At 37.0% G+C, this 130324-nt stretch overlaps 1 protein-coding gene across 2 annotated transcripts; it reads left to right on the top strand.

The window, feature by feature from the left end:
* The first annotated feature begins 31541 nt into the window (after positions 1–31541).
* Positions 31542–97570, top strand: LOC131038551 (pentatricopeptide repeat-containing protein At4g26680, mitochondrial). 2 transcript variants are annotated; one of them, XM_059213302.1, is made up of 2 exons: positions 31542–34147; positions 97031–97570. In XM_059213302.1, exon 1 carries the CDS (start codon positions 31686–31688, stop codon positions 33252–33254), a length of 1569 nt encoding a protein of 522 aa, XP_059069285.1. In that variant the 5' UTR covers positions 31542–31685; the 3' UTR covers positions 33255–34147; positions 97031–97570. The 2 variants fall into 2 exon arrangements, with proteins under 2 accessions (XP_059069285.1, XP_059069287.1); XM_059213304.1 differs by lacking the exon at positions 97031–97570 and adding an exon at positions 95633–96483.
* The last annotated feature ends 32754 nt before the right edge of the window (positions 97571–130324 follow it).

Here is a 130324-nt window from a genome sequence, read left to right as displayed (position 1 = left end):
AAAAGCTACTACTCAAATAAAATTAATTAGATTATTCCTTGAATAACTGAAATAGGGAGTTGTACCTATGGAAAATTCAAAGGGAAGTGGTTTATATAACACTTACCCAACTGTTTAGTTGAACACTTGTCTTTAAAAGAAGGCGACAAAGTTTAAAATTGATCATTTTAAGTAAGGACAAACCTGTTCACTGACAATTATCTCAAAGAGGGGCAAAATGTAGACACCTAAAATTGTCCTGTCTAATTAAATAAATATTTTTATTTATTTAATTATTTATCATAATTCTTCTATTAATTAAATAAATTCTTATTTATTTAATTAATTCATTTATCCTTTTCTAGCCTTATTTCCTCATTTAAATAAATACTTTTATTTATTTAAATTATCCTTTTCCTAAATTAAATAAATATTGTATTTATTCAATTGATCCCACTTCTTCTATTAATTAATTAAATCTTTATTTATTTAATTAATTCATTAGCCTTTTCTACCCATGACACATGCCATTCATCTCTTAATTCTTACACGACCTACCCTATCATTATTTTCTTATTTCTTCTACATACCCTCTAATCTTAGACAACTATTTATCTTTTACACCTCTTAATCTTATCCCTCCATTTCCTACAATGTCTTCTATATAAGAGGATGGTTCCTTCATTATCGACCCTAAACTACGCTTTCAAATTTTCATATGCGATCAAGCCTACTTGCAACCACATTTTTCATTCTTTGTTGAGCTCTTGTGCACACATAAAATCTGAGAGCAACTATATCAAGCAAGATCAATGGAGATTCAAACCCTAGTGGGCATGTGATGGTATAATCTTTTTGATTTTGTTGATTTGCATTGTCTTAGGTAATCTTCATATGTTATGGTGGATCTTTGTTGTTGTTAGGCTAGGGTTTTGTGTTGAATTCATTTAGTCTTTCAATATTGTTGTTTCCATTTTTACCATAAACAACATACATTCAAGAAAAGAGTGTGTTGAAATAATTTTGCATTGAAGATCAAAATTCATGTATTACATCTATGATTTTCGTTCTAAGAAGAACAAGTTAGGTAGAATAGCTTTTGCATGAATAATATAGGAAGTCTTATGAATTAATAGATTAATAGATCATGATATAGTAAGGTAAAGTCGTTGCATTGCATGTATAGTATAAGAAATTTGAAATCATACCATTATGTCCTTATTTGGTTTGGGAAGATAAAAGTCTTTAGCTTCATGGAGGATTTGCATGGTTTTGATGAAATGTTCTGTTTGATCAAACAAATAGATTAAGAAAGGATGTTATCTCCTTAACTTATTTAAATTTTAAGAATTTTATTTCTCAATGAATTCTAGTAGGATGGATTGATAATTAATTGAATAAGGTTATAACGTGTTACTAGTTGAAAATTTTCATAGAGTTGTTGAACATATTAAAGTTTTTAAATGGTAGTATTTAAAGAGCTGATGGGAGATGGGTTGATAAGAATATGTATATATCTGAATTTGTGTGACATTAATGTAAATGGAAATAAGGTTGTTGCAAGTAAGGCCATGATATCTAGTTTCATGCTTAATATAGACAAATTGACTTGTTAATGGTATGTTAGGAAGCTATCATAGGTGGTAGGAGTAGATGTGATTGAAATCTGATATTAAATTTTACTTAGCAATGAAGTATTGAGATGTGTCCCTTAAAAGTAATGATTCTATGTGTGAATATATGAATGGCGCAATTATTTTGTGACATCATGAAGGATATTTTAATCATATGTATGTTATTTATTGTGCATTGTGAGCAACGATGTATTTTGTAGTGTATCATCAAGTGATTAATTGAGGTTTTGATACCTATTTCTATTATACTTTGGTAAATGTGATCATATTATAGATAGGATAACTTAGGCATTAGTCATGTGCTATGAGTGTATTCCTTGTGTATAATATGCTTTATCTCTTATGTGCATATGTCTTCTTCTTAAAGGATAATTGCTTATATTCTCATAAAAGATCACATTGCATTAAAGGTGATAAAAGGTATAAAGATATATGGATAAATTTATGGTCTTAAATGTCTGGTGTACACTCTCTAACGCATTTAGGGCGTTGTGCTCCTGGGTGTTGTGCAACAGTTACTCCCTCTGGTGTGGCTGATATTAATCACCTTGTGATGTCAATTTGGATGTGTCAGTCAATCTTCCTAGAGTTATTTGTGATTTATATTTGGTGTCATTAGGGTTAATCTAAATTTTTATTTCCTTATGCTAGGATTGACCACTAAATTCTTCTTTTATCTAATTCATGGCACTTGTCACACTCCATTTACTGTTGATTCTTGCCAATATTTTTTGTGATTTAACGTTGAATTTGATGATCTTTCTTTTTGGGCTTTCTCTTTCGTTGTCTATAGTGGTCATTCTGAATGTTGAGTAGTGTGGATCCTGGTTTTGTGCTAAGTGTTGTTTCTATCATGTTCGTTTTGAACCACTGATAATGTGTGTAAGGGAGGACACCACGAAGAAGTGCACTGGACTTAAAAGACAATTAGATAATACTGATATTGATTAAGTGACATATGTTTCCAGGATGAAATGCATTGGTAATTTTCTGGATAGTATGAAATGTTAAATATGAGTGTATTTGGATTAAATAAGTTTATATTATATGTAATAGTTAGAGATTAATGAACTGCAGATTTCTTAGCTTCAGTGGGTGTTTATGCATGTTCCATGTATAACTATTTAATAGGGATGACTATGAATAATGTATCGAGTGCAAATTGCATTGAATGCTTGCAATATATAGTGAGATTCACTCCTTCTCTTTAGTTAAGGTTGTGTTCTGCTTTATGTTTGGTGCCTTTGGTGTGGAGATTGAGATGTTTTTTTGCCATGAATCTTGTTTTTTTATTGAGGGTATGGACTATAGATTTTAGATATTATGTGATATCTTGATTATATTTGGGCTTGAGGAAAACTTATTTGAAAAAACATTCCTCTCATATAGATGTATGACATGACTTCTTCAATAATATAAGGGTGTGTATGTGTGTAAAAGTTGTGTAAAATGCATATCGATCTTTCTTATTGTGTATATATAGATGATAAATAAGTGTTTTTATGCTTGAAAAGTGTGAGTTACTATGATTTTCACATATATATGCTAGCTCGATGATGGGATTTATAGATTTGTCCTGCAAAATGTTGCTAAATGATGTACTCTTGAAGGTATTTAAATGATTTAGTATGCTTATTGTAGCTAGTAAAAGTGACATTTCTTGTTTTATCTCTTGTGTAATGCATTAATTTGAATAATTGAAGCATAAAAAGGAAAACTTTTGTTGTTGTTATCCTATTTTGAGTTAGGAAAATGTTTGACTAAGATGTTTTATTGGTTGATGAATCCTTTAATGAGAGGAGTAGGTATATTGTTTGTAATTGTCCTAAAGAAAATATACAACTTGGCTATATTCAAATGAAGTTTAATGAATTACGTGTACATGTCTTCACCCTAAGCTTTGCGACTTCCAATAGTAAGTCGAGTCTTACGGGGGATGTAGTGCCCCTCCTTGATTCATCCTTTATGATAGGATGTGATAGATACTTATGGACTTGTTCATGTCCTAGATGCCTCTTGTCTCATTCTTTATATTGAGACTCTCTTTGACATTAGTGGATTCATTATGATTACTATGACGATATTGATTCTATGCTCTCTGGTTTAATTATTGAAGTTAGGTTTATGATCAGCTTCATGGTTATTCACTAATTAGGAAATAAGGTTCTTGATTATTGCTTATGATGATTTATCTTGTGCTAACTCTAATTTGGTGACTACATTAGATGAGAATGATGTTGGTGTAATTCATTATGTTATGTCTTGCTATGATGTCTTACTATTGTGAATGTGAAAGGGACGATGTCACATCACTCATTAAGTGGGGTGTGATATTGCGATTCTCCTTCACTTGTTTTTGTGTGTGTGTGTGTGTGTGTGTGTGTGTGTGTGTGTGTGTGTGTGTGTGTGTGTGTGTGTGTGTGTAATGCAAGATGCAGATACTAGACATCGACTCCACTTGGCTTCACAGGTCTAAGCAAGTCTCTAATCCCAATGGCAACTTGATCAGAGATGGCATAAGCTCTTATCACACTCTAGGCTTAGTTGGTGTCTTGTGAGTTCTAGAGTTTAAGCCTTGTCATCTTGTTGGGTTCTATGTGGTCTTAGTTGGTGTATTTGATTGTTGAATAATGGTTGTGATGATTAATATGTCTATTTTTATGCATGGCCTTGTATGTGAATAATTAATTATTCATGTGAGAATATTTCAAGTCCTATATTATTATGGTATTAGTATTATTTTGTGAATCATAATATTTGACATTTATAATTATGCATGGAAGATTCTTTATTTATCACATTTTATTTGTATGTGAGAGATATTAATGGTATTAATTTTAAATAATATTTGATGCTCTGCAAAAAGGACATGGTGTTAGAGTAAAAGCCTATGGTCGTATAACACACAAAAACACAAGAAATTGTTAGTGTTAATCAACCAAAAACTAATCTAAGCAGGCATATCAAAAGAGACACTAAAAACATGAAGAAATATTTAACTATGAAAGTAAATATAACAAGACATCTCCAAATGCCTTCTAACATGCTCTTAGCTCCTTCTCCTTTGTTCCTCTCCTCTCCAAGTTCCAAATTAGTGTAGCTCTCAGCAGCTTTTTGCACTATGGATGCTTATGGAGGTTCAAGATTGAAATGTTTACTCTAAAATACTATGCAAATGAGAACAAAAGCTAATATTAGATGCTGTGATGCTAAAATGATTTGTTTTAGGCCAAAATAACAATATATTAGTGATTTATGCTAAATGCTCTCTAGAATTCACTATAACTTAGATGCATACAAGTTTTCAGGATCTGGATTATGAAGAAATGGGCTCTATTTATAGGAAAAATGGAGCAATGGATGGTTGAGATTGAGTAATCTCAACAAGGGTCAGGATTGAATGATATTCAATCCATGTGAGGACTTTCAACCCAATCACAGGATGACAAGTGCCCATATGAGATAGGTTGAGAGGAGAGGGAATAAGCATTACATGTTTGACATGACCTGAGAGTTAACTTGGGAGTTAAGGTCAAGGTTAGGTTGAATGAATAAATTCTTTATTCAAAGAATAAAGTTTTTATCCAATGGATAAACTCTTGTGCAAAGGCAAAAGGGATAACCATGGTCAAAGCAATAAATGCTTGAGGAGACACATGAGTGCAAGTTGAATTAACCATAAATGGTTATGTAAGAGCCATTAATGGTCATGTAAGAGCCATTAGTGGTTTTGGAAGACTTTAGAGGTCAGATTGTTGAACACACAAAGCATTAAATGTTTTTTAAAGACTTTGAAGTCTTTGAGAAGTGACTGCAAGTTGCTTAGGAATGTGACAATAATTAGGGGATGGATTAGGTTAATTAGGAAGGGTTTAGAAAAATCTAAAAAGGGGTTTAGGAGTGCAAGTGGATCTGGTGGGTGAGGGAAAATAGGATTTTAAATTAAAATAAAATTAATTTATTTCAATAAATGTGTGCAAGTTACATTTGTAGGATAATGCAAGTGGGGGGATAAATGATTTAAATAAATATTTTATTTAATTTATTTAAAAGAGGAAAATGGGATTAAATAAAATAAATATGATTTATTCATCTAATTGATTTGTGAATTTGGTTGAATTGATTAATTAAAATAAATTGAATAATTTATTTAATTAATAGGAGAATGTTTGAAGATAAATTAATTAAATATTAATTTAATTGACTGATGGTTGGTGGGTTTTTTTTAATCAAATAAATACGAAATATTCATTTAATTAAAATGGACAGATTTATGCAACTACATTTTCCCCTCTTTGAGACGGTGCGGTTTATCGTGTTGTTTCAAAGAAAGAAAAATCGGTGTGAAGAAATGCCCCATAAAATGTTAATTTAATGGGTGGTATGCCCTCTCAAGACATGGGCCGAGAAATTTTGAAAAATCGAGCAATCTCTTGAAAAAGAATGAAAATTAGCAGGGTGGTAGAATAGCAGATTTTAGCAATGCTGGTAAAAAATAGAAGAAATCGGAGATACAATGGAGAAATGGGAGGCTCGGGAAGTTCACAGGGACCACAGCGGTGAGCGGGGAAAAATTAGGGGTACAGTGAAGGGTTTATATGGGGAGAAAGGGGTGAAAACAAACTCATTTGTATCCGCGACCATAGTAAAATTTTAGCTCTGATAGTGACTTTCTGGAAGAGCAAGGAGCAGTCGGGATGTCGGTTCCCATAGCAGAGCACCGATTAGAGCGAGTCTGTCGATTCTAGCAGCCAGATGACTACAGACCAGTGGTATGTAAAATTGAATTTTTGAATTTTATGCATTTTTTATGTGTTTTTAGCTAGGTTCAAGTTGAGTCGAGACAATAGCACTAGAACTTTGTTTTGGTGCTTTTGTCAATTGAATTAGCGCTATTGTGCCGCAATGGTGCTATTGTGTAGTTGTTTTAGCGCTTCAGTGAAAATTAGCGCTATTGTATACCTGTTTGAGCACTATTGTTTATTTAGCGCGATGGAGTAGTTGATTGAGCGTTATTGTTGTTAAGTAGCGCTATTGCATAGCTAATGTAGCGCTTTTGTGGTTTGAGCGCTTTGGCATAGTTGATTAAGCACTTTTGTTAGGGTATTAGCGCTATTGTTAAGAGAGAGCAATTTTGTTTGTAAGATAGCGCTTTTGTGCAGGAAAATAGATGCCCCAGTTTGTGTGAACAAAAATCTCTCGATGTCAATGATGGATGGATGGAGAGATGAAGGTGAAAGTTGTTTTGAACCATAGCATCCCTGATGAGACTTAGGTCATTTTAGGATAAATGCCTGTTGAAGTCTAGGTGTGTCATGATTGCTTACCTGTTGAGACCCGAAGATACTTGATCAAAGTATATGTTAATAGTCTAGGTTTAAACTTAAGAAAGTTTGAAACAAAACAACTGATGATGATGGTTGATGCACTTGTCTAGGAGGATCTTTGCATCTTACAGTTGCGCGAGAGGCATCCCGCCACACAGGGGCTGTGCGATTGGTTGACAGAGGCCAAGGTGGATTGTATTGCAGCGACTGGCCTGTATGATATGATATATATGCTCGTGATTCAGATGAATCACGGTTTGATGACAGCATTGGCAGAGCGCTGGCATAGTGAGACATGCACGTTTCACTTGGCGCAGGGGGAGATGACTGTTACAATAGAGGATGTATGGCGCATCCTGGATATTCCCATTCGAGGTGAGCTGGTGAGCTATGATCGAGCATGGGGGACCCTAGTGGTGCAGAGATTTTTTGATGAGGACGTCTTTATTGATGATGGTTCAATAGCCTGGGAGGATATAGCGGCTTTGTACGAGCCATTACCAACGGTGCTATCAGGGATTGTGGGGAGACTACTGTGCCTAGATCGATGATCACATGGACTTGCTATTGGTTGGGGTCAGGTGATTGAGCAGATGATGATAGAGGGGACCCGGTTTGCATGGGGACCGTGCGTGCTGGCGCACTTATATCAGGAGCTTCATGAGGTAGTATATCGAGGGAGAGGCTCTTTGGTAGTGGGAGTCACGTTGCTGCATATTTGGGTGTGGGAGCACCTACCAGTTACCTGACCAGTTAGTCTGAGATTTTGGGCAGACAACCAACCATATGTATATATGTATAGTGGTATGATGAGTCAACCCGACCTAGGGAAGTTTGAGTGGTGGCAGCGGGCACTGGATGATTTGGATGCAGTGATATGGAGATCGTATATTGAGTGTGAGCCCTGGGAGGATGATGCGAAGGCATTGCCATATGTGTTCATGACCCGATTCCTTATTGGGAGGACAACCTACCATGTGGAGAGACAGTTGCCTAGTAGAGTTTTGAGACAGTTTGGATGGTGGCAGGGATTGCCTAGGGGATCAGGAGAGTATGCCAGGGTGGTCCGAGAGAGGTATGCATGGGGGCCGGTACTACCTTATGATCAGGCATTAGCAGAGTTTTGGATGCTACAGGAGAGACCATGAGATATACAGACAAGGATGGTAGATGTAGGGGTGTCAGAGGAGTATACGTAGTATATAGTGGCTCATCTAATTCCTCGGATATCAGATCCGGCAGAGCTGATTCCAGATTTTGAGGAGGATAGGGGACAAAGATGGAGGAGGAGAGGAGGTCGAGGACCTATAGTAGATGGATGAGGGAGAGGGGATGGTGGTGATGGAGGAGGAGGAGGGGGGATGGTGGAGGTGGTGGATTTGGAGGTGGAGGTGGCAGTGGTGGTTGAGTTCAGTGGAGAGGGAGAGGCGGTTTTCCATTGCGGATATCATAGGGACCTTTGATGCAGGGAGGAGTTAGATTGGGTGGGAGAGGTATGGGGGAGAGGGAGGTACCGATGGATAGAGGGGAGGGAGCCACTGGAGAGGGAGCTATAGGCGAGGCACCTATGGATACAGGGGAGGGAGCCACTGGAGATCTTCGGGATCATATGATATTACATTTGCAGACTCAACTTACAACAGTCAAGACACAGGTGGAGGATCTGGAGGCGGAGGTTGCAGCTAGAGATGTGCAGCTATTTGCACGAGAGTCAGAGCTTACTGTGGTGCTGCATGAGAGAGATCAGGCCATGGACAGGGTGATCCAATTGCAAGAGAGAGTGTGGGCCTTGAAGGGAGTACTGGGACAGGGGCCGTCTGTGGAGGCTTTGGTGAGTGAGATACGAAGAGCAGGTGCAGAGGTGGATTACTGGCGGGGCCTATATGAGCAGGAGGTGCCATCTAGTCGACGGGCACTGAGTTATTCATAGATACGGCAGACCAGATCAGAGCGGTCTCAGAGGATGCAAAGCAATGGGGGTGTGATGGGTCCTCTACAGAGAGATAGGTCAGGTGGTACAGGAGCTAGTGGGGGTGTGATGGGTCCTCTACAGAGAGATAGGTCAGGTGGTACAGGAGCTAGTGGGGGTTTGATGGGGCCTCCACAGAGAGATAGATCAGATTGTGCAGGGACTAGTGGGGGAGCAGGTGGTGGTGGTGGTGCAGCATCTGGTCATAGTGGCATCTGAAAGAGCATTTTGTATATTTTGATATTGTCATTTTGGACTGTACTTTGGATGGCTCTTGGTAGCCGATTTTGTGGACTTCATTGTACTCTGAGATATGAGATGATATATATGAGGAGATCCCATATTTTGTGATGATATGCATTTTGATATGTATGGAGTTTATGCTTGATGGTGATTTCATGATTTATGCTTAGATGGATACTTGTTCTTTGCTATATGTATGTGTTAATGAGATGATTCCTATATGCATGTTTTATGACGATTTATGCTAACATGTGGATGCCAGTTGATATATGTGTGCATTTGATTTTTTTGGGATAGAATGTTGGATGTATGCAATGCTATGATGTTCATGTATGCATAATAAAATGATGATTTATGATGGTATAGATAGTATTTTGTACTTTATATTAACACAATGATGGGATAATGATATGCAATGATGTTAATGTAATATTTTTGAATGAATGATTTATTTGTGAATATGCATCTAGATGGTTTAAAAATGAATGTATATGTGGATAAACAAAATGTAAAGTACAAATGTTTAAATGATGATTTCTAAATGTCAAAATATGAGGAAGTAAAATGATAATGTGATTATAATGCAACTCATGTTTAATGAATAACTGCACCTTAATGCAATTAAGAGAGATAATGAATGCAATCTAATGAATCCTAACTGAGATAAAATGAGTATAAGAATATACTAAAAATGGATGAATGAATGCACTTTAACTAATGGATAGATAAATGAATGTATGCAATTTATTGGAATCCTAAACAAATGTATGATACATAAGTGTGGAAATGATGATAAATGATGATCACTAACTAATGTTTTAAATCAATGTGTAGTAATGGCTAACACAATCAAGGACAATTTATTAAATGGATGAATCTAAATGTCATGAGGGTAATAATGAAAGGATATAATGATACTAATGTAAGTAAAATGAGAATGAACTATATGGGGTAAGTGCAACTAAATGATATTAAATGCACGCTAATGAATGGCTAAAGAGTAATGCAAATGCGACTAAAATGTAATGAAATGATGATGGGATGATGCTAGATGAATGTAAGGTTGTTTTAGACTTTGCATGATGCACTTGATGATGTATCAGAGTACTCTATCGCGATTGTATCCAAAACCAGCTCAATTTTCACATAACTGCTCATATTTAACTTTGTTCACACTTGCATGCAAAATCATGTAAATGAATGAGTAAATGGATGGACGGTATGCAACAAAATGCAATATAAACATATGAGATGAAATGATGATCCATAGTGCTTTATTTTTCATCATCGAGCTTTAAATTGTTGTAAGAAAATACAAGCAACTTGACATAATGATTCAAGATAACCGGAGTATTCTTTACATGGATTTTGATATAACAAGTTAATACAAACAACTTGATATAATGGGTCAAGTTGACCTGAGTATTGCTTGCTGAACAGACAAGGATCATCTCCTTTCATGCATGACTTTGAACATCCTCCTTGATCTTTTGCCGATCATATCCTGAGAGAAGTTCATACCGTAATAAGAGATACAAACCTTTATCCAATTTGGATGAGGTAGGAGGAACCAAAGAAAGAGCATTGTATCTGTAAGCAAACAACATATATAAAGAATAAATAATATGGATCCTTGGTAATGGTTCATGCTCATATGGTCGAGGTATACGCTGTAGTCAGCAAGCCGTAGTGATCTATGACTGTATTTTGCCTATGATCACGTAGCTTAGTGAACTTCCCATGTAGACACCATTAGGACATGCCCCAGTACTTCATCGGAATAATGCATCGAAGATACACAAACAATGTTGTAGAAACCTGATATGAATAAATAACCCACAAATAAACCAAGTATTTGATAGCTTAAACAGAATTTTCTTGTCAAAGAAAATGTCATCTTGTCTTTGTTTTTGTAAGGAAGGATGCATCCTTGTTGAAGACAGTTTGAGTGTTGATGTTGATTGTTTGGTCAATTTGATAAGTGATCATCATGCGAGTGTTTTTCAATGCTTGTTTGGTATCTGCTCAAATAAGTATGTACAATGTGTTGTCATGTTTTTGTTTGATTTTCGATGTTTTCTAATGTTTTTAGATTTTGTGATTTTTTTTGGAATGTTTTGGATATTTTGTGAGATAGTTTTCCAATGTTTTTAGATTTGTGAGATGATTTTCCAATGTTTTTGGATTTTGATGATTGTTTTGAATGTTTTTGGATTTTGTGAGATAGTTTTGACATGAAGAACTTAGTGAATCACAAAACAATGTAGTATCCACTTCCATCAAACAGGTTAAGGGCATTGCCCCTAGTTTCTAGACATGACTCTGAAAAAGCGGGATGCAAGACGCATGAAGTACTATCCTTAATTGCATATCAATAACGAGCCATGGTTTGGACAGGTGGATGAGTGAATGTGATCGCAACAAGTTTGAAAGACAATGGAGCCATAGCCTTTACGAGTGGCACCTGTTTGCCAGGTTTTCACCATCGCACTTACCCAAGGTGCCACCGGAGTGGTTGTTCACCGTTTGGATGCATGATTTTTCTTTATTATTTTGATGTTTTTGTATTTTCTTTAGGACATTTTTATGAATATTTTTGGTTTTTTTGCCGGTATGTATGGGAGCCTGATGCTCTATGCAGCTTATGTATAAAACCATTTGAGGTGCATGTTGTTGATCGGATCTGCTAGCGGTTCGCCTTCTGAAGTAGCCAACTAATATGCCCCAGACCCAAATACAACCGTGATAACATATGGACCCAGCCAATTTGATTCAAACTTTCCCTGATGTTCACGGTTTGGTTGGTTACGAGGATTCTCTCAGAGAACAAGATCACCTACCTCAAATGTACGAGGTCTAACTCGATGATTATAGCTCTTGCTCATGCGTTGCTGATAGGCTTTGAGGTGATTGTATGCAACTTGTCGTTTCTCATCAAGTAGCTCTAAATCTTGGAGACCTGATACTCTGTATGCTTCATAATCTATGAAATTGTGCAAGGAAACTCGTAGAGATGGTATCTCAACCTTGATAGGTAAGATAGCTTCTGCGCCATAGACTAGTGAGTAGGGAGTTGCACCTGTAGGGGTTCGAATGCTAGTGCGGTATGCCCATAGTGTTGGATTCAATTGAACATGCCAATCATGACTGGCATCATTGACTGTCTTCTTGAGGATTCTTAATATGTTTTTATTTGATTCTTCGGCTTGACCATTTCCTTGTGGGTAATAGGGCGTGGAAAAGCGGTGTTGGATGTGAAACTTCTCACAGAGCTCACAAACATCTTGATTCTTGAATGGAAGTCTGTTATCTATGATGATGGACATGGGTACACCATACCAGTAGATGATGTAATTGAGGATGAATGAGACGATCTACTTGTCGGTGACTTGGGTAAGTGGAACAGCTTTGATCTACTTTGTGAAGTATTCGGTGGCAGTAATAATAAATTTGTGGTCGTTAGATGAAGATGGATGGATTTTACCCACAAGGTCAAGGCCCCATTGACAAAAAGGCCATGGTGTTGTGATTGGTTGCAATTCATGTGCCGGTGCATGTATCAGGTCTCCATGAACTTGGCATTTCTTGCACTTTCTGACAAAGTAATAGGAGTCTTTTTCCATAGATGGCCAATAGTATCCAGTGCGCAGGAGTTTCTTGGCTAGTGACGAACCACTTGCATGAGTTCCACAAATCCCTTCATTTACCTCTTCCAAGGCCTTTGTTATCTCATCCTGTTCCAGACATCGAAGGAGAGTACCATCAAGATTGCGTCAGTATAGGGTTTTAGCAATAATGGTATATCAAGCGGTTTGGCGAATGAAGGTTTTACGTTGGTTATTCGGTTGGTTAGGAGGAAGTGTGTGATCGCGGAGGCAGGTATAAAACTCACCGTACCATTGGGATTCAGAACCAATAAGGTGACATATCATCTCGAATTCGGGGATATGATAAGCGGGGATCCAAAGCTATTCTACCAAGAACTCGTAGCGTGTTGAATTCTATGGAAGATCTAAGAGAGATGCAATAGTAGCCATAGCGTCAACAGCTCGATTCTGATCTCTTAGTATTTGCTCAAAGGTGATAGTAGTAAATGATGCCTTTAATTTGTCCACCATTTGTTTGTATGGCATGAGTTTGTCATCTTTAGTCTGATATTCATCAGTTGCTTGTCGAATGACCATTTGGGAGTCGCCATATACTTGTAGTTCTTGTAATTTCCATTGTATGGCTAGCCTGAGTCTTGTGATCAAGGCCTCATACTCTGCTATGTTGTTGGTGCATGGAAATGTGAGTTTGTAAGATTTCAGGATGCTGTCACCTTGAGGTGTGATAAATAGAATGCCTGCCCCCGAGCCATGCCTAGTGTATGAACCATCAAAGTACAGTTTCCATGGTTGTGATGTCGTGATCATGAATATCTCTTCATCCGAAAAATTGGAAATGAGAGGATGATCGCCTATGAGTGGAGCATTGACCAACTGATCTGCAATAACTTGACCTTTGATAGCTTTACGGTCCACATACTCGATGTCAAATTCACTTAGAATCATTACCCATTTGGCCAAGCGGCCTGTCAATGCTGCTTTGCTGAGTAAATATTTGAGTGGATCGATCTTTGCAATTAACTGTACTTTATGTGTCAACAGATAGTGTCTCAGCTTAGTGGCTGCCAAGATTACTACTAGGAAAACTTGCTCAATAGGTGTGTAATTGAGTTCATAGCCAACCAGTGTGCGAGAGATGTAGTAAACAACACACTCTTTCCCTTCTGCATTGTGTTATGCCAATAATACACCCAATGTTGTATTTGTTGCTGATATATAGAGTAGTAGAGGCCTACTAGGATCTGGTGGGATCAACAATGGCGTATTCATGAGATAATTTTTAAGCATCTGGAATTCTTGCTGGCATCTGGTATCCCATTGAAATCAGATGTTCTTGTGTAACAGGTGTGTAAATGGGTGACACTTATCTGCCAGTTGTGCAATGAATCTGCAGATATATTGAAGCCACCCTTGTAGTGTCCTTAGCTGGTTGATGTTCTTTGGAGGTGGCATGTCCATGATTGCTTTGACCTTTGCTGGATCGACTTCAATGCCTTTGCTTGAGACAATGTATCCTAGAAGCTTCCCTGAGGTTACTCCAAAGACACATTTCTTTGGGTTGAGCCGAACATGATATTGTTCCAGTCTGACAAAGATTTTTTCCAATATGTCTAGATGACCTTCTCATGTGAGTGATTTTGCTAGTAATTCATCAACATAATCTTCCATTATGGTATGCATCATGTCATGGAAGATGGTGGTCATTGCTCATTGATAGGTTGCTCCTGCATTCTTGAGACCAAAAGGCATTACATTCCAGTAGTATGTGCCCCATGGACATGTGAAGGTTGTCTTATGTTGATCCTCTAGTGTGATCTTTATCTGATTGTATCCTGAAAAGCCATCCATGAGTGAAAGCATGGCATGTCCTGTTGTTAGGTCTACTATTATGTTGATGTTTGGTAGGGGGAAGTCATCTTTAGGACATGCCTTGTTCAGATCTCTAAAGTCGGTACAAATACGGATGCCCCCATTTGGCTTGCCGACAGGCACAATATTGGATATCCAATCTGCATAATCAATTGGTCTAATGAAACCAACATCCAGGAGTTTCTTAAGTTCTGATTTGACTAGTACTGCAATCTGAGGATGCATCTTGCGAAGCTTCTGCTTGACAGGTTTGGCTCCTTCTGCTATGGTGAGGTGATGCATGACTAAATCAGGATCAAGCCCAGGCATGTCTCCCTATGACCATGCGAAGTTAATCTCTACAAACTTAGGTTGTTCCTCTGAAGTTAAAAGAGATGCCAGATGTATGTGGTGGGGTGTTTCAGGAGTCCCCACATTGTATTCTTTTGTTTCCTCAATGAGAATTGTTGATCGTTCATGTTGTGTACTAGAAGGGAGAATGTCAAACCTTTCATCCTCCGGCACCTCAGAGAGGTTTTCACCATTGGATACACTCTTTCTTTTTACTTTTGTAGGGTCAAACAGTGCCACAGTGTGGTTTTCACTGGAAGATCCATGTTTTATTGTTATATTTTTGCAGCTGAAAGGTTTGGCATCTGCCCTAAAGTATGTTGCACTATTAAGTTCAATGGTGAATCCAACTTTGTGATCCCCGCTTGGTATGTTATCTCGTGGTTCCAAAAAGTTAATGATCGCCTCATCATTTTGGAAATGGTCCAGACATGGGGGATTAGGTTGGTTCCATTCGATGAGTTTAGGATGGATAATGGGCATTACCTCATCGATTAGGTTAAATTTGTGAGATGTGTTAGTGAGGGTTAAGATGTTGTGGTGAAGGTCGTTGATGGTACTCTCCCTGTCAGAATCAGGCGTAGGATGGGACGTAGGGTCTGTGGAAGAAGTTTCCAGTTCAGGAACCCAAGAGGTCTTTATCTATGCTTCTCCATAAACAAGGATATCTTTGTGAGGTGGAGGTAGTGATGTGTCTTCCTCATCCAAAGTATTAAGCTGGATGGAATCAATTTCCCATTCATGTGAGTCAGTCTTTGAGTTACTTTCCAGTATCTGATTACTATACCATACTGGGATGTCTTTTGAGTTAAACACTACAGGTGTGATCGGTTTTGTAGATGAAATGATTGGTGCTGCAGGAAGGATTATGGGGATCAATGAATCGGATATGGGGAGTATCGATAGTGTTGACTCTGTTGCTTCTGTTGGAACTGCTGGTGTTGTAGATACTATTGTGGGTTATGATACAGTTGTTGTTGCCAATGGTGCTATTGATGTTATTGTTGCTGTCGATGAGATCGTTGGTTTGATTGGTGGGATGAAGGGTGTTGTAGATGGTTTTGTTGGGATTTTTAGCCTCGATGGGGTAGTTGCCATGGCGTTTGATGTTGATTTTATAATCAAAGGTGACCTCTTTGTAATAGGCTGATATAGAGGTTGGTTGGGTTTTCCTTTGAATCTGAGCTTAGGAAAGATCTCCTTTTGAAAGCCTAGGCCAATGTTATCTTTGGGCTTTAATTCCGGCTGCAGTGGTTCATGTCTTGCTTGCTTGCAAGGTCCCAAAGCACTCTGACCATCATAACCCATTCTTTGCATAATGAGAAGGCCTTTGTCATACTGATATGTGGGAAGCTTAACTTGCGGAATATCTGTGGTGATGGGATCTTTATAGATCCATTCTGCTAAGTCCTCATCTCTTGTTTCTTCTTCTTGACTCTTTTCCAAGATGAATGACGTCAAAGGACATGTTGGCTTGTCTAGTGGCGTTTGAAGTAACCATTGAGGTTTTCCATGTGTTCTAGGAGAAGTAGGCATTTGTCCCACACAAAAGAGTTGGCTCAAATTGTATTCCCTAGGACCTTCCTCTGCTATTTTCATCTTGAGCTTTTCTTGCTTAGGTATAGTGGTGTTTGAACTGGCAAGAGAGGCTAGACTTATGTATGATGTGGAGGAGATGGCTTCTCTATTGTTAGGAATGGTAATCTCTGGTTGATGACTGATATTATGACAATATGCAAAGGGGTTTGCATCTCCCAGGATTGTGATCTCTACACCATTATGCAGGAACTTGATACACTGATGGTAGGTGGATGGAACGGCTTGCATGGCATGTATCCAAGGTCTTCCTAACAATAAATTGTATGGCAGAGGAAGGTCCAGAACTTGACAGATGGTGTGCTTCACCACAGGGCCCACTCGAATTGGTAGCACTATAGCGCCTTTGGATGAATGCTCTGCATCATCATAGGCTTTGACTGTGATCTTCTTGTAGGGATCAATTACATATCCCAAAGCAGTGACTAATTGTAGAGTATAGATATTCAGGCCTGCTCCATTGTCGATCAATACTCACTTGATCCTATGCTGGTTGATAAACCCTTCAATATGGAGTGAGGCATTATGAGGTTGCTGGAAGGAGGAGTTGTCACTTTCTGAGAAAGTGAGACAAGGTGATGATCTTAGATTTCCGACCATGGCTTGGAACTGATCTGTATTTAGGTTTGCAAGGACTGACACCTCTTGGAGAACTTGATCCAAGATTGTTTTATGGGATGGAGATAGGCGTAATAGCTCTAAGATAGATATTAGTGCGGGTGTTTTGTCTAACTGGTCCACAAGGTTATACTACTTTGGGATAGATGGGGTGCCTTATGGAGCTACTTTTATGGTAATCTTGTTGTGACGTGTAACAACATTGCAAGTGGAGCTGGGATTTTTGATGGTTATAGTTTCAATTTGTTCACTAGCGTCATATAGGTGATTCACAGTGTAATTATACGCGTCTTGTGTATAATTGGTGGTATCTATGTTTTTCCTAGAAGTGGAAGGACCCCTTTGATCATGTGATGGAAGTGGATTTTTAAACATGAGATGATCATTGTTTGTTGTCTTTGGGTCATGTCCCTCGATTTTGATTTCACCTCGGTCAATAAGATCTTGAATAAGATCTTTCAATCTATGACAATTGCTTGTCTTGTGTCCTTTCCCTTGATGGAAATCGCAATGTTAAGTATCCCTCCACCATGAAGGTTTGACTTGAGGTTCATAATTTGATGTTTTGGGTAAGGTTACCAGATTTTGAGAAACCAGCTGACGTAATACTGTTTCGATGGGTTCCCCTAAAGGAGTGTATGTTCGCTTTGGTTTTTGTTGATGTTGTCTGGGTTAATCTTGAGATGTGATGTGACCTTGATTTGGAGGAGCAACTGTGTTAGTCTTAGGTGGGGGATTATGTCCTGCAAATCGAACTACAGGTTGTGCACTTTTGATAGTTCTTGCATCTACAACCCCGTCGTTGACGACATTTTTGTTTTTGTTCCAGAAGCTTGGTTTGTCACTATTGAAGTGTGGGCGAGGGTCGTCCTTTGGTTCATTGTAGATTTTGATAAGTCCTTTCTTGATGAGAGCCCGCTCACATTTTAAGCCTTTCATGATGATGTCATTGAAAGAGTCTGTATCTTTTACGTCTAGGTGAAATTCCATTTCGTCATTTAAATTGGAAATAAATATTTCCACTAGTTCTTGTTTAGGTAACTGAAGAGAACGTCTGCTAGACATTTGACGCCATCATTGCAGAAAGAATGAAAATAGCTCACCCGGTTTATGTTTAGTGTTACATAGATCAACCATGGTGATATCACGTTCAATGTTGTGTGAGTAATGTGCCAAGAATTTCTGGACTAACTCTTCAAATGTCCTAATGCCACTTGGTAATCGGGAAAACCATGATGTGGTTGTTCCTCCCAAGCTTTGGGGAAAAAGGCGCATTAGGTATGTATCCTCGTATGCCACTTCGAGGCAAGCTGAATGGAATTCTCTAACATGATCACGAGGATCTCCTTTTCCTCTATACTTTTCAAACTTGGGTGTTTCAAACCCTCGCGGAAAAGGTGGCATATGAAGATTCCTATCAAAGGGATAGGGCCAAATGTCATTGAGTGAAAATTGATTGGTTTTTATGCCACTATGAAGTTGTTGGGTGAGATTTTTGACTTGTTGCCACAACATGTCTATTTCATTTGGAGGAGGAGGAGGAGGTGGGGGATTACTTTGATGAAAGTTGTATCTAATGTGTTCTCGACCTCTTTCATCCTCATTATGACTTTGGCATTCTGATGCTTGTCTTAGTTGTGCAAGATCAAAGTCAGAGGGGAGTTTGGCTCCTTCTTGAGCAAGTTTTAAAAAGTGAGCATCAACATTACTTTTGAGTATCTCATCAAAAAGCCTATTGAAGAGAGGGTTGTGTTGCGCCCTTTCTATTGTCGTAGGAGTAGGAGTGCCTAGATTTTCATCATTTACATTTCCTCCAAGGGCTTCTTGGAACTCATTGATATTTTCTTCCTCTTCCTCTTCAATTTCTTGTTGTCTAGATCGATCTAGTATGAGCCATTTTGTTTATAAGTTTTTGTTGAAGTTGGGTGAAAATGATGATGAGTTGTTGATGAAATGAGAGATTTATGGTTGGTGTGGTGTGTTGCATATGGATCTCCAACACTTTAAAGGTAGATGTGACCAAAGTTCTTTCTTGAATTGCTTGTTGTGTTTGATAAGGTTCAATGTGATAAGGTTTAGAGAAATCTAAGACGTGTTACAGAGTTAACTACCTAATAATGAGAGGATTCACTCATAGACTAGTTTTAACCTACGTAGAAATGTCTCTTAGGACAATTTTATCCTAGATGTAGAGACACTCTAAAAAGTGATATTTTGCGTTTGATTCAAGCAATATTAGAATAGAACTTAGGACAAAAACCTTTGGTTGTGTTGAGAGTTGGAATGGAGTTGATGAGATATGGATATGATAATGGATGAAATGTTTAACTTCAATAAAAGCTTTGTGTCAGATTTGGGACAAATTCTTCCTCTTCTCTTTCGAGAGTTGGTGGTTCTTCCTGAGCTATGTTATATGTGATGCAAATGTCTGGAAAGAAGTCAGGATTGATCTTGCCTCCTTTGTTTTTGTGATAACTCAAAGCTCGATATTGTGTAAAAGCTCTGCGGTTCAATGACTCTGGATCAAATTCGTTTGATTTCCCTTGAAGATAAAGACGCATGTGACGTAAGAAGGCTCTATGAGAGACAAAGATTTGTCTATTAAGATAGAAGAATTTCCTCCTTTTGATAAGAGTCTTTGAGCTCAATGGTCTTTTCTTCAAGTTGATGTGTTGATGAAGATTCTTCTTTCTCAAGATGTGAAGAATGGTCATATAGTTTGATACTCTTGCTCTTTGTTTTCGATCTTTTGTTGGTGTTTGGAAATGTTTATGTTGGATGAATACTTGTTCTTGGAATTTGATTTTTGATTCTTTCTTTGACAAGAAAACAAAGCAAGCACACAAACATAAGAATGTTGCCTCAAAAGACACAAATAAGTATGGGTCTAGATCAACCCAATCCTTGGACTTTTTATGACCCTTTTCCTTTAAGTGTATTTTTAGGTGTGTTTCCAAAACTTGAAGTTGGCTCAATTTGCACTGGTCTTGACTCAAAAATGAAAACACTTCAAACACTTTTTATCCCTAAGGTCAAATGGCCAGTTGCAATAAATTCAGCCCACATCTTGATATTTCTTTGACTTTGGTACTACATACCTTATGAATCTCGTCGTGGCAGGTAAGGATGTGATATACTAAGTCTTGCATGAGCATAACAAATAGATGATTCCTATGATGAGGGAGTCATCATTTTCATCAAGCTACAAGTGACTTTTCAAAAAGCTATGTTTCTACTCAAGGAAATATGTATGGTGAGTATCTTGGGAGAAAAACCATCTATGCTCTTGCACTGAATTGTATCACAAATATCCTCAATCAATAGAACGGGTGGGCCACTACTTAAAGGTGTTTAGTAATGTTGGATGTTTTTGGACATAAGTTCATTATGCAGTGACTCACTTAAGAGCCTTGTAACTTGTGGTGGGGGCCATTTGTCCTTTCGACAAGTTACACTGTAGAAACAGCTATACCCAAGGCTACAACTTTCGCTCTCACCTGATTTCTATAGCGGCTGGAAGAATTTACTGCGCGAGGTCATTCCCAAGAGTGATGTGTCTCTTGGCAAGGCCTCTCTTAAAAATATAAAACTTGAGTGTTACTAACACTTTTCTCGTGCACCTAGGACCATGAAAGCCAAGGGAGAGGATAGTGTGTTAGAAGTAGGACCATTCGACAAACTCTTTTTGCACAAGTGTGCCAAACACAAAATACACTTATTCTTTTTAACTTGTCATTGCAATGATGTTTTATCTATTTGGAGATGTTGATCCAACAACCATGATGTTCTTTTTAACTTCCAAAGCAATGTGTTTGAGTAAACTAGAATTTGAAATCTTGGTCAACTGAAATTGAAACACGTATGCATGAAGTAAATCGTTTTGCAAAATAAGACAAGTTGATTGTTCTTTTTAGTTGCCCAAAAGTGGAAGTGTGGATTGTGAATTCTTAGTTTGATGCAAGAAATAAAAGTTTGTCTTGTTGATTTTAAGCACCAAAAGGAAAATGAATCCTAATCTTGCAAAAAAAACAAATTTTGTTTGGTTTGGAGTTTTTGTGGTTCTTTTTAACTTTGAACAAGTGTGGTTCTTTTTAGAGCTCCAAATGAAAAGATAGGGTGAATTTTAAAACCCAAAACAAAGTGTAGTTTATTTTTAACCAAAAAGAAAGTGAGTTTATTTTATCCCAACTTGAAAGACAAAGTTAGCAATAAAAACAAATTTACTTCTTAAGCTAAAAATCACTAAAAAATCTTATTGTAGGGGTTAGTCAAAACCTGCACAAAAGAGAATAAGTTAGAAAAATGCGCATGTCTGGGGGGCTTCCACAAGCCTAATATTTTTGGTTTTTTGGTTACAAGGAAAAAAATTTACAACGTTCTGTTACAATAGCGCTATTCTGTGTGCAAACAGAAGCACTACTTAACACAAACGCGCTAAAAGGAAGACAAAAGCGCTAAAGTACGATATTTGTGCAACAGGTCAAAAGTGCTAAAACCTAAACAACAACGCTAATTAAAAGACAACAACGCTACAATATATGCAAAAATGCTAAACTTTGGACAATAGCGCTATTGTATAAACAAAAGCGCTAAACTACTAAATGACAATAGCACTGGAACGCGAACAAAAGCGCTGAAGCGCGACCTGTGTGTCAAGCTAAACAGTCAAACAAGTTAGTTTTGTTAAAGTAAAAGCCTATGGTCATATAACACACAAAAATACAAGAAATCGTTAGTGTTAATCAACCAAAAACTAATCTAAGCAGGCATATCAAAAGAGACACTAAAAACATGAAGAAATATTTAACTATGAAAGTAAATATAACAAGACATCTCCAAATGCCTTCTAACATGCTCTTAGCTCCTTCTCCTTTGTTCCTCTCCTCTCCAAGTTCCAAATTAGTGTAGTTCTCAGCAGCTTTTTGCACTATGGATGCTTATGGAGGTTCAAGATTGAAATGTTTACTCTAAAATACTATGCAAATGTGCACAAAAGCTAATATTAGATGTTATGATGTTAAAATGATTTATTTTAGGCCAAAATAACAATATATTAGTGATTTATGCTAAATGCTCTCTAGAATTCACTATAACTTAGATGCATACAAGTTTTCAGGATCTGGATTATGAAGAAATGGGCTCTATTTATAGGGAAAATGGAGCAATGGATGGTTGAGATTGAGTAATCTCAACAAGGGTCAGGATTGAATGATAATCCATGTGAGGACTTTCAACCCAATCCCAGGATGACAAGTGTCCATATGAGATGGGTTGAGAGGAGAGGGAATAAGCATTACATGTTTGACATGACCTGAGAGTTAACTTGGGAGTTAAGGTCAAGGTTAGGTTGAATGAATAAATTCTTTATTCAAAGAATAAAACTTTTATCTAATGGATAAACTCTTGTGCAAAGGCAAAAGGGATAACCATGGTCAAAGCAATAAATGCTTGAGAAGACACATGAGTGCAAGTTGAATTAACCATAAATGGTTATGTAAGAGCCATTAATGGTCATGTAAGAGCCATTAGTGGTTTTGGAAGACTTTAGAGGTTAGATTGTTGAACACACAAAGCATTAAATGCTTTTTAAAGACTTTGAAGTCTTTGAGAAGTGACTCCAAGTTGCTTAGGAATGTGACAATAATTAGGGGATGGAGTAGGTTAATTAGGAAAGGTTTAGAAGAATCTAGAAGGGGGTTTAGGAGTGCAAGTGGATTTGGTGGGTGAGGAAAAATATGATTTTTAATTAAAATAAAATTAATTTATTTCAATAAATGTGTGCAAGTTGCATTTGTAGGAAAATGCAAGTGGGGGGATAAATGATTTAAATAAATGTTTTATTTAATTTATTTAAAAGAGGAAAAGGGGATTAAATGAAGTAAATATGATTTATTCATTTAATTGATTTGTGAATTTGTTTGAATGAATGAATTAAAATAAATTGAATAATTTATTTAATTAATAGGAGAATGTTTGAAGATGAATTAATTAAACATTAATTTAATTAACTGATGGCTAGTAGGTTTTTTTTAATCAAATAAATACGAAATACTCATTTAATTAAAATGGACAGATTTATGTGACTGCAATATTTGTTATAATTCATGAAATGCGAATCCCACAAGCCCAGTTGTCTTCTGCAAGAATACCTGTCACACATAAAGAGAGAATTCAACAACAAAATAATTGAAGATAATAACAATGAAATTGATTGAATTTCTTTGAAATTGATTAAGTTACAATGAAGGATATTACATCCTTATAAAGAAATCTAACTCTAAAGATAGAAACCCTAAATGGTGGAGTTTACAAGATAGACTAAGAGTTAAAATAGAATGCATGAATCAGTCATGTATGCACAAATAGCACAATAGACTAATTAAATGCATGAAACTCTTGAAATCTAAACATAATTTGCTTTTCTTAGTTTGCATTATGCATGGAGATAAATATTAATTAATTATTCCTAATTAATTAATTAACTAAATAATAAATGTCAATAATTAATTACTAATTAAGACACAAATTATTTAGTGAATTAATGCAATTAAGTGAATAATTAATATATAAATTATTTATTCCAACACCCCCCCGAATGCACGACTGGGGAGAGAGGCAAAAAAATGTAGGAAAAAAGCATCCTAAGATGAATGTAAGATGGGTCCCGACATAAAGCCTGATGAGTTACCCACGAGTAAACATGAAAGTCAAAAATAGAGCAAAGGAGAAAACCTAGTGGGAACAAAACTCCTCTCCAAAAGAGAAACAAAAAACAAACATGAAGAAACATTGAAGCATGAAGAAGCTGCAAACTCTGTCATAGAAATACTACTATAATGCTGAAAAAAAGTACCTCCAGAAATAGGAATACAAGAGTGTCCATATGGTAAGTATTCCATCTCACTGAAATGCATGGGTAACCAACCACTACATCTTCTTAGTACATAGGAACAAGTATCAAATACATAGAACCTCCAAAACTAAACCAAGGAAGCATTAGCACCAATAGTAGAAACCCCCCCATAATGCTGAAAAGGGAGAGGTATGAGAGGTTCTCTGAATTTGAATGTTATTCTCCATGATGTTGGAAAAAGTAGAGATCTAAGACAAGAAAGGTGGAGCTTGGATCACAGGAAAGCAGAATAGGACCAGAAAAAGCAATGTTGACTTTGGAAGGAAGAGATAGTGGTTTGGTAAGCAATCTGCAAAAATGGACCTGAGATCTGGATAGAGCTTTGAATCATCTTTCCGACGATATCTTGTTTACTAAAACGAAATCTGGATGCACAAGATATGCCCTCGTGAGTGCAAATAGAAACTTTTGACTTCAACTGACAAAGAAACATGTAAAATAGAAAAAAAAAAAAAAAAAAAAAAAACAACCAAAAACCTCTTTATCTGGATCGGGCTCGAAAAGAGTTTTCCAACGATATATGGTTTTCCCAATTTCGACTCCGTATGCTCAAGTTAGAGCGAGAAAACTAAACCCCTCTTTTAGGGCACAAAGAGGGTCACAGGGGTCATGCATGGAGGTCCATACCGTTGATGCCAAAATGATGTCATTCTGAGGTCAATGCTGATGCAAGGTATTTTTGCTGCAGAAGGTTTGACTCTATTTTTTTAAATTAAAAAAAACCTTTTTGTAACAACATGCATCCACTTGATTTTTTTCTGATTTTTTTTTTAATTAAAAACCCAACAATCAAATTTATTTTACTAGCCCATCGAATTTTTTTTTTGAAAAAAAATTCCGACGCAGTTACTGACACATGTGCAAGCAGTATGGTGGTACAAATTTTCGTGCCTCGTAAAATGTGACAATAAAAATATGCCCTAGATGCCCCTGTCACTGAAATAGGTCGAATTATATATCAAAATTCATGGAATCAACCTTTTTAATCCAACCGCGAGGTCCTTTTGGGCCCAAAACTCTCCAAAATTTCAGGTACTCTCTGGAACAGAGAAAACCCTCGAACTTCAAACCATTGCAAAATGGACTCTATATATCGGATTTCAATGAAACAAAAGATGATTCTAACTTTCTCTAGTTTTCTGGAACTCATTGTGTGCTCCAAATTAACCCAAGATGAAGAATTTGTTGTGCATGCAAATAATCTCCAAAAAAAATAAATATGAATCTTCAGATCTAGAGCTTTGATACCATGTTAGAATTCATGAAATACGAATCCCACAAGCCCAATTATCTTCTACAAGAATACCTGCCACACATAAAGAGAGAATTCAACAACAAAATAATTGAAGACAATAACAATAAAATTTATTGATTTGCTTGAGTTACAATGAAGGATATTACATCCTTATAAAGAAATCTAACTCTAAATATAGAAACCCTAAATGGTGGAGTTTACAAGATAGACTGAGAGTTAAAATAGAATGCATGAATCGGTCATGTATGCACAAATATCATAATAGACTAATTAAATGCATGAAACTCTTGAAATCTAAACATAGTTTGCTTTTCCTAGTTTGCATTATGCATGGAGATAAATATTAATTAATTATCCCTAATTAATTAAATACCGTATGTGATGTGCCTTTGATGGATTTTACTTTTCTCTGCTCTCTAGCCATGTTCTTCTTTGTTATGTCTGCCATTCGTCGATTTTGTTCTATTTCTTCAAACTCGGTTAAGTTTCTTCCTAGTCCTCTCAAGGATTATTGGTCTTCTGAATTTCGTTTTGAACCTTTTCTGTTCTCCTCTGCGAGTTTTTTTCAAATTTCTTGTCCTTCGGTTCCGTTTCCAAAATTGTTGTTACCTTCTAATGGTTGCACAAATCATTGCTCTGTTAATTCTTCTCCTCGCTCTTCTTTTGTGGGTTTGGCAGATGATACCAAAATTGTTCATAGTTTGATTTTTGATAGTGATTCTTTTTTGCCCATTCCAAGGTCTCCTTCTTCTCTTTCCATTTCTGAAGAGAAGATTCAACTTATTGTTTCAGATATTTTATTTTTCAGTTTCTTTTGATCTATTTGATGAGATTGTTGCAAAGGAATTTCCTGAATTTTCTTTTTCTTTTGCATCTGCCTCTTTGGGGCCTGTCCATGATGGTTGTCATGTTTCCTCTTCTCAGCCAAATTCAATTGAAGGTGTGGATGGGGATCTTATTGATAGTCCTTCAACTATTTCTAATTTTAATGGATTTGATTTCTCTTAGAAGTTAGCCTTGGAGCAATCTCCTTCTGTTCCCCCCTATTGTTAAAACTCCTAAGAATAGGGGTCGGAAGCCAAAATCGGCTAAAATGAAGGAGGAGATTGCGGCTAGTATTCAATCCACTATTATAGAGAAATTTACTTCCCAAGTCAAAACAAGGACGGCATGTTGCTCTCCTTGTGATAAATGAGGATTTTATCTTGGAATATCAGGGGATTAAATGCCCCTAACAAAAGGGGAAGGATCAAGAAATTTCTTGATTCTTCAAGAGTGGATATCATCTTATTGCAAGAGTCTAAACTTTCTCAGGATTCTTTTGATAACATAATTTCCAAATGGTCCCTTTGGAAAGTTGTTCATGTTCCTTCTTTGGGTGCTTCTGGTGATCTTATAACTTTATGGAATCCTAAATCAGTCAAAGTTGAGATGTTATCTTTTGCTTCTCATTGACAGTTGTTAAAGGTTGACTGGTTTGAAGTCTCTTTTGTTCTGTTTAATATTTATGGTCCGACTTCTCCTTCAGATAAAACCAACTTATGGGATTCCTTATCTGAATTGTTTTTACGATATGATTATTTTTTTATTGTGCTTGGGGGTGATTTTAATGCTCTCCTTTCCCCGGATGAAAAAAGGGGGGGCAATCCTACAGCTCAGAAGGTTATTGATGACTTTTCTTCCTTTTGTACAAGACAATGCATTATTCGATATTTTCCCTTCTAATGGTTCTTTCACTTGGACTAATAGGAGATCTAAATGCCAGATTGCCTCTCGCCTTGACAGATTTCTTATTTCCTTAAACCTATGTTTGAGCAACTTTTCCTTTTCTTCGGAGATTCTTACCTCCTCAAATTCTGACCATTTCCCAATTTTGCTCAATTTTGATAAATTGGATCATGTTTCCTCTTTTAGACCTTCTTTTAAGTTTGAGAAAATATGGTTCACTCATCCTCATTTTCTTTCTTTATTAAAGCAATGGTGGATAAGTGCTCTGTTTTGCAAAGGTACTAAGATGTTTCAATTTTATTCCAAACCGAAATTTGTGAAATCTCAAATTATGGCTTGGAATGAAAAAGAGGCAGTTGCCAATGATTTGAAGGTTGTTAATGAGGAGATTATTAGACATGGCACTAATTCCTCCACTAATGATGCTCAAAAGAAATTGCAAGCTTACTGGGAGATCCTTTGCTCCCGGGTTGAAATCTATTGGCAACAAAAGTCTCATGAGGTTTGGCTTAAAGAAGGTGACATGAATACTGCCTTCTTTCAACCTGCAGGCAAGCGTAAACAAGCTACTTCTACAATTTTTAGTATTAAGGACTCTAAGTCTGGTTATGTACTTAATTTAGATCAGCAGATTAGAGATGAGGGGGTGTCTTTTTTTAAGGAATTGTTATCTCCTTCTTTTTATTCTTCCTTTATGGATCATCATGTGGATTTTATTTTAGGTTCTATCCCCTCCCTTGTTTCTCATGAGGATAATGACTTTCTTATGAGGCCTTTTTCTTTAGATGAGCTTCATTCTGTTGTTTTTTCCATGGCCCCTGACAAAGCTCCAGGTCTTGATGGATTTACTATCTTGTTCTTTCAGAAATGTTGGGATTTTATTGGTTTTGACTTATTAATGGCTTTGGAAGAGTCTAGGAGGGGTGGGTATATCCTTAAAAAAATTAACATCACTTATATTGCCCTTATCCCAAAATCTACGAATCACCAAACTTTTGCTGAATTTAGACCCATTTCTTTGTGCAACTCTATTTACAAAATCTTCACCAAGGCCATTTATTTAAGACTTAAAATTCTCCTTCCTTGTATCATCTCTCCTCAACAAGGAGGTTTTGTTCTGGGTCGGGAAACTCATGAGGAAGCAATTGTTTCTCATGAAACTTTATATTCCATAAATTTGTCCATTATCCCAGCTTTTGTGGTCAAACTTGATATGATGAAGGCTTATGATAAAGTTTGTTGGGCTTTTTTGCTCAAAGTTTTGAGAAAATTTGGTTTCTCTGAAAGCTGGTGTAAATGGATCAAGAGTTGTATTTCTACTGCTTCATTTTCTGTCATCATTAATGGAGCTCCCTCTGGATACTTTTCTTCAACCCAGGGTGTTAGACAAGGAGATCCTTTATCTCCTTTCTTATTTATCATTATGGCAGAAGCTTTTAGTCGATTGGTTATTAAACAAAGGGACATGGGCTTTTGGTTCTTCTACTTGCAGTGAAACCTTGGGTGTCTCTTCTTGCCTTGAAGATTGTGTTGCATTAATTTTGTGCCCTACCTTGGCATGTGAGGATTTGCATTGGTTTGTTCATTTGGAAGATATGTTTTGGGCCAACTAGTGATGTGTTGTTGGGTGTATCTACACGTTCTTGTTGCTGACCTTGGAAGATGCGTGATATCATGTGAACTGTTTCTAAATGCTTAGAAAAGTGATATTGATGATGATAAACTATTGCAAAATCATAAAAGATCCAACCACAAGCAAACCCTAGTTCTACAATAAAACATTCACTATACACCAATGAAGAAGCCTAAGAACATGCAAATCAACAAATAAGATAATAATACCATTCACATGTCAAGTAGGGTTTGATCTCCATTGTTTCCTATCTCCATTGATCTTGTCTGATATATTTGCTCTTCGATTTTGTATATGCGCAAGAGCTCAACAAAAAATAGATTATGGTTGTGAAGTCATTTGGTCGCAAGAAGGCTTGATTGCATATGTCATTAGCTAGCTGATTAGGGTTTTGAAAGGATGAAGGAATCCTCTTATATAGAGATCACCTTAGAAAATGAAGGGATGAGATTAAGAGGTGAAAGGATAAATAATCAGCTAGGATTAAAGGACAGGTAGGAAAAAATAATAAAATATGAAGGGGGTAGTTAGAGGAAAATTAAGAGATAAGTGACAAGTGTCATAGAGGGAAAAAGCTAATGAATTAATTAAATAAATAAAAATTCATTCAATTAATAGAGGAAGTGAGACCAATTAAATAAATATTTATTTAATTTAGGGAAAGGATAATTTAAATAAATACAAATATTTATTTAAATAGGGAAGGGCTAGAAGAGGATAAATGAATTATTTACATAAATAAAAAATCTATTTAATTAATAGTCGTGCCTTAAGGTATATTGGTTGAAGTAGACCTTTAATTTGTAAAAATCCCTTCCCAAACTGTACAAGCCTCTCTCAGGGCATACAACTTTCTGGATGTAAATAAATATTTATATACTCAACACACACACACACACACACACACACACACACACACACACACACACACACACACATCTATTTTATTAGGATAAAATAATTAAATAAATAAAAAATATTTATTTAATTAGGACAGGACAATATTAGGTGTCTACATGATGCTTTTAGGTTCTCTTTATCTCTTGGATTGGACTACTTTCACCACAATTATATTTTGGTGGCCAACTTGATAAGACCTATGTTTGTCCATTGCTCGGTCTGACCTAATTAATGCTTGCAATGAAGCAAATGGTATATCTAGAAGATTAAATTGATGTTGATTGTGTGGATGAGTGTGTGAATCAATGTGAGTGTTGCACTTATATGATTATATCATTTGTTGAGTCAATGATGCGAAGTTGTGATAGAGGAATTGTGTGGTGATTGTTGTGAAGTCAGTCACTTGAGACAAAGATTCAAGGATAGCTTCATACATGGAGATTGCCACAGGTAGTTTTGCTGAAGGCCTATTCATTTTGATTCTTATGTTCATGTACCTTGCTTGGAGACAATGAGTCTTCTCAACAAGTTTTATATCTTGCCCTAAGGTAGTGTGTCTCAATCTGCATGTCCCTTGTATCTTGCCTTAGGATAGTGCATCTCATTTTGCAAATCTTTTAGAGAACAATGCACTTCCTTGGCATGAGCCTAAAACAATATTGTAATCTTTTCATATATCGTGAGTTGACTCTCACTATGGTTTTTCCCTATTTGGGTTTTCCACATAAATTTGGTGTTCTCTTGTGCATGGTGATTCATAGTTTTATCTTTCATTGCTGTTGATAAGGTTAAGATTATTTTGATAGTGAATTGTGAAATAAAGTTTAAGTATTTGGTCCGGACGGATTCATCCCCCCTCTCAGTCCTAAGGTGTGTTTAACAATTTCTATTTATCTTCTTTCCTTTTCTCCTCCTTTGCACCTTGAGCTTATTCTCAATGTGATCCCAGTCCTCTCTTTTGCATTTTAACTAATTTTTCATCTATATCAACTTGTTTTTACCCATCCTTAACTCTATCCTCTCATCAACTTTTGTCCTCATCACATTTGACCCTTTCTATAACTTATTATTAATGTATTATAGAAATTAAATTAATCCACTATTTTTACTTTCTTTTAATCATCAATTTTCACTATTATTTTTTAATTGCTTTTAATCATTAAATTGATCTACTAATTTTACCTATCCTCTATTCATCCATACCTTATATTTTGATAATGTTATAGGTTAATTGTTAATCAAATATTTATCTTCCTATCTTTCTTTCTTTTTTTTTTAATTTTTATTTATTTATAATTCTTTTCTCTCATCTCATCTTCCCTCCTTTTATAAGACTTTACCTACATTTCAATTCTACATTTTCTTTTTCTTGACGATGGATCACAAGTGTGATCCCAAACCAAAAAACATACAGAGTTTAATCTAAAGGCTTGCATTCTATAAATATATTATTTCTATGGATTATCCAAACAAGATGAAAAAAACATACTATATCAAAGAATTTAACCTCATGAGAGACCATGAATATAAGCCTACATAAGAGTGAATGTTAAATGGAAAACAAAAGTGTTGATAGTGCAATTAAGGACTAGCTCTCATCATCTTAGATGCGAAATAGGTAGTTTGGGTGGTTCTTAAAGAGGAATGAGATGAAAGAATATGTTGATTTTGCAACAAGGGAAAAGAATGACACTTCATCATGAAGTGCCCAACATACAATGCCATCTATACCAACTATAAAGACACCTTATAAATTGATTATATATATATATATAAATTTTATACAGGAAAAATTATATTGGTTGCTGTTGTGTTGACTGGTCGTATGCTGCTCCTAGATTTCATAAACTGCTTCGACCTTTCCTTCCTTTCATTTCATAATCATAATCTAATCCTGATTAACCTTTATATGCTTAACTTATGAAAAATAAAATAAATTACATGGGGCCAGACAGAACACCGCTGTTGTAGATTTCACTTCGATCTCGATTCTATATTCTTCAATCACAGGTAAAGATATTGGGAGCTAAAGTTTCCTGACACCTATATTTTTTATGAATCGGACGGCTTTTTGTTCTTAATCATGAATTCAATGATAAAAATAGGTTTGCCATTGAAATTGAAATGGGTTTCAGTATTATTTTCAAAGATTACAACCACTACTCCCACCCACATGGGAGATGCTTGGGGCCCGAAGCTCAGGAGGAGGAGAGTCCTCTTCCCATTACCATTGCCCAAATGCAGCATTCCAGAGGCCAAGGGCCCGGACATGGATTTCATCAATGTGGCCTACAGCAACCTCATTCATGCTCACTGGGATTTCCTCTCTCAAATTGCCTCTACGCTCACCCCGTTCAGGGTAAGCCATGTTTTGCTCAAGACGCACAGAGACCACGTACTTGCCAGGCAATTCTTCAACTGGGCTGGGCAGCAGAGTGGTTTCATCCACAGCATTGAAACACACTGCTTGATGTTTCACATTCTGACTAGGGCCAACAAGTTCAAAGCTGCTGAAGCTATCATGAGAAGGGTCATTGCTCCTAAAGTAGGGAATCCTGGTCCTGAAATCTTCCAAACATTGGTGAATACATACAGGCTATGTGACTCTACTCCCAGAGTATTTGATGTCCTTTTCATGATTTATGCCCATTCCAACAAGCTTAGAAATGCAAGAGATGTCTTTTGTTGGATGAAGAGCTACGGGATTTTGCCTACAACTGAGACCTGTAATGCTTATTGTAGCTCTCTCCTCAAGAGAAATAGGCATGATATAGTCTGTCATTTTTATGGAGAGATGCTTCTCAGTGGGATCAGCCCTAATGTCTACACCTTGAATATGGTAATCCATGCTTTCTGTAAAACTGGCAAGTTGCAAAAGGCTGGTGACGTTTTTTGGAGAATGGAAGAGCTGGGTTGCAGTCCTAATGTGGTTTCGATGAATGCTATGATTGATGGTTATTGCAAGATTGGGCTTGTAACTGCTGCTTTGAAGCTTATGAGGGAGATGTCAGTCAAAGGCTTGGTGCCTGATATTATTACTTACAATGCACTTATTCATGGACTCTGCAAAGAAGAGAAGGTGCACGACGCAAACAAGCTGTTTTATGAGATGCAGAGGATGGGCTTGTCTCCAAATACTGTTACTTACAATATACTGATCAATGCTTACGGTGATCAGAATGATATTGAGATGACTTTGCGTCTTCACGAAGAAATGATACAAAAGGGTGTCCAGCTAAATGTTGTCACGTACAATGCTCTCATTCGTTCTCTCTGCAAAGGGGGTAAGACGAGGAAAGCAAATTACTTTTTGAAAGAAATGACAGCAAAGAAATTTGAGGCAAATGCTTCTACGTTCTATGCTCTTATCGATGGTCATTGCAGGAGAAAAAATATCGAACAAGCATTTCAGTTATATAAGATAATGGTCAAGAAAGGGTTCACACCCCATGCCATCATTTTTAAAGCACTAATCACAGGACTTTGTGAGGATGGAGATTTGCAGGTAGGAATCAAAACACTGGAAGAAATGGTGAGCAGGGCTCTGGTTCCAGATGCGGAAATTTTTTATGCTTTGATTCAAGGTCTTTGGAAGAGCGGCAAAATTAAAGATACAATTAAGTTTCCAGTTGAACTTCAAACAGAGGTCTGATGCACAGCGGTAGCAACTGACATGTACAACACTCTCTCAAGTAAATTAATCAACAAAGAGAAGAATTCAAGAGCCAACAATCGGCTAATAGAAAACTACGTTAAAGTCTTGGCTCTCTACAATGCTTCGTGCCATGAGTTGATGGGTTGATTTTTTAATTGGACGGGAATTTGTAGAGAATGCTTTTGTAAGGGTGCATTTCTCAGATAATAACCTTAACTAACTCAAACCAGACATCTGGAAGGAAGGTATGCTTTGTTAGAAAACTGCTGGTGGAAATTGGGTCAGTGACGGTATAAATGAAAGTCGGAGGAAGAATATTTGTATACATATTGCTGGAATTTTATTTTATGCTTGACAGAATAGAAAAACTTGACACGGGATAGAAGTTCTTCCACATTTTTATATCATTCATGAAATACTAAATGGGGTTGCAATTTGGTAAATCCATCTAGAGATTGGAGTTTTTTAAACTAATCTGGATTCTTTCAAGGAGGTTGGATTTTCCTAGGGCTCTCTGGGTTAACGTTTTGGTGTGACTTGAATCATTTTCTAATGGGATCTGGATCATTTGTCTTTGAATCATAAGTGCGGTCTTAACGTATCTTGGTTCATTGTGGCCAAACATTTCAATGCACAGTAGAACTGGATTATAACCATCAACATCGCAGAGAAAAAAGGTGCAGTTCTTTCAAACGACAATGACGGTCAAGTTGTTCTGGAGTCTATATAATGTTTGCGACATGAATATTCTCGATAAAAATGCAAGAGTATAGCTCCTGTATCATTGTTTCACCACTTCAAATGTTAAAAAGCAAGGAGGCACTCGTATCTCAAAGCAGACTGATTTAAACCAGAAAAGAAAAATTATCAACTGCTCGTCATTTAAACAGGTATGTAACTGCATCATAAGCATATCTTATTATATTTTGGCATACCTTAAAATTCAAGGAAATCTGTAAACTTTCCAGAGATGAAGAACTAAGAATCAGTCATGCTCTTTCTTGTTCTGAGTTTTCCTAACTAATTTTTAGGTGCAAATTATGAGCAACAGTGCTAATAATTACCTAGTCTGGTTCTATCTGATTTTCTGGACCAGGCAGATTTGTCCAATTTGGTCTGAATTTTTAATTTCTACAGAATTTTAACCAAAGTATTCTGAAACTTCTGGATTTCCAAATTATTTTGACCTCCCAAATGAATTGAATTTTGTGAACTTGGTAACCATGATGGTGATTAGAGGACTGTATCTGGCTGACACAAGTACGGTGGAGGGTAGGCAACTCAAATGTTGCTTGCTATGGTATGTTTAAAGCTAGTCTTGATATGTGATTTCACATTGTATTGCTATCTGTAGTGTTGGAAATTGCATATTCTGTAATTTTCACTCTATATGTTGTGCTCACTTTGGTTTCCACCCACATGGCATAATTATTGAGTACACTTAACTAGTTGCCTCAGCCTTTTTCCCTCACCTTGTTGTCAAGATTCAACATCAACTTTAGCTTAAACCCATTTCTATAAACTTGTACTATCCTATATGCATTTGGATCCAGGCATGATTGTGTTGATGTCAGTATGACTATGGAGGCACCTCCAACTGACAAAAAAATAAAAAAATAATTTTGTTTCCCTTTTGGATTCTTGAAACCCTATTCTGATGACTTTTTCCATTCATGATTACAGTTCTGCTGATAAAAAGGCGGTTTTGGAGCCATTTTGGACATTAATGACTCCAGTAATCCTCTCTATTTTCTTGCTTTCTGTTTTCTCTTCAAGATCATTCTCCTATTTTTTATCTTCATTATTCCTCGAGAGTAGTTTTTCTGCATATTTGCAAAAACATGTATATTCTTGCCTGAGCTTCCTGCTTGTGTTTAGCATCTCTTCTTATCTTTTGAAAACTGCAAGAAAACTCTCTGTTCTTTTTTGATGGTACTTGGGATTTTCCTTTGATTGTTCCCCTCTGCTTCCCAGGGGCAACAATCTTTCCCTTCTTTTATTTTCAGCTACATTTAGTATCTTGTCATTTATTTGAAAATAGAATCTTTTGGATTTCTATTGCCAGCCCCTCTCTTGGCAATATTGGTGATTCCATTTCTATTCTATGTTGAAGAAAATATGAAACCATGCAACTACGAGATAACATAGAGATTCAAAGCAATACAAATGAACTTTATTATCTTAATAGTCTTAAGCAACAATTTCACCAATCTCTCCCATACAAATTAGAGAAGAGGGGTTTATATAGAGTCTTAAAATGAGTGAAAGGCCCAAATCAAACAGAGATCAATGACTGAGATCAAAACACATATACCCTAATTAGGGTTTGCAATAGTTATCCAACAAGAGCAAATAAAAGAAAGACACATGTCACATGGAGCTTTCTTCTAGAAGAATGCGTTCCTTATCCTCTTTCTGTGGCAGCATATTCAATGAACCTGGACACAAGAGGATTAACCTCTTCCATTGTGACATGTGGCAGCATGTTTATCTTGAATTTGATCATGTCCAAGTCATCAACATAGGTGGCAAAAGCATTCTCCCAATCTAATTCTTGTTTTTGAAAGGCATCTTTGATGGAAAAGAAGGTGGATGCCTTAGTCAAATTTTGCTTAAGGATCGGTCCTGTGAAAGTGAAGAAATTCTCTTGAGCTTTGACCTTCAAATTTTCCATGTTCATTTCATTTCTCAAATTGCTTCCTTTTCAAGCACATCAATGATTACAAGGAAAATCTTATTTTGAATTTCTTTAATCAGCTCTTCAATTTTGACACCATCAACCTTTACCTTCTTCAAAATTTCGTTTCTTGCTATCAATGCCCAATACCATTTGTTGAAGTCATAGATGTCTCGAGCTGCAATTACTTGTCCATCTATTAATTCCTTCTTGGGAATTCCTTTCAACACCTTCAAGCATGGGATTACTTTATCTTGAATATTTTGAAGATCTTCCCACATTTCTGCCATGTCTTGAATTCTAGATAGTAATGAATAAGTTTGCCCATATGCTAATATCAATTCTTCCACAAACGTGACAACTTCATTATTGATGTCTGCCATCCATTCCTTAGTTTCTCTAGCTGTCACCTTCATTTCTTCAAAGTCTTCATCTGTTTCCTATGGACCACTGCATCTTCTTGAGCAATAGGATCGATCAAGTGCTGGAGATAATTTCTTAGCTGCTCATTCTCTATCTTTAATTCTTCTTTCGTTTCTACTTCTTTCTTCAATCTTTCCTTGATTGTCTTGATTGAATCATTCAATTCCTGAACTTCTTGCTCTTTAGTGGTTGGGCCTAAGTTGATAGTTTTTACTTCATACTCTTTGGGAGTAATATCTTTTTTTGCCTTATCGACTCTTAGCACAACCACTTGAATTGAACGAAATCGTGTATCATCCTTTTGGATCAAGGAATACTTCTTGGCTGTTTTCTTTATTGCAACCTTTTCTAATCTAGCCAAGAATTCTGTTGTATCATCCTCTTGTTGAATTTCCACAGGTGCTTTCACTTTCATCCTTTCCTTTAGCCAATTGGGGATTGTGGGTTGCTCAATATCTTCATCTTCTTGATTGTTTTCATCATCTGGATTGTCCTCAACTCCCCGAAGAGCAGAAATCATTCCCTCTTGGAATTCTCCATCCAAGATATCTATCTTATCATTTTCAAATTCTATTATTTCCATGTTTGAAGCAGATGGTTGCTCCTGAACTTCCTATTGAATAGATTCCACGTTCCTTTCTTCATAGATTGGGGGAGGGATTTCCATTTCATCTAGTGGTTCGTCTTCAGGAATTGATATATTGTTTAAATTTCTGGATGAGGCACTGGTAGAGGAATGAGCTTGACTTGACTTTTGCTTCTTTCCAACAGCTCCTTCATTTGCAATTTTCTTTCCTTTTGTCTTTGCAAAACCTTCAGTTGTTTCCTTTCTCTTCCTTTCTCTTATACCTTTTGGTGGCTCGACATTTTGAGTTGCTTCATCATTATTGGAAGAATATGATTCCATAATGCCCATCAAATTGTAAGTAAGAGGTATATTTCTTCCTTTCAGCCCTTGGATTTTTTTATCAACCCACCATTCTGTATATTTAACAACTGGCCTCATCAGGATGGCCAAATCCGCGAGTTCAGGATCAGACCATCTTATTGCAGAAAGAGGTTTGTCTTCATCATATTGTGGTTGTGCGTATTCTCCATCATCTTCTAATTGGTTAGGCACATGGAAAAATTTGGTTGTCCCGATCAAATTCACAGGTAATCTTGACCACATTTGTTTTAGATATCAAATTCATTAGCTGCATTAGCCCAAAAGTCTTCAAGATCAACATTATGTTTTACTTTTCTCCATTTACCGATCCAATATGATTATGAGGATCGAAGTTGGCTTTGGATTCGTAAAAGATAAATGGATACCATTGCATCTCTATCCTTGCATTTTCAGCTGCTTGTGCTGTTGAACAAGATTCTAGCATTTTTCCAATAAAAAATGGAAAAAAAATTCCAGCCTTGTGTTTTCCTCTCTGGAAGCTTTCATATGTCTTTAGCTGTCTCAAGACCTCAAGTAGTCATTCTGTTGGTGGGATAAATTGGAAGTCTTGAAGGACATCCAGTAAATCCTTGAATTTTCAAGTATGTGAATCTTGGATATTGAATAAACCAAGATCCAAACATGCTTATCAAGTCCTGAGCTTCTTGTGTCAGTCTTTGATGAGTTTCTCCTTGTAATATTCTGGTGATGTACATCAGGAATGCATCATTCACTTGCTTGAAATGAAATTTCTCTTGAAACTGCAATTGTGGGTAACAATCATGTACATTGATTTCATTTTCACCATTACACACTGTATCTCTACAAATTAATCCTCTGTACCTATAACTTTTGGCAAGTAGGTAACTAACATAAGAACTCATATAGAAAGGTTTTGTTCTTTCCAAGTTTCTTAGTTGTTCATCTATAGTATCACTGATTATTCTCGCCCAATTGATCATCTTGACATCGGTAGCGATTTCATCAATGCAATAATACATCCAGGTTTCAAATGGTGCACCTTGAAGGCTGCCCATGACTCTAGTGAGTAGCAAGATGATATCTCCATGGTCCTCTTTAAAATCTGTTCGAAGAAGTTTCTTTGGTATCTTGGTGTGGTGAGGCCTTGGTATCTCCAACCATAGCTTGTTGATATTTGCTGCACAAGGTTCAAGTTGTGCTTGGTAAAGCCTTGTAGTTTCTTCTTTGGTTTTGAACATGGTTGCATGGTAGTTAGGAATCCCAAATGCTTCTTTGATGGTAACTTCTCCGAGGTAGGCCAGTGTTCTTCCATCGGATGGCCACAATCTATCTTTCTTGGGCATTGTAGTGTCTGGCACATTCTACAATTAATTCATTACACTAAACTGCTGGTGGAAATCCAATTGCTTGAACAAGACCGTTTCTCATCATCCTCCGAGCTGTTGCTGTAGGTAGGCACCCATCTTGTCCGTACATTCTTTTCTTGAAGTTCTTGAAGTCAACATGACCAAGGTTGGTGTCTCCAACCTTCTTCCACTTCGAAGAGATTTTAGATTCTGGCTGGGTTCCCTTGTTGGTGAACTTCATTTGAACTTTCCTTGAAAGTCCTTCTTGAGTGGTCATCTATTGCTTAAAAAATACAAAGAAATTAAGTTAACATTTCTTTCAACAAGTGAATTCTATGTCTGATGAGATTTTTTTTTCTTGATTTCAAACTTCGTTGTCTCAGCTTTTCACCTTCAGCCTGTCATAGATTTGAAATTCTATGAAGAAATCAGACTATGAATGAAAAGAATTTGCTCAACACTTAGTAAAATTTGTGAAATTCAGCCTTGGAACAAAAAATTGATGGAAAAAAAATCAATCCACAACTCGAATTTTGGACTGAGATTTATACTTTTAACATTGAAAATTGATGGAAAATCTGCCTTTATTTCTGAAAGAAGATGAAATTCTTCAAGAAGTTGATCCAATTCCTTAACAAAATCAAGGAATTCTCTTGTTGTTTCTCTTCAAATGCATTCTTTCTTCTTGAAGTTAAAGAGAAAGCTCTTCAATTTCGAACTTAGAAGAAGTGTAAGTGAAATGATATGCCAAGTTGAATTAATATAAGGCTTAGGAGTTCGAACTTTTTAGCATCCTTTTGTTTTTTTGTAGATTCGATGAACTTAGTCTCTTTCACATATCTTCTTCCTTGTTTTACTCTCTTAAAGATGGCGACTTTATCCTTCTAGAATATTCTTTGGAATATTCTCTTCTTCTTGCTTAGCATAATTTCATACGTAGCCAATTTTCTTCTTATCTTGTTAACGTAGGTTGGTGTGTTGGCAAGGAATCTTCCCTACATTCTCTCTTTTTGGGCTACCTGGATGTGAGGTCAAGGAATTTTGACCATGTTGGAGCGGACTTCATCATTTTACAAGAAATTTTCTTAACTTCTCCTAGGTGGACTTCATGCTAGTTCAGGAATTTTGTGCCTTGGGAGGGCGGACTTTCTTCTTGATTGGAAACTCTTTTTTTTAATGTTGCTACACTTAGCCAAATTCTTTCTCTCCTTGGGTGGACTTGGTATCTCTTCAAGGAATTTGTTTTCTTCTTGAGGGCAGACGGGTATTTTTCAAGGAATTTGTGTTTCTTCTTAGGCGAACTTAGTTTTAGGACAAGGAATTTCCTTGATAAGTGTTGGGTGGACTTTGCTATAGCACAAGGAACTTTTCTATGAGGCAAGGCGTGTTGTCTTAATTTTCAAAATGTTGAAAATTGACAACCCTATGAATTTTTCTTTAAAATTCATAGTTTCATTTCTCTAAGGCATGTTTTACGAGGCTAAAACTTGTCTTGGTTTGTGTTTAGTCTTGTGTGTGTGTTTTTGCTATCTTTGTCTGAGTTTTGGTCGTTTTTGGTTATCGTTTTTTTTCTTATTTGTGCAATTTCGGGTTTTGGGATTAGCATTGCAAGTAATAGGAACTTTTGCAAGGTATTGCAAGTAAATGCTCTAACTTGTAATCGGGTCTCTAGGACCGGATTACAAGTTGATTCATTGTTTTTAAAGTCATAATGGACTTACAATCGGGGGTCAAAAGCTCGATTACAAGAAGGCTTTCTTTCTACATGCAATTGGGGGTTTAGGGTCCGATTACAAGTATTTGATGTCTCCACCAATATCAAGTATTGCATATGCTTGTATCGAGTTTTTCAAGACCCGATTTGCATTCTTTCTGTGCCTCCTTTCTTCTAGGATTTTGAAGGGAGCCATTTTAAGTTGTGGTTGTTTTGTAATAGGAGTGTTCTTCCTATTTTGCTTTTTTGAGCTCTTGTGTGGAGAGTTTTTGGATCATTTTCTTTGGGCGCTGCGTAGGAATCTAATCGGTTTCTTCCTCTTTCCTTTGGGATTTTCAGGTAAGTGCATCTTCGCACTTAGGTTTTTGTTCTTTCCTTCATCTTCCCTTTGTGATAATGTAGGGAGCACATCGTCATCATTACTTTTCTCCCTATGCCGCGTAAGTTTGCTTGCAATTGCTTGCATAATTTCGTGATTAATAGAGAAGTATGGATGCGTTTTTGAGATGGCAAATATCGGTTTTTTTTTGTGTGGCAATTCTAGTGTTTTCAAATCTTCCCTTCTTGTGCATTGCGTATGCATTTGCAGTCGGTTCTCATACTCCCATCACAAAGTTTACATCTGGCCACTTGCAAATCTTTTTTTCCCACCGATGCAAGTATGTAAGCTTGCAATTGGGTCTTCAAGACCCGATTGCAAGCTGGTCTCTCCATCTTTTCAGCCATGGTTACTTACAATCGGGTCTTTGAGACCCGAATAAAGCACAACCACTTGCAACAGGTTCCTAGGGCCCGATTGCAAGCTCATATTACTCTTGCAAGCTTGTACACTTGAATTCGGGTCTTAAAAACCCGATTGCAAGTAAGTTTTTTTACAAGTTTGTGCTCATCGTTTCCATCATTCTAAGTCATTCCACTTGCATACTTGCAATCGGGCCTCTAGGACCCGATTGCAAGTTCTTCGTTCATTACCTTTCACTTGCAATCACACATTCATTTGCAACCACACTCTAAAATTGAATTGCAAATAGTCTTTTCCTAGTTTGCATACTTGCATTCGGGTCTCCAAGACCTGATTGCAAGTGAAAGTTCCACCATTTTTCCAAATTACATATTCTAAGCTCGCTGTCATTTACTTGCAGTCCCTCCCTTGAGATCCGAAATGCTGCCCTTGTCATTGTCATTATGCATCTTCCAATCTTGTCCATTCTTTTTCACATTTTTCATGATAAGTCTAAGGTTGGACATTGTTCTTTCTAAGTTTTGGTATCATGGCATCTACAATAGCCAGCGAAGACGTCCTGACTCTTTGGAGTTTTCATCGCAGTGTTGCAGATTCTTGTTCAATGACAGAAGAGCTAGCATCTGCTTCCAACAAGAAAATGAAATACAATTATGATAAGTATCAAAATGAAATTACCCCTCAAGTGAACTCTCTTGTTGGTGAGATTAAGGACACAAAGATCGGACATGTTGATATGTCTGAGATTCTTGAAAGAGCGGAAGGATCGCCAAGCCATGGCATGCAGTTGCTCCTAAATGGTCATATCCACTTGGTTTCTACTTTCCCAATGGCAGCCTTGGAACTAGAATTTGTTCCTGCTTGTGCTGCTCATTTTGACAGGGGGTCCAGGACGATCAAGGAGGATGATGGTAATGCTATCATTAGATTGGATGCAGAAACCAACGATAAGATCTTCAAGGTTCCTGCTGCTCCAGTATATGCATATAATTCCATGAAGAGTGCTCTGGATCACTACAACTATAAGAGATAAGATTGCATAAGACATTTTAACTCCAAATGGCTCAAGACTCCCGGGACTTGTTTCTCTCGGTGGCCTAAGTTGTATTGATTTGATTTCATTGAGGAAGTCAGTGATATGATCACACTTCTTAGCAGGATAATGGGATTGAAACAGTCCAATGTATTTGAGATCTGGATGTATAAATACATTGTAGTCATGAGGAAAGGGCAGTCTCATATCTTCTGGGGTGAAGTCATCAGTGATAACCTGTGTGAGCAGCTGTCACAATTTTCAACCACCCTCACCTTCTACATGAATTCCTACTTAGTGTACATAGCAGCGCCACTTAGACAATTTCCTGGTCTTTCTACCAAAGGTGATAGATTGCTGGAACCGGTATCAAAATATTATGAACAACTCACTTTGAGACCCAATAGGATTCATTATAGGAGAGTGCAAGATGCCTTCTTTGGCCACTTCATGTGTTTATTTGATACAACACTCAAGAACAAGAGAGTGTCTGAGGCAGTCTGGAAGAAGGTGAATGAATATGGATGTTTGTTCCTTCAGTTCCCAACTTTCACTTCCATGAGAGTTGGATGCTTTGAAGATCAGCCATATATGCTTCCCAGATATCCTACTGATAAGATCATCCTAATGGATTTGCCTAGGCAGCAGATGACAGTTCATGCAGTCCAGTTAGCTAACCATAAGTTAGGCATGAACATATCCTCTCACAATCCACGACAGATTGGCCGATATTCCTTGACAAACTCAGCAAGAGCCAAAGCAATGGAGACAAAACTTCAAGAAGTCAAGTCGAAGAAGTTTAAGGCAAGGAAGGATTTTGATTATCAAGGGATGAAAGACAAAATCAAAAGAGCCTTCACTCATGTTCATCATCTTGAGGATATATGGGTTGATCTTCGTATAGAAGAGGATATCAGGAGAATGGACTACAACAAGCTTATTTTGGAGCAAATTGTCGATCTGGATCTGACCAAGATTCCAGAAGGCATGGTAGATGACGGGAAAATCCTTGATCCAGAGTATACAGAACAAAGGGTTGCTGATGCCCCTCTTTCGTCTCCCCAATGGTCATAGAAGGACTGTACCTCAATCTTTGATAGATTTCAGCCCATCCTTGCCAACACCAATGCCTGGCTGAAAAACAATAATGTCAAAACCATTAAGATCAAAGTTGGGGCGGTAATTCAACAGGTGCAGTTGGGCGTAGGTCTGAAGTTAGAGTCAAATCTAAAGAGGGTGCTTCTTCCTTAGGCACCAGGATCAAGCTAAGGGTAAGTAGGGCTTTAGTTATTCCTCCACAAGAGGTGTCATTGAGGGTAAGAGAGAAGCCTCAAGTGCAAATTCATGTTATTGACCTTGAAGATGAAGCACATGAGGAGAATACAACAGGATCTCCTCCTACTATGGACTTAGATTCTCCTCACACGATCATTCCCCAATTGTCTTTGGATGTACCTATGTCTACAATTGACACAAATGTGGATTCTTTCTCTATAGTCCATGTGGATCTTGTTATGCCAAGTGCATTTGTTTGCACGAATGTTTCGTCATCAGTTGTAGAAATACCGGTAGATACTTCTCATGGCGACCGTTTTTGATGTTAATCCTTCATATGCTGTTCTATCCAGCATATCACTTCCAGAAATTGATACTTCTGCTGTAAGTTTTGGTAAGTTCATGTCTGAAGTCTACCATAATTTGCCGTTTGAGCAAACACTTGTCGCTGTCCAGATTGAGGCTTCACCTAGAGTGACAATTGTGGTACAGGCAGAGCCTGTTTCTACACAAAACACAATTGTTGTCACAAATGCAAGCTCGTTAGATCTACCCCAATGGTTAAGTTCAATCACTCCTAAGAGGAAGAAGCAGGAGATTTCTCCTGATGTGTTTGATTTTTAGTAGCTTAGGAAATCTAAGCCAAGGGCTGCTAAGAAGGCAAAAACAGTCTCGTGAGTGGTTGTGGACAGCAATAAGATGAGATATGTAGAGGTGGCAGAATCTCTTGTTGATAAACCACTTGAAGAAATGTAGCTATCTGATTATAGGCTCACAAGGGTGGAACTAGGAAGGCAAACACATGCTGGAATGATGCATGATGCTTAAGACTCAGTGGCTTCGTTGGTTCAAAGTTATGATGAGCTCCTAGCAAAGAAAGACAAGCTTAAGGAGGAGAACGCACAACTCATTTCAGTGATTCAAAAGATCACTAATTTTTCAGAGAAGGTTGATCCTTAACTTCCTCTACTTCTGAAGAGTCCATCAAACGAGCTGAGAAAGCTGCTCAAAAAGCCAAAGCTATTGATTCTTGGGTTGATCAACTGGCTGATGAAAGTGGTCAAGTGATAAAGAAGGCACTATAGGTATTGAAAAGTGTGAAGGCAACAAAGACAAAATTAAACTAGACTTTAGAAGCTCTAACACAAAGTCTGAAATCCATAGAGGAAGATTTGAAAATCTGGCATGAGATGGATTAGGTCAAATTGAAAATCCTGTGTGACAACATTGTGATACCAAACAGAGAGAGGTATATTGAATTCGAGGAGCTTATGATCAATAGTTCATTATTTCTCAAGGATTTAATCAAAGATATTGAGGCTACTCTAGAAATGAGTACTAAAGTGGAGCAAGATACTATCTCCAACTTTGAGAGAATGTCTTGCAAGATGGTAAGTCAAGATGAAGAGTTGCTTCCTGAGGATGTGATACTTTCTGAGTTGGTGTCAAGGCTTCATTAGGAATTGGAATTCGAGCAATTTACAGTGACCTCAATCAATAGGTTTGTGGATTGCCAAGTTTTCCCATGACAATATGCAGACTGTTCTTGAGGGACACAAAGTAGCGACAGTAAGATATTTTGATGTCATCATCAAAACTGTTGCTGTTGTGGGGAATACAACAGGGCCAAATCCTGATGAATTGCAAGAATCAATTGACAGGTTTCAATATTTCATTGCCAGGGAAAGAGAAGAACAAGAAGTGTCTCATGACACTTGAATTTTATTTTTGTTAATACATTTTCTTTTTGACAAATTACATGTAATGCAAAAAACTTATGATTACAAGTAGTCTCATCACTTGTAGTCTTGTAACTTGTAATTACATGTAAACAAATTACAAGTTGAATAGCAATAGGACTGTAATTTGAATAAGTCATAGTTAGTTATAGTTGGTTGTGGAAAAAGTCTTAGTTAGTTAGACTTCTCCCACTTTTTGTTTTTAGTCCCTCACCTATATATACAAGAGGGTGCTCTATGTAATTTTTATCCTTTTAGCTAGCAAGAAAACTTTGCAGAAATTTATAGTCATAAAGACTTTGTGCTTCATACTTGTAAATTGGTTTCTCAAGTAATATCAAGAAGGCATTTGAGTTTCAAACTTTGTGTTGAAGTCTTGCTCTTATATCCATTGTGTTTGTGTCATAGTTGTATATTTTTCTGCATTTGCTTGAGGTCCTAGCGATGTTGTTAAAAGGAGCTTTAATCTGATTTCTTGTAGACTTTGTGCTACAAGTAGTAAGGATTAAATTATTACAACTAAGTGCTCATAGTAGAGAGGAATTGGAAGACTTTGTACTTGTAGTTGCTCCCATTTGTAGTAATTAAGAAGTGCACCATATCAACAGACTTTGTGTTGTTATATGTTGTACGTTGTTTTTATTCTAATAATTTTGAAAGGTCGATAAGATAGTGGAAAGTAAAGACTTTGAGCTTTATTTTTGTTTTCTTGTTCCGGGGAAGTGACAGAAGTCTTTGAGCTTTCACGGAAGCTTTACTTCTTTTTTGTATAAGAATCTTTGTAGTTGTTAAAGTTTCTCAAGTTGCTGTATTTATTTTCCTAGCTATAGTTTCTTTTTTGAAATGAGAAAAGAAAATCATCTTTTCTAAAAAAAAAGAGAAAAGGATGTTGTCTGTAATGTCCCCTTTTTTAGAGTGAGAATAATTAATTAATTTAATTAGTTAAGCTGTCCAAATTATTATTATTTTTCATGGATAGCTTAATTAATAATATTAAGTTAATTGTTCATAAAATTATCAAATAAATTTAAAATTAAAAGATGACTTTATATTTAATTAATTTAATAAAGTGACTTAATTAAATATTATATCATAAAGTCACATAAATGAAATAATATTATTTTAATATTATTTCTAGAAGCTTCTAGAGATGGGCTGGAAAAAGTATAAAGGGAGATCTAGTTGAGCTTCAAAGCAGTTTTGGATTGGATTTGAGATTGATTGGGTTTTGTAGAGCCAGGAGGTGTCTGCAGAATTTTGTCTTTGGGAATGAAAATTCCCATTGATAGCATAACTGAGGGAGTGAAAGATCTTCCGAGGGGTTGCAGCTAAGAGTGGGAGACAATTCAGTCTTCCATAATTGAGCTTATTGAATTTGCTACATTGTCATGGTGGTTGGGAGGGACAAATCAGTCCTTTCACTTGAGCTTCATTGGTGGCCAAGGGCCGATTTTGATTGCATTCAATTTGGAGATCATTGGAGGCATATTTTGGTGTTAGAAGTCTTCAAGAATTCTGCTATATGAGAGCCAATTGCATCTTCTATTTTCTGAGTTTACATCTCAGACATTTTCAGACTTGTACCAGCTTGTGTGATACCACGATTTTGTATCACTAGGGCTCATTTTGATCCACACTTGTATCTGCAATATGGGAGGAGTTAGGCGATTCATGTAGGAGCATTTTGGAGGTGGTTTGAGGTTAATGCATGTTCAAAAACCAGTCTGAAGCAAATTCAACCAGTCATCCTAATTTCCACGATTTTGCTCATTGCTCCATTGTTGTGCATTGAATCTCCCTAAGATTGGGATGACCACTTAGGAAGGTTGTGCTGGTGAGGTTAGAAGTTTGAAGGGTAGCAAAAGAGTTGAAGATTATTTGCTTGGGCACTCACAGCAGCAGAAAACAGGGGCAATTTGGATGAATAATTCGATTCGGCACCGGGAAGGCATCAAGACACTTGAAATTGTTTGCTTCTTCATTCATACTTCAAGGCACTTTATCCAGGTTCACTTTTGATATTGTTTGCTAAGTTTCCAATATTGTATGTGTGAATGCTTGCTGCCAATTAATACTCAGAAAATTCGGAGACATACTTCATTGACAGCCAAGAGTCTTCGCCATTATTCATTGTAACTGGTCTATTATCTATAATAAGAGGAGGAATAAGGTTTCTCTTAGTTCATATGTTGTTGCTCCAACCTTCTAGATGCATACCAACTGTTTGATTAAATGTCAGTCTATTGTAGATGCATATTCTCTCTTTGAAAGTTATGTATATGCATTGGAAGGGTTAAATAGAAATTGTTCATGCATTGTGCTACTAGTTTAAACATTATAGAAGTCATTTTGTAAGCTGCATTAGTGCTATGATGTCAATAACATGCATTACATCAGACAAAACAACATAACACGCAAGTTATACTGCAGTTTAGAAATCGCATAACACACAGGTTATACAGACTGAGACTTGGAACAACAGGCTGCCAGCTAAGTGTTTGACGATATCCCTTGTATTTTTAGTTCTATAACAGCAGGGGATATTTCATTGTCCTACCCAAGTTAGATTAGAATTTTAGTTAATTTGTAATAGTAGAAAAGGGGGAGCCTTCCCTTAAATTAGGAGAGTTTTTAACTCACATGCTGTGGTTGAAACCACAATTTTGCACATCTTTCCAAGTGTACAAAATTTTCAACCAACAAGGCGGACTTCACACTTTCCTAAGGAAAATCTATGAGCAAGAGGGCGGACTTGATACTTAAGGAAAATCAATGAGTAAGAGGGCGGACTTCACACTTTCCTAAGGAAAATCTTTGAGCAAGAGGGTGGACTTCAAGGTGTCTTAGGAAATTTTATGCTTGAGGCAAGGCAGACTTGCTATCTCTTCAAGGAATTTCTTTCCTTTCCTAGGCGGACTTGAGCTTTGATCAAATAATTTCCTTGATTCCTAGGTAGGAGTTGGGCTTTTGATCAATGAATTTCCTAGATTCCTAGGTAGGAGTTCATGTCTTTGCAAGGATAATTTCTTTTTGATAGGGCGGACTTCACCATTGAACAAGGAAATTTCTTCATCCTTGCTTGAACACTTAGAAAATTTTCTTGCTCATCACCATGGATTTCTAGCATGTTTATTTTGGAAATTCTGGATCAACGCCTTTCTTTAGATGAACTTTTTGTCTAGAGAATTTTCTTTCTTTTTCATCTTGGAGATACAAACTTTTCATTTTGAAAACAAGAACCTCATTGTCATGACTTGAGTGGCCTAATCCTAGGTCAACTTTCTAGAAAAGCCTAAAAAAGCAAAAAGCAAAAAAGCAAATTTCCACAAAAATAGGAAGTTGTCAGAATTGACCTCAAGTAGTTGTGTTTTTCACCCTTTGGCTTGTCTAAGCACATCTGTGATTTCAAAAACGCCCATTTGATCATAATTGGTCCAATTTACTTGAAGACTTAGAAAAACTCTTGAAAACCCCTAACTCTAGATTTGCAAAGATTGGTGACTCAAAAACCCTAAAAGCGAAAAAAACTTTGGGTCCCCATTTGCAATGGGGCGATGTGTGAAAAAAGGTCACAACACTACCCAAAGATTTTTGTGCCAAAACTGACTTATTAAAAATAGCCATAACAGACAAATTTTTAAAACACCCCAAAACGTGTCGCCATGAATCCTCTAGTGCCCTGATCTCATAGCAACACTTGGAAAGGTCATATCGGTTGAATTGCAAGTCTCCAAAGCTTGAGTAGCTCCCTAACCAAACCACATTAGCTTATGGCAACCCAGGGAATAGGTTAACAATCAACCAGTTGTTAGCAATTTAGGGAGGGGAGATTAAGGTCCTCCCTTCCCAAAATTGCTTGTCCTCAAGCATTTGCAACTCTAGATGTTGTAATATTTGCTCACTTTCCCATGTTGCATCCTCAACAGGTAGGTTCTGTTAATGTATAGATAGCTTCGGTAAGATAAATGATTGAATGAGAGATAAATGAAGTCTCTCATTCAATCATTTATCATATCGATTATTCAATTGATAAACATTCCCTTTATATTAATCATAGTATCCAAATTTGATAATCTATTCATATTCACCGATTGACAAATTGAGTTAATTCTTGCAAATAAGACTCAACGATTAGATTAGTCTATGTTCACACCGATTATATCGGATGTGAAGGATACACCGCTTGGCATACACCGATTATATCGGGTGTAAAAGATAATGCTAATATTACCATGCGCCACCGATAATTATATCGGGTGTCAATATAAACCATGTTCCACCGATAATTATATTGGGTGGTAAGATAACTATGCAGCACCGATAATTATCGGGTGTTTCAATATATGCACCAGTTGGTAAATAATAAGCCATGCATTATTATCGTGAGGGGGCACGATCAAGTGATGTCTTGATTGGCCACGTCCAAAAGACATGGCCGGTCAAGGCATCGCTTGACCGTACCCAGCCCACTACATATACCAAATGAAATGTGTGAGAAGGGACATTGAAATTAATAAATGCTCCTCCTCTCCTGCCACATAAAAGAAGACAATTAGATTTATACAACAATTCAGTGATAGATAAAATAAATACTAAATTAGAATATAAACTTGCATATTGAATGTAAATTGAACATCATTTACATGGTATCAGAGCTATAGTTAAATCGAACCTGAGGCTGTTCAATTTTACGTAAAATTCAAAACAAGTATATATTCAACATCACAATTCTATCAATGGCTGGCGCTATTAGATTTGAAGACAGACTTGCAGGGGGTGACGACTTCTCCGCATGGAAGTTCAGAATTCAAATGATTCTAAAATATAACAAAGTTGAATCATTTGTAAAGACTGAAACTAAAGAACCTGAGACTGAACCTGACCAAGCAATTTGGAGAGAAGGAAATGATAAGGCTATCAAAATAATAGTTAATGGGGTAAGGAACAATATAATGCCCATTATAATGAAACACGAAACAACCTTCAACATGTTCAAAGCACTTGAAGACACTTTTGAGATATCCAACGCCAGTAGAACCTTGGCTCTAAAAAGAGAGATAAATCATATAACCATGATAAAAGGAGAATCAGTCAATGCCTACTTCATGCGAATATCTACCTTAAGGGATGAACTGGCAACCCTTGGATATGAGATCCAAAGCAAATAATTAACCCTCATTGCTCTAGATGGGTTGCCTAGCATCTGAGAAACATTTGTCCAAGGCATCAGTGCAAGGGACAACTTTTCTAAATTCGATAGACTAAAGGCTGACTGTCTCCAAGAGGAATCAAGGCAAAATAAGAAAGGGATCAAACAAAAGAATATAGATGAAGACCTACAAGTTCTAAATACGAACTCAAACAAGAAAGGCAAGCAGAGGCAATTCAGGAAGAGAAAAGGTCATCACAGCAAGAACTCCTTCAAGAAGGATCTCTCTCAAGTTCAATGTTACAGATGTGACAAATTTGGGCACTATGTTGCCAAATGTCCAGAGAGAGCTAAACAAGCCACATTTGCCAAAACAGGAAAATCGAAAAGGGAAGAGGACTCCGAGAAGTATGTACTCTATTCAGCACTCACAAATCAAGCATCAAACAAAGTGAACTCTTGGGTGATCGACAGTGGCTCATCCAGACACATCACGGGATTCAGAGAAGTACTAGATTCCATGAAAGAGGAGAATGATGAAGAGGTAACCATCCGAGATGACTCCACACACCCTGTCAAAGGAGTTGGAAACTGCACCATCAAACTAAAGTCAGGTGTGTCATTACAACTTAGAGGAGTGCTATATGGTCCAGGCATTAAGAGGAATCTTGTCTCAATATCAGCACTGGAGGACAATGGATACAGAGTGACCTTCATGGACAACAAAGTGTTGGCTTGGCCAAAGAACTCATCTATCAAGAAAGCTAATACAATTGGTCAAAGACAAGGCTACTTATATGAGCTATGCACAGAGCCCAACTTAGCCCTCATTCATGAAACTACAGATGCCAATGAAATCTGGCATAGAAGACTAGGCCACCTAAATTTTAGAGCTTTATCATCAATGGGAGACCTTGTCACAAGTCTACCTAAGCTAAAGCAATATCATTCAGGGGCATGCACAGGATGTGCCCTAGGTAAAAATACGAAGGGTGCTTTTCAGAGTAGTACTAGGAAAACAAGTAAGATTTTAGAGTTAGTTCATTCTGATGTATGTGGACCTATGTCTGTAAATTCATTGGGGGGATTTCTGTATTATGTAATATTTGTAGATGACTACTCTAGGAAAACCTGGATCTACTTTTTGAAATGTAAAAAATCAGAAGAGATCCTTAATAGGTTTAAAGAATTCAAATCACTAATAGAGAACTACTTAGGAAACAAAATTAAAACCCTAAGAACTGATAATGGGGGGGAATACACATCAGAATTATTTAAAGAGTTTTGTAAAAATTCAGGGATTAAGAGGGAGTTAACAATACCTTACAACCCTCAACAAAATGGGATAGCAGAAAGGAAAAATAGGACAATTGTTGAAGCTACCAAAGCTATGATCCTTGATCAGAATCTAAATATCAATCTTTGGACAGAAGCAACTAGCACTGCTGTATATATTCAAAACATATGTCCTCACTCTCATCTTGAAGACAAGACCCCTGAGGAAGTCTTTACTAAATCAAAACCAGATATAAGCCACCTTAGGATTTTTGGATGCCCTGTCTATATTCATGTACCTAAGGAGAAAAGATTAAAATTAGAGCCTTTTGGAAAAAGGGGAATCTTTGTAGGATACAGTGAAACCTCCAAAGCCTATAGGATATATATACCTGGTCAAAGGAATATTGAACTAAGTAGGGATGTGATCTTTGAAGAAAACTTAGCCTTCAAAAGAGCCCAAAACTCTCTAGATCCAGAAGTCTATATTCCTAACCCTAGCTTAGATAGAGATTCTACTCCTGAGCTTCAGAGGGAGAATCCTGAGGAAACTATGAGTGAAACTCAAAGTCCATCTAGAAAAAACCTCAAGAAAAGACCACTATGGGCTACCAAAACTGTAGAAGAAGCTCAGAAGTTTGTTGCTCCCTTAGGAACCTTCAGAGAAAGCAAAAGGCCTAATAAATTCACTATCTATGTTGCCCTTATGAATGACCTCTCTAAAGCTGAACCAAACAATGTATCAGATGCACTTGAACATCAAGTATGGAAGGATGCCATGCCTGAAGAGTATCAGTCCATAATGAAAAATGATGTTTGGGAGATTGTTCCTAGGCCAACCAAGAAATCTGTGGTTTCATTTAAATGGCTATTCAAAAACAAACATGTTGCAGACGACAGTATTGAAAAACACAAGGCCAGATTTGTAGCCAGAGGCTTCTCACAAAGGGAGGGAATAGATTATGAAGAAACCTTTGCACCTGTTGCCAGGTATACATCAGTAAGAGTTGTATTAGCCATTGTAGCAGCAAAAGGATGGAAGGTACACCAAATGGACGTTAAGACAACTTTTCTAAATGGTGAGATCTCAGAAGAAGTCTACCTAGAGCAACCTGAAGGTTTTGAAATTCATGGTGCAGTGTCTCATGTGTGTAGACTCAAGAAAGCTCTCTATGGGCTCAAACAAGCTCCCAGGGCTTGGTATGAAAGAATTGACACCTATCTCTCAGGACTAGGCTTCTCCAAAAATGATGCAAATCCTAATCTCTACTACAAAAGAAATAAAGGTGATATGCTAATACTGATTCTATATGTTGATGACTTATTAATCACAGGAAATAATCACCTTATAGATCAATGCAAGAATGATCTATCCAAAGAATTTGATATGAAGGACTTAGGACTCCTTCATTACTTTCTAGGATTGGAAGTATGGCAGAATTCTGACAACATTATACTAAACCAAGGAAAGTACACCTTGGATATTTTGAAGAGATTCAGAATGCTAAATTGTAGACCCATGACCTCCCCTATGGAAACCAACTTACATAAACTTAAAGAAGTAGCAGCAGAGTCACAACCCACTGATCCTACTCAATACAAACAGATGATTGGATCCCTGATGTACCTGGTAAATACAAGACCAAATATCTGTTATGCATTTAATGCTCTAAGTCAGTTTATGTGTGAACCGAAGGAGATACACCTGGTTGCAGTAAAACACATTATGAGGTACCTACAAGGTACTCTAAAACTTGGTCTCAAATACGAGAAGGTTGATATGAATCTACATGGATTTACAGATTCAGATTGGGCTGGAAGTGTGACAGACCGAAAAGCACTTCAGGGTGTTGCTTCAGTCTAGGTTCAACCATGATATCTTGGATCAGCAGGAAACAGTTTTCAGTAGCTCGAAGCTCCACCGAGGCAAAATACATTGCAGCTTCTATGGTTGCCTGAGAGGCAGTATGGCTAAGGAAGTTGCTTGTGGGGTTGTTTGGAGAACCTATGAAACCCACTGTTATACACTGTGACAACCAGAGCTGCATAAAACTTTCAGTAAACCCAGTGTTTCATGATAAATCCAAGCATATTGAGATTCCATAACACTATGTGCGAGATATGGTAGATAGAAATGCAATCCAATTGGAATATGTTTGTACAGGAGATCAAACTGCAAATATTCTGACCAAACCTCTTTCCAGAGTGAAGGTTGATCACTTCAGAAAAGGTTTAGGTATGATAGAAAGGTAATTTGCTTTGTAATCTATGTTTGCATATCTATAAGATGTTTAATGTGTAAACCTCTTTGTCATGATAGGACAATTTTTGGATTCTATCCCTTGAGTTCATATCTAAGAGGTGACGATCTCTCAAGATGGTGAACACTTGTATGTGGACATTATAAGGTGACGATTTTATAATGTCCAAACTAGTTATCATGTTGGATCTCTGGTGGATCATGGATGAAGCCATGATTGTGTTATGGTAAACATTCATATGAAGTGTTAGTGCACTTACCATAATTTGGATAAAGGTGAGAATTGAATATTTTCTCATATGATTATCCTTAAGTATTACGTGATTAGGTAATACTGGTATCACGTGCTGAGGTGATATCCTATCATCACAAGACTAATGTGATAGACATCTTGTATCACGTGATTAGGTGATACTTCATATCTCGTGAGTAGATGATATGATCCCCTAGAAAATTAAAATATGTAAATGAATGCTAACCATCAGTTGAATTGTGATGCTTGACACACTACTCTTATTTATCTTACCTAGCTAAGAGGGAGTGTTAATGTATAGATAGCTTCGGTAAGATAAATGATTGAATGAGAGATAAATGAAGTCTCTCATTCAATCATTTATCATATCGATCATTCAATTGATAAACATTCCCTTTATATTAATCATAGTATCCAAATTTGATAATCTATTCATATTCACCGATTGACAAATCGAGTTAATTCTTGCAAATAAGACTTAACGATTAGATTAGTCTATGTTCACACTGATTGTATCGGATGTCAAGGATACACCGCTTGGCATACATCGATTATATCGGGTGTAAAAGATAATGCTAATATTACCATGTGCCACCGATAATTATATCGGGTGTAAAAGATAATGCTAATATTACCATGTGCCACCGATAATTATATCGGGTGTTAATATAAACCATGCTCCACCGATAATTATATTGGGTGGTAAGATAACTATGCACCACCGATAATTATCGGGTGTTTCAATATATGCACTGGTTGGTAAATAATAAGCCATGCATTATTATCGTGAGGGGGCACGATCAAGTGATGTCTTGATCGGCCACGTCCAAAAGACATGGCCGGTCAAGGCATCGCTTGACCGTACCCAGCCCACTACATATACCAAATGAAATGTGTGAGAATGGACATTGAAATTAATAAATGCTCCTCCTCTCCTGCCACATAAAAGAAGACAATCAGATTTATACAACAATTCAGTGATAGATAAAATAAATACTAAATTAGAATATAAACTTGCATATTGAATGTAAATTGAACATCATTTACAGGTTCTTCTACTTAACCAAATACTTTTTGATGGTTTTTCTCCGTATAGTACATTCCTTGAAATCAATGATAGCCTCAGGAATTAAAATCAACTTCCCCGTCTCATCGAATGGTGGAAACTCAGAAGAAGGAATCGTATTATGCCCTAGTGCCCTTTTGAGATGTGATACATGAAAACATTGTGCACTCTACTATTTCTTAGTAACTCCAATTCATATGCCACTTCTCCAATCCGCTTGGAGATCCAGAAAGGGCCATAAAACCATGGTGTAAGCTTCTCTGACCCACTCTTCTTGAGAGTGGATGACCTATAGGGCTGTAAGCTCAGGTGTACCATGTCACCAATCTCATAAGTACGCCCTATGTGGTGTTTATTTGGGTACAACTTCTGTTAGTTATATGCTTGTTGCAAGTTCTCTTTCAAAGATTTCATTATGTCTTGACTATGCTGTAGTAAATCCCTGGCCTAAAGCACCTTGTTGTTAAAAAAGTAGATTAATGAAGCTTGGAGCTTCATATCCATATAACGCCATAATTGGTGACATCCTGATAGACATGTGGTAAGTTGAATTATAATAGTACTCACCAAGGTGCAACCATATCACCCATGCCTTTTGCTGCCTTGAAATGTAATTTGTAAGGTACCCTTGCACCCATTTATTAACTATCTCCATTTGGCCATCTATTTGTGGGTGATAGCTGGTACTAGGAGTGAGCTTGGTCTCACTCAACCTGAAGAGTTCTTGCTAAAATAGACTCAAGAACTTGCTATCCTTGTCATTGACGATTCTTTGGGCATTCCATAAGTTTGAATATCTCTCTAAAGAATAGCTTATCTGCCTATATTGTTGTATATGCTGATGAAATGGCAAAGAAATGTCCAAATTTGGTTATTCTGTCTACAACAACATATACACAATTCTTAACCTATACCTTTGGTAGCCCTATGATGGAGTCCAAAGAGATACACTTCCATTTTTGATTGGGGATAGGAAAGGGTTGCAACAAACTAACTGGGTAAGTATGTTCATTCTTATTTTGTTGGCATGTGGGACATTCCCAAACATACTCAAGGACTTCATTTTTAAGTCCTTTCTAAGTGAATCTCTCCTAGATCCGCCTACACGTTTTGAAGAAATTTGAGTGTCAAGCCATTGGTGCATTATGAAAGGTCCTCAAAATTTTGCCTAAAGCTTTGAGTTGGGTACTAGATAAGTTCTCTCCTTATAGATATTCAACTCATTAATCACATTGTACCTGCCATCTTGTATAGAAGCCTCGATAATTATAGTAGCCGAAGATTCCTTAGCATATTTTGCTGAAATCAATTCCCTCCAATCAGCAGTAATCTCCACTAAATAACACAAATGAGGTCTCCTAGATAGGATGTTTGCAACAACATTGTTCTTTCCTTCAACATACACAATGTCAAAGACATATGCATGGAGCCTGCTCACCCATTCTTGCGGTCAATCATTAAGGTCCTAGTTTAGGAAGTATTTGATATTGTTTTTGTCGGTCTTAACAATGAACTTGCCTCCCACAAGGTATGGTCTGAATTTGGCAAAAGCATGCATAATGGCTAACATATCCTTATCACATATAGAATAACTCCTTTTGTCATCTCTCAACTTCTTGCTCTCAAAGGCAATTAGATGCTTATCCTGCATTAATACAACACCTATCCCCTCTCTTGAAGCATCACAATCCAACTGAAATGGTTTGGAGGAATCAGGAATAGCTAAAATTGGTTAAGTGCTCATAACCTACTTGAAGTGATCAAAACACTGCTACGCTACATCTGTCCAAACTAAAGCCCTCTTCTTGGTCAGATTTGTAAGTGGAGCTGCCACTTGTGAAAAGCCCTTAATAAACCTTTTGTAAAATCCGCATAACCCAAAGAACTCCTTGAGCTATGAGTGATTCGTGGGTGTAGGCCAATCAACAATTGTTTTGATCTTCTTAGGATCTACTCTCACACCCTTAGAGCTAATGATGTGGCCAAGATAGAGAAGCTCTCTCATGCCAAAATCACACTTGGATTTCTTAGCATATAATGATCCCTTCTCTACGATGTGCAGTACCTCATCAAGGTGCCTCAAATGTTCCTTCCATGTCTTGTTGAAGATCAAAATATCATCAAAGAATATGAGGACAAATTTCTTGAGTTCTTTACAAAAAACTTGGTTCGTACTAGACTAAAAAGTGGCTAGGGCATTGGTTAAGTTGAGGGCATCACCAAAAACTCAAAGTGACCAAAATGACACCTAAATGCAATCTTCTCTACATTCTCCTCTCGCATTCGAATCTGATGGTAACTTGACCTCAAATCAATTTTGGAGAAATAACAAGCATTGTGCAACTCATCAATAAGCTCATCAATCTGAGGGATAAGATATCTATTCTTAATTGTCTTCTTGTTTAGTGTCTTGTAATCTATGCACATGCGCATTGTTGCATCTTTTTTCTTAACTAGCACCATTGAGGAAGCAAAGGGACTTTTGCTCAATCTTATGTGCCCCATGTCAAGCAACTCCTTAATAGCTTTTTCGATCTCATCCTTATGCGTCCTCAGATGTCTATATGGTGTTGTAATCACTAGTTTGGATCCCTCCAGCTTTATAACATGCTCTATGCCTCTCTCAGGTTGTATTCTAGGAGATATACTACTGAACACTTTGCTATGCTTAAACAACAAGGTCTGGATCTTTGGATGGTAATTGCTCTTTTGCTGCTTTGTGTCTGGAGGCATTATGATGCATTCTTCTGCCCACTAAACTTGATCATGCCTAATTAGTCTTTTCATTCTCTTGAAAGAGACTACCCTTGAGCCACCATTTGACATGCCTTTGAGCACTATCTTCCTGTTATCTACCTCAAACCTCATCTCCATAGGGTGCAGGATCATGTAGAACTTTCCAAGGGATCACAACCAATGCATGCTAAGTACCACATCTGTATCTCCTATGCTGACCACATAGAAGTCATCTCACTTCAAAAGTCACACAACTGTATCTCAGCTTAGAAATCTTTCATGTGCAAGTCAATGTGAAACTATCTGCAACCATTACCTTAAATCCATTAAATTTTTCTATTTTGATCCCTTGCCTGGCTACAACCCCTTCATCGATAAAATTGTGTGTGGCACCTGTATCAATAAGAGTGATTATCCACTAATCAAAGAGTAATCCCCTAACTTTGAAAGATCCCACTTTTTGGAAACTAAAAATGTGGGCAAATGTCCCTCACATTCTTGCTCCTTTTTTGGTTCCTTAGTAGAACTCTCTTCCTCGCTACTCTTTGAATTAGTGTGCTGGTCCGATTTTTTTGAAGCTGTTTCATCTGCTGAAAAGTACACAATCTGCTTAGCCTTTGCTTTAACAACACACTTATAAGATGGATCCCATGGCTCCCTACATTGGAAACATAATTTCTTCCTTTTAAGTTTATTGAGCTGGTCATTATCTAACTTGGTTGATGTATTTCCAGAAATGTTTCTTGTCTTTATCCTTTTTATGTAAGAATCCCTTTGACTGAAATTTTCTTTTTGAAGTAGAAGATTCCACGTCTCTTGCTTTCTCAGTTGCGTCCTATAATGTAGGTGGACTAAGTGTTTTAATCCGATCTCTCAATGGATCTGATAGCCCATCCATGAATAACACAATTAATCTCCTTTCCAAAATATCACTTACCAAAATTGATAACCTCTGAGCATCAACAATGTATGTATTAAGAGAGCCCCATTGCTTAAGCTATGCCAATTCCTTAAAGTGTAATTCCAGATCCTTTTTATCAAATTTATCAATCAGCCTCTCAATGAACTTTGCATATGAATCAATTAGTTCATGTCCCAATGTAACCAATCCATGATGCCACCATTTATGAGCACTACCATCTAAACGAATCATTGCATATTTGATAGCCTCATCCTCTGGCATGGGGTTAAGCTAGATGTTGGTTGAAAATTTTGTACCAATTCCTAATGAGGCCTGGACACCAACTCAGAAAATATTAGAACGAATTCTTGATGAAGCCTGGACACCAACTCAGAAAATATTACATCCCGTGGAAGCAACTCTTCATCTTGACTTACCATTTTGCGAGACATCTTCTCAAAGTTGCAGATAATATCCTGCTCTACTTCAGCATTCATTTCAAGAGTAGCTTCAATATCTTTGATCAAGTCTTTAAAAATTAATGACCTATTGATCATAAGCTTTTCAAACTCAATATACTTTTCCTTGTTTGGTATCACAGTGTGATTTCACAGGATTTCCAATTTGACTTGATCCATTTCATGCCAAATTTTCAAGTCTCTTTCTGTAAATTCCAAACTTTGGTTAAAAGCTTCTAGAGTCTGGTTCAATTTCATCTTTGCTGCTTGCACACTTCTTAATACCTATAGTGCCTTCTTCACCACTTGAGCACTTCAATCTGCTAGTTGATCAACCCAAGAATCAATAGCTTTGGCCTTTTGAGAAGCTTTCTCAACTCGTTTGATTGACTCTTCAAAAGTAGAGGAAGTTATAGGATCAACCTTCTTTGAAGAATTAGTGATCTTTTGAATCATTGAAATGAGTTGTGCATTTTCCTCCTTGAGCTATCTTTCTTTGCTAAGAGTTCATCATAACTTTGAACCAACAAAGCTACTTGTTGATGTGTTTTTTATGCACATGCGAACACATAATAAAATACCCAAGAGTATCTTATCCTCTCTTGAACAAAGCTTCTCAAATGCTGTAGATTGGCTCAAGGATCACTTGAAACAACTCCAAAGTTCTGGTATGTCGGGCCAATGAAATAATTACAAAACTTTGACACATGTCATCTCTGGAATATTTGACCAATGAATAACGGGGGTAGGTGCCTCGAAGTTTGTGCCATCATGGATGAGCTTGGTTCATTGTATCTAGACTTGTTGATGTGGAACTTCTCTGATTGGCGAGTGGTGACTGGGATGATGACTAGGATTCCACCTTTAACTTGCACTCATAGGCTTGATAGATCATCATGAAAGAATATTTCTTGATGCTCAACATTATCTAGCTTCAGTAGTGATGATGATCTTCTAACTTTGATTAACTCTTCTGAAACTATCCTCTTGAGGGCTTCAATCATGGAGGTGCAAGGTAAGATCTTGTCTTCCTCTTATTTTTGAAGTATTGATGTAGCCTTGGAACGAATTCTTGATGGCACAACTGCTTCTCTGCTTTGGAATTCCTTCTCTGTAACTCCTTTAATGTTGTTGGTGTTGTGGATCATGTCTTTGTGTAAGTGAATGCTTCTTGTGTAATCACCTTCTTGTGTGTAATATCCCCACAATTGTTTTTTGATAATTTCCAGTTTACAACACAACAAGAATCCGTTAGGGTTCGCAAATGAACATACAATAATACTGAAAATGCAACCCTTCCACTTTCTGATCACCAAGTGCCCAACATGGGAAGGTGAGAGCATACAGTGTTGAGGGGATCGTTAGCTTCAAATCACTGGAAATTATTACAATGCTTGGGCGGCAAGCCAACCCCTTCCACTTATATAGTGGGATATTGAAAACATTGAAAATCACTTGGTGGTAAACTGGCCAAGGACAAGCCAAGAAATTGAAATAATAATCACTCAACCGCTTATCCAGCGGGAGGACTAGGAATGAAATTAACAATCAACTCTACCGCTTATGCAGCGGGAGGACAGTATTACAAAATTCAGATATAGGCGACAAGCCAGCCTCTTCCACTTGTTCAATGGGAGATGAAAAGCAATTCCAAATATAACTAGCTGATAGTACTACTATTCAACATTACAATAATTTTCATGTTTGCAACAAATGTAAATCACTGAACACAACTGCACATATTGCTCAATCAGCTCCACAAGTACAAGGGACTCTCCACACAAGAAAAAAACACTCCAAACTCAGAAATCTCTAAATCTGATATGCTCCCAGCATGCTGCAAACACACAGACCAACAACACCAAAACCCACTAAAACACTCACAACTCCCTCAAATCTTAAAAGAATGACATGAAATTGAAAGCATATGATCACTAGGAGGTAGGCGATCAATCCTAGGACAACAAAACATGGCAAACTGACCCCAATAATTTATGCACGCATCCCAAAAAAATAAAATCCCAAACACCATTTTAGACTCTACAAACTCACAAAATGAATCGCCCAAACCACAAAGAGAGATAGAAGAAATACCCAGAACGAGAAGAATGACACACTAAGACCTGAAACCAAGAATCTACTTCAGCACACTCCGCGACCAGCAATGAGAGCACTTTAAAGCACTTCCAAAGTTCAGAAAACAATACATAAATCTGCAAAATTAATCTTCAATCCACTCCTCTGAATGAAGAGTAGGCTTTGGCTCGACTAGTTGCTATATTGCAAGCAAGAAATCAAGCAATGGCTAGGAGGTAAGCGTTCCCTGAAGCTTCACTCTGCATTTTGACAACACTTCGTTATAAATTTGCTCAAAGATAATCTCAAATGAAGGCCAAGGCACTTATTTATAACCTTCTCCCAAATCGAATCTCCCTTTCCCTCCAATGTGGGACTAAACAACAACATTCAAATTGTTGGCATTCTGATACTGTTTTGTATGACCGGTAAATGGTATGGTTGTCATTGTTGGCAATATCATCTCCTTAGTCTTCACAATCCATCGGCAATGAGTAGACCGGCAAGCAATGAGTAGATCGGCAAGCAGTGAGTAGACCGGCAAACAGTAAGAAGATCGGGTAGCGATGAGTAGATCAGCACATAAGAGGTTCGCCGACTAAGCAAAGAACAGATCGGTATACAAGAGGAAATCGGGTAGACAGGTTTTGATCGGTACATCGGAAGAGTTGGTAACCGACAGACTGGTAACGTTTAGTTACATCCAGCTAAATCGGGAGTCTTCTCTAGTCAACTGGCGGACTTATCGGCATGTTTGACTATATTGACAGAGATTCTTGCATGATTTCAGAGGCGTAATTTAAGGCCTAACAACGAAATTTTGAAAGGTATGTTTTGGAGGGAAAGTTGGCGATAGACTAAAGGGTCTATAAATACACATTTCATTCTTGAGATGGTTGTTGTCAAGGTGAATGAAGATAATGTGAAAGTGGACACAGGGGGAGTTTAAGAGACTGCAAAGCCGAATGATAGAAGATCAGTAGAGTGGAGTTTCACAGAGTGGTGACTCAAGTGATAGAGGATCGACAGTGTGATATTCAAGGATCAGCAAATCGGTAGAAGGCAGAGTTGATAGTACATTCAGGAAATCAGAGTTGTGTAGGACAGACACAATCGATGCAGATCTAGTGTGATTCTTCAGTGTGATCTGACCAGGCTAATGAGTAGCAGTTTTAGCAGATCATCCATCTGTTGCTTTCTAACAACTGCAACATAAATCCCTTAACTGGGTGGATTTTAACAGGTCCCATTGTAAAAATCTCTTAACTGGGTGACATCTTGATTGATGTTCTAAGTCCTTTAACCAGGCTACCTTTAACAGGGTAAAGGCACTAACCTGCCTTGTTCAAAATCCCTTAACCGGGTGGCACCTAACAGTGTCTTTGTAATCTCCTAACATGGATGGCTCTTAATCGGGCGTACTCCAAAAGAGTACAAATTTTGTGAGTTCCTACTCACAGTGTGGTTTTCTCCCTATTGGGTTTTCACGAGATAAATCTATGTCTTTGTGTATCTTTTCATGTATGCTTAATCTTCTGCAGGAAATGTTTACATTGGTGAATGGTAAATTAGTTCAAACTTAAAGTAAAAGTTTCAATTGGTTAAAACCGGTAATGTATTGATTCACCCCTCCCCTCTCAGTACCGGTTGGGACTAACAGTTGGTATTAGAGCACAGTTTCTCTGAAGTGAAGCTTGACAACTTGAGGATAAAGATCATGGAAGAGTACTGGTATCAAAAGCAGATTGATGAAGCCAATGAAATCATTGCTCAGCTGAAAGAGAGACTGAGAAAATCTCTTGCAAAAAGGAAGGAATTAGCTCAACAACTAAATGAGAGTCAAGATATCATAGATCAACTCTCTGAACAAAGTGGATCTGAAGAAGCAGTCTCAGAACTCGTGGAAAAGAACAAGAAGCTGATCGAAGAAATTACTCATCTCAAAAGAGAACAAGAAGGTCAGGCCCTGAGAATGACTGAGATACTGGAAGCCAGCAAAAGTGCTGATGAAAGAAAAAGGGAGGCAGAAGAACTGTCAAAAGTTGAAAGAGCCAGGAGGCTTGCTGAAGATGCCCTGAGAGAAAATGATGCAATCATGATTGAGAAAGATGAAGAAATCCGAGTTCTAACTCAGGAGAATAAATATATACACAAACATCTGAATGACAATGCAGAAGAAAAGGAGAAGTTGATGAAAGAGATTGAACAGCTCAAGAGTGAGTTGAAAACTGAGAATGAGAGAAATGAGAAGTTGAGAAAGTTCAATGAAAGCTCTGAGAAGGTAGATAAACAGTTGAAAGCTCAGAGAAGAACAAAGGATACAACCGACCTTGGTTACCCCGGTTTAGGTCCTATGGAAACTGGAGAATCATCTAAATCCAAAAAGATGAAGGATGATAAAAGAAACCATCCAGAAGCAAAAGGTATGAAGTCTTCCAAACTCTCTTGTAATCATTGTGGTAAGTCGGGTCATAAGACCAATGACTGTAAAAACAAACTGGTTAGTCAAAAGAAGACTTTCACCTTTGATGGTTATTGCCATAATTGTCATAAGTATGGCCACACTGCTTATGAGTGCAGATCTCAATCTAGCAGTATGTCAAATGGAAGAAGATTTACTGGACATTGCTTCACATGCAATAAGTTTGGACACAGATCTAAAGAATGCAGGTTCAAGACAAATGTATCAAGATCATCGTTCAAACCGGTCAGTCCTAACAAAAGGAGTAATCAATTGAATGCCACCTGTTTCACGTGTGGTAATCTTGTTCATGTTGCAGGAAACTGCAAAATGAGAATGGGTCAGAGAAACAATTCAGGACCATGGAGGACAACTGGTATGGCATGCTTTAACTGCCATAAGATCGACCACTTAGCTAGAGAATGTAGGAGCCGATCCTACAACCGGTCTGTAGACAAGAACCGGTTTAGCAAGAAGAAAGAGAAAAATGACTTGAAAAGAAAGAAGACAACTGAAGAAATAAGAAATGAAATGAAAAAGACATGGATCAAGAAGGATGAAGGAAAAGAAGGACAAGGACATTCTGAAACCAAATCATCATCTATCGGTGATGACAGTTCCTCTTCTAACTAGGCATACCGATGCCCAGGGGGAGCACATATGGTAAGATTATTCTCGAATCCCCTCAACAAATATAAGGATGTGTTTATCTGCATAGTTGTGATGCATAAAAGCTGGTCTAAAAGTTCTTAATTGAAGTTTGTCCTTGTTTGCCACATACGGGTAAACGATTAAATGCAAAAAGTAAATGCACAGAACATAATGGAAATATATTAAATAACCAGTCTCTGTATTAATTCAACAGTCCATGTACATCAAGTGCTTATAACATTACACCCAGATACGACTATCATGATGATACTAAGAAGGAATGGTATGCAATATATAATACCCGAAGGAGTACGACAAACCGTTGCGTCCAACTACCCTTCGGGATGACTAACTAATTGACTGCCGTAACTCATTATTACCGACGACAACATAAACATAATATGGCAACATAACATAATGATTATTCCTGGCAACAGTCCTGTGAGTTATTTATTTGTGTATCGGTATCGACAACAAATAACCGGTAAAGTCAAATTGGTGTACTTTAAGTTGTGAGTTTCAAATCTGACCGTTGGATCCTAGTGCCGACAAATCTCCACGGATAAATAAGGAAATGTTAGCACATTTTCATTTACACTAACTTCTTGTGAACTTTCTCGAGCTCCTGTGCGATCAAAGGTGATTTGAAATTTGCCAAGCTTTGTTTGTGCAGAAAATTCAAGTAGAGCGATAGTGGTGTTTGGTATTCCCTAGGAAAGGGTTTTCAACCGCGTTTGAGAAAAGCTTATTTGAAGGTCATCATGGCAGCGCCGATATCGACTCTTGTGTTGGTTGAAGCTATCAAGGAACCCCAACCCGAGTTCAAGCTGCACCCGATGAAAGCCGGTGAAATCGACAAGACCGGTGCTTTATCATCTGTGCCCTCCGGTGTATTGTTGGTAGAAGATATTCGCTCCTACATTCATTGCAAGCTCGAAGAACTTGGAGATAAGTTCATTCGAAATGGGTTTGATGGGTTCTGTGACAATGATAATTTGAAAGCAAAATTTCTACCTCTGAAGACAAAGGGTTTGGCTAATGCTGTTGACTTTCCTGATCAGTTTCATGGTGACTGGGTTAGATATGTACTGAGTAGGGTTCATGATCAATTTCTGTGGCTGGAAGGTCATGCACCGATCAAGATTACAAAGGAGGTGATTCGAAGAGTGACAGGGTTCAGTGCAACCGGTGAAGCATTAACCCTAAGAACGATTTCATCAACTGAAGTTACCCGGTTAACCAAATCCCGGTGTGACAGTAGAGCAATGACAATCACCCATATCGAGGATGCCGAAGTAAGATTTGCCTCTGTAGTGTTGGGATATAGGGTTTATCAATCAAGCTGGATGAATAGTGTGCCGAGCGGTGCCATCCATGTTGGATACCGAATTATCAAAGAAGATGGAACATATGATATATGTGAGATGATTCAAAGTCAATTCATGGTGAACATGGAAAGAATAAAGAAAGATAAGAAGCAATCTTTCAAATATGGCTCACTACTGGTATGTATATTTTTCTTTGTGCAAAAATATTTTCCCGGTAAGGGTAGTGTAGTATGGTCACAGGAGAAGCCTATCATGGTTCAGATAGGTCAAATGATTAGGGATCTGGAAAATAAATTTGGGGAAGCAATGTGGGGATATTTTAAGGAATTCCAAATTAGGATGCACAAGAGAGAAAGAATTCCAACCGGAATAGTGCAGAAATACAAAGACAACATTTGTTTTCTTGTAGACATAGATTGTTGTATTATTCAAGCAGTTCAACCCATAACTTTTTGGGTTCCACCTATGGGCTATGAGGTTGCAACAGATCTTGTTAAAATTCATATCAATATGCTTCTGTCTAAACCGGTAGACTCAAAGGCAAAGAGGTTTGGAACATATGAGGAGGCAAGCTCTAAAATTAAACAGGAACTTCAGGTGCCTATCATAAAAAGAAAAGTAAGGAAAATGATTGATACCCTTGATAAGAAATATGGAGGTGAAGCATCCGGTGCCACTACCTCCACCGGTGTGGGTGTGCAAACAGGGGTCACACCTGCTAAAGATGAAGAATCAACAGGTGGAAAGAGGAAAGTGACAAAGACAAAACCTAAGGGGATTGCAACAACCAAGCTTGCAACATACTCAAAGGAAAAGGATCTAAGTACTCCGTTATCTTCACCAAGTAAAGATAGACCGGTAGGAGTGACTTACACCAGAAAGAAAAAGATTGATCCAAAGCTTAAAAAGGATGAGAAAGAAGGTGATACCACTGACACCTTATCAGATGTGGAAATAAAGGAGGTTAGAAGAAGTGGGAGGAACAAAGCTCCAACAATTGATGAGTTGGTGCATGGGATCAAAGAGTTTGGAGGTCTGGGCGGTGTTGGAAGGAGATATTCCATCAGTACCGAAGAAGACAAAAGGAAAATTGAGGATGCCCTGATCTGGAACTTGCACAATTTTTGTAGGACTCCTAGTGAATTATATGGGATTATCCCATCAGACCTGCTAGATCACATTGAAGGGAGATAAAAGATAGCTCTAGCTATTGAAAAGGAACTCAGAATAAAAACACTCATGGAAGTGCAACATGACTTAGACCTTGATCAAGCTTCACTAGTGGCTAAAGCATGCATTCAACATTTCAAAACAAGGAATAGAACTGGGAGAGTGGCAGTAGGAGAAGTCGGAGAAGTACATGCTGAAGGTGTTGCCTTGTGGAAGGAAATTATGAACTAGCAAAAGAAAACTGAAGAAGAAATTGAAAAAGAAACAAATCAGGACAAAGGTGCAGCTGTCCTTGTCAAAGGAAAAGCTAAGGAAAAAGACTCCACTGAAGAATTTGATACTTTCACAGTTGAGGACATGATAGGAAATGTTGTGTCAGACATCCCCAATCTGACAAAGGGTATCGAACAATCGGTTCATACTTCACCGGTGAAGGAAGCTGATAAAACTATGCTTTCCGGTCAAGATGAAGTATTAGTTGAAGACATTCCTTATGAGGATACACCTCACAAAACCTTATTGACACCAAATCCTAATTTCTCTCAAGAAGGAAAAGAGGAAGAAAAGAAGACAAAGGAAGAGAAGAGAACAGAGGAAGGAAAAGAGGAAGAGAAGAAAACAGAGGAAGGAAAAGAGGAAGAAAAGAAAGCAGAGGAAGGAAAAGAGGAAGAGAAGAAAGCATAGGAAGGAAAAGAGGAAGAGAAAAAAATAAAGGATAACACAGTAGTGATGGATACCCCTCCGGCAAAGAGAAAGTTAGACTTAGACAATGAAAGTGAAAAGAAAAAGGTAAGAATCATCACAACAACTAGCTCAGAAGTTGAGACTGTAGAAAAGGAAGAAGGAACAGAGGAGGAAGAAGAAGGTGACTTGGTCATTGATATAAAGAAAATGACCCCCAAGCAGTTGATGAAAGTCTCAGAAAAACTGAGAATCAAAGCTGAAAAGGTAAAACTGAGAGAAAAGAAAAAGAAGGCAAGAATCCTCACTTTTGCCAAAACAATTCTCTGATCTCATCCTAGACATTGCAGTTGATGATACTGCACCCATTATTGATCAGTTGGATACTCTGGATAAAGCAATCAGTTCAGAAGCAATCGATCTGGAGAAGGTTGCAGTAAGGCAATATGAAACTAATCGAGGAGATAACCTAATGGAGCAGATAGCGGTTGGAAAAGTTGCTCTTTCCACCAGAACAAAAGAAGTTAAAAATATGCTGCAGCAAGTTGGTCAACTACTGATGAAATCTTCAAATTTTCCTGCTTTAATCAAAGACTTAGAAGATAAAAGAAATCAGATTCAAAAGGAGATTCAAGATCTAGTAAGCTCTTTTGATCCTTTTAGCAGTTCAACATCAACCTTTACTGGAAAAGTCAAAATGCTCAATCATAAAATCAGAAGGTTGAAAGATGAAGAAGACAAAATAAGTCTTAGTTTGTTAGAGCTTCAGTGCTATTTAGCACCAATTATTGATTTCATGCAACTGAACATTAGTGAAGCAAACCACCTAATACATGCACCTGACTGTAAGACAGTTGATGATATGGAGGTCTTCATTGCAATTTTACATGGCCACTTCACCACCATGAAACAAATTCAATCTTCATGGGAATCTTCCTTGAAAGTGGCTCAAAAAAACTTTAAAGAGATTTTTGCTTTATTTTGACAATTTTTTTTTGGATAGTCTTTGCCATTGATGGCAAAAGGGAGAATTTTGGAATCTTGTCAGGAATAGGGGTCAGAGCTGGCACAGTTTTCTAGTGGTTTGTAGTATTTGCCACCAATGCCAAAGGGGGAGTTTGTTGGCATTCTGATATTGTTTTGTATGACTGGTAAATGGCATGGTTGTCATTGTTGGCAACATCATCTCCTTAGTCTTCACAGTCCATTGACAGTGAGTAGACTGGCAAACAGTGAGTAGACCAGCAAGCAGTGAGTAGACCAACAAATAGTAAGAAGATCGGGTAGCGGTGAGTAGATCGTCACAAAAGAGGTTCATCGGCTAAGCAAAGAACAGACCGGTATACAAGAGGAAATTGACTAGATAGGTTTTGATCGGTACACCGGAAGAGTCGGTAACTGACAGACTGGTAACGTTAAGTTACATCCAGCTAAATCGAGAGTCTTCTCTAGTCAACCGGCGGACTTATTGACATGTTCGACTATATTGACAGAGATTCCTGCATGATTTCAGAGGCGTAATTTAAGGCCTGACAACGAAATTTTGAAAGGTATGTTTTGGAGGGAAAGTTAGCGATAGACTATAGACTGGTAGAGTGGAGTTTCACAAAGTGACAAAGTGGTGACTCAAGTGACAGAGGACCGACAGTGTGATATTCAAGGATCAACAAATCGACAAAAGGCAGAGTTGATAGTGCATTCAGGAAATCAGAGTTGTGTAGGACAGACACAACCGATGCAGATGTAGTGTGATTGTTCAGTGTGATCTGACCAGGCTAATGAGTAGCAGTTTTAGCAGATCATCCATCTGTTGCTTTCTAACAACTGCAACATAAATCCCTTAACTGGGTGGACTTTAACAGGTCTCATTGTAAAAATCCCTTAACCGGGTGACATCTTGATTGATGTTCTAAGTCCTTTAACCAGGCTACCTTTAACAGGGTAAAGGCACTAACCCGCCTTGTTCAAAATCCCTTAATCGGGTGGCACCTAACAGTGTCTTTGTAATCTCCTAACATGGATGGCTCTTAACCGGGCGTACTCCAGAAGAGTACAAATTTTGTGAGTTTCTACTCACACCGTGGTTTTCTCCCTATTGGGTTTCCACGAGATAAATCTGTGTCTTTGTGTATCTTTTCATGTATGCTTAATCTTCTGCAGGAAATGTTTACATTGGTGAATGGTAAATTAGTCCAAACTTAAAGTAAAAGTTTCAATTGGTTAAAACCGGTAATGTACTGATTCACCCCTCCCCTCTCAGTACCGGTTGGGACTAACACAAATTTCCTTTAATTTGTGTTTCATTTCACTTCATTTCATTTCCTTATCAAATTGCCCAAGGAATAATAATATTTTATTTGGCAACAAATACATTATTCCCTCAAGTGGACGCCAACTTTAGCCAATGCCAAAATAGCACCAAGTATAAACCTTTTTAATGAGAATTTCCTCCTAAGGCATCCAACCATAAGTTATAAAATTAAACTGCATTTTAGCCCCCCATTATGAAGGTAAAATATTTTGCCAAATATACTTAGGATACAAATATTATTTCTCCTCTCCAAGTCGTCCAAGTCTAAATAAAATAAATATAAGGCTTAACCATTACAATATACCTTCATAAAAATATCAATAAAGTGTGTTATGGCGTCCAAGGTAATAAAGTGAATTATTTCATAAAATTAACTTATTTCTTTCTAAGGTGTCCATCATGCCTTATAAATAATTCACTTATAAAATATTTTTCCTCAACCATGAAGTCGCCCAACATAAGTTGAGACTTGCCAAAATAGCTCCAAAAATGCTAGAAGACCAACTGCTCAAATTGATCTGCCAAAAATAGCCATTTGAACTGACCAGCTGAAACCCTGCTAAAAATAGCACTTACTAAAAATAGCACATTGCTAAAAATAGTAAGTGTGTCCAAATGCATTTTAACCACATTTTGAGCAGCCGTCACAACTTACTAAAAATAATAAGTCCGGAAATGTCTTCGGATTTGTTTGCATGTCACACCATCGTGAGGCTCTCTGAAAACGTAGAAAACCCCAAAAAAATAAGCTGTCCTCGACCCCACTTACTAAAAATAGTAAGTTCAGAAAAGTCCTCAGATTCAGTTGCATGCCACACCATTGCAAAGCTCTTTGAAAACCCATAAGGAATCCAAAATCAGAACTGTGAAATTCCAACGTGCAAGCCACCAAAACGCCAAAACATCCTCCTAGAAAATAGGAAACCTTGATTTTGCCTTTGGCTGATCAACGGGTCTCGGAATTGGCCAACAGTCCCCAAAACAAACTAGAGTGGAAAAAGGGACATTACAATCCGCTCTTCCTAAAATTGCTTGTCCTCAAGCAATGCCACAATTCCAGAAAATTTTGAACTGATCCACACCCAAGCAAGTACGATCCCAGGGTCCCAAGTCTATCGTAGGAACAACCCACCATGTCGATGCTGCACCACTCTGATCACATCAGTGAAATCATCATGCCAAAACTGCACTATCCTCCCTTGTGACTCCAAAATGTTACTATCCATGATATTCAAACTAAAAAATCTTAAAGGATTGAAATCAGTATCATGCAACATCGCATGCCCATATAGCTCTGAGTTAACAATATCAACAATGCCACTGTCTATCACAATCCTAGGCAATAGGAAAGATAGTCTACTCAACTCAAAATCAAACTCCTCAGCACATCTCCATATGGTATCTAATAGAGCCACGATTGCCAATGTGACATCCCCAAATCTTCTTGCAAAGAGGAAAGCATTCCTTTGCAAGAGCTCAACAAACTCATTCTCATATCTGCACATGAATCTATTATGCTTCCCCAGAATTATTCTGACAAAACCATGGAGACTTCTAAAAACTCTTACAATTCCCACTCCAAGAACCTCAGAATGAAGAACCAAAGAAAGCAAAGGTTCACTGTCCCAATCATAAGTAGAAAAGAGGGCATAAGAATAACCACTAGTTAGAGTTTGAACACTTCACATACACATATGTTGATTGCCCCAACTCGCATAACCTCTCATCTGAGACCATAAACTCATCCTGCTAGGAGACTATGAAGAAAAGAGTACACCAACAACCCATCAAGTCTGAAATGATTGACTTGAGATCTGATTTCAGGAAAATCAACATCCAAAACAACACATATGCTCACGTTCAAGGCTGGAAATATCCTCTCTAGTGATTCCAACTCCCCATAGAACCATCCTTTGCTCATAATATCTTCCCAATCCACTAGTTGATGAGCAAAAGGAACCATCAAATGGCTGGTAAAGAAGGGAACAACACCATCAAGACCGAAAATTTGTTCCTTATCCCTTCCAAGATCCTTCTTTCCACGTGTAATAAGCTCCATCAGACCATGTTGACGATCTTGAGCTTGGAAACCCAACCAAAAGTGATTTTCAACACACTGAAAAGAAAACTCAACACATCCCCAAGTGCTAGTAAGGACCAAGTGTATACTTAAGAAATTGATGTCTCTTCTAGTGAACCCTTGAAGCCTAACCATGAAAGCTTCAACAACATTGGAGTATGGAGCAAATGTTGTCCTCAAATCCAACTCCCAAAATGGACTAGTATGAGCCTTATTATCATTCAACCCAATGAATAGGTTATCAAGCATGCAATCACCACGTTTTGGTCCTTCTTTCTCCCCTACTTCATGAGTAACAAGTCTGAAATCTTCTCTCTTTGCTGCTGCAGTGAAACCTTGTACAACAACTAAACTGTGTTTCGACAACACCTTGATGTCAAAGATATTGAAATCATCTTGATTCAACACTTCCCAAGTGGAGTCTTCATCCTCAATCCCACTTATGCATTCAATATCAAGCAACCTCAGAAGATTACTAATCACAAAACGTGGCACATCTTCATGGTTTGACATCACATCATCCATACAAAGGAAACCATACTTAGTCTCATGTTCGGTCACTTCACCACATGTATTATCATCCATCATGAAGAGAGTGTTATCATAACTTTTCTCAATACCCACTTCAAAGAAAGGGTTATCAAGAACCTAGAAGCCATCCCACTCATAAGAATACAGAGATGGTGTATTGCTGATGGGCTACAAGAAAAAATCAGAACTTTGTTTCTTGCAATCATTGCTCCCATAGCTTCTCCAAGACTCTTGTCTAACTCCACCAACTAGCTAAAAATGCTCAATATCATAAATAGGATTAGACTTCACTAATTCTTCGAGTCTTTGATTACAATCAAAATTTCCATTCTTGTCTTCAATGACTCCTTGGTTGTCCCTAGTCTCACACCTCACATCATCCACATGATGACATTGCTCAACACCAAGATGATTATCAACTCTGTGCACTAATAAATCTGATTTATGTTCAAGAACACCATCAAACCCTTCAATATCAGGAGCCTTATAGACTTTTAAATTTGCTTCCACCTCACCTCATTGTCACTTTGATCAAACGAGAAGGCAGCCCCAAGATCAAGTGTAGCGTCACCATTGTTTGTTGATATAGAATCCTCATCAAATTCCATTTCAACATCCAGATCAAAGGGAAATTCATCTCACACGGTCTCCTCATCGTCCTTACCTGCCTTCACACCTAGATCCCAAATACTAAAAGGCTGATTACTTTGATCAGTTAAAAAGTGCTCACCATAGCTCCAAGTATCATCCAACTTAGATCTTGAGTCTTCTCTTGGTTTCCACACATTGTTATTTTCACCAAGTGCAATGCTAGAACCAAGTGATGTTCCATCTTCGCACTCAAAAAGTGGATTGTCATGTTTTCACTATACCCATCTCAAACAATGGGTTATCATTGGAAACCACAAACTGATTTTCCAAAGAAAGTGAACTGCTGCTATGATGAATACCAAAATCAGAATCTTTGTCATACCTTTCAGCAGTGATTCCATGGCTGCCCCAAGTCTCATGTATCTCCTCTTCAAGGCTTGTCTCATCATCATTTTTAACTAATTGGTGAACATCATCATAGTCAATAGATCCCAAACTATGGTTTGACTCCTTGCCAAGATAAGGTGAAGGTGATGAAACAATGCTAGACTCATTTAGTGGGAAACCAAAAAAATTCATATCTCCTTGTGGCTGATCTATCATAGCTGGTTCTATAATCTCAATGACAGTATCTTCTTCAATCTTCATTTTCTCTTCCTTATGTTTGGATTTTGCAAGAACCTTTACAAACCCCCTTTTAATATCTGGATCCTTGATCAAATTAATGAATCCTTGCATTAACTCACACATAGACTTATCTGTTGTAGACATTCTTCCAAACTCTGATATGTAACCAAAAAAAACCACGACCCAACAAGATGGCAGGGAGAACTTGTGCTTTGATCAACTAAACACACAGGCTGGCAGGAAAACCAACTCTGATACCACTGTAATATCCCCACAATTTTTTTTTGATAATTTCCAGTTTACAACAGAACAAGAACCCGTTACGGTTAGCAAATGAAAAGACAATAATACTGAAAATGCAACCCTTCCACTTTCTGATCGCCAAGTTGCCAACATGGGAAGGTGAGAGCATACGGTGTCGAGGGGATCGTTAGCTTCAAATCATTGGAAATTATTACAATGCTTGGACGGCAAGCCAACCCCTTCCGCTTATACATCGGGATATTGAAAACACTGAAAATCACTTGGTGGTAAACCGACCAAGGACAACCGCTTATCCAGCGGGAGGACTAGGAATGAAATTAACAATCAACTCTACCGCTTATGCAGCGGGAGGACAGTATTACAAAATTCAGATATAGGCGGCAAGCCAGCCTCTTCCACTTTTTCAGTGGGAAATGAACAGCAATTCCAAATATAATTTGCTGATAGTACTACTATTCAACATTACAATAATTTTCATGTTTGCAACAAAGACAAATCACTGAACACAACTGCACGTATTGCTCAACCAGCTCCACAAGTACAAGGGACTCTCCACACAAGAAAAAACACTCCAAACTCAGAAATCTCTAAATCTGATATACTCTCAACACGCTGAAAACACACAGACTAGCAACACCAAATCCCACTAAAACACTCACAACTCCCTCAAATTTTAACAGAATGACATGAAACTGAAAGCATATGATCACTAGGAGGTAGGCGATCAATCCTAGGACAACAAAACATGGCAAACTGACCCCAATAATTTATGCACGCATCCCAAAGCACTCAGCCACATGGTACAGCCAGCTAGGGTACGATTTTGCAAAAATAAAATCCCAAACACCATTTTAGACTCTACAAACTCACAAAATGAATCGCCCAAACCACAAAGAGATAGAAGAAATACCCAGAACGAGAAGAATGACACATTGAGGCCCGAAACCAAGAATCTATTTCAGCACACTCCGCAACCATAAACAAGAACACTGTAAAGCACTTCCAAAGATCAGAAAACAATACATAAATCTGCAACATTATCTTCAATCCACTCCTCTGAATGAAGAGTAGGCTCTGGCTCAACTAGTTGCTATATTGCAAGCAAGAAATCAAGCAATGGCTAGGAGGTAAGCGTTCCCTGAAGCTTCACTTTGCATTTTGACAGCACTTTGTTATAAATTTGCTCAAAGATAGTCTCAAATGAAGGCCAAGGCACTTATTTATAACCTTCTCCCAAATCGAATCTCCCTTTCCCTCCAATGTGGGACTAAACAACAACATTCAAATTTCCTTTAATTTGTGTTTCATTTCACTTCATTTCATTTCCTCATCAAATTGCCTAAGGAATAATAATATTTTATTTGGCAACAAATACATTATTCCCTCAAGTGGACGCCAACTTTAGCCAATGCCAAAATAACACCAAGTATAAACCTTTTTAATGAGTATTTCCTCCAAAGGCATCCAACCATAAGTTATAAAATTAAACCGCATTTTAGCCCCCCATTGTGAAGGTAAAATATTTCGCCAAATAGACTTAGGATAAAAATATTATTTCTCCTCTCCAAGTCGTCCAAGTCTAAATAAAATAAATATAAGGCTTAACCATTACAATATACCTTCATAAAAATATCAATAAAGTGTGTTATGGCGTCCAAGGTAATAAAGTGAATTATTTCATAAAATTAACTTATTTCTTTCTAAGGCGTCCATCATGCCTTATAAATAATTCACTTATAAAATATTTTTCCTCAACCATGAAGTCGCCCAACATAAGCTCAGACTTGCCAAAATAGCTTCAAAAATGCTGCAAGACCAATTGTTCAAATTGACCTACCAGAAATAGCCATTTGAACTGATCCGCTGTAACCTTGCTAAAAATAGCATACTGCTAAAAATAATGTGTCCAAATGCATTTTAACCACATTTTGAGCAGCCGTCACAACTTACTAAAAATAGTAAGTCCAAAAACGTCTTCGGATTTGTTTGCATGTCACACCATTGTGAGGCTCTCTAAAAACCCAGAAAAACCCAGAAAATTAAGCTGTCCTCGATCCCACTTACTAAAAATAGTAAGTTCAAAAAAATCCTCAGATTTAGTTGCATGTCACACCGTTGCGAATCTCTTTGAAAACTCAGAAGAAATCCAAAATCAGAACTGTGAAATTCCAACATGCAAGCCACCAAAATGCTAAAACATCCTCGTAGAAAATAGGAAACTCTAATTCCGCCTCTGACTAACCAACGGGTCTCGGAATTGGCCAGTAGTCCCCAAAACAAACTAGAGCAAAAAAGGGGACATTGCATTGTGGTTGTCTATGAAGTTCCCTTGAGGATATCTTTCTTGTATCTTAATGTTGATGTTGAAATTTGATCCTTGCGAGACTTGTTTCAATCCTCCTCCAAAGTGATCCCCCATATTTCTTTCTTCATCTCCTGCAAAATAAACAAATGAGCATCAAACATACATGATATATACCTTCTACATAACCTCCTAATTTGATATAATTATGTGATTTCATGTGGTTTGCAGGTGTAATAAGAGCATTTAGGGAGAATTCGCCTTCATGGAGAAGCACTTGAAGTTGAGGTCGCTCTAAGGAAGGGGCACCTTGAAGTTCGCTCTTCCCTTGATGTACATGAAGTGATATGAACTTGCTTTTAACCATTCATTGATGAAAACATATCAAACTAACCTAAGGGAAGGCCTATAGAAGAATTTTGCTCTAGGAGTGGAAGACATGAATTTCACTCCACTAGGCGAGCACATGAAGTAACTGTTGGCATTATAACAAACAAAGAGAGATTGTTGGCATTTCAATAAGGATATTGAGAAGGTTGTTGATGATTATGGATATAACTGATTAAGAATGTTTACTGTCTTAATATTATTATTTTGTCATTGATGTCAAGAAATTGATTTTCTAATTCAGTATGATGTTGCCATATCTTAAGAAGTATGATTTGATGAGTAAAAAGATGTCGGTAAAAGACACAAAAAGAATGTGATGAATAAGAGGAGGAATAAGTTATTCAATGGGCAACTATTACCGAGTTAGACAATGATGAGATCATGATGTTTAGATTGTTTTGATATCCTACATATGTTGTTGATTGTAAGGTTAATACTATACTATGTTACCGAGCAAAGAACCTAGTCGGTAAACCCTAAGGTTATCGCTATCAGTTAATGAAGGCAGAATGTCTATCGAGTGAAGTTTAGTATTTACCGAGTTGCAACCGAGTAGTAACAGAATGCATTGAATGAATAAAAGCATTATTTAATGAAGGAAGCTGATGAGCTGGAACTGATTAAATGATTGGTATGCTGTGCATGAAGTTTGTTAAAGAATCTATGGTAAACGAAAATTGGCAGGAAGATCTACAGCTCAGATTGAACCGCAATACCCTAGCACAAGTTCCAAGAAATGTATGCAAGTTCCAAGGCGGGGTAAAACGTTTTCAGATCGAAGGATACATTGAACCTGGTCAAGTTTGAAGATCTGATGGCTGTGATTGATCATGGGATATGTGATCAAGGAGATTAAGCGGTTGGTGAATTATTTATAAATAAGGAACTGTTGATAAACAATGTATGTGGGCAAGTGTATGCACAGGGATGCTACATAGTGATTACCGAGCACTGAAGCTTGAAGACCTGTTTGAATAACAGAGTATAGAGCCCAACATATGGACAAGATAAGTCCTATTGTATTGAGCAAATAAGAATCTACTTTAGCATTTTAGATGTGAAGTTGCAGATAGTTTTTTATTACTGTTATTTTGTGAAGTGATAGAAAATCTCTTAACCGAGTGGACTTAACAGTCCTATTTGTAAAACTCTCTAGCAAGGTGACATTCTGATTGAGTGTTTGAAATCCTTTAACAAGATCACTTCTAACAAGGTGAAGATCCTAACAGATCTGAGGGAAATCCCTTAACCGGGTCACATCTAGCAATGTGTTTGTAATCTTTAACAGGATTTGCTTTTAACCGAGCATACTCTAGAAGAGTATATTTCTTAGTGGGTCCGAAATCCCACAGTGGTTTTTCCCTATTTGGGTTTCCACGTTAAATCTGGTGTTATGAGTGTTATGATGTTTATATGCTTTTGAGTTTGCATGTTTAGCAGTTTTGGTTATATTGCTGAAGTATATGTTACTGAGGTTGAATCTGTTGTTTTTATGGAAGATTAAGTTTGTATGATTCACCCCCCCCTCTCATCTTATTAGCTTAGCATCTGTACTTAGCATTAAGTATCAGAACTATCAGTAACCCTCTAAAATTGTTCTCTCCTAAGCATGTTAAGACATCAAATCAGCTTAAGGAAATGATCTATTAGGAGTTTTGCATCTTATTTTGGGCAAATGAGACAAATTCGCTCCTCTACCTCAACTCATGAAGTTCGCTCCCCTCTCTCAATTTGTGAAGTTCGCTCCTATAGCTTAAATCATGAAGTTCGCTCTTCCGTCTTAAATCATGAAGTTCACTCCTGTGTGCTTGAAAGTGAAGTTCGCTCCCCTACCCTTGAAGATGAAGTTCGCTCTTGTCCTTTGATTCATGAAGTTCACTCTCCTGTGCTCAAATGTGAAGTTCACTCTCTTGTGCTCAAACATGAACTTCGCTCTTGGGGGCTTCAAGATGAAGTTAATTTCAAACAAACTTTTCTTCAATCACTTTCTTGCTTTATTGATTCAATCCTTAGGTTCTTAAAGTTATCTCATTTAAACACTCAAACTTGAACATACACTCAAACAAGGCTCTTAGGGAAAATTCGCTCTCCTACCTCCAAACATGAAGTTCACTCCTCTAGCTCAATTCTTGGAGTTTGCTCTCCTCCTTCAATTCTTGAAGTTCGCTCCTGGGGGCTTGGAGATGAAGTGGCTTGAAATTGAATACTAAGTGTTTGTTCACTTGCCTTGTTTCATTCTCTCCATTCAAACTTGCAAGATAAGGCTCTTGGAACAACTTCGCTCTCCTACCTCCAAACATGAATTTCGCTCCCCTACTTCCAAAAACGAATTTCGCTCTCCTCCTTCAAATCATGAAGTTTGCTCCCCTATGCTCAAACATGAAGTTTGCTCTCCTCCTTCAAATCATGAAGTTCGCTCTCCTCCTTCAAATCATGAAGTTCACTCTTCTATGCTCAAACATGAAGTTCGCTCCCCTAGCTTAAGACATTAAGCTCGCTCCTCCTGCCTTGAAGATGAAGTTCACTCCCCAGGGCTTGAAGCTGAAGTTTGCTCCCTTGGGCTTGAAGGTGAATATGAAAACCAAAATGAACCCTTCCTTCATTACTTCATTGTTTCATCAGTTCAATCTTTAGGTTTCTCAAGCTTTCATTCACAAAACCATGTCAAACTTTCCCTATGAAGGCCTAAAATGCAAAATTTGCTCCTATCAAGGAGCACATGAAGTAAACTTTGCTGCAAAGGAGCACTTGAGGTGCTCTCAAATCAAAACCATGCTTACTATCTCCATTCAAAAAACTCACACTCAGACAAGGCTCCCAGTGGAAATTCGCTCCAAAAGTGATGGTCATGAAGTGATTTAAAATCAGAATTCTAACTCTCTTTCGCTCACTCTCTCAACTTTAATGTGTTATTCCATGTTCAACATGAGGTCCTAGGATGAACTTCTCATTCATTCTTTGTTTGAACTCATGATGGGCTTTACTCCTCATGTGATCTAGATGTTACTAAAGGTTAACAAACTCACTCACTTCACACCTCACACAAGGCTATCCACCTAACTCTTGGCTTCTTGATCATCTATACCCCTCTAATGCAAAGGCTAATAGCTAAGAACTCTAAGACTACCCTAGAAAGCAGAAAAGAGTGGGGTTCCCCATTTGTGATGGGGCGATGTGTGAATACCTCACAACACTACTGAGTCTTGAGCATCATGCATTATCCTAGCACGTGTTTGCTTTCCTAGTTCCACCCTTGTGAACTTGTAATCAGATAGTTGCATTTCTTCTAGTGGTTTATTAGTTTGAGGTTCTACCACTTCTGCATATTTGATTTTATTGCTGTCCACAACCACTTGCGAGATTGTTTTTGCTTTCTTAGCAACCCTTGGGTTAGATTTCCTAAGCTGCTGAAAATCAAACACATTAGGAGAAGTCTCTTGCTTCTTCCTCTTAAGAGTGATTGAACTTAACCATGGGGGTAGATCTAATGAGCTCGCATTTGTGACAACAACTATGGTTTGTGTAGGAACAGGCTCTCCCTATAGGTAAGTTGTCACTCTAGGTGAAGCCTCAATCTGGACAGCGACAAGTCTTTCCTCGGATGACAAATCATGGCAAGCTTCAGACATGAACTTATCAAAACTTACAACAGAATTATCAATTTCCTGAAGTGATATGCTCAAGAGAATGGCATATGAAGGATTAACATCAAAAACGCTCTCCAAGTCGCCGTGAGAACTATCTACAAGTATTTCTGCAATTGATGATGATACATTTGTGCAAACAGATGCACTTGGCATAACAGGATCCACATGGATTGTAGAGAAAGAATCCACATCTGTGTCAATTGGAGACATGGGAACATCTAAAGACAATTGGGTAATGATCGTGTGAGGAGAATTTGAGTCCATAGCAGGAGGGGATCCTGCTGTATTCTCCTCATGTGCTTCATCCTCAGGGTCAATGACATGAATTTGCACTCGAGGATTCTCTTTTCCCTTCAATGATAACTCTTGTGGAGGAATAACTAAAGCCCTACTCACTCTTAGCTTGATCCTGGTGCCTGAGGAAGAAGCACCCTCTTTGGATTTGACCCTAACTTCAGACTGACACCCAACTGGTCCTGCTGAATCACTTTCCGCCCCAACCTTGATCTTAATGGTTTTGACATTATTATTTTTCAGCCAAGCATTGGTGTTGGCAAGGATGGGCTAAAATCTATCAAAGATTGAGGTACACTCCTTCTGTGACCATTGGGGAGACGGAAGAGGAGCCTCAACACAACCCTTTGTTCTGTATACTATGGATCAAGGATTTTCCTGTCATCTACCATGCCTTCTGGATTCTTGGTCAGATCTAGATCCACAATCTGCTCCAAAGTAAGCCTGCTATAGTCCATTCTCTTGATATCCTCTTCTGTACGAAGATCAACCCATATGTCCTCAAGGCGATAAACATGAGTGAAGGCTCTTTTGATTTTGTCTTTCATCCTTGGATAATCAAAGTCCTTTCTCACCTTGAGCTTCTTCAACTTGACTTCTTGAAGTTCTGTCTCCATTGCTTTGGCTTTTGCTGAGGTTGTCAAGGAATATCGGCCAATTTGTAGTGGATTGTGAGAAGATATGTTGATGCCTAACTTATGGCTAGCTAACTAGACCGCATGAACCATCATCAACTACCTAGCCAACTCCATTAGGATGATCTTATTAGTAGGATATTTGGGAAGCATATATGGCTGATCTTCAAAACATCCAACTCTCATGTAAGTGAAAGTTGGAAACTGAAGAAACAAGCATCCATACTCATTCACCTTCTTCCAGGCTGCCTCAGACACTCTCTTGTTCTTGAGTGTTTTATTGAATAAACACATGAAGTGGGCAAAGAAGGCATCTTGCACCCTCCTATAATGAATCCTATTGGGTCTCAAAGTGAGTTGCTCGTAATATTTCCATACCAGTACCGACGACCTGTCACCTTTGGTAGAAAGACCAGGAAATTGTCTAAGTGACGCTGCTATGTACTCTAAGTAGGAATTCATGTAGAAGGTAAGGGTGGTTCAAACTTGTGACAATTGCTCACAAAGGTTATCATTGATGATTTCACCCTAGAAGATATGAGATTGCCCTCTCCTCATGACTACAATGTATTTGTACATCCAAATATCAAATACATTGGACTGTTTCAACCCCATTATCCTGCTCAGAAGTGTGATCATATCACTAACTTCCTCAATGAAATCATACCGATATAATTTGGGCCATCTAGAGAAACAGGTCTTGGGAGTCTTGATCCATTTTGAGTTGATATATCTTATTCAATCTAATCTCTTCTGATTATATTGATCCAGAGCACTCTTCATGGAGATATTTGCATATACCGGGGCAGTGGGAAATTTGAAGATCTTATCGATGGTTTCTGCACCCAATCTGATAATGATATTGTCATCATCATCTTTGATCGTCCTAGATCCACCGTCAAAATGAGCAACGCAGGCAAGAACAAACTTTGGCTCCAAGGCTACCACTGGGAAAGTAGAAACCAAGTGGATATGATTATTTAGGAGCAACTGCATGCCACAACTTGGCGATCCTTCCGCTCTTTCAAGAAACTCAGACATATCAACATGTCTGATCTCTGTGTCCTTAATTTTTCATCAATAGGAGAGCTCACTTGAGAAGGAGCAATTTCATTTTGATACTTATCATACTTGTATTTCATTTTCTTGTTGGAAGGAGACGCTGGCTCTTCTTTCATTGAACATGAATCTGCAACACTACGATGAAAACTCCAAAGAGTTAAAACATCTTCGCAGGCTATTGGAGATGCCATGACACTTGCTTCAAATGAAAGAACTTGGGAAAACAAAGCCTATCCTTCTCTCTTTCATGATATTTATCATGGAAAAAGTGAAAAATGAAAGGATAAGCTTGATTGATGCATTACGGATAAGGCTTTGATAATGACAAGGGTGGAATTTCGGATCTTGAGGGGTGGATTGCAAGCAGAGTGAATTTAGGATGTGCAGGCTTGAAAAGGTGGGAAAGGCTAATGTGATGATAGGGAAAAATCTTCATACTTTGCACTTGAAATCAGGTCTGGGGGACCCGATTGCAAGTGAACAAGTCTTGTATGTCTGGAAATTGCTTGCAATCGGGTCTCGAAGACCCGATTGCAAGTAATTGTGAAAGCAAATGAATGGTATTAATAGGCTTGCAGTCGGGTCTTGAAGACCCGACTGCAAATTAGCATGTAGTAAGGTGAATGTAATCTTGTAATCGGGTCTTTAAGACCCGACTACATATGCGCAAGATGACAATATACTAGTGGAAAGAATAAGCTTGTATCATGAAAACTATGGGAGAAACCAGCTTGCAAATGAGAGTTTGAAAACCTATTGTAAATAAAAGGAGATAAGAAATGATCACACAACATGCAATTAGGGGTTTTAAAACCGATTGCAAGTGCAGATGCGACGCACAAAGAGAAGTTGATACTTTCTTCACAAAATGCATCACACACACTTTTTCAATCAATAGTATGCATTTGATTCAAAGAAATGACACATACGACATAGGGAGAAAAACAATGGGAGAGGCGCGGTCCTAACATCAGCACAAAAACAAAAAAAATGAGAGAAATAAAAAGCCAAATCGTACTTACCTCCAAACAAAACCCCCAAAGAGATGGAAAGAAAACTCGCCCAAACTCCAGATGCAGCTCCAAATGGAAAGATGAAATGATTCAAAACTCTTCACTCAAAGGTTCTAAAAAGCAAGCTAGGAGGAACACTTTTATCGCAACCCAAACACACCATAAATGCAATCAAAACGGAAACCCTTCTTTATCGCGAGGCAAGCAAGAAGAGAAAAATCAGGTTTCAAGAGGCCCGAAGCAAGCACAAAAACGCCCACTTTGGGCTTTACAAGACATACTTGTAATTGGGATCTAAACACCCGATTACAAGCAAACATATTGCTTTACATATTTGCAAGAGAAAATAAGTCTAATTTGTAATCGGGTCCTTAAGGCCTGATTAAAAGTATATGATGAATTTACTTGTAATACAATTAAAAATTTCCTACAACTTGCAGTCATTTGCTTAAAACCCGAAATTGCACAAATAAGGGAAAAAACGGCAACCAAACATGATCAAGACTTGAAATAAGAAGACAAAAACATTCATGCATATGATTAGATGCTAACCAATATGAGTTTTTACCTCGTAAAATGCGCCTTAGAGATAAAAGCGACATATTTAAGCCAAAAATTGGTAGGGGTTGTCAAATTTTTGAAAATTAAAAAATTAGGACAACACTAGAAATAAGTATCTAGTTTCTACACCCATGCCCTAGCTGTAGTTTTTCCAAATCCATTATAATAGGGAATTGATAGTTTACCAACCTTCCTCTGCAAGTCCTAATTACGAGGTCTACCACCTCACCTCTATGTGGCTTGTGTTTCAACCTGAGATTCATATAATCACGGAAAGACATTTCAGTCTGAAAATGAGCACGTGAATCTCTCCAAGCTTGCAAAATTTGATCCTGCAACTCTTGTTGTGTTGGTTCATTTTCAACTTGAGGATTACTCCTTGGTGGAAAGTTAGGATTTAGAGGTCTTGAGTTGACTATTTTAGCCCTAGTGCGCTGATTTGCAGCCCCTGTAATGTCCCCTATTATTCAAGTGCTTTAATTATGTTTTTTTTTATTCTTTGGTTAAGGGTTTAGGGAAATACCTTATCCCCTGGGGTAGATAACCTGCAAAAACAAGGTCAGAAAGATACATACAAATTACATAAAGAAATAACCATGTAAAGACTATATGCAAAAATGATTAAGTAGAGTATAAAAGAGACTTATATAATAGAATCAGTGATAATTTATGATCGAGTCAGCCTCGATACTGTATGCTATCATACAGGGTTGATAGGGTGTCTTTGTTTAATTATTCAAGCGTGATCATGTAGGGTGTCTTATACAACAGTTGCCTTACTCATTAAGGTCATGTTGGGTGTCTTATACAACAGTTCCCTTACTCATTAAGGTCATGTAGGGTGTCTTATATAACAGTTCCCCTACTCATTAAGGTCATGTAGGGTGTCTTATGTAACAGTTCCCCTACTTGTTATGATCATGTAGGGTGTCTTATGTAACAGTTCTCCTACTTGTTATGATCACATAGGGTGTCTTATGTAACAGTTCCCCTACTCAATATGATCATGTAGGGTGCCTTATATAGCAGTTCCCCTACCTAATATAATCATGTAGGGTGCCTTATACAGCAGTTCCCCCTAGTATTATGCCAAAACCAGACTTCGGTACACATATATTCAGAATATTAAGATATAGAATTTTAATTATTATCTATCTCAAATATTTACCAATGCTGTTATGTACAACCAGTATATATATGTAATATTATTGCTCAGAAAGTCCTCACCAGAAAGATGCCTTTCCCCCTAGTATTATTATGTGGATATGAGCAAGCTCCAAAGCTTCGATTCCGATTTCTCCAGAACCGTAAACTCTATATTAATATTACCATTAAATTCTGCATAAAAACATTATCAGACTTCATATATTAAGCATACATAGTAAGCACATCCCCATGCATACCACCAAGAACAAGGATGTTACCTGTAACTTAGTAACAGTTCTGATCTGATCTGATCAATGGTGATCTCTCTAGATGCTTTTGATTCCTTTCCTTTATATCTTTCAACGTGAGGAGAGGTCACACCTCTTCATCATTTATACCCTTTGGCAAGAGACACACCCTTTCACCATTGAAAGAGTGCAACTCTTCAGTATTTCTGCCCTTTGAAAGGGACACAAACTTTCACATTTAGATCTGCACTTTTTATTTAAATCAGATCTGCATTTCTGATTCCCAAATTATCCCCCTCTCAAATGAGGTTCTCTTCTCCCTTTTATACCTCATTGTTGAGGGAGTCAACTTTTCCTTCCATGTCTTTTGACCATTCATTAACTTAATTAAATTTAATTAATTATATTTTTTTTTATATTTTAATTTAATTTTTTTATTTGAATTCTTTTGTATTTTAATTTTATTATTATTATTAAATTATATTTAAAAGTAGGGACATTACAGACCCCTTATTGACTGAACCATCCGCATTTCCATTGTTCTTGCAATGTCCATTGTTTCCACCATTATTTCTGCCATTGTTATTATTATTATTGTTATTCCCCAAAATATGTTGAGTCATTAGTGTACACATTTGAGCTATATTCTATTGTAACTCAGGTTGTCCTCTAGCCAGATCATTGAGAATATCTCTTGTGCTTGGTTCTTGGTGGTCTCTATGCTCTTGTGCTCTCTGTCACCCATATTTACTTCAACCCTTTCAACACCTGCAAATGGATTCTGGTGGATCTTTGATGTTAGGGTTTGATCTATTTCTTCTTAGGTAATAATGGTGTGCTAAACCCTCCAAGATGCCAGGATACACTGCTCTAATACCACTATAATATACACTTTATATTTTTTTTGGTGTTTTTTTGAATGTTGTATATGGGCTTTAAATTTTTAATGATAATATGAAGCATACAATCAAATAGAAATGTTTGCAACAATACTCAAATGGAATAAACATTGATATTTTTAATTTATTGAAATACCCACAAGCTGCAATAATTTTCAAAACTAATACAAAGTTTGGACAGCATAATATTAATGGAAGTTTGGATAGTGATTTTTTGATTGCTTTATTTCTATTTCATCCTGATGATGGATCACAAAGTGTGATCCGAAGCATTGATCGAAAAAACTGTACACAATTTAATCCAGAAACAGCATCATCATAATATCATGGATTCAGCATCATCATAATATCATGGATTGTGGAAATTTCTTATCATTAATTAATACCCAGATAGCCAAAACAATTCAAAATACCCATTCGTTGCTGTTCTAAATAAGTCTGGTAATTGTCCATAATCAGCAAATTGAAGTTCCAAAAAAAATGTCAAACCTCAGCAAACCCTAGCTGCTCCAATTCCACACTATCACTGTGCATAGCAGGCTCTTAGAAGCCCCTTTACCTGCAAAAATATGTACCAAAACCTAGGTGTTTTTCCCTAGGAAGTTCATGGTCCCCTCTAAACTGTATGGCTTGCACATGGAATGGCACAACCAACATTTATGGAGGTAAAATCTGCATTTAATGCTCTTTAAATATGCTGCAATGTCTCCTACAATTCTGTCCAACGATTTGCCCTCCAAAACTTTGCACTACAAGATGAAATTCTCAACAATGAAGCTCCTGTGTAGTTCTTGAATGAAACCAGTTGCAAATCAAACAGGGAAAGATCTTTCACTTCTGCAGTTGATGTCCTCTATGAGGGTTTTCGTCCTCACAAAGCCCTTGGATGAATGAAGTTTAGACCAACAATAGCCTCTTGCCAATTCTGAAGTATGAGTAGCAAAATGAGCTCCATAAAACTTTTATTTCTTCTCCCCAAAACCCCACACCCACCTTGGGAAAATAAATTTTACTTTATTTTTGAATTTCCTTGTCTCCCAGTTTGGACGCCCCTTGAAATTATGACATTAATTTAACTTCTAAACAATTTCTTTGGCATCCACATATAAAGTCACTTCTTAAAAAAGTTAATAAAATGTATTTAATTTAACTTTTTAACATTAACATTTTTAAAATAAAATAATATCCCGGATTAAAATAATCACCAAACATCTGATTCAACGACCGACTATGCCAGGGGGGTAACCACTACCAAAAGACCAAGTCGGTGCTGGAACTGTGACTTACTAAAAATAGCCATAATGGTTAATTGTTTAAAAACACCTCAGAAAGTGTCATCACAAATCTTCTAATGACACAAACCTTCTAATGGCTTGAGATCATAGAAACACCTGGAAAGGCCATATTGGCTGAACTACAAGTCTCTAAAACTCAAGGAGTCCCGTAACCAAACCACATTAGCCTATGGGAACCCAAAGAATAAGCTAACAATCAACAAGCTGTTTGTAGCTTAGGAAGGGGACATCATTGAAGAGCGCATGGGGGGTGGTGGTGGTGTGAGTCAGTATAACAATAAATTTTACCAATTTAAACTTTTTCAACTTCAATCACAAGTATATAACTTATCTCATTAACTTATTCATTGCATACCAACATTCATATGTGATCTAACTAAGATGAACACAAGTAGAACACAAGATATATACATGGAAACCCTTACGAGAGAAAACCACGACAAATCAATGCTTTTATATGCATATCTTCTTTTACAATGTTCGTAGGCACAAACCTACTAGAGGTACCAACCCCTAAGTTTGTTTGTGAGCACCAACCCATTGGGAGCACCAACTCCCAAATCTGATTATGTGAGCACCAACCCACTGGAAGCACCAACTCCTACTTCAGAATCTGTGAGCACCAACCCATTTCACTTAAATCTGAAATTCCACCTTGACAATGTTGCTATAACAACGGATGATGGACAATAGCAAACTCTTCAAATCTGCATATACTCTCCTTCCCAATTCACATCCGCATGTTCTCATATTTACATCTACATTTTCTGCATAAATTCCCCATTTATATTTGCATACATTCCTCTTATATATCTGCATACATCTTTTTAAATCTGCACATATTCCTCTTTTATATCTGCATATACATATCTTTTATATCTTTACATATCACTCTCGTTTCTCTCTAAAAACTTATTTTTTTCTACACTCACTGACACTTTTCAATTACATTTGAAGGAAGACATCTTTTCAAACAAAGAAAACTCTTTGAAGAGATGTAACTCTTTCCACAACTAACTGTATTTCTAAATGATGATAATCTTTTGAATGAATACTACTTTTAAACTTGCTTCTTAATCGCACCCTTTCATTTCAAATACTAATTTTTTTTATTGCTGAGTGTGTTTTATTATATATGTTTTCTTACAAGTTAATACCTTAATCACGTCTCTTTCCATAGAACATATCGCACCTTTTTTTAATTTTTTATTGCAAACAATAATCTTAATCATATTTTCGCTGCATATTATTCATTTAAAAACATGAATCGCATTTCTTCATTAACCCGTACTGTATGAGAGATAATCACGCACCTCTTAACATTATAAGTTATGTTTTTGTTTAGCAAATATTGAGTGTATTTGTTATGTGATTAAGTCGTCTAATAAGGACAAGGATAAAGATATACTGCACTTAATGCATTTGACTGCTGCCTTGTTAAGGCTCTAATCGCTGCCAGCCAACACCAGTGTTTGTTTACATTCAGACTGTCCTTCCAATCAGTTTGAAGTGTTATTTCTTTTCTTGACATTCAACGTGTACATGAGGCTTTTTAATTAACTTCATTAACATCTGTGCACTGTATAGTCATTTTAGTCGCTGTTCTAAGAATCACTGTATGTTCTTAAAACATGAAGTCGGTTATGGTATAAATGAGTCGGCCCAGCATGTTCATATACCGATGCATATTATTAACCTATTCCACTTTTGATGAATCGCTGAAACTAAGTCGATGTTCAGAATGAAGTACTAAATTCCTGTATTAAAGAATATCCCTTTACTTTATATCAAATCGCTGCTCATAGTCATCTCACCATTTCATTTATCTCGCTACTTTAATGACCATCACTGTGCATTCTTTATATGGATGATTATTGCCTCAGTACATTTTTCCCACTCTGCATTCTCTTAAATGATATCGCAAGTAGAGATCTGATATGAATTCGAAGCATGAAGTCAAAGTCTTTATGACTGAATTATTTTCTCGACATTATGCCACGTCTGTCTTAAGTTGTAGTCCATCCGAAACAAAAAATCTCTCCGCTAATGATCGATCTCTTCCTTCTTCCATTCTGCGATAGCTTCTGTGCTTATCGTAATCTAGGCATAAGCATTTCCCTTGTCATACTCTTTCACTCCATAATTATATTGCTTTTTATCTTCTGATCCATATTTATTCAACATACATATCGCTGCATTATATTAAGTAAACATTCTTTGAATGTACATTAATCTTTGTTATTGCCGGTCTTGCATATTCATATTATTTAGCAAGCAAATCTTTAATGTAATCTTCAGTCAACAGCGCTGCCTTCAAATTGATTTGATGTAATCACATCTCCTTCCATCATTCACGTCTAATTGCTTGTAGTTACTGTTCTTATCTATAGATATACATGTTTCTTTGTTGGGTTCTGTATTAACATTAATCTTCAAATGAATCACTGAGGTATTATGCTAAGGAGATCGCTGAATATAGATATTGATTACTTCAATACAGATTGCTATCTCTGCATTACTGTATCTTAATAAATCGAACTTATTCTGATCACTGTTTCTTTATGAAGTCATCCTACATGTTCTTTGCCAAATCTGAAACATATTGGCTGGTCACCAGTCTGTTCTTCTTATGGCCATCATAATTATTAATTTCATTTATATTACCTCTGTTTGATCACTGCCAGCCATCATGCGTTGTATTTCATATTACTATATAAGTCGGCTTGATTTAGATTTGAGGACATGTCATTCTTCCTTCTGATAGATTGTTGCGTATTAAAGTATATGACATTCTTCTTCTTATACATCAATAAACAATCTTATTCATTTGCTTTTACATCAATAATAAATTTCCTGACATCAATGATAACACTTCTAACAATCTCAACTGATTGCCTTTGACATCAATGACAATATTTCCAACAATCATAGCCTTAGGTTCATCTAGGTTCTCACAGGATGGCTTGCCTTTGACATCAATGACAATATTTCCAACAATCATAGCCTTAGGTTCATCTAGGTTCTCACAGGATGGCTCCAGGACCCGGGCTCTATAGGGGCCAGATGGGTAACATAGTTTACTATGAATAGCTTGAATTAGGACCACAGAGTCACCTTCACTATGTAATTACTTGATCCATGCTTGAGATGCAAATTGAAGGTCCATAATCAAAACATTGGCCAAAGATTCGTTTGCTCCCCATGGTAACTTCTTTTAGGTGGCTTTCAACATTTGGCCTAGGTGATCAAGGATGACACATCCTGCACCCGAGGGATTGGATTCCCTCTTGAAGCTAAATTTAATTTGTAGGAATCAGCTATAAGAGGAGTTTTCGATTAAGTTCCTTATTTGTCTTTTGGGATTTATCTTCTCTTCCTTGAATGGGGGTGAAGCGTAGTGAAGTCCATCTGCATAGAATCTCCTTGTCCCATTAAGAGAAGATCTTGGTTTTCGTGGATTGGTCTCTGACTTTGTTTATAGCAATTTCTAAGATACCAGTGTCTCATCTAGAAAGAAAGGTTTCGAGATTCAATGAAGATTCTTTGAATATCTTGCAGTATTTTCTTTCCAAATATGCTAAATTAGCAAAGGATTCAAATTCTATATGCACGGAAATAGTGATTCTTATTCAAAATCGACCAACATATAAAATGTTTTAGAACAGTGTCCGGCAGAGCCCTTGACTAACTCAATCTAGCACATAGCCAACTCCAATAAGCTAGGGTCAAGGGGCAGTGAATGAGTAAATGATCAACCAATCCCTTGCTTTGAACATGACATAAACCTGGAAGGGCTTGCAAAACCTACTTTCATTAGTTTGTATCCTTGTGAGGATCTTCTCGCAAATTGAAGTCCATGCAAAAGTTACTGCTTTTGGGTAAGCATGCTGTGCTCCAATATAAGTCTGTCGGCCAATTGGAAATTCTTCAGAAAGTTCCAACATTTTAGAAATAAATCCCACCAGAAATCCATTAGGACTGATAGCTTTATCAATCTTCATTTGGAATAAAGCCAATTTGATTTCCCCTTCCATGAAAGGAGCCATAAGTGTCATATTTTGTTCAAGCCTCGCTAAGGGCTGGATGTTGATTATAAGAGCATTTTGACTATTTAAGCCTGAGGCCTCTTTTCAACCAAGGAGATCTTCAATAATTGAACAAATTCCTATTTATTTTGACAGGATCTATGAGGTTTGTACTATCCTTGGTAGAAATTGAAGAAATGTGATTTGTTTGTCTTTTATGTTTGGTTGAGTGATGGAAAAATTTGGTGTTCTTGTCTCCCTCTTTCAGCCAAATTTCCCTTGACTTCTACCCTCAAAAGGTTTCTTCCCATTGGGGGATTTCGTGCAATTCTGCTATTAGGGCTTCTTCTTTAAAGAAAGATGTTTGATCCAGACCATAAGAAAGAATTGTTTCATTCAGCCCAACAATCTCTGGTTCCAATCTTAATTTTTCCACAAAATGTATTTGAGGTAGTCTTCCAAATAGAACAAATTTTCAGCAAATTTCAACATTTATGCCCCTTGAATTGAAGGAAAGGCTATTTGCCACCAATTTTCATGCAGTCCATGAAAGAAGGATACTGGAATCACATGTTTTTGAATTTGAAAGGGCTCTCCATGGGGGAGAGTCCCTCCAAACTTTGAGTCTTGATAGGAAAAAGATCCATTCCCCAAATTGGACAAATATTTTATTGTGTTCCATCTTCTTCACCCTCTCTCTGCTATGTAACTGATGCACAATCTTCTATTATTCACAAAGTTACCAGAAATGCCACCCCCCCTTGGTATGTGTACTGCCGTACCTTGTATGGATACAAAGACGGTATGGCCTAAAAATTGTTTCCTTGCGTACTTAGTAACTTGCCCTTTTTATTCCCGTGCCGGATTGGCTGGGATCAATTAAAAAAAAAATAGTCGAACCTGAAAATTTATTGCATTTAACTCTAAATTTAGTCGAATTTGGAAATTACATTTACAGTTAACTATAAATATAGTCGAATTTGGAAATACATCTGCAGTTAACTGTAAATTTAGTCATAAAAGAAAGTTTTTGTTTCTATAGAATAAAAGTCTCTGCAGTGTTTCATTTCCATTGCATGAATTGGCGAGCTCTCAGCACAATTTCTCCCTGCAAGATTAGGTAAATTCTTTCTGGCAGCATCACATTTTCCTCGCTTTTCCTCCTTTGTTTGTGTTTTTCCCTTCTGCGCAGGATCATTTCATTCGTGCGCTTCGAGTGCCTGCCTGTTTATATTGTAGTATTTTGAATTTTTTTAATATAACTTTGGATATATGTTAAAAATTTATGAATTTTATTAATCGATTTAAGCTAGGTTTGTAACTCTATTATTTGTAGATTAAAAATTTATATTAATCGATTTTTAATTATTTCATTTTACTTGTAAAAGTTAAACTTCTAATTTTTTATTTTTATTTATAATAATTTATTATGTATTATAAAATTATTAATTTTGATGAAATTAAATAATAGTTAAATATAACATATTTATTTTGTTTTTATTAAGTTATTAATATATTAAATTTATTATAAAAACATAATTAATTTAAATAAACATAATTAATTTAAATTTGATATTTATTGTGCATTTAATTAAAGATCTTTTTAATTTCTATATTTTGGTAAAATTAAATTTGAAATAATAAATATTATACATATATTATAAATTATTTCAATTACATTCTGAAATCAATTTATAAATTATAATTTGTGTTTTATAAACTCTTTTTATAATTATTTATATTTTATAATTTTATTAATTTTTTTTGCAGGATATTAATTTGTGTCCATATTGCTTTTACAGTAATGAAAAGTTTCTTTAATAACTTAGAAAATTGTGTTAAATATATGTGTGTTTTTTTTTATGAATGTGTATCCTGCCATATTCAAATGAGAGGACACGAAAAATAGCAGTATCCATTTCCAATACCATACCCGTATCTGTTTCTTGTGTCTGTGCAACCTTGATTATTCAAGGTGAAAAGGCCATTTTTTTGGTAATAGAGTCTTCTAGACACCAATTATTGACAAAGTTTGACAAGGCAACTTGAGATTGTGTTAGTTTGGAAATTTTTCCAAACTTATCATTTGAGATACGATGACATTAAAATTCCCTTGTACAATAAGTAACTCATCTGAAAAGATCTTAAAACCATACTAAATTGTTTGACACAGTTTCCATAATTATAATAAAGATGAGAAACCAGATTTAAAGAAAAACTTGTTGCTATGCTCTGTTGGCAATTTTGCCCAGACCCCAGAATTGTGATCCTACAAAAGCAGGATTCCAAAGAATACCTAGACTGCCAGAGGCACTATCAGCACGTATAAAATTGCCTTGTCATTGTTACCTTTAGAAAAAAAAAAAGAGAACGTCCACATTATCTAATTTCAATTCTTGAAGAAGAATTATATCAGGCTTTTCTGTTTCTAACTGACAGTTGACTAAGTGTCACTTGTTAGGGATGCTCAAAACCGTAACATTCCATGAAAGGACAATCATTTCTTCTAAGGAGGGGATTTCCCCCTCCTTGCCTTCGGAGTTGAGAAGCTGCTAAGAACAGTTTATCTTCCAGCACGGATATATTCTTTAGTCTTCTCAGTTGCTGATTATCTGCCTTTTTTGTTTTTGATTCCATATTTTGCCTTTAATTTTGAGGATTCCGTTTGAGAAATCTGCAAGATCTCATTAGTAACAATGTTGTCTATTTCTTCCAAATCTTTTCCTTTTTCAAATCTTCATCCAAGATAGGAGAGCTGCAAGCCAGAGGTATTGTGATTTCATTTTCCACAGCCAGTTCATGAAGTGAAGGAGCACTGGCATTATCTCTGAGTGCTTGCTCATTGTCATCATTGGTCTTTTCCTTTTCAAAGCAAGAAGGTTCCCGATCGAGTTTTGCCACTGCCTGCAATATAGCTTTTCTATGGCCCAGTTTGTGACAGAGGAAACACTTAGGGCTTGGACCTTCCATATTGATATTTTGAATCCAGTCCACTGCTGCAGTTTCCTGAACAACAGTTTTCAGAAGAGATTTGGATAAATCCTGTTTAATGCAAATTTGTACAAACAACCTGGATTGCCCTCCTTGACATTCTCATTCACACCGATAAACTCTCCAAGTGTGTTACCATTTACCAATTTTTGCCAAGGCAGAGATGTCCAGGTACTGTAGGAATGCTGTAGAGCCTAATCCACATGGGGTTTTTGGAGACATTGCATGAGAGTGGATCAAAATAGAAAGAACTCTGCTCCATCCACAGCCCATGAGTTCTTTAAAATTTTGGTCATTGATTCTTTGGAAGAGCAGGAAACCACAAGAAACCTTAGGTAGTAATTCCATCCTACAGTTCACACCCGGATTGGTAGAAATCCATTCTTCTAAACTGCTGTCACAGGATGGCCAAAAATTTACTAACTTACCAATGATTCCTACTTAATTTTAATAGACCTGAATTCATGCCTATTTCCATGTCTGAATGATCTACCCTGATTTTAATGGTGAAAGCTTCATTTTTATTTGAGGAGAGACCTGCACAAATGCCTTCCTTCGGATAGGAATATGGTTAGGGTAAGAAGCAGAAAACCTAATTCCATTTCTGTGAAAAGGCACGTCAAAAGTTTGCCTTCCATGATCTTGACTCTGATTTTCCCACCCACCATTTGCACTGAATTTGCTAAAGATGCTTGTCATTGAGAGCTCCTTTAGTTGTTACCAGGGTTCCAATTTTAGAATAAGGTATAAAGGCAGAGTTATAGCTTAAACGCACATATGTTCTCTAATATTGATTTTTAAAGTTGAAAAATTTGAGTGAAATTCATGAACATTGATTAGTAAGTTAAAATGAGGTGGTTGCTCTCTGACGTCCTATTTAACTTTATGTTGCTCTCCTTTTTGTCAAAACTATGTCTTTGTGTTTTGTATGTTTCACAAATTTGTCCAATTTCTGTTTTTAAAAGAGTGAGAAATGGCTTGGTTGGGTTCTTCTGACTGTTTAAGGCTTAAGGTAAATCATTTATTTATTTTTTCTTTTCTTTTGGTTCTTATAACTAAAGACTACCATTGAGTGTCAACAGACATCAAGGAACTTCCCTTGCCTGTAGAGACATGAGACTTCCATTGAGTGTCAACAGACATCAAGGAACTTCCCTTGCCTGCTAGAGACATCTCCTGCAGGAAAGAGCTCCTACAAGTTTCCTTGCATATGTCTCTGAAATGCCTATCTTTCCCTCAAATGTGTACTCTACCAGAGGTTATGCTAATCCAGATTTTAGTGGCGACAACTATTGGTCTTCCAGAAGAATCTATACGGTGGTGGTTGCTATATCTTTTATGGAATGGTCTTCATGTTCTAAGTTCATGCCATGTCTTTCATATACATGATTTCATTTGTAATTTCCCTGATACTAAATGATATTAAAATTTCAATTGAGAATCTGAATTTTGGAGTACGGTTTTTAAAATTCTGAAAAGGGCTTCCAACAGTTGCCTAGATGGGATCAGACAAATTTTTTGACATAGGCCAAGTGCCGGGGTTTTATAAGGTAGTTTTAACAATACTGCTAAAGGTTCCTCCCTGAGCCCAGATGTATTGCCTTGCTTGTATAGATAGAATATAAGCATTTGATGAATAACATGGGATCTTTGATTCTCAAGACAGAGTTCACTTGGAGCTGGAGATATAGTACAAACTTAGACTAGATTTAAAACTCTGTAAAAATCCTCTTGAAAGGCACAGCAAATTGTACTACAGATAAAATCTCTTTAACTCCTGTAAGTTACACATTATGGTAAGGGTTGTCACCAACTACTTTTATTCCTTTAACTCCCGTTAACTTACAAGGAGTAAGTTACATTAGATTATAAGATGTTTGCATCCTCCGTGCTATGTATGTATATTGCTTCGTGCAACTTAGCTAGTAATTTATCTCTATGTTTAAAGTTTTAAACCATTGATTCCTACTTTTACCAATTTTCAAAATCAGCCCCACTTGTTTTAGTGGGAACCCTAAGTACGCTATGTAAATGATGTAAATCTTCTCCTTTTATTGTTTATTTTTGTACTTAGATACGCTGATAATTTAAAAAACAATTCTTTGGCTATGCTTGATCTGCATTCAAAAGGATTATTATATATTTATCTCCTTTTCTAAATCCTCATTGGGAAAAAACTCATTATATTGATACAACATACAAATTTATTGCAATACTAAGAAAAGTCATCATGTTCATATTAGCAACCAAGAAGTATGTGATGCTAAGTAGGAACCCTTTTATCATATGGAGAATTTTACAAATCAACGATGATAGTAGTAAGCAAAATTAATAATCATTTTGAGTAATTTAATTACTTTATATCGTAGATAATTAAATGCAAAGAAATGTGTGCAAAGACGGCCTGCTAGAAAACTTATGCCAGTGAGAACCCAATCCGGAAATGATAAACGAGTAGGTGCTGTTATCATCTAAGTCCTTACATTTGATAGGATCTCTGATCTGGAAAGAAAAATCACAAGATATTGCAACTTCAGGGGAAGAGGATTACACTGACAAGCAGCAGTCTTTGTGCAAAGGAGCAGAAGGATCAGAAAGAGATGATAGCTAGAACATGCCCAATTCCCTAAAGTGGCAAACATTTATTTTCTTGTTTATGCAGACAAGAAACAGCTTTTCAAGTCTACAATGTTGGCAAAAATAATGGCCAATTCAGCTTCCTTGAAAAATACTACTTGCAAACAGTCACCTCACAAACACTCAGTTCAAGGGGTGTTGCAGTGATCTCTTGGATGAGAGATGTTTGATATTACTACCATGTAATGCAGAAGGGCATAGCTGCAGTCCTGGAATTACTCCACATCATAAAAAATGATTGACAGAAATTTGGAAATGGAGCAGTTCCCATGATTACATGTATTAAATATTTTATCAATTTTTTTATGGCCTTCCTCGTCTGCCTCTTCTCTTCACTCAATATGTATTCAACATTTATGTGGGATGCAATAATGAGTTTCATAGCTTTAACGATGACGACAACAAAAGCCTTTCCCAACACGCTTTAGTTACTCACTTGGTAAATGAACTATCCTTTGTTGATAAGCAGCGCATTTCGAAACAATTTTGAAATGTGCCATCTCATTGCTTAAAGACTTTCTTCTCAAATGTTATTGCAAACTATTTCCTATTGTCTTGCAATCATATTCGGACAACATTTGCTCCTTGTTAAAATAACGACTAATAGATCCTCATGGTGCAAGGAATACATATCAATAGTGAATTGAATGGATAATCATTACTGGACACAATCATCTAACCAATTTCTTGGCTCATCATAATTGATTTAAAATTTTCACGATGCATTTTATCTCTATTGAATAAAAACATCATCACGGTACCATTGATTGATTGAGCTCGAAAAGCATTTTTGATATTATCTAAGACTAAAGGTTACTGTGGCAAACATTCAGTTTAGATCATAGTTGAAAAACTCGGACTCGCCACGGACTCGGCAAACCAAAAATTTGGACTCGGACTCGGACTCGTGAAAGACTCGTGAAAGACTCGGCAAGGACTCGGCAAAAAAAAAAACCGTAGTTTTACAAAAAAACATAAAGAAATTAAAGCATTTAGAGAACATAAGAGCCATAATTGAAACATTACACATGTCACATACTCATAGTTTCAAACTTTCAACTCTAAAATATATAATACCAAGATTTCTTCAATGCTAATTATGCTTTTATATGGAGCCTAATCAGACTCGGAGGTTAAATTTTCCCTACTTCCATCAGCGCAATTTCCCCCCATATTTTTCGACGGGGGTTTCGGGGCAACACCCCCAAGTTGGGGTCAAGGGGCATCGCCGAAAGATCCTAAAATTTGACTAAGTCTGGAAAATTGAAGAATCCTCCAAAAACTAGATTTTGCATTATAACTCCTGGAGGTTCGAAACCACTCTCAAACATCCTGACAGTATATATGGAATATAACTTAAAGTCTGGAATGTCATCTTGATCTTCAAATGCCCTGAAATTTGGCTAAGTCTGGAATGTCTTCCTGATCCTGAAATCTGACTAAGTTTGGAAAATTGAAGAATCCTCCAAAAACTAGATTTTGCATTATAACTCCTGGAGGTCCGAAACCACTCTCAAACATCCTGACAGTATATATGGAATATAACTTAAAGTATATCACTTATACTTAAATGTTATATTCCATATATGAATCCTGACGGAGAGACCTAATTTTTTCACATGTTAAACTCAATTTTAAAGCTTGCATGACATTTTCTCTGGGTCGCACGAGTCCATCTGAAAGACTCGCGAGTCCATGCAAAAGACTCGCGCGAGTCCTTGCAAAAGACTCGCGAGTCTTTCAGATGGACTCGCCAGGACTCGCCTCGCGAGTCGACTCGTGGCTCCCATGGACTCGCGAGTCCGTGGCGAGTCCACGAGTTTTAAAACTATGGTTTAGATGATTGGCGAGTCATTCATTGCTTTTGTATTTATTTTGATTTTCAGTTGGTCCAAAATTAAATTTTTACATCTCTATATTTGCCATTATAACTTCTAATTAGGGCTTATAACTAAGATTATCTATATTTTAGATTTCATAAATCTTATTGTTTCAGCATAATATATTGGTTTGTAAAATACCAGCACGTTACATATGTCCATATTAAAGAAACATAACCATTAACAAAGTCAGAAGGTACTGTCTTCTTTCAAATGTTGTTTTATAGAGTGTATATAAACAATTCAATGGCAGTCTCTTATGTAGGACTTCCCTTTATGTCATAATATTTTCATGCTTTGAATTAAGTGATCCTATTTTTTAGTTAATTGAACAAAGCATGGAAAGTGTGTGGGAGAGGAGTACATTTTTTCTGTTATCTTAAACTCTGTTGGAGCAATTCTAGGTACCAAAAAATTGAAGAATTGTGATCTCTTAAATATGTGTCTATTGTGCTATGACAATGCAGAGGCAATTCCTAATTACTGGTCCAAGTACAATTCCTTTGTGCGAATAACTTTGCACCTCTTGGTGAGGGGAAAAGGGGCTTAAAAAAGAAAAGAAAAGGAATGGTCAATAATTCTAACAAAAGTTGCCATCTCTTTATTTTTATTTTGGAAATAGGTTTTAATTGTAGAGATGAAACATGTATGCTTAGCATCTTTTCTTCTTGATCTATACTTTCGTGAGCACCATTGTTTATTAAGCATAATGATGACCAGTTTAACCATTTAGACCACTAAATTGTCCTTAAATCTACAACCAATATTTCAAATAACCCCATCCACACCTAAAGCTCATATCTGTATACTCATCTTTGCATTTCTATTACTAAGGATTATAGCATGTTGCACTCTTGACATCCAGACATGACTATACATAATAGCATCCTCTGAATTCAAAAATTTCTTTCCCAACTCTCTCTCTCTCTCTCTCTCTCTCTCTCTCTCTCTCTCTCTCTCTCTCTCTCTCTCTCTCTCTCTCTTTCACATCAAAACCCAGTTATACCTTTGATGGTAAAAAGGGTCAAGTTCAACTTAATAAAAAGGTAAGGGAATGAATTCAAAGACACCTTAGTAAGTTCTTGGCTAGAAAATGTAGGATCCAATTGAGCCCCACTAAGAACATAGGACATCAAGGAACCATCTAGTAGCATCTAGAACACATATAGGAGCAAGAACCATATACCACAATCATCCCCATCAACTAATCTCTATTGTTACAATCATACACATCCATAATTGCAGCTAGGGCACATACATTATGAGACTTTTCTAAATGCTCTTGTTAAATTAACCTAGGATTTGATTAAGATTGATCTTTAAATGTGCAACGAGCACAATTTTTTCTCAAGAGAGCAATTGTTTAGTTGAAGAATAGGTATAGAGTTTTGGTCAAAGGTTGCAAAGGACACCACCACAAAAGTAGAGGATGCCAACATCACAACATCACATTGTGCATTGTACATATTTGCTTTCAAGTAAATGCTGGAGACCAAGGAGTGTAAATGGAAGAAGAAAAACCCTAGTAGTATACTCTAGGTACAACAAAAGAGGGTTGGAAGTTGGTTAAGAGGTTGTGCTCTCTTTTTTATTGATAAAGAGAATAAAGTAAAAAGAAGGTGAGAGTGTTATTTATTCTAATGTGAAAAGATACCACAACCTTAACTATAATTATAACAAAGAAGAAAGAGCAACAAAAAAGCTTTGATTTTGCTTTAAGAAAGGATGGATTCATATTAATAAAAAGATTAAAATGAGTGTCTTTAAATATCCTTCTCATTATTCCTAAGTTTTGCATTATGAATGTAAAGCAATTAAAGTTTATTTTAAACATCCTTTTGAAATTTTCATTAAATTAAGAAATACAGGGTATAGGTTGAGATTGAACATGAAAAATAAATTTGTAAAATAAGAGAAGGGAGAAGAGACCTTGTGTCTATTTTAATATTGATGTAGATGCTAACAATTGTAGATGGTTAAGGGGATGATCTATACTACTAGATTAATATGTGTTTTCAATGTTCTATTCTTGTGTCATTAGGGACAATAACATAGGTAGTGCTTTCTTGTTAGGCACGGTCTTGTCTTATAATTGTGTTGGTCAACACTCTTTAACACAAGACTCTTCTAGCTTGTGCTAGCATTTCCTCATAATTTATAAGCTTACTAAATTTTTCACTATAAGCCCACAAAAAATCCAAAGAAAATCCCAAAATAAACTAATTGTATTTGTTTTGTGTGTGAGATAGCTGATATGTTCAATGGTGTTGCCAAGGGTGAGTGAGACTTGGTATCACTAGTGTGTAGCATAAAATGTGAAAGGAAAATGAAGAGGATAGATAATGCAACAATATGTTACATGATATGAATGGAGTAAATGACGAATGAGGTTATCAAGAGAAGGGATACAAGCAACACAACATTCAATTTGCATGTGGAAGGGTGCTGAAGTCGAATCATCTAGGTTGGACAATTCACCTAGGTTTATAAGAGGATTAGATTAGATCACTAGGACCAAGGGTTCCTAGGCATTTGAGTGTAATTTATAAAGTGCACAAGGGCTCACAACCCTAAATTATGATCCTAGGGAGGTTGCTCCCTCCCACGACTTAAGGTCACTCAAAGATAATTACTTACTCAAAAACATTTAAGAAAGGACTAATGTTTCACCTTAATGGACGATTAGATCTCATCTAATTGATGAGATCAATCTCCACCCTAGGATAAAGACAACCTATGGGAAACTCTAAAAATCCTAGGGTTAAGTATAAGAGGGAGCCTCACATGTGAACCCCCATTACACATTGCAAGGAGGAAGGGAAGCGTAAGGGTTAGATCTAGGATTTGCAAATTTATTTTATTTATCCGTGTCCTTTTTGTTTAGATCCGCATCTAATGTTTGTTTTCATGTTTATTTGTTGAAGCCAAAAGAAGATCACCTATCTATTTATTTACCTTTCAATTTATTAGATTAAAAAAATGGTTTACAACACTTGAATTGATCAATATTTATTACATTTTTTGTTTGTGTATGTATATAAGCATTAGGGTAGACTATTTTAACAATAAAATCAAATAATTACCTTATGATTTTTGAGTTGGGGTGTGTAACTATGATATGAACAAAAATAAATAAATCAATGGTAATTAGTTGGAATCAATCAATAGAAAATGTAGTGCAACATTGTAATGCCCCCTTCCAAGTAGTCAAGAGTGACCACTTAGCCTATTTAATTTTTATAGGCTAAAATCAAGTCATAAGGGAATAAATTAAATTAATTATTCAATGTTATCCAATGAAGTACATTTTAAGGGTAACTTTACTTAATTAATTTGATAAAGTGACCTAAGTGAAATATTAGGAGGGATATATTAAAGTTACTATATCAACTGGACTTTAATAAATTAGTAAAGAAGGAATTTGAAAAGGTTTTCGAGAATTTTCTACAACTTTTTGTAAAAAAATAAAAGGTGATTTTGGTGCTCATTTCTCCATGCTTAGTTTATTATTCTATTTGGATTTGGAGACTTTTTGTGGAGAAAAAACCTTAGGACAAAAACCTTAAGGGATATTGGTTTCGGTAGTGCAAGATTTTACTCTAGCTAGTTGTAGGAGAGACCAATCAATTTCTTGCATAGTTTCAATGATTATGGTTTATAGAATTTTTTGAAGTCTTTTGTGAAGACAAATTTCAATGTTTGAAGGTTTTTTCTAAGCTTGCTTGTAAGTTGTATGCCATTATCAATATTGCTCTTGTTGGTTGAAGTAAATAATTTCTATTGTTGGAAATAATGGTAGTGGGACGTGGGAAGCATATGCGACTAATGTTATATAGGGATCAAGTGAGTATATCCTTGGGCGATATGATATGTATGGGGATGTGAGCTTGTAAGGGAAAATTGTGGAAAAATTTGTAGTCATTTTAAAGGTGTTTACTCCATTCTAGACATTAAAAACCAAGGACAAGGGTGTGTCTATTAGCATTGACAAGTCAAGGGTTGCATGAGTTGGGTGTGGTCATTGAGGTGTTGATTTATATATTTGAGAGTTTCCTTGCTATTCTTCTTCCTTCTCTATTGGAACTTGGAGACTTATATCTTATTTGGGTGCTTAGAAAAGTATTGAAAAGTTTAAAATATTCTTGTGACTTAAGAATTGATATTCTTAAATTATAGTTCAGTTCTTTGCTTGAAGATTTGAAGGGCTTGAATGTAAACTACTATCAATATTTATTAATATAAAAGAGGTAATATTTATATATCTATTACTCATTCTTTGCTGCAATTTTGTTGCTAAGTGAATTATAGTTTTTGTGTATGTATATTTGTTCATATTCTATTTATTTTGCATGACAAGTTTGTCTATAATATCACACTATATTTGTACAACTCAACACTAAGAGGATAAACTAGAAGACGCATAAAGAGAACCAAATATTTACTATTTGAATATCAAGGTGGAAAAAATTGGGTGCATATTTGGTGGGAATCTTATAAAGGTATCTATAGTTGATATGCCAACTCACATGAAAATAAGGAGCATTGGGTTAATAATCTAAAATTGAACTATTGTCAAATTTGGACCACTTTTGTGACTCCAAACACAACATATGCAACAATAGATCTAACTTTGGCCAACAAGGTTGGACTTTGGTGTGCAAATTTGATCTCTACTAAACTGCGATATATGCTTTTGATTCACCTCGATGTTTGTGATCTATCTTGATCAACTAGCAATGTATAGTAATACCTTTGGGGAGTTTGCTAGGTGTCATCAAGAAATATGGGGAAAACAAACTGAAGTTCTGAGCTTGAAGTGCTTTTTGAGTGTTGTAGTTTATACCTCAGACCCAATCATACAAAAGGAGCAAGGATTTGATTTGAATAGAAGACTAACTAGTTAACTAAACATAAAAAAAATCCCATAATGCATCATACATAGAAGACTAACTAGTTAACTAAACGTAAAAAAAATCTCATAATGCATCATATGTAGAACTCAAATATGTTTGTATTATTTATATTAGTTTAGTACATTCATATATCCTTATATATTCTTATATATCATATATCTTCCTTTTTACTCTTCTACATTCAACTATCTTTACATCATATATTCTCATGCATTCTTATCATATCTATTCCTCTATATTCCTTCATATATGCATGCTTTGTCATTTATACCTTTCATTATGCAAATATTTAGAGGATGGGATGTGACCCATCTATCCTATCGCTATCCTAGATGATGTCCCTTGAATCTTATACTCTGCAAACTCTTTGCCGGTAAGTAGGATTTCCCTGATCGTTGATGAGCTCTATTTTTGATGTTTTATTTAGACCTTTTATGTTGTTTGAAACTCCTATATGTTTTTAAAAGACATGGCATTATGTGACTTATATTTGTTTTAAATCATAACCTTAAGCAAACCTATGATGTCCTGAGCCTTTTTGAATGAATGCCACGAATGCTAAATGAACGTGTTTTTGGTTATGAATGATGATAAATGTTATGTTTTTAAGTGATTTTGAATGAACAAGAATATTTGCACATTCACCCCTTGAATGTAGCTATTATGAAGGTGTCTCAGGTTGTTGAGAAAGTAGTAAATGCAATTGCCAAGGCACAATAGTGCTTTGAAAAGGTTAAATACAACAGACCTAGAAGGAGTGAAAATGGTTACAATAGCTAGTCAACTATTATGACAATCAAGGACTCTTGGACTCAGTTGAAGAACAATTATCCTTTCATTTACTCACGATGTTTGTTGGTTGAGTAGATATAAGAGGTGATTATAATGAAGATTAATCACCATAGCAAAGTCCTACTCTATTTTAATCTTTTTGTTCCTAGTTTTCATGCTTTCAATAAAAGTCATCCTCCTAATTTTAAAGAGTGGAGTGGTTGTAGTAGTTAATTAATCATATCTTTTCTTTTCTATAAATTCTCTAAGCCTATCCTCAAAAGGATTGGTTGGAAGAGATATGTAATTTTCTATTTTGCTGAACTGAGTATTTTCAAATAAAAATCAAGCTTCTGTTAGTGCTGTTATCAGTATGGATTTTAATCTTTCTGTTCCTAGTTTTCATGCTTTCAATAAAAGTCATCCTCCTAATTTTAAAGAGTGGAGTGGTTGTAGTAGTTAATTAATCATATCTTTTCTTTTCTATAAATTCTCTAAGCCTATCCTCAAAAGGATTGGTTGGAAGAGATATGTAATTTTCTATTTTGCTGAATTGAGTATTTTCAAATAAAGAACAAGCTTCTGTTAGTGCTGTTATCAGTATGGATGAATAAGTGAAATCTTGAATGCATAGTGTTTGAGCGTCAAATTAATCATTGGGAAGAATCATCCAAGGGGCCCCACTTGGTGAGGATTCCATTTATTTAGTTTTTAGTTGTTTTTAATTTTGTTCATAATATAGCTTTAAGTGCTTGATTGTTCCTATAGTCATGGAAACTTTGTTCTGTGAATGTTCTTGCAGCTAAGACAAAACAAAACAATTTCTTCTCATTGATTAGAGTTTTGTTATTTTAGAACAAGTTTCATTAACATTTACTTTAATAGGAGGTAGCTAATGGTTATCAGGCTTATTTGCTTCCTTTTATTTGTTTTAGTATCTCCTACCAATAGGATTAGGATAGAATAGTTTGAGAAACTCTTAGTGCATAAACAATGTTGTCCCATTTCAAGGTTTACGTCCTTGGGTTGATAGATAAATGAGCTTTAGTAATGGGGTTGATGCCTACTTAGTGAGGACATCTAATCTCTAAGTTGAGGTGTTATGCACTATTATTTATCCATTGTTGAAGTCCTACATTTTTGGTGCTGTTGTCGGGGATGGTGTCAAGCTAAGAGTTTGTTGGTAGTTATATAGTTTTTGTTGCATTCTCAAAGAAGAAGAACCTTTATTTATTTTGCAAGCAGTAAGAATAAGTTATATCACCACATTAATTTTGTGTAGGCACACTGGAAATTGAGTTAAAAACCGTATGCATTGAAGAAGGAGAAGGGATGCTTATAGGAGATTCCTTTCTAATGAACCTAATCTTGGAAATCACTCACCTGACCCAGAACTTGAGCCTTTTGATGCCTATGAAATAAATCCTTTTGCTGATATATTTTTGATTTGGGACATTTTGAACCACCTCCTCAAAATCCACTCCTTGAAATTCCTTAGCCTATCATTGTCTATCAAGCAAATATGGCTGCCCAAGCTAATAATAATGCTCAACCCACTTTTGGGTTTCCTATCCCTGACCAAAACCATCTTCCTAACGTCAAGAATATTCCATCTTCAGTCCTTCCCAAATTCTATGTTTTGGTGACAGAAGACCCATACACCTTCCTGTTTGAGTTTGATATCTTATGTAGGAGGTATGAGTACACTACTGATGCTCGTAGGCTTAAATTGTTTCCTACTACATTGAAGGAATCTGCTCTGAGATGGTTCATGAGTTTAGGTGTCGATACCATAAGTAGTTGGGATGTCATGAAGGAGAAATTCCTTGAGAAATACAAGGACTATTGTAGAGGTGGTGATATGCATGGAGATGATATTTTTAGGATGTCATGGAAGGAATATTAGAGCTTAGAAGACTATGTTGAAATATTTTGGTTCATTTTCAAGAAATCTAAGCATAATGCCCTGAGTGAAGACTCTAAGAAATTGGTCTTCTTAAAAGGAATTAATGATGATTGTATGGATGCATTATACCTCATGGGAGGAGGAAATATCACCCAAGCTGATCGGAAAGATATAAGGAAGCTTTGTTAAAATTATTCTAGAGCTGCTTTGAAGAAGGCTAGAGTTTACACACCTGACCTAAACAAGATGACCTTTGGAGTTTCAAGGATGGAAATAACACATTTGCTGAAGGATTTCAAACAAGACATCATCAACACCATGGCTACACAATTGGATACATTTCAAGCCAAACAAAACATGATGAGGTAGAGGCAATGTTGGCTAAGTTTTGTCCCCATTGTAGACAAAAGAAAAGAGATTGTAGATGCAAGAGGGCCGCCAATATAGAAAGAAAACAAGTGCAACAAAAAATTAGGCCAATTGAAGATGATGATGGACAAATCTTCTACATTGCACAAAGAGGCCATGGGCTCCAAGACAAGGTATGCCTTTAGATCCACTATCTTTCAATGGTCTTTATTCGAATTCTTATGCACCTAACAATCAATGGTAACCCTCAAACCCTCCAAACTTTGGTAATTGTGGACCACAACCATGGAATTACCAACAAAATTCTTGGCCCAAATATCAAAATCCTAATCCTCTACCTCAGTGGCAACCACCACCAAGAAATTGGCAACAACCACCACAATGGAAAAGAGGACAACAATGGTCCAATCAGTCAATTGGTTACTTGTAGCCACAAACACCACCCAATCAACCAACTATTATGCCTCCTGCAAATGCAAATACCAATCCACCAAAGCCTACTCAATTACTAGTTTAGCTTGCACCTAATCCCAATAACAAGCTACAATAGCATCAGGTCTATTCCACACATTCTATTCAATATCCTACATATGTTGTGAGCATAAGTGACATACACCTACGTTTAGGAACAACCTTGATAGCACCTACCCCTCCTGTTATTACAAAACTTCCTATGGAAGAAGGAGAGAGGACAAATACTAATTTGACCTCAAAAGACTCCCCTTTCCAAAAAAAAAAGTCAAAAACTCTTGAACCAATCCAAGAAAAAGATTCACTACCACCATGTCCACAAAGGTTGATAATTACAAAGCTTAAAATAGAACAAGCTTTTGACTTTTGGATCAACTAAAGCATGTTTGTGTCAAGATACCCTTATTTCTAGCTATTAAGGATGTACCTATCTATAGTAAAGCAATAAGGGATGTATGCCTTGAGAAGTCATGTAGGAAAAAGAAAGATCCAACAACAGTGAATGTAATGGGTTAGCTAGTAGACATAATGTTGGGAAAGTTAATTGTGCCTAAATATTCTAATCCTGGTAGTCCAATGGTAACAATGACTATTAATGGGATAGCGATTCAAAATGCCCTAATTGACTTGGGAGCTACTATTAATGTCATGGCTAAGAATATAATGGAACATCTTGATCTCACCAATATGAGATCTACTCCTATCGTCCTTCAATTTCTTGACAACTCTACTATGAAACCATATGTTATTATAGAAGATCTTGTTGTTACCATGGACTCTTGGGAGTACCCTGCTGACTTCATGGTCTTATCTCCTAAAGCTACTCTAGGAGGATATCTAATCATCTTATGGAGACCTTGGTTGGCCACAACAGATGCCTATATAGGATGTAGGTTAGGGGATATGACTATCTCCAATGGAGATAGTACCAAGAAACTTATTGTGTATCCTTCGGCCTAGTCACATGGGGAATCAAATCAATTTATTTGGCCCAATCTAGGAGAAGAACAACAAGAAGAAGTAAATAAACTCTTTGGTGACCCTCATGATGATTGATAGAAGCGAGTTGATGATTGATAGAAAATAGGGAAGGAAGTTGCTCATCCTGCACACTACAAACACTCTTGCTAAAATCACCAGCATTTACATTTCTTACAACATCACATCTCCTACATGCATTGTTGCCTCTTGAGATAAAAATGCCAAGCATTAATGAGGTCCCTATGATGGAGTTAACCAATCAAATAGAAGTCTCACAAGGAAAGCATTTGAGTATTAATAATAAGCTTACTATGGGATGACAACAATCCCTGATTAAACTATTGCAATTACACAAAGATGCCTTTGCTTGGGATTACACTAATATAGAGGGAGTGGATCCAAAGCTTTGTACCCATAGAATCTATATCAAGGAGAATAGAAGACCAATTAGAAAGCCTCAAAGAAGAGTTAACCCTGCAGTAAGAGAGATAGTTAAAGGAGAATTGTAGAAGTTATTGGATGCAGTATTCATCTACCCTATCTTTGATAGTCAGTGGGTGTCTCCTTTGGTTATTGTTCCTAAAAAAGGCAGAAAATGGAGAGTTTGTGTGGATTACAGGGAATTAAATACAACAACCAAGAAGGATCATTTTCCACTACCTTTCATAGATCAAGTTCTAGATTCCTTGTCAAGAAAGAAATAGTTTTCATTTCTTGATGGTTTTAGTGGGTACAGTCAAATACAAATTGCACTAGAAGATCAAGAGAAGACCACATTCACATGCCCATGGGGAACCTATGCATATTCAGACTTGCACTTTGGCTTATGTAATGCACCAATAACCTTTCATAAGGTAGTAATCAATATTTTCTCCGATATCTCACACATTTGCATGAAAGTCTACATGGATGATTTCACTACTTATGGGAATACCTTCCAAGAAGCATTGGATAATTTGGATAGGGTTCTACAAAGATGTCAAGATCACAACCTCTTACTAAATAGTGAAAAATGATTCATGATGATGCAGAGGGAATAATCCTTGGCCATTATATTTCTGATAAGGGTATTCAAGTGGATCTTTCTAAAATAGAGGTAATCATCAATCTTCCCATTCCTATTAAGCAAAAAGATGTTAGATGTTTCATGGGACATGCTAGTTACTGTTGGCAATTTGGAGGAATTGATTATGTGCTGCATTGATGTCAACACTAGCTTCTTTGGTTATCTACCAGGTTCTGGTAGAGTAGTTGGACTTTGATGATGATTAGAAGGCGTGGCTCCGATATGTTCAGTTTGGTGGAATTGGTTAGGTTCGGCCATTCATGTTATTCAGATGCATGTCACACTCAGTTGGTTTGGGATTTGGTGATCCGGAAGCTATCATATGTTCTAGTAAGCCTTTTGGTCACTGGTAAGGGTTTTACTGGCATAGCTTTGTTGGAAATCCTTCGATGGATTTGATAAGTAGTGTTGGTGCGACTTCTAGAAGGTTCACGGGATGCTGATGATTATCATGTTCGTGTTCTAGTTGATCGGTGGTGTTGCATTTAGCACTGGACCTAATACTATTCTGTTAGGTTATGGACCAGTTTATGTAACATGTTTGTGGATGCTCCCAATGCATTACCAGTTGGATTTATTGTTTGGTTAATGTTGTTTCAGTCTTAGACCAACTTGGATTATCATTGGTTTGCGGGTTTATGTAATGGATTTATTGTATTATCTTTTAGGTGGCTGACCTAATTGTTTAGGTCCCGGGTTGGTATAAATATGATGTAAGATCTCTTTGTAGATCATGGGATGGATGGTGATGCGATTATCTGCATGCAAATAAAGTTGTAATCATATGTAGAGGATTTGGTCAATCATAGGTGATCGAATTGGGTTTGTGTAAGAGGTTTAAGACCTTCGACATTGAGTGTAACCAGAACTGTACTCAGGCATAGGAGATGCTATACTAGCAGTTCAATCTTCTTTCCGGATTGTAGTTCAAAGTTTTCTGTAGTCAGTGAGGCTCCTTTTGTGATGAGTGGTGCGCTCTAGGTTGTTGGCCTTCTTGCATGTGCCGGCCCCTTTTATGTAATATTAGATATTGTGGGTCTCCAACCCCACCATGGTTTTTCCTCATTGAGGTTTTCCACGTATAAATCTGTGGTGTTATGATGTTCATCTTTGTGGTTGCATTATTGCTTCTTGTTATTTTCTTTTATGTTTATCGGTTGCTAAGTTGTTGTGTTAATAAGGTTAAATTTAATCATTCCGAGAGAACATTGATTCATTCCCCCCTCTCAATGTTCTTGGATTCCAACAATTGGTATCAGAGCCTGGTGTCTCGGAATAAGTCTAACAGCTTGAGGGAGATCTTGCATCCAAAATCTATGGAGATGAGTTTGAGGAAGGAACTTCAAGTAGCACTTGAAGACTATGATGTTGAAAGATTGAGGAACATGAACTTGCAAGATGAGATGAGATCTGTGAAGGAATTCATCTTTACTTTGCAACTAAGGTTGTCATCTGCACAAGCTAAAAGGAAAGAACTCTGTGATCAATCACAAAATCAGGATGATGAAGAAAAGAATGCTCTTAAGGAACTATGTCAGAAGTTGAGTAAGGAAAATGGTGTCATGAAGAATGAAATGCAAGCCCTAACTATGAGGATGTCCAAGGAGATTGAAGACCGAAAGAAGAATTAAGAAAATCTTGCTAAATCTCTGAAAGATAGATCTGAAGAATGGATTAGGTTGGCGCATGAGAATGATATATTGAGAACTGAATTGGTACAATCCCAAAACAATGAGCAAGGGTTGGATAGAATGGTAACAGTCCTAAGAGGTGATCTGGATGCTGCAAATGAGTACAAAGATAAGTTCAAGGTTAGTTCTGCAAAGCTTGATGAGTTATTGAAGAATCAAAGGGACAATGGAGACACTAGAGGTCTTGGATTTGAGCATGGAGAAAGCTCCGGTACTGTAAATTAGGATGATACATCCGGTCAGAAGAACAATAAGGGGAATTCACCAGTCAACTGGAATCAGAGGTCATCGATAAGGCAACCCAATGCACATAAATTTAATGGTAGATGCTTTATTTGCAATAATTTTGGTCATATGGTGAGTCAATGCAGAAATAGAGTAAATCAGAATAATAATTCAGGTACCGGTTAGTGTTTCAATTGCAAAAATTATGGTCATAGGACACCAGATTGTAGAATGAATGCAAAATGTCATGCATGTGGAAAGTTTGGACATATGGCTAATCAATGTAGGTCGAGAAATAATCAAGGTTACAATAAGGCAATTCAGAAGAACAATGTCACTTGTTATGCATGCAACAAAGTAGGACACATTGCTAAATTTTGCAGAAGCAAGAACCTACCAACAGGAAATGCCAAATCCAATGAGAAGGGAAAACAAAAAGTTGATGATATTCAGAAGGAGTATGAGAAGAAGTGGGTTATGAAGTTTGAGGATCAACTGGTTGAAGAATATACCTCGGTTACTCAACCGATAGAGCATAATGCTCATGCACCGACAACAAGAATCTCATCCGGTAACTAGGGCATTAGCCTTAGGGGGAGGCAAATTGATAACAGATCTTGCATTGCCCTCGGCAGTGGTTAGAAAGCCCGTTTCAGGCTTTGGAGAAGTCAGTTTGAAGGTTAACCGACGAAGATTTGTTGGATCTGGTTTCGTTTATCGGTAAGTCACTTTATGAGTTATGGTTTGGTCATACATCTACAATTAAGTATTTCAAAATCTTTGGTAGTGAATTGGAAAGTTTGATCCTAGATGTGATGAAGGGATATTTCTTGGTTATTCAAATGAAAGTAAATCATATAGATGTTATAACAAAAGATTGCAGAGAATTGTGGAGAGCGCTAATGTCAAGGTGAATGAGCAGTACCAAGGTCAAATCAGAACTTATGAGAGAGAATCGGAAGTGGAAATGATCATAACTGATTTGGTAACACCTGTACTGGAACATAATGTTGAACCAGTTACCCCGACAATATCAAAAAATTCAACAGTAATTGAAGATCAGAGCAGAGAAATAGAAAGTCAGAAGACTTCTAGGTATGTAAGGTTGAATCATTCAGAAAATTAGACCATTGGAGACAAAAGCAAAGGAGTGATGACAAGGAGAAGGTTGACAGCTGAAGAGGTATGCTTAGTTTCTCAAATTGAACCGACATCAGTAGATGAAGCATGTAAGGATGAATGTTGGATAAAAGCTTTGGAAGAGGAATTGGATTAGATAGAAAAGAACAACACGTGGACTTTAGTTCCTCGACCTAAAAATAAGAATGTTATTGGAACTAAATGGTTTTTTTAGGAATAAATTGAATGGAGATGGACAAGTTGTGAGGAACAAGGCTAGATTGGTCTGCAAAGGATATTCTCAGAAGGAAGGAATTGATTATGATGAATCTTTTGCTCCGGTAGCTAGGATTTTCAAGTATGGTTTATGGTTGATGATGACTTTACACTATGTGCATATACAAATGCAGATTGGACTGGAGATATAGGTAACTGAAAAAACACATCCAATGGAGTTTTCTTTCTTGGAAAGAAACTTGTTTCATAGGTTAACAAGAAACAATCATATCTACTCCTGAAGCTGAGTATGCTGCTACTGCTACTAGTTGTACACAAGTTCTATGGATGGAGCAAATGTTGAAAGATATAAGGGTAGATTGTGATGAACCGATAGTTATTCACTGTGATAACTCTGCTGCTATTGACATATCAAAGAATCCGGTATTTCATTCTAAGGCAAAGCACATATCAATCAAGTATAACTTTTTGAAGGAAAAGGTGGAAGCAAATAAAATCATATTGGTTTATGTGAACTCTAAAGAGAAAATTGCAGATATCTTCACTAAACCTTTGCCCAAGGAATCATTGAGTACTTTAGAGACAGATTTGGGGTCTCTGCCCGTCCGGTAAAGTCTTAAGTGATGCTGATTGGCATCAGTCCGGTATTCATTATCAGAACTATCAATCATTCTGGATTGATGAGTTGGTGCTACTACTCAGGGGGAGTTGTCAGCTGTGTGGTTTAGAGGTTCTATGGTTTTTATTTGATGTTTATGTCAGATTTATGGCATTGATGTCAAAGGGGGAGAGATATACATGTGAAAAACATAGCTTAACAAAGATATCAGTCAAAGGGGGAGGAACAAAATTTCAGATTGGTTGTATCCCACTGGGCAAATTTGGTTCAGGTCTATGGATGGTTAATTGGTACAAAGATAATTGGTTCAGAGCTTCATTGATATATCATTTGTGGGAGATTGTTGGATGTCTTCCATTGGGGGAGACTTGTTTGACACTTTTTGACACTTGGATGTTTTTCACATCTAGTGTTGCCATCAATGCCAAAGGGGGAGATTGTTGGTAATTTGGAGGAATTGATAATGTGTTGCATTGATGTTTGTCATTGATGTCAACACTAGCTTCTTTGGTTATCTACCGGGTTCCGGTAGAGTAGTTGGACTTTGATGATGATCAGAAGACTTGTCTTCGGTATGTTCAGTTTGGTGGAATTGGTTTGGTTCGGTCTTTCATGTTATTCAGATGCGTGTCACACTCAGTTGGGTCAGGATTTGGTGATTCGGAAGCTATCATATGTTCTAGTAAGCCTTTTGGTCATCGGTAAGGGTTTTGATGGATTCGATAAGTGGTGTTGGTGTGGCTTCTAGAAGGTTCTCGGGATGCTGATGGTTATCATATTCGTGTTCTAGTTCATTGGTGGTGTGTCATTTAGCACCAAACCTAATGCTATTCTGTTAGGTTATGGAGCGGTTTATGTAACGTGTTGGTGGATGCTCCCGATGCGTTACCGGTTGGATTTATTGTTTGGTTAATGTTGTTTCAGTCTTAGGCTGACTTGGATTATCATTGGTTTGTGGGTTTATGTAATGGATTTATTGTATTATCTTTTAGGCGGCCGACCTAATTGTTTAGGTCTCGGGTTGGTATGAATATGATGTAAGATCTCTTTGTAGATTATGGGATGGATGGTGATGCGATTATCTGTGTGCGAATAAAGTTGTAATCATATGCAGAGGATTTGGTCGATTGTAGGTGATCAAATTGGGTTTGTGTAAGAGGTTTAAGACATCCGGCATTGAGCTTAACCAAAACTGTACTCAGGCATAGGAGATGCTATACTAGTAGTTCAATCTTCTTTCTGGATTGTAGTCCGAACTTTTTTGTAATCAGTGAGGCTCCTTTTGTGATGAGCAGTGCACTCTAGGCTGTTGGCCTTCCTGCATGTGTAGGCCCCTTTTATGTAATATTAGATATTGTGGGTCTTCAATCCCACTGTGGTTTTTCCTCATTGAGGTTTTCCATGTATAAATCTGTGTTGTTATGGTGTTCATCTTTGTGGTTGCATTATTGCTTCTTGTTATTTGCTTTTATGTTTATTGGTTGCTAAGTTGTTGTGTTAATAAGGTTAAATTTAATCATTCCGGGAGAACACTGATTCACCCCTCTCTTAGTGTTCTTGGATTCCAACAATTACTAGGAGATTTATCAAAGATTTTAGCAAGATAGCTGGTCCATTGTATGGCTTGTTAACTAACAATGCAAAATTTCAATGGACAACTGCATATGATAAGGAATTCGAAGACCTTAAGAATGCTTTGACTCAAGCTCCTGTCCTCAAAGGACCTCAATGGACTATTCCATTTCACATCCATACAGATGTTTCAGATCATTCCATAGGAGCAGTTTTTGGCCAAAGAAAAGGAACAATAGAGAATGCAATCTATTACATTAGTAAAAACTTGCAAGGGGAAGAGTTGAATTACACTATCACAAAAAAGAAATGCTAGCTGTAATCTACGCCTTGAACAAGTTTAGACATTATATCACAGGGTATCAAGTATTTGTCCATACTGATTATGCTGTAATTAAATATCCGATGAACAAACCTCTTGTGACAGGAAGACTTCCTAGATGGTTGCTTCATATGCAAGAATTTGATATCACCATCATTGACAAACTAGGAAGAGCAAATGTTGTAGCATATTTTTTTGTCTAGATTGACAAATAACATTCAAGAAAATGCAATTGATGATTCATTTCCATATGAACATCTTTTTGCTATCAACATCAAGACACCATGGTATGCAGACATTGCAAACTACTTGGTAGCAAGGAAGATCCCTTCACTTTTTTCTCCAACAGAGAAACGACAGCTAATTGAGAGGAGTTTTCCATTCACTTGGATCTCAGGATGCTTATTTTAGATAGGTCGAAACAATGTAATGAGAAGATGCATTAGAGAAGATGAAACATATAACATTCTTCATGCTTGTTATGATGAGCCCTATGGGGTCCATTTTGCTGCCAAAAGTACATTAATGAAGATTTTGAACACGAGATATTATTGACCCAGTCTTCACAAAGATGCAATGAAGTATACCAGGAAATGTGATAGGTTCCAACAGATGGGAAGACCAACAAGATGTGATGAAATGCCCTTGCATCCCCAAGTGGTTGTCACCCCTTTTGAAAAATGGGGTATGGATTTTTATAGGAACTATTGATCCACCCTCCAATGGCAAGTCATACATATTAGTTTGTACTAACTATCTTACTAAATGGGTTGAACTCAAAGCTATGAAACATGTCTGAAACAACAAAGTAGCTGAGTTTCTCTATGAAGAAATCTTTACTAGATATGGAGTTCCTAGAGAGATAGTCACAGAACAAGGTGTTCAATTCACATCCAATCTAATCACAACATTGGTAACTGAATATAATATCAGACACAAGAAATCTACTCCGTATCATCCACAGGCCAATGGCAAGTAGAAGTTACTAACAGAGAAATTGAAGCTATTTTTACCAAAATTGTGGCACTTCATAGGAAAGATAGGACAAATTGGCTACCAGAAGAAGTATGGGCTTACAAAATAGCATGGAAAACAACAATAGGATTTACTCCATTTGAATTAGCATATGGTAAAGCAAAAGTAATGCTTATTGAGTTTGAACAAAAGACCCTCAAAACGGCCTTGGACCTAGGCTTGAAATTGTCACAAGCCCAAGCATACAGGGTAATGCATCTCAATGAATTAGATGAAATGAGAAAATTGGTTCTCAACCATATAGAGTTAATACAACAACAAAGAGCTAAATGACATGACAAGTACATTAAGGGCAAAGCATTCAAACTAGGTGACTGGGCTCTTTTATATGATTCTAGATATAAGGACAACCTAGGCAAGCTTCAAACCCGATGATTGGGTCCTCACAAAATTGTAGAGGTATTTTCAAATAGTGATGTTAAACTCACAACCCTGGATGATGTAAAGTTTAAATTGTTGGTGAACGGACACTGTTTATGTCTCTACCATAAACCAACTAGCAAGGAAGAATTATTACAACAATTTGTGGACAACAATAATCACACTCTTCCTGGAGCCAATGATGATGAACCTCTGGGTTCACCACGTGCTTAATAAGGATTAATATAATCCTTCATAATAGTCTCCATTCTTATGTGGCAACCTTCTAAACCAATTTCCATTCCATATCATCTCCATCTCGTTACACTTTCCTTTTTACGTCACTATCACTTTATAACACAAATTTCGATGCTTCAATCTTTTTGGCTGCTAGCTTCACACGTGCCACAAATTTTATCAGCTCGCTATATCAATCAACTCAATTGCAGGGTACATATAAGATCTTTTCTGTTCATCATTACTTAAAATGTATCTTTTATCATTTCCTTATCACCTTAAATATATTCATTTGAGCATTCAAATCGACAACTCCCTTCAATAATTTTACATTTGTGGACACCTGTTCTATTTTAAATTAGGGGGAGGGAATTAGCCAAGTGTCATGTCATTATGTGATTTGATAATTTAAGAGGAATATATTGATAAATGTAGAGTAAGGTTTTGTTAGTTTCATGTACCCCAAGTTAGGCCATTTATGATGCCCCATCTCTTTTATTGTCGTACTCCCAGTATTTTTTTTTATAACATGCCTGTAGTCATGGCCTTTTCATAACAGAAATAGACATGACAATGTGAAATATAGTAGTATTCATCATAAAGAAGCATGGAAATTGTGGTGATAGTAAGGCATATTGGAAGTTGCAAAAGTAAGCAATAATTAGAAGGCTTTGGTCAAAGCTAGGGTTTGTAGAAAAAGGAAATTGGTAGTGAAAAGAATTTGTAGAGATGGAAGGTTCCTTTGTTCGTCATGAACCAGTTGATCACACCCTCATTTTAGAAGACCCAAACTGTTAAATATTTAGGGATTGTGGGTGACTAGACTATTTCTTGAAGCTTCATGACTTTAATGAAGCTATGGCTTTAGAGTTTTCTCTTACTTTGAAGAATGACCAAGTAGTGGTCATGGGTTTAAGAATCAATGTTATAGAGCAACAAATTGCAGAAGTAATAGAGTTGCCTGCAACATGAGAGTCGTATCCTGAAGGGTGTGATGCCAGGAAAACTTGGGCTGAATTTACAGAGCATGGTGATCCGCCATTAGTAGTGATGAAAGAGGGCACACAAAGATTATCTCTGTCACGAGAATGGGCTCCTAGAGCAGTCTATATCATCCGATATTTGACTTGTTAGGGTTGACAATCTTAGCTCCATTCAATAATTTTAAACTTCTGAGTCATCTTCGACATGGGAGGCTGATGAATGTTCCAAGATTTCTCTACAATATGCTGAAACAGATGGCATAAAAGTCCAAAAAGGTAGTGTGCACTCTGTCTCTCACCACTATTTGTTTCAATTATTGATAGAAAAGACACTAAAAGAGGAAAACCCTTGGATGACTTGAGAAGATTTTTTGAAAGTAACAGGGGCTAAGCTAATAAACATAGGGCCTAGAGCTATAGGAATAGAATTAATTTCTTCTTCTAGACCACCTCTGATGCTGTCAAGGTAGGGAGATCCAATGAAGGACAACCCATCCTTGCAGCCTACCACAAACACCATGCAAAATATACCGGTAACTAGTAACACAATGCTCGAAATAGCAGAAAGAACAACCGATAACAACACATTATACATAACTGGTAAACAATATGAACAATTCTTATTATAGTTTGAAGAATTACACATGCCACATGCTGGATCACAGTCCAGGATACAAACAATGCTTACAACACAAACATAAGATCCGCAGATCATCCACATATCAAATCGGCCTCCGAAAATAGTCTGTCGGTTCTACCCTAATCTGAACCTCAGCCCTTCCGACTTCAATCCACCAGACCAAAATCTTGTCGATTCTACATCTTTGCTCAATCTCTAAAATCTGTCTTCTATCCTCTCAAATGATTCGCAAACTTCTATTTAAACCGTCCGCAAATAATAACAACTTAATCAAGTGGGGCCTAAAGACCAACCGGTTCATGAAACGTGTAAACAATAACAAGTCGGCTCAAATCATTAAGAACAACTTCCAATTCACAAAACATCACACGGTCTTCCGGGAACATCAGAAAAGACACAAGAAACATAACTCGACAATCCACAAGTTATGAAGATCAACCGCAACCTGATCTAACTTCGCTCAACACATTGCCAGACTAACCGGTAAGAACATATCAATCGGGCCAATACTGGAATCGATAACTCACCGGGATTAAATCCAAATGTCATGAAACTCGAACATGACACAAACAACAAACTCAAGGGAATAAACCCAAAACCACAACACTAAACTCTCAAACAAGAAGAAATGCCATGACCTCAAGCAATTCCACTGCAAACTGCCTCAACCGGTAAGAACTACACTGGTGCTCCTACATCAAACTCTCGGGGTTAATTGAAAAGTGAGTCCCATCACTTGATCTGGTTCAACGATCTGTCATTAGGTACTTGCAACTGCCTCAAGGGTTCGACAATCTGACTACAGCTTCCGGTTGCCTCTCCTCGGCGATCTACCGGTCCAAATTGCAGCCTGCCCCAATCGATGATCTGTTCAAGTCCCCACCCACTAATTGCCTCAAGTTCAAGCTCTAGGATTGATGATATACTTGCGAACCTTGCTCTGCCTCACGTTCGACGATTTGAACAAGTGCACAAGTTGCCTCAACTTTCTCTCCAACCAACCGATGCATAACTGAGTCTTCCTCCAACAACAGGTTCACAAACTAGCTCTGATACCACTTGATGCAGTCAAGGTAGGGAGATCCAATGAAGGACAACCCATCCTTGCAGCCTAACACAAACACCATGCAAAATATGCCGAGAACCAGTAACACAATGTCATAAATAACAGAAAGAACAACTGATAACAACACAAAATACATAACCGGTAAACAATATGAACAATTCTTATTACAGTCTGAAGAATTACACATGCCATATGCTGGATCGTAGTCCAGGATACAAACAATGCTTACAAAACAAACATAAGATCCGTAGGCCATCCACATATCAAATCGGCCTCTAGAAACAGTCTGCCGGTTCTACCCTAACCCGGACCTCAGCACTTTCAGCTTCAGTCCACTAGACCAGAATCTCGCCGATTCTACATCTTCGCTCGATCTCTAAACTCTCTCTTCTATCCTCTCAAATGATTCATAAACTTCTATTTATACCATCCACAAATAATAATAACTTAATCAAGTCGGCCTAATGACCAACCGATTCATGAAACGTGTAAACAATAACAAGTTGGCTCAAATCATTAAGAACAACTTCCAATGCACAAAACATCACGCGGTTTTTCGGGAACATCGGAAAAGATGCAGGAAACATAATTCGATGCTCCGCAAGTCACGAAGATCAACTGCAACCCAATCCAACTTCGCTCAACACACTGCCAGACTAACCAGTAAGAACATATCAACCGAGCCAATACCGGAATCGATAACTCACCGGGAGTAAATCCAAATGTCATGAAACTCGAACACAACATAGACAACGAACTCAAGGGAATAAACCCAAAACCACAACGCTAAATGCCACGATCTCAAGAAGAAATGCCACGACCTTAAGCAATTCCACTGCAAACTGCCTCAAGTGATAAGAACTACATCGGTGCTCCTGCATCAACCTCCTACTCAATCCTTTAGTAAAACCCTGCTAAGGAAACTACCCATTCAACTGAGCATAATGAGGAAAATGGAAGCCCTAGTTCTACTCATGAAGAGACTCCTGTGTCAACTCCACCTTCAGAGGCCAAAAATTGTTGGCAAAAAGACACTGTTCCGGTGAAGATTGATGATGTTAGATGTATGGAGATTACTTAGGGGTTGTCATTGATAGCAACTCAACCTAGTAATCTTATTTGGTATATGGAGATTGGGATTATCGGAAGTCTTAAGTAAGTTTGGTTTTTCATAAGGCATAAGTCTGGTTGGCAGAACACAGGGTATAGATCCAGTGAGCATTATTCATTTCCAGTGATGCAATTTTGGTTGCAATAGTTGATTGGGTGTATGATACAACTTATCATGCAATTTTAGCCTTCGGTGCTAATTCTTGAGCCATTTTTTTGGTCTGGTATCCGGTATTGTAGGAAGAACATGGTTATTCTCTTGTTTGATGGTGTAGCGTGTGATCAAGATTCCTTAAGGTGATTCCTGTGGACGTTGATGAGTTCAAGGTGATTGGGCCGACCTATGGGAAGCTTGTGATCATATGTTTTAGGTCTGAAATAAGGATTTGTAGAGGATTGAGCCGACATGAGATTATACGTTTCTTATTTTGCTGTTTTGAGAAGCTGACTAGTTGGAGATCTATTTTGATGGTGCGGATATATAATATCAACTTGAATAATAATTTTGAAGATGTGTATGGATGTGAGATGGTGTTGGAAGTGATTGAGTGCAGTTTCACGTACGCATCTTAAGTTTTCATGATTCAATACATGTAGCAAAGTAGTTTTCCTGAGTAGTGACAACAGATCATTCTTGAGCCTAACCAGGACTGATTCCCAGTATTTGTAGATGATATATTCCAGTTCAGACATTGTATTTGCTTCTATATCTCATTTGTAGGACAGTGAGTCCTCCGAGGTTGCAACCTTGTTTGGTAATTGAGCAATGAGCTCTAGGCAATGTGCCTGAATGCAAGTGCATTCCACTTTTGTAATATTGTTTTACTACTGGCCATAGTATAATAATATTGTGGGTACTCAATCCCACTATGGTTTTTCCCTTTCAGGGTTTCCACGTAAAAATTCCGGTGTTATGGTTGTTTGGTTATTTTCTTTGTGTTTCTGCATTATAGTTTCTGTTCTTTGCATCCGATGGTTAAAGTATCAATTTTATAAATTAGTAAATCATAGAACACTGATTCACCCCCCCCTCCCAGTTTTCATTGATTCCAACAATGAGTATCAGAGCTTTGTGCATCAAAAGAAGCCTAACAACTTGAGGAAGATCCAAAAGATGGAATCAATGGACCCCGGTTTGTAGGGACAACTCAATGAAAATTAAAATTCTAGTTTGGACATTTGAGCAGGTCAATGTAGGAGAAATGAATACCTTTGATTTTTCAGCCACCACTACTTTGGTGACCCATTCGATATTGGGAGGATCTTCAATCCTATGATATTAATTAGGAAAAATCAAAGTGAGATAGTTTGGCCATAGATCAAGGATTTTATTGGAGTCCCATTGCAAAGACTATAGGGGAAACTGTTGTGGAGGACCTTAGACTTTTAACCTAGCAGCAAAATCAGAATCCTCTTGCTTGTGGACTAGTAGAAGATGATAAATGCTCATTTTTGAATGAATGTCACGAATGCTAAATGAATGTGTTTTTGGTTATGAATGATGATAAATGCCATGTTTTAAGTGATTTTGAATGAACAAGGATCTTTGCACGTTAACCCCTTGAATGCAACTATTATGAAGGTGTCTCAAGTTGTTGAGGAAGCAGTAAATGCAGTTGCCAAGGCACAACATAGCTTTGTAAAGGTTAAAGACAACATACCTAGAAGGAGTCAAAACAATTACAATAACTAGCTAACTGTTATGACAATCAAGGACTGTTGGACTCAGTTGAAGAACAATTAGCCTTTTATTTACTTACCATGTCTAGTGGTTGAGTAGATATAGGAGGTGAATATAAAGAAGATTAATCACCATAGAAGAGTCCTACTTTGTTTTAATCTTTTTGTTCCTAGTTTTCATGATTTCAATAAAAGCCATCCTCCTAATTTTAAGGAGTGGATGTGCTGTAGTAGTTAGTTAATCATAGCTTTTCTTTTCTATAATTCTCTAAGCCTATCCTTAAAAGGTGGCTGGAAGAGATATGTATTTTGCTAGTTTCCTGAATTAAGAATTTTGAAATAAAGAACAAGCTTATGTTATCATTACTATAAATATGAATGAATAAGTGAAATCGTGAATGCATAGTATTTGAGATTCAAGTTAATCATTGGGAAGAATCATCTAAAGGGGTCCACTTGGTGAGGATTCCATTCATTCAGCTTTTAGTTGTTTTCAATTCTTTTCATAATATAGCTTTAAGTGCTTGATTGTTCATGCAACCACATAAACTCTGTTATGTGACTATTCCTACAGCCAAGATCGAACATAACCGTTTCTTTTTATTGATTAGAGTTTTGTTATTTTAGAACAAGTTTCAACAACATTTACTTTAATATGAGGTAGTTAATGGTTATCAAGATTATTTGCTTCCTATTATTTCCTTTCTTGTTATTTGTTTTAATATCTTCTATCATTAGGATTAGGATATAATAATCTGAGAAACTCTTAGTGCACAAACAATGCTGTCCCATTTCAAGCTTTACGTCCCTGGTTTGATAGATAAATGAGCTTTAGTAATGGGGTGGATGGCTACTCAGTGAGGACATCTAGTATTTAAGTCGAGGTGTTATGCCTGGTTATTTACCCATTGTTGAAATCCTACAACCGTGTCTAGAATGCTAAGTTGTGCACCATTTACATAGCATTGTAATGCTATTCCATCTAATGTCCTTAGTAATATTGGTCCTGATTCAAGAATGTTATTAATTTGATAAGGTCCCAGCCACTTGAATTTTAGTTTGCCTTGATTCTTAATTTTTTTTTTTTATCTTAGAGTAGGACCATATTATCAACCTTGAATTGTTTAGATATGCATAATGTTACAGTCATGCCATGCTTTATGTCTTTGTTGTTATGTCAGAATATAGTATTTCACCAATTTTTTTGCTTCATCTAGTTTATCCAGTTATTCTAGGTGTTGTTTAATGGATTGTTGTTTGCGACTCTTAATGCCATTGTGCAAAGGTTATGAATAATGAGATTTAGAGGCATGATGACCTCAATTCCATAAATAAGGTCAAAAGGATTGTGCTTGGTAGATTGTTTGTGGACTGAGGAATTTTAGCATCCCATTCTATCTTGTTTGCATCACATATCTTAGTGAGAGTAATGCCAATAATATTATTGAGTGCTTCACTCGATTCATTGGATTGCAGATGACATGGTGTATTTTAGTTATGCATGATCACAAAATTAGCTTGTAGTTCTTGTATTATTTTGTTGACACTCGGATCATTGGTTATGTTGATTGGACACCCACATTTAGAGATTATATTATGGTAGAGGAAATTGATTGCAATGTATGTGGTGCCGTTTTTGGTGGGTTTAGCCTCAACCCACTTGGTTAGGTAGTCTATTTAGATGTTAATGAACCTAGTCTTGGAAAGTTTCACTAGAGGATCTATAGGTCATATGAAGTTAGTTTGGAATTTTTAAAATGGAACTTGTGCTAGAACCAGTTGTAGGGGTATCTCATCTTGAGCTGTGGGTTGTCCTGTTCTTTGGCCAATGTCACACGTTTTTGTATAGTTCTTAGTCTTGAACAAGCCTGGATGTTCAGAGGGGGGGATGAATTAGCATTAACTAAAACTTATGCATTCATCAACCATTTAAACATTGAACCAAATCCGCAGAAGGAAATAACATAAACAAATAATTCACCACACAAGAGCACCAAGATTTTTAGGTGGAAAACCCAAGGAAGGAAAAACCATGGTGAGTGTTAACTCACATTATATGAAATAAATATTACAATGTTTGTTTTAAGGCTCACTTTTCAAGGAATCTCATTGATCTCGAAAGAACTTGCAGGATGAGGTTCACTACCCTAGAGCATGATACAAAAGACTTGCTAATAAAACACTATCTCCTAGCAAGGTACATTAAGATTACAATGCTAAATGTAACATGTACTGCTATACAAGAAGCATCTAACATATGTTGAGATTGCAATCCTCTATGTAGCACCATTACTCTATCATACTAATTTTGCACACTTCATGCTCAACTGATTCATTTTCGGAATACTTTGCACATTACACCACACAACTACACATTCACAAATGATTTATCCTTTGTAATATACCTTATCAAATAGGACCTATCAAATGAAACATGTGACCCAATATAGGTCGGCTCCAAACACATATCACAAATCAAATTAGGTTGTAGATCAACCCAAGGGATAGAAGAACCCCAAAAACATCTTATCACATCCTTCAAGGCACTTGGAATAGTTTAGGATCAATTGCAATTGAAGAAATTCAACCTGTCGGCCCAAATATCAAAACTACTATCAAAATTGTTAGTTGTTTGTCTTTACATCATTGGGGAAAAGCCAAAAACATCATGTAGAATAAAATAAAATCATTACAGACCATCAATAACCTCTCTGTAATCATCTCTTGAAGAAATCAATCATTAAATGCTGGTGCAAAAGAATAAACTCATTGAATATGTAGAAACAAGGCAACCCGAATAGCCTGTGACATTTCAAGATATAAGATATAGCACTGCAGAGCACCAATTCACTTGAAACTCATATCACTGAATACTTATACCTTTTTGAACATGTTCCCAAATCCACACAAGTATATCCATCACAACAGAAGAATACAAAGCATTCTAGTGAATCAACTGAGACATATTACACTATCAAACTATAATCTAGTGAATAGACACTTATAACTCTCTCTGCACAAATGTGTATGACATGAAATCTAGGAATTAGATGCCTCATACATTGCCAATCCTAACTCTAGAACTGTATAACTAGATCATGCAATGCAGTTAGATGGAGGCAAAGATATCAACTCCCAAACATAGAAAAGTGCACTGTTCATGCCTTAGATTTCCTTAATCAAATAAGTATGAGTCTAACTCAAATATTAATCTATTGACTCCTTGAGCATGTAGTCAACAACCAATGCAACTGCATCCCATACCCAAGGCATAAAGCATATGTAACAATGTGTTACAATATGCTTACCAATCATCTGGAATGATCTTCTGCCATGGATACATCAGATGAACTTCCGACCAGTCTTCAATCATGTTGAATACATGTCAAACCATCTCTCTCAAATGTGGTATTGCACGATATTTGTTTGTCTCATCAACTTCACCAAGGATCACAAGTTGACGTCAATGACAACACATATTGAGTTGATAGCAATGACAACATGTTGTACATATTACCAACAATCTCCCCCTTTGTAATTTATTGCAACACACCTTTATTTACAAGTACATACTCCTTTGATGAAAACATCTAGTTGTACAAGTTTCTCTCCCCCTCTAACATCAAGGACAAAGTGCATGCTAATAATCAAAAGCATTACATATACTTCCCCTAATTGTGTGTACTCATTACAAAACTCTCCCCCTTAGATGGAGATCCCTAAAAAAATGATGCTATATACATGAAATATTTCAACAAACATAAAAAATGGTATAGCAATCCACCAGAAAACTATACAAGTACAAAATTATGTCATCTATGCAATGAGAAATCCTTTAGAGGGTAAGATACCCTTATACATTACCTTGAGATGGGCTAGAGTTGCATCCCAATTTGCCTTTGTTGAAGAAAGAAATGGTATATACAAATCCTCAGCCTTATCTACATTATCAAGTACTTTCATCCTTTGTTCTATCTTCTCTACTTCTCCTAATACTCTAGATAATGATCTCTCTCAATAGACTATATTGTTTCTTTATTTAATCCCCCTTGGTCCTACGACAAAGATAACTACAATTGATGTTTCTCCACTTGAACTCTAGTGGAACCATCCTTATCCTTTGTCAAATCATAGGCTTTAGCTAACTGAAAGATCTACGACTCAATGGAGTCAATATGACTTTTAATACTTTTGGTAGAATTAGGCCACCTCAAATAAAACCGATAAAGAGCAGTTGCCTCATCGACACAATCTTTGAACTCTTTCATTCTTCCTTGCAATTTGTTATGTATTTTAGCCCTTCTTTTTTCATTCAGTTTTCTTTTGTCTTCTTTGATGCAGGAACACCGATCTAGTTCTTATCGCTTGGACAGTTTTTCAGTGGAGTTGCATGAGATTGTGGCATTTCTTTATGTTTGAGTGTTTAGCGTTGTAGTTTTGGGTTTATTCCCTTATGTTCGTGATCTTTGTCGTGTTCGAGTTTCATGGCATTTGGCTTTGTTCCCAGTGAGTTATCGATTCCGGTATTGGCTCGGTTGATATGTTCTTACCGATTAGTCTGGTAGTGTGTTGAGTGAAGTTTGATCGGGTTGCGGTTGACCTCTGTGACTTGCAGATCATTAGAGATGTTGCTTTGGGCCTTGGCCGGTATTCTCAGAGGTTTGCACATCATTTTATGTTTTTGTGTTTGTTCTTAGTGATTTGGGCCGACATGTTACCGTTGCACGTTTCATGAACCAGTTGGTCTTTGGGCCGACTTGATTGAGTTATAATTATTTGCAGATGATATATATGGAGGTTTTCGAATCATTTTAGAAGATAGAAGTCAGAAGAAAGAAGGCATAGTTTAGAGATCAAGCGAAGATGTAGATCCGACAAGATTTTGATCCGGTTGGGCTGAGGCCGGAAGGCTGAGGTCCGGGTTAGGGTAGAACCGATAGACTATTCTCAGAAGCCGATATGATATGTGGATGATCTGTGGATATTGTAATTGTGTTGTAAGCATTATTTGTATCTTGGACTGTGATCCAACATGTGGCATGTGTAATCTTTTACACTGTAATAAGATTTATTCGAACTGTTTACCGGTTTTGTATTTTGTTATGTTACCGGTTGTTCTTTCTACTGTTTCTGGCATCTTGTTATCGGTTACTGACATATTTTGCTTGATTTATGTGTTAAGCTGCAAGGTTGGGCTGTCCTTCATTGGATCTCCCTCCCTTGACAGTGTCAAATGGTATCAGAGTTGGTTTGTGAACCTGTTGTTGGACAAAATGTTGTTTGTGCACCAGTTGGTTGGAGAGAAAATTGAGGCAACTTGTGGACTTGGTTAGATCGCCGAACATGAGGGAGAGCAAGGTTTTCAGGTAGACTGCCAATCCTAGAGCTTGAGATTGAGGCAGTTAGTGGGTTGAGACTTGAATAGATCACCGATTGAGGCAGGCTGCAGTTTGGACCGGTAGATCGTTGTGGAGAGGAAACAAGAAGCCGTAGTCCGATCGCCGAACCCCCTGAGGCAGTTGCAAGTACCTACTGACTAATCGCCGAACCAGATCAAGTGATGGGACTCACTTTTCAATTAACCTTGAGAGTCTGATGCAGGAGCACCGGTCTAGTTCTTACCAGTTGGACAATTTTTCAGTGGAGTTGCTTAAGATCGTGGCATTTCTTCATGTTTGAGTGTTTATCGTTGTGGTTTTGGGTTTATTCCCTTATGTTTGTGATCTTTGTCGTGTTTGATTTTCATGGCATTTGGCTTTGTTCCCGGTGAGTCATCGATTCCGGTATTGGCTCAATTGATATGTTCTTACTGATTAGTCTGGTAGTGTGTTGAGCGAAGTTGGATCAGGTTGCGGTTGACCTTCGTGACTTGCGGATCATTGGAGATGTTAATTTGGGCCTTGGTCGGTATTCCTGGAGGTCCGCGCATCATTTTATGTTTTTGTGTTTGTTCTTAGTGATTTGGGCCGACATGTTACCGTTGCATGTTTCATGTGTTGGCAATTGACACTCAATTGGTTGGTTTCACTATGTTGTCATTGATGGCAACATGGTATTTTGTTCCAGATTCATGTTTTGGTTCAGTTGTGTACCGACAGGAACTTCACAGACATTACACCGCCACCGACAGGATAGAAGAATTTCTTTGGTTACCGACAATGTAGGCTGACATGGTTTAGAATGAGGTTATCAGTATTGGAGGTCGACATCTCTTGGATCCGACATCGACAATTCTTTTTGATATTCATGTATTTATGTTATCTAGCCGACATGTATATTGATATTATAATTATCTTTGTAAGCTGACATAAGGCATGATAAATTGTATAGTGTACATAGGTCAGTTGGATTAGATCATTTTGAGATTGTAATGGTAGTGGATATGTGGATGTGAAAGATACAAATATATATTAGGAAGGAGATGCAAAATATATCAGAGAGATCATGTATGTGAGGGTATTTATGTAAGGGGTATTCCAAGAAAGGGTTTAGGGTTTCAGACTGGAACAAACAGAGCTTAACCAGAACTGTATTCAAGCATAGGAGATGCTATCTTTTGCAGTTCAACACTTCTCTAGATTGTAGTCTAGATTTATATGTAGTCAGTGAGGCTCTTTTTGTGATTGAGCTGTAGTGCCGCTGCCCTAATCAGATTTTTTAAACCGGTTTGACCTTGGTTGACTTTTTAAGTGGCCTTCTTGGATGGTTGATTTACCATGTTGTGATGTTATAGTCAGGTATTATGCTTAATGTGTGTACCATAAAATGTTGATTTCGTATTGATTCTTATGTAAGATTAGTTGTTCCTCTGATCTGTGTTATTAATATCGGGCTAACACTTTCATTCAATATATATGTATGCATGTGTGGTTCATTGTTGTAGGAGATTGTAGGTGCAGTACTATATAGGTACGAGGTTCGTCTCCACCTAGCTTCGTAGGTTTGAGTGTACCTTATTTTTCCAAAGGAATTGAATTAGGTAGTCATAAGACCCTATGTTGTACCCTAGTCTTTCTCAAGTGAGCATCGTCAGTCGTCCGTCAGTTTCCCCTTTTGATTGGGTATGCGGGTCGTGTATTGGTTTGGCTTCTTGAGTTGCGTGTTGTGCGTTTGGTAAAAATTGATTATTAAATTTTAAGTATTTAATTAGATTAATTGTGTTTTTACGCATTCGTAAATTAAAGGGACTAAATTAAATAGGACCCCTTTTGTGTGATTAATTTATAATCAGATTGCTAAATTCATGTTTGTAGCAAGTTTGGTTAAATGGTTATTTTTAAATGATGAATTAATTAAGTATATGTATTTTGAAAGAAAGGTTAATTCGAAATTGGAAAATAGAAATATCTTACCCTCGTTAGCATTTTGAAATAGAAATGTTAGTTTTTATTTAATTGAGAAAATCAATTTTGGAAGAAAAGCAATTTTTGCATATTCAATTGTTGGGAAATAATTTTATTTGGTTAAAAATAATTTCAACTAAAAAAATGGGCTTTTGGTCAAAAACTTCCCTTTTAATCTAGGTTTTGAAAAATATTTGGGGAGAGTTGTTTTTGGAATGGAAATTTTTGGGCATTTGGGGGAGGAGAAATTCTTGAGCTGCATGTTGGGCTCTTCATCAAATCATTTATAGGATTGTTGATAGAGGTTGGATTCTTGTTTATCTCCTCGGTGTTTTGTTTAAAAGAGATTGATTTGATTTGGAAGAAATTTGGGTGTGCTTGTTTGAAAATCTCATTAATTTGTGGAATAAGGAAGAGTTGTAGTTAAATCTTGAATTTGAATCCTCCTTGCTTTCATTCCCAACCTCCAGATCAAATTCTTGTTTGTTCAAATTGATTTTTTATACTGAAAATGGGTGTGGCTGTTCTTAGTAGGTTTTGTTAAGAAATTTCAATTTGAATCTCTTATTTTAGTTCATAAATTGTGGAATTAGCTTGT

This window comes from Cryptomeria japonica, chromosome 10 (genome assembly GCF_030272615.1).
Source record: "Cryptomeria japonica chromosome 10, Sugi_1.0, whole genome shotgun sequence".
NCBI classification, from domain to species: Eukaryota; Viridiplantae; Streptophyta; class Pinopsida; order Cupressales; family Cupressaceae; genus Cryptomeria; species Cryptomeria japonica.
Note: the sequence above shows the minus strand (reverse complement) of the source record. Positions and strands in the feature narration are given on the sequence as shown.

What these genes read in the sequence shown, in the direction of transcription:
- LOC131038551 (XM_059213302.1), top strand. Translation starts at nt 31,686, where the DNA reads ATGAATTCAATGATAAAAATAGGTTTGCCATTGAAATTGAAATGGGTT.